Below are 107500 nucleotides of genomic sequence, written 5' to 3' on the forward strand. Positions count from 1 at the left end.
CACCGGTGAGTGAGATTACAGAGACAGGGAACGTCTTCATGTTAACCCTTTTAGAACAACTCAAACCAAACATGACAAAAGCATGAAAGTGAGCCATGGGCTTTACTTCCTGACAGGTCAATCCAATCCATTTGATTTATATAGCACATTTTAAGAACAGAGGGTTGGCCAAAGTGCTTCACAATGAACATAACATTATAATCAAATATAATATTACACGAATAGATAAAAGGCACACATAAGAATAAATACAAGGCACATAAAGGCTATGGACAGACAATAAAAGCATACAAGTAGGTATGACATAGCTCAGACTGACTCGTGAATACAGAATATCTCTAACACCCTAACCCAAGATCAGACCACACGGAGGAGATGTGAACAGACTCTGAGAGCTGCTGTAGACCCTTACTGAAGGTCTACACTTGATCTTATGACTCGGTATTCTAATATAAGAGCAGTCACTGTATGTCTGGTTGCAGCCCCCCCCCCCCCCCATGCATCTCTGTTGGCTGGAGGGCTGTTGCAGGACATCATTTAAAGTTAGACTTTTATAAACATACTTCTCAGATTCATTTTGCAGCGATGATTACTTTCAGAGCTCTGGAGACGTGTTTAACAGTTCTGCCTCAAAACCTAAACTCGCCTTCACGCCATGAATGAACCTAATACTGTCAGTGTGAGAAACATTTCCTCGCTGTAGGTAATGCAGCGTGTTATTTGACTGAGCCAAAGGAACTGTGCTGAGATTCAGACCTTTCCATCTCTCACTCTATCTTCTTCTACATCTCACTCTTTTCTCCGCAAATCTAGTTGCTCCAACCACAAGTCAATATGTAGAATCTGCCGGTTAACATGTGTACCATTGTAGCATGCAGCTTAGATGACAGACAGAGGTGAAAATATAGGTGAAGGTGGTGTAAGGAATACAATGGAAAAGGTGTGGAAGATAGTGGTTCAAGTGTTAAAGATAACATTATTACACACACGAAAATAGAACATATATACATATGCATATAAAAAAGTATTTATGCAATAATATAAATTGAGGGCCTTTTCAATATATCCGTCTTTTACAGTCTCAAGGTCCCCACCTGACCAAAACCCACACTGAGATCACTAAATAAGGGCCATGTGCCAGCTTTGTAACAGAAGCAGCTGAGGTGAAAGGCCCACAGACGGGACCTGCATCCCCTGACCACCATGGGGAAGGGAACGTTGCAGATGCACACTATAACCATTACAGTAATACAGATGGATTTAATAAAAAATAATATGAGATATGGTTATTATCAGCCTGAGCCTTCGTGTACCGGTTATCTTAAAATGTCTGTCCTGCTGTGAGCTCAGTGGCTAACAAGCAGAGAGGCTCAGTAAAGGCCCGGACACACCAAGCCCATTTCGGCCGTCGATAGATGTCTGGCCGTCGATGAGCGTCCTGCCGCCCTACTCAGATTGGTGTCCCGCACCGGTGTGTCTTTTTGGCCGTGCCGATACCCTCCGCTCCCGATTGAACAAGTTGAATCGGGAGCGGAGGCTGTCGGCAAAATAAATCACTCTGATTGGCTGCTCATCTTAGTGAATCAGTGCATGAGAAGCGAAACGGAAGTGAGGTACGCAAACAAACGATTAGGCTATTCTTTTTCATTTTCATCTCGCTATGTGAAACAGTCTGTAAAACAGTCTGTGAAACAGTCTGTAAAACAGTTTGTGAAACAGTTTGTGAAACAGTTTGTGAAACAGTTTGTGAAACAGTTTGTGAAACAGTTTGTAAAACAGTCTGTAAAACAGTCTGTAAAACAGTTTGTGAAACAGTTTGTGAAACATTCTGTAAAACAGTTTGTGAAACAGTTTGTGAAACATTCTGTAAAACAGTTTGTGAAACAGTTTGTGAAACAGTTTGTGAAACAGTTTGTAAAACAGTTTGTGAAACAGTTTGTGAAACAGTTTGTGAAACAGTTTGTGAAACAGTTTGTAAAACAGTTTGTGAAACAGTTTGTAAAACAGTTTGTGAAACAGTTTGTGAAACAGTTTGTGAAACAGTTTGTGATGGACGAGAGTGAAAATGGAACGCACACACTATTTGTTGTTTGTATATATCACGCAGTCTGTCTTCCGGTTGCCTCTTTTGAATGAGGAATACACACTACCGCCGCCTGCTGGTAAAGAGAGTTATTGCCACTCACACATGCGCAGTGCGTACGTGCTACTTGGCCGTCGGCTGAAGTCTTTGCGGTGTGTTCCAGTGCGACACATGGCAGAGACGCAGGAGACGTGAGGCGACACAACAGTCGTGTTCTTTGGTGTCAGCTTGGTGTGTCAGGGCCTTAACAGAGAGCTGTTTATAGTTCTCTTTCATTGCAGGATGGAGAGCTAAGGTTGATGCAGGGGACCAAGACAAGCACCATAAAACATATCGGAATGGGACCAGCACAAGATGTGTTAAAAAGTTTGGTTTTGCAAAGCTATGATAAAGAAATGTAAAAAAAAACACATAACTAGACGAATAGCTGTTTTGAAAATTGTGGCTTTCCTTATTTAGTGGAACACACACACACACACACACACACACACACACATGATTGATTGATTGAAAAGTTTATTAACAGCTTGTATATTGGGTACAGTACAGTACAGCTCAAAACATACAATTTTTAAGGGGATGCAGACCAGAGAAAGACTTTTGTCTTGTTTACATCAGGGTCCCCCATTTCCAATTCATCATATCATTTAAGACATTTAAGACATATTTGACATACAGATGGCTTATTTACAATTTACATACAGGTGGTTTTTTACATACAGATTGCTTATTTACAATTTTCATTTTAGATTTCGTTCTAATACATCCTAACCGGACATTTAAGACATACCAAGTCTACAGATATACAGTTAGTAACAGAGTCTAAAATGCGAGTATATACATAGATGGGGGGGGGGGGGAAGCTGTCCATTGAACGACAGGTTGAGATTTGTACCATTACCGGGGCCAGTTTTGCAATGCTCTCCCCCGAAGGTGCTCTTTAAGAGAGGTTTTGAAGGTAAGTATAGTTTTACTTTCCTTTACAGTTGTAGGAAGAGCGTTCCACCTTGATGTGGCATAATTGCGAAACGTGTATTCCCCCTTTTTTGTGCCAAATCTGGGTTTCACATGATTTGTGGAGCTCCCTCTGGTGTTATGATCATGGTATTCCTTGACCTTTGGGAAGAATTTTGACATGTACATGGGTACCATAGAGGTGTAGTGGATCTTGTAGACCAGGCCCATTGCAAGTAGCTGTACTCTGTCGTCTACTCTAAGCCATCCTAGGTTGTCAAAGTGGGCAGAGGTGAGGTGGGTTCTAGATGAAAGGTCAAGCAGTAGTCTGACCAGTTTATTTTGACACACACACACACACACACACACACACACACACACACACACACACACACACACACACACACACACACACACACACACACACACACACACACACACACACACACACACACACACACACACACACACACACACACACACACACACACACACACACACACACACACACACACAGTATTTTAACTCCCCCATCTTCTGCCGTGGAGCTGTGAGGTGAATGTAGAGGACGGGGAGCCCATAGAGGCCTTCAGAGCAAAGGTTTAAAGAAAAGAACAACAAGGAAAGGTGAGGGATCCCCAAGAGTGCTTTGCACTTTGGAGAGCTGCTTGTCTTTGTTCATGCGTTTAATATGTATGTGTGTTTCCAGGGGAACGTGTGTACTGCTTCATCTTGCAGATGGGATCCAGTCTGATGTGGGTTTTCAGACGTGGACCTGAATATCCATCTGACATCCTGTTTAGCATCAGGTGAATGTGACTTTCCTTTTAAACATCTCGGTCAACAAGGCTTCATGGCAACTTTAGAGTTCGAGTTTGCCTGCATTCACCACAGAACAGAAAGCTTAATGACACACCACTATTACAGCATGAATGTGTTGCCCTGCCCGGCGAGCAAAAACAAATAGATAACATCTCTGTCTTCTGAAACATGAAGTAAGTTCTGGAAGATTAATTTAATTTAATTGATTTATTTAAACCAAGGGACAGTAATTAATCAACATATTAAAAACATGTAAAAGTACTCAAATTAGCCAAAAGGCTAGTTTTCACCGATAGTCCCTTTGCCAGATGGTGATAGGCATCCTACAAGCAAGAATACAAATGCCACGACATTGTTATACCAAAACATTTTTAGATATTTAGAATAGATGACATCACTGAACACAGATAAGAGCAAGTCATGAAAATAAATCAAACATTCACAATACGCACTCATACACACACACCTACACCCACACACCAGTGCTGACACTTTGTAATACTGTGCTTGAATGTGCAGTAGGATGAGGACTCTCTTATTGGTTGTGGTATTGAATTCCATTGATGGGATGCGTGCAATGAAAAGACAGCCTGGCTAAATGCACTTTTCCTAAATGGGAGGTGTCATGGTTTTGGATTTATGTTGTTTTAATGTTCCACCTTTTATTTTGAAATGTTTTCCTCCTTGTGTCTAGTCTGGTCCTGCTTCCTGTGTTTTCCTCCCTGTCTCAGTTTCCCTGGTGTGTCTGATTGTGTTCACCTGTTGCCCTTGTGTTTCTGCCTCCCCTGCCAGCTGTGTCTTGTCCTGTGATTACCCTTCTGTGTATTTGGTCTCGTCTTCCCCTGTGCTCCATGTCTGGTCGTCGTTGTTTCATGTCCATGCTACCTGTCGTCGTTGTTTCATGTCCATGCTACCTGTCGTCGTTGTTTCACGTCCATGTTCCCTGCCTCGTCTATGCTCGTCTGTCCATGTCTCCTGGCTGTTCCCGTCTGTAAGTTAGTTCCTGTCTGTCGTGCTCTCCGGTTTTGTTTTTGTTAATTAGTTTCTTCAGCTTTTTTAAAAATAAAATAAAGCTCGCTTTTTGTTACCTGAAACAAGTGGCAGCATCAGTTAAATCTCCTCCAATCAGAAATGACCCAACCAGCAATTACAAATATTTTATCCCAAAAGATTAATTTTGAGTGTTTGATTTATTTTTATTTTAATAACACATGAATCTGCTCCTGGGTTATTTTCAAAAGCTGCCATCATCTGCAGTGGAGCTGAATGTGTTAATGTGGCCCTGGAAATGACAGGATCACAAATGATGGTATCTTTTTCCTAGTTCAGTCAGACAACTCATGTGTTCCTTTAACATGTTTATTAGAAGCAGCATATAGTTGAGTTTGGCGACTAGGCTCGGGCATCATCACTCTATAGATATACATAGCACGATGAGTGATGATTAAATAACTAACCCCCAAAACTGCGTGGAGATTAGATACTATCCCCCAAAACTGCGTAGCCCGAGCCTGACGCTGGTGATGTAAGACTGATAAGTAGAGGGCCTGGCGAGCTGCCATGTGGCCATTCCCCCTAAGCACAGCGGCTTTAAGGGGAATATACTACTTAGTGAGACTGCTATGTGTAGGCCTGAGGAATAGCCCAGAGCCGATTCTTCCCTGAGCACAGCGGCTTTGAGAGGAATATACTACCTATATGCTACCTAATGAAACTGCTATGTGAAGGCCCGGGAACAGCCCGAAAAGCCATCCCCCTTAAGCACCACGGCTTTGAGGGGAATATACTACCTAGAGAGACTGCTATGTGTAGGCCTGGAAGTGACCAGTGCCGACCTCCCCCCCAGCACCGCGTCTTTGAGGGGAATATACTACCTAGAAAGACTGCCATGTGTAGGCCTGGAAGTGACCAGTGCCGACCTCCCCCCCAGCACCGCGTCTTTGAGGGGAATATACTACCTATCAAGACTGCTGTGTCTTTGAGGCAGCGACAATGAGCTTTCCCCCCCAAGCATGCAGCTATGAGGGGAATATACTATAATGAAATAAATATAATCTAACCCAGCAACCACCTGGTATGCAATAATAGAATTCTACAGATATACATCTTTGAACGTTACTCATCATCGAGTAGTGCAAGAGCTCATGGTTGTTTGTGCTGCAAGGATCTCATTCATGTGAGGCATGATATAGCGCTGGTGGGCAGAAGATGACCAACGGCCCAGGATACTCAGGGTTGAGGTAGGCGGATATAGAGCTGCGGTTGTGGCTGTGCAGATTCTTAAACAGTGGGAATAGCGATCTGGGGGCAGATCGCAGCTTAGGCAGAGATCACGCAGCTTGGAGGAGAACCCTCGTCGTTGGGTTTGCAGCCATCGAATAAACATGGGTGCCGACCCATGTGTCAGAGGGCAATGATGCGAGAAGTTCAGCATGGAAGATAAAGGACAAACAAAACTGTTAGTTTTAGCAATGATTATTCGGGGTTCCTTGACTCCGCAAACAGAAATGTCAGACATTGAATGTTTCAAAACTGTGTATATTTGATCTCCAAAGTTAATTCAGTAAGGGAGAGATTATGCTGAGGATTAAAAGGTGAGAGGTCTGTGTATATTCACCACCTGAGAAACCAATAGAAAGCTGTAACAACTGCATCTGACGTTTATCAATGTATAGTGAAACCCCTTTGCCTGAACTTATACATTAACCTTTGCACGGGTGCAAAGTTAAGAGGCAGTCTTTATCATTGCGTGGAGGACGTGCGTTCTTAAGGCCCTTGAGGAGCAAATTAATGAACTCTAGCGTGGCTTAATACTTAGCACTTGAAGATTGCAGGATTCGAATGAAAATACAATTAATGCATGAACAACTATTATATCTATTGCATAAGTACACAGAGGAGGTTGGGCCAGAAGAAGATAAAGTACCAAGCTGAATTGTATGCTTTGAATCATGCTCTTGGTTGGAGGCAGAATATGGGAAATCCTTGAGGGGCTTGACGTGTAGATCCAGAGTCATTTGGTTGAACGAAGGGCATGGCAAGCTGGTGGGGCAAACCACTCATTGTGAAATCCCCCGAACCAGCAGAAGGCGCAGCATCTGTAAGTAACTAGAGAGGATCTGAGGACACCGCAAGGTCATTATAAAAGAATGAACATAACCTTCCACTCGTCGCAGAGGGGCTAAGGACCAAAGATCTGAGCAATAGCCATCTCTAAGATTGCATTCATGCCGAATAGTCCGCGTCTTTACACCAGACGCAAGTGTATTACATTGTTTCATTTGCAGAAGGTTGGGTTTGCGTTCACCCAGGCAACCTCAAACAGACTATGAACTGTAAACTAAAGTCATTGTACGGAGATGCTTTTTCAACAATTGGCGGGACATTAAGCGGATAAAATGCAGATCCCAGCAATTTCTACAGTAGCCTGCATCATGGAGCATTGTCGGGTTATTTTCATACTGCTGTTAATCTGGAGAGTACATCAACAGACTCTGCGACCGGCGCATAGGATTATAAATCGGACAACGTGCATTAAAAACATTATAACACAGACGTTATGCAGTGAGGAGGTTTCACCGATGACAGGTGGCTCTGATGAGATTGTACCACTGCCTTTTCTCTGTACACAGGGGACCAGTGAGGTAAGCAGTCACCAGAATGAATGCATGACCCTATAGGTTACTGGATGTTGCACACAGCATAGATAGCAAAACAAGCGATGACGCACAAATAGTTGTTTCCCATGTTTTGATGCGGACTACGTCACACCAGCAATGAACCTCTCCAGAGTTTACTAGCGAGCGACCCGAGGCCACCTCTTTTAGGCGGAGCAGAGGTATTGGACTGCTTCCACACCAATCCAACGAACCACATCAAGGGGTTAACGCTACAGGGACCGATTCAATAGTACTAACCAAGCAGGTGTGAACGTGACCTAAGACTATGGTGCCTTAAGGTTTGAAAAGAAAGGCCAGCGCTTGTTCCTTATAAATATAAAACATCTCTTTTAGAGAGACTACCAGTGGGAGACCATAATTGAAGGCAGTAATCAGTATTGAATGTATTACAAGTCTAATATGTAGTATAACATAGAGCACTTTGAACATTTGGAAAGGCGCTAAATAAATAACATTAATTGTAATGATGGCTGTTCTGATGCGGGACAGCTTGTCTGGTGGCAGTGAAGCTTGCCACCAGACAAGCTGGTGGCAAGCTATCGAGAATGATACCCATAATTCTAGACGTGTGGAAGGGCTTCCAGTTCCTGTTCTGAAAGAGGTAGGCCTAGCTGTTGAAAAGTTTTATCTGGGAAAGTTAACAACTAGGAAATGGTTAAAAGATGGACACCAAGGGGTGCTTACAGGTGTCAAAGAAACGTGGGCTACTATGAAAACCAAATGCACATTTGATTGTAAAACCTTAAAATATATATGCCACAGAAGGCATATGGGATGTCTGCTTTCCCTGCCATGTCATCTACAGAGCAAAGAAACGGGAAAAATCTTTAGTAGTAATAATACTCTTAACAGAATAATCGTGAGGAACTAACGGCTCAATAAAGAAACGTTGTTAGAATAATTCCTCCTAGCACTAGGCTAGGGGCCTGTCGTGTTTTTAAACGTTCAAATAGCAGCACGTGTGATACTCCTGGCTCCTTCAGTGCAAACTTCAGTCTTGAGTGCAGGTTTCAACAGACATGGGTCCCTGGGAGCCAGCATAACCTGCTAAGAAACCTTGATTTAAGCCTGTGATAAGGTCATTTGACGTACATCTGTGATTAGAAAGAGCTTGGAAACGATTTGCAGCATGAAGCCTCCTAAGGCACACCCAGAGAGAGGCAGATATTGCAGGTAGAGCTTAATTCCTGTGAGGAAAAACTCTTCTTTGGTAGGTGATTAAATGTATATGGCCGCTTGGCAGAGAATGATTCATGGTATTCATAGAAAAGACACTGAAGGAGATTGAAGTCTAAAATGATGGTCAAAAATGTATCGAGCTTCCCTTCATATTCACGTGATGGAAATTATTAATTTATTTCCGTTTTTAATTTCATTGATTTATAGTAGGCCTAGTATAAATACTTATACAACTTCTGTATAATTGCCTCAAATATGACTTACTACAGGCCAAATATTTCCATAATAAAACATTGCTTATGCAGAATAGTTATATACCTGCCAGGATGCGATTCCTAAGGAACTGCTGCTGCAAGGGCCGGAAACAAGAACTCGTGGCTGGATCTGGGACTCCATTTCCCAGAATCCTCGGGAGTGTGACGTCAGCGGCACAACGTGGTTGAACACGGAAGTAGAAACATTTGTTTACATTGCAGGTAGAGGAAATCGAGTTTGTTCACGGGAATATATCGTGCAATTAAAGGCTTCAAGCGCTGATTTTACTTCGAGAAGGTAGGACAGGATGGCAGGTACTTTGGGAATGCCGGAGTCAGCTTACTCCTGCCTTTTTTGGTGTTTAAATACCCACCGACCGAGAGACAGTGCGACTCTTAGCTGACACACAAGAGAGGGGTTGTTACCGGAGCTGGCGTAGAATTCGGGACTTCCTCTGGCCCAAAGGATATTAAAAGCTACTCCAGATGAGGACGGAAGGGACACCTGAATGTGTGTCGTGCGGGAGCTGTGGCTCGTTCCCGCGGCGTCTGAACCATGCTCTGAGCTAGCCTGTGTTTCGGGAATGAGGCATTTCTTACGGCTTCTTGCGTATGATGATTCGGTTCCAGAGTCGGAGATTGCAATAGACATTTGCAAGGACAGCACCGGCAGGTAAGCAGCAGCAACATGAAACACAGCAGCAGGAACATGAACGCAGCAATAGCAAATAAACGCAGCAGCGAGGTAGCTGCAGCAATAGCAGCAGCAAGCAATGCATGGAGAGAGATCTGGCAGGTTAAATAGAGCGGCATATTAAGGAGACTGTTTGGTTGGTTGTAGAGTGGCAAGGGGGCGTTATGTATGAATGCAGCATAAGTGCTCGAGTTGACTGCCTGAACTAGCTCGCAGGCTTCGCCCCATTTGTTTAAAGATTGTGCTGGCTTGACCCCAAAGCTGGGGCTACTAAACATTAGCGTAAGGTCGGGGGGAGGCGCTGGTTACAAAAGAGGATGTTTTGTAAGCTCAGGTAAGCTGTGATGCAATGCACACTGTACACACTTCATCAAAGTCAGACATACAAGCCTATCAAAAATGCAATTTAAAAGGTATGCATTTGTTGTGTTTCCATCCAATACAACTTAAATGATCATTTATGTTGCAGGAATGCACTGATGTAGAAATGGTACAAACAGCAGCTTTAAAGGCTGAGGAGTGAGAACATCAGCTGATGTAAATCATCAGTTATAAAAAGTAAAAGTACTTGTCTGACTTCTTGAACTTTACACTTTTCCTTTCATACTCCTCCTGTTCATCTCATTCAATTCCACTCCAAACCTTATAATCATTTCCTTTTAATAGAAGCCATGTGATTGTACATCCCCCTGACCCAGTTTCCTGACAATCTCTAAAGAAGCCTTGACAGCATGAGCTCTGTCTCCCATGAATTTGTTTCATACAGAGTATAGGCTAGCATGGTTGGTTACATTTTAAAACTAGCCCGCAGCCACTGAACCCTTCTGACAGAGATCCCTTTAAGAAGTGCTTTGGTCCAAATGTGGGGGCCAGCGCACCAGAGGAAACGGAAGAGACACGTGTATTGTTCAGTACTCAATGCTTTTCAGTGTGCTGGTAATTCTACATGTGGAGCTGACTGTAGAGTTCTGAATACAGCATATACACTTTGCCAGGGAACTTTGGCCTACTTGGACTTCTGCTGTTGTCCAAAACACTTCAATGGGTTTATGTAAATCTGAGTACTATGAAAATGCCTGACTAAAAAAGTGCTCAACAGCTTACACCAAAAATATTGGCAAAAGATGAGAGCTTTAAGGTGGGTTGTTGATGCCTGAGGAGCTATTAAATCACATTTAAATAAAAAGCTGAATCAAAAGTGTCAAAAAACAACTCTCATGAATACCATTTACTCTGAATAAAAGCACAACATGTGTAATAAAATCATTCAAAACCAAACAGAGCACAGATGAACATAACCTTTTGCTTCAGCCTTTTTTGGGATTTAACGGGTAGAATAATGACAATTATTTTTTTGTGTTTTGTGTTTGACGTGAACAAAACATTTTTAGAGGTTTGAATACATCAACAATTAGGTCACATCATATCTGCAACATGAGCGACTGGAAATGATCACAAGGACCTGTGAAGCAGCCATGTAGACTCACGGAGTATGGAGTATTATAAAGAGAATGACTATTTCATGTTTGTATATTGTTTACTCCCCTTTATTTGAGAGGTGCTGAAGAAGTGCAGTGCAAAGTGTATTTGTGCTGTGCCTCTGGCTTTACCGAGTGCTGTACCAGAGCAGACAGCTTACTGTCGATAAGCAACTATTCATTTCCTTCAGCATTTCATTTATCTGGCTCATGAATACACTACACCAGGATGTGGCGCTCTTTGAAGAAACTCAGCAAAAACACAGCAAATAAAAAATGTTACGTACAAGACATGAATCAGTTTACAAAATGCTTGAGGAATATAAACTGTGTGTAAAGTGCCTAACCTTCCCCGTCCCGAGTGGCAGATGTTGACATGTCTCAAGGTTATGAGCTGAAGTTAAACTCCTCCTAAAAAGCCAGTTATTCTTTTTAAACTTGTATAAAGAGAAATGAACATGGAAGAAGAGGAAGGCAGCACTCACCAGAGGAGACACTGCTATTTATCGGAGGAGGGGCTCTTACAGCTATCAGACGTTCATTTGTTAAACCAACTAGTACGTTTTCATCCAGTCCTTTCTGGCAAAGCATTCGTCTCACTTTTTGAATCATTTGTCAAAGTTTATGTTGGATGTGAATAGTGCTGCGTACCTGGACTCACATTCAGGTTCAGGTCCGGACTCAAGTCCAGAGGTTCAGGTTCAGGTCCGGACTTATAAGTCCGGACCTGAACCCATGGCTTGTGTCACGTTGTGTGAGTAACTAAAGTGAACTTATTGTGAGCTAATTATCAATTGAAAATAAACTCATAATCAACTCAAATTCAAACTCATCAGGTTTATTGTGCTCCCTTCCAACTTGTGTCTACAAAGTACAAATGTAAAAAAAAAACGTTTTGCCACTTAGTCTACACGACTTATGACAGCAACTACAGTGAACTACTACAAAGTTCAAACATTTATTTCATTGACCAAACTAAAGTAACCAAACAGTCCCTGAGCTGACTGAGCCTAAATCCCTAAAACGTTGCTGAAAGGTAGAGTGTAGAGTAGACTATACGCATTACACTGTTACACACCTACTATACAGTATACACTGTAGTGACTGTACAGTCAGAGTGTACTGTACTGTCTGTACACCATGTATTTTCTACAACTCTACATGTGTACATTATACAGTACATACTACATACATAGTGATGTACATGCATACTGTTAGAAATTAAAATCAATGTTGATATGGCGTAATTTGAATTAAATTAAATTTAAATCAGTTTTATTCTGAAAAAACCGGAAGTTCACACTATTATCTTAATACTTTTATTCTGAAAATTATTCACTTCCGGTTAGCATTAGCAAGTGGCGAAATGCTACGTTTTCAAACCGTGAATCGAAGGTGAAATGGCATGTGATGTTGTACACTGAGCACACTGGGATTAGCACTCATTTATTGACGCTGAATAACGTTTATCAGGGAATGTTTAAATAACCACAGACACCAGAATGATGTAATTTAGCAACAGAAAAAGGCAGGAATTGCATCGGACCCGCCCCCCGACGACGCCAGCCAATAGGAGAAAACCTCAGATGACAACAGGAAGAGCAAGGCAATAATTGATTTCTTCTACCTGCTGACCTCGGCTGACATGGGCTGACGGGAGATGAGGAGAGCGCCTCCTTTTGCAATTTCATTTGTACACCACCGCATCTTTTGTGTAATTAAATGCTGTTCACTTTTATAAGCTTCCCTTGACTCTTTTCAGTCTCTCCTGCCTTCAGGGAGGTTTTAGATGGTTTAGAACAAAAAGGAGAATACGTAAGTGCTAGTTTTTTTGCGAGTCCAAGTACCGGTTCCCGACGTTCCGGTTTTAACCGGACTTGAACCGAAACTTTTTACAAGTCCAGTACCGGTTCAGCGTACCGGTACGCAGCACTAGATGTGAACAGGCTCATTGTCCCTTGTGGCCCTCCGCAGTGTCAGTAAGGAGCCCATCTCAGCGTGGCCCTCTGCAGTGTCAGTAAGGAGCCCATCACAGCAGGGGCGGATCTAGACAAATATTCATGGGGTGGCAAGAGGGTGGCAGGAGATTTTGAGGGGTGGCATCCCCTGACAGAAGTATATGCTGATTTAAATCGCAATCATATCAATCAATTAGGGGTGTAACGGTACACGTACCCGTACTGAAATTATTCGGTACGGGCCCTTCGGTTCGGTACACGTGTGTACCGAACGAATATAGCGTTAAACGTAAAAAATTGAGAACATGAACAACTTTCTGGAAGTAATCTATAACATAGAGCGACCAAGTCATTTCATTGGACGAGAGGCATACTATGAGAGCTGGTCACAGGGATGCGTTCAAATGTAGTCAGTAATTTGAGGAACTGTCGAAATGGCGAACGCAGGTAAAGTTGAGCTCGAAAATCCTCCAGCATCATTGAAGTCTCCGGTTTGGGAACATTTTGGTTTCACAGTTACGTACAAGGATGACGGACAAAGACAGGTGGACCGAACCAAAGCTGTTTGTCGGCATTGTTCAACTAACATGGGTTACGCGGCTGGCAATACATCAAACTTGCACACTCATTTGAAAAGGCATCACCCAAACGTGAATATCACCGGTACCAAAAGAAAAAAGACTGAAGTGCAAACCCAACTCCCACTAGCATGTAAGCCTCCACCACTCGCAGAAAGTTCAGACCGAGCCAAAGCTATTACAAACGCCAAGTATCCTTATGTTGCCATGTTAGCAAAGCGCTACCTGGCTGTATCTGCTGCCACTGTCCCTAGAGAGGGTGTTCTCCACAGCAGGAGACATTGTTAGTGCCAGCAGATCTGCCCTTTCAGCAAGCAATGTGGACAAGTTCATCTCAATCAATCAATCAATCAATCAATGTTTATTTATATAGCCCAATATCACAAATGTTACATTTGTCTCAGTGGACTTTACAGTTTGTACAAAATATCAGTATGACAATACGACACCCTCTGTCCTTAGACCCTCACATCGTACAAGGAAAAACTTCCGAAGAAAACCCACAGTTTAAAGGGAAAAATGGGAGAAACCTCAGGGAGAGCAACAGAGGAGGGATCCCTCTCCCAGAACGGACAGACGTGCAATAGATGCCGTGTGTAAATTGAAAAGATAATACATTTGCAACATAGGTAGTCCAAATGTTTGGAAATGCATGTGTGTATAATAGGAAGATGAATCCACGAGGATATCCATCCAGGACCTATGATCCAGGACCACAGCCACGACTCAAGATCCAGGACAGAGGAGCGCAGGATCATCCATGACTCCGGATCCCGGCGTATACAGACACCAAAAAGAAAGACATTTGGGGAAGCTGGGTTAATCGGAACATGAGAGGACACAGGTATAGACAGAGAGAAGGAAGAAGTAAGATGTCCCCCGACAAACTAAGCCTATATCAGCAAAACTAGGGGCTGAATCTAATCAGCCCTAACTATAAGCTTTATCAAAAAGGAAGGTCTTAAGCGCACTCTTAAAAACGGATAGGGTGTCTGCTGCCCGAACACAAACTGGAAGATGATTCCACAAATGTGGAGCTTGATAAGAAAAGGCTCTGGCTCCCATTGTACTTTTAGAGACTTCATCTTTCTTTAAACAACATGAAAATACAATGACAAGCAAGTCCTAATGTCAAGTTGGCTGCTTAGGTACTAGTACCTACAGTTCAAATACAGATTATTTCAGTTCATCGAAATGCTGCACCTTAATGTTTATTTTACTATATTTTGTATTTATTTGAATACATTAGTCACAGTTTAATAATAATTAAAAAAAAAATATTTAATGTTTTGTGATAATTTTTTCTGCTGTACCGAAAACGTACCGAACCGAACCGTGACCTAAAAACTGAGGTACGTACCGAACCGAAATGTTTGTGAACCGTTACACCCCTACAATCAATGTTAACTTGGAAAGCCACAATATTAATATTTTAACTCAATCACATAGGTGATATTATTGTGGCACATCAGTAAAGCCTTACATATACATATACAAGGTGGCAGACGTAATTTAATGAATTTTAACTGAACAATAACTGAATGAGTTTGTTTCACTCTTAGACCAGCAGGGGAACCAAATCTATGCAGACTGCTGCAATAAGTACATTCATTAACTGTCTCATCGATGTTTGTCTGAATGAATATGATACTATTAACAATCATATTATTCCTATCAGCTGTCAATCACTGTTAATAAATAATAATAATAATAGATTTAATTTGTTAGTGTTTTTACAGGTGCTCAAAGACGCTTTACAGATATAGTGAAGAACTGTTATGATTCACATATTCATTTATTATTGAATAAACTATATTTTTTGGAGGAGTTAATGATGAATGTTCATCAAGATGCTTGCTCACCCTCCTTCAAATTTGAAAAACAAGTAATTATATCATTATTGATATACAGTTACAACCTTGACTTTACATCAGAAAGAACAAACATTAAAGAAGTGAAAACGTGTATTCAGCTAAAACATCGCTGCAGTTATGATCCAGTGGAAGGTCCTTACCTACTGGCCTAGTTAAATCAAAGTGGTTACTTTCTGTTGGCTGGGCAGTGTAGTTTTACACACCGTCTTATTTTACTTTCTCAGGACTTAAAACTGTTTTTTGGGGGCAGACCCCCTCAAAGAAAAAATTATACACACGCATACAAGGTCATCATCTTAACAGTTTGTTATTCTCATCGAGTCATCCGTGAGCAGAGCATCAAGTTGGCATGTCTATTACAGCTGAATGCGGCGATTACTATTTTGTTCAGCAAAACGCCTCACAAACGTATTAAGATCAACAGCTGTAGTGCGTTTTGATTCAATGCTGAGTACAGCCAAACTGACAGTCTCTTCTCTGTCAGTGTAGACCGCAAATACCTCATTCCTTCAGTGCTTGGGTCCGAAAGGCTTCTCGTTTTGCGCCGTCCCCCCGTTCAAGTGAATTCGCCACCAATCATATTTCCACTCTCGCGCCAGGACCGGGGGAGGGGTTACATGACGTGCATCTTGTGCTGCATTCACTTGCACTCGGACATTAGAGACTTTCTCTCATAAATGTCCGATGAGCCACAACTTTTCTTTCAAAACAAAGCTGCCAACTGGGGTGGCAGCTGGGGTGGCAAGGCTATTGTTTAGGGTGGCAGTTGCCACCCCATGCCACCCCGGTAGATCCGCCCCTGCATCACAGCGTGGCCCTCCACAGTGTCAGTAAGGAGCCCATCTCAGCGTGGCCCTCTGCAGTGTCAGTAAGGAGCCCATCACAGCGTGGCCCTCCGCAGTGTCAGTAAGGAGCCCATCTCAGCGTGGCCCTCTGCAGTGTCAGTAAGGAGCCCATCTCAGCGTGGCCCTCTGCAGTGTCAGTAAGGAGCCCATCTCAGCGTGGCCCTCTGCAGTGTCAGTAAGGAGCCCATCACAGCGTGGCCCTCCGCAGTGTCAGTAAGGAGCCCATCACAGTGTGGCCCTCCGCAGTGTCAGTAAGGAGCCCATCACAGTGTGGCCCTCCGCAGTGTCAGTAAGGAGCCCATCTCAGCGTGGCCCTCTGCAGTGTCAGTAAGGAGCCCATCTCAGCATGGCCCTCTGCAGTGTCAGTAAGGAGCCCATCTCAGCGTGGCCCTCTGCAGTGTCAGTAAGGAGCCCATCACAGCGTGGCCCTCCGCAGTGTCAGTAAGGAGCCCATCTCAGCGTGGCCCTCTGCAGTGTCAGTAAGGAGCCCATCTCAGCGTGGCCCTCTGCAGTGTCAGTAAGGAGCCCATCTCAGCGTGGCCCTCTGCAGTGTCAGTAAGGAGCCCATCACAGTGTGGCCCTCCGCAGTGTCAGTAAGGAGCCCATCACAGTGTGGCCCTCCGCAGTGTCAGTAAGGAGCCCATCACAGTGTGGCCCTCCGCAGTGTCAGTAAGGAGCCCATCTCAGCGTGGCCCTCTGCAGTGTCAGTAAGGAGCCCATCTCAGCATGGCCCTCTGCAGTGTCAGTAAGGAGCCCATCTCAGCGTGGCCCTCTGCAGTGTCAGTAAGGAGCCCATCACAGCGTGGCCCTCTGCAGTGTCAGTAAGGAGCCCATCACAGCGTGGCCCTCTGCAGTGTCAGTAAGGAGCCCATCTCAGCGTGGCCCTCTGCAGTGTCAGTAAGGAGCCCATCTCAGCGTGGCCCTCTGCAGTGTCAGTAAGGAGCCCATCACAGCGTGGCCCTCTGCAGTGTCAGTAAGGAGCCCATCTCAGCGTGGCCCTCTGCAGTGTCAGTAAGGAGCCCATCTCAGCGTGGCCCACCACAATAAAGAAGACAGAAGAAAGAGGTCTCTGTATCCTAAGTGTTTTCAAACTATATTTTCTGCTTTTACAAGAAAGATATTTCAAACCTCCGATAAATAGCATCACAGCTGCTTACTTAAGCTTTTCTTCAAAAACTTTGCTCAGTTCACATAAAGGAATCTTTGTTAAAGCTTCAGAAGAAAACCAATAATGATGGAGAGCCTTCACACAGCACGGAGCGGAGCAGTACAGTATCTTCTCTAAGGCACATCCACTCTTCAATTTCAAATAGTATTTTAAATTAAAACATGCTCATAGAGGCATTTTAGTTTGTTTTTCAGAAATGTTCTCTGTACATAATGACACACCTGAAAACACATATCATATGTTTTATTTTATAAACGCCATATCTCTTTCTCACACATAACTACTACCAGGGCCGGCCCTGACCAATTTGCTGCCCTAGGCAATATTTGTTTAGACCCCCCCCCCCCAAAATGCAGACACTCACTATGACTCGCGCATGCATGCACGTTGTGGCATGACCACCAAAAAAGAAAGATATGGACACAAGATGTGTGCAAATGTATTTAGTATCCTATCCATGTGAACATGATTTAAGTAGGGGGTGGACCTAACCTCCTCTTGGGGGGTCCGGGGGCAAGCTCCCCCGGGAAGATTTTTTTATTTTTATATTGAAGTTGAAAGCATCAATCTGGTGCACTTTGAGAGCAACATGAAGAGATCTATGGATACATCTCTCAACACCCAGATGAAACAGAACTGTAAACAGATTTTATTTTTCTTTATGGATATTTTACAAATCACTCCCCTTTCAAACTGTATTCTTGTTTATTAATAACAACTTTTTTTACTGTCATATAGTATTTTATACTACAAGAGAATAGATGAAAATCTCTCAGTATTTCAGGAGAGAGCTCTCTAAAGCTCTCCCCCCCCCCCCGGCGGCCGCTTACACAGTAAATTCCAATGTTAATAAAAGCTGTATACGTTTTTTGGGAGTTTGATTTATTTTAAATGAACACAAATACAAAATTAAAACCTATAATTGCACACTAAAATCATTATTTCAAAAAAAGAACTTTCACATAAACCTCTGGTTTTTACTGGGGCTGGGGCGGTTCAACTTGATTTTGGGGCGGGGGTGCGCCATAGTTTATGGACGCTGTACGCAATATAGGCGTAGTTATGTTAGTATAAGATAATAAGATGTACTTTGTTGATCTAAAATCGGGAAATTGTGTTGTTATGAATTAAAAAATATATATATTTAAAAAATAAATGTCTGCGCCCCCCATTGATTGATGCTTCCTTAGCATTCGCCTATACTGCCTATGCCAAGGGCCGGCCCTGCCTACTACAATTCATAAAGACTACCTCTTAACTCATGTAAGTGTCTTGAAAGGATCAAATGAATCTCAGTTGTTTACACCAGGCTCAGAGGCTTTTAGCGCTGGCCTTTCTGTCAAATAGTGAGTGCAAATGTACTTTTCAAAAGGATCACTTACAGGTGCAGTTAACAGTCTCGAGCATTTTCATTGTTGTTTCACCTTTTCCAAAAGTCTCTGTCTCTTCCCGTCTACACTAAATGTTTTAGTTTGTCATCTAGATCAGGGCCAGCAGTGATGTGTCTGTTCTAGGTGTTCTTGAATGTCAAAATAATGTAGATGATATGCACACACATAGCACAAGCTATGTGTTTTTAAACATGAATCTATTCCTGTGGTGAATATGTTACTGCAAAATTGAAAGACTTTATGCTTTTAGTCCGTGGTAGGTGACCAAATAATGAGAACACTAACAATACATCTGCCTTCACACAATATGCCATCTGCGATCTGCTCTGCTTCAAAAGATCAGCAGCAATCGAGATCAAAGTTGAAATCATTTGAGCTTGGTGGTAATTTGGAGCGGAGCGTGGTGCTCTGACCCTGTTTGGGACACTACAAAATACACATTGAGTCTGGGAGTTGCCATGTTGATCAATTCAGATACAAATGTAGCACAGTGGATGGGAAAGTAGAGAGAGAGGCTGAGGATCATGTTAAGGTCCTGTACGTTGAGATGGGATACCCTCCTAGGCTGAGCACCCCTCACAATGAAATATCAGGGATCTGATAATCCACAGAGGATCTGTGTCTTGTCACAGAGGATGATGTCAGACACAAATGTCAGGAATATAAAAAGAGCAAAAAAACATGATTTGATGGTTCTGTCTTTGTTGGTATTTGCTAGTACTGTACTTCTCTTTATTAACTGCACTAATTCATATCATTTCTTCAATAAAAAAACGTTGCACTTTAATTGATATTGTTTATATTGACTGACTGAGTCACTCAGGCAGGTGTGAACGTCCCTGCCTTCATCTCCTTTAAATAACTGAGGCCATGCAAAGGGACACTCTATGCTACTTGCTCCCAGAAGAACTTGGCCAATACATAAACCTATTTCCAGAGGGCTGCAGTGCTTTTTAATTCCATCTTTTTTTACTTTTATGTCAGAGCGTCCTGCGCTTCTTGCTGTTCACTTAAAGCCATCTTTCAGCAGGGATTTGACAGCGATGCCTCTGGGCAGGCCCAGTAAACCCTGGCTAAACTGTGATTCATGTTGAGCTTGTAATACGTCAAAGCAACAACTTTCAGCTCTGTGACGTGCTGCACATGCTCCGTGTATCCCCTCTGACACATGGCAATACAACCAAATGTGTTGTAAGGATGCTAGTGACCATAAGCAGGTAGCATCTTCTGAACAGCTCCATTGAGTGGCATTGTGGTGTATTAAAGGTTTTATTCAGTCAAATTAATAAGGGAAGGACAATTATAGCATTATCATTAGTTGAATGCAGTATTGTTAAATATAGAAACGTGAACACAGTTATACAGACATAGATATTAGGAACTATCACTTATTTTACTTGTTAACAAAAACCTGTATGCAAAGGCTAATAAAGGAGTGTATGTTGAAGTACATTTTGTTTTATTATTTTATGGTGTTGTCAAAATGTAAATGAGAATGATGGAATTTCACTTGTCATGGTATTGACTACATTCCTGGTATCATGACGTCCCTAGTTGTAAAATGAATTCATTGAATGTTTACACAGCAAACAAGATAACGTAGCATAGGGAATTTGAATGAAAGGGGATGATATCTTTAGAACTTGGACTACAAAAACATGCCTTATCCTTTCAAATGTTGTCCAGTGCTCACATGATTGTGTCTGTACTATTAGATGACTCAGCCCCAGTTTAGTTTCAGTCCAATGCCAAACATCCGTAACAATAGAGCGTAGTGTCCCCTTCATGTGGCACAGCACAGAGTAAAGCATGTGGAGGTCAGGGTGCTGAATAGCTAGTATGTCCTTCATGCAGGACAACATTTTTCAAAAGGAATGACAGCCAGGTCTTTTTCAGAATGTGCCCCAAATCGACATCTGTTTAACATACAACAAGAACACTGAATAGAAAGTGAGTCCTGCTGGTCTAAACGGAAACTGATCATCGCCCACATAGAGTTCAGAGAGGTGCTGTGTTTGTAGTAAACTTCTATTGGATGAGCACTCTTCTTTTTGTTTACAAATATAGAAGGATCTGAAAGGCTGTACCACAGCCGGGGAATATTTCCATTATAACAAATGGTGAGAGGCAAGTGTACTAAAGTGATACCCGGCTTCACAGGGGGCACAGGAATGTGTCACCATCTGCTCAGATGGATCCAGGCAGTGGATTAAAGCATCTTTTCTTTCTTACCTGTGTTAAACTTACACCATAACTCTATTCTAACACACTGTTTCACATGCAGATGGAAATGTTGTGGATTTTGAAACCACTCTATGGAATTGGTAAAACATCAAGAGTAATATCCAGAGAGGAGCTGCTGCAGAGAGCAGCTGAGGCTACAATATCACAACCGTCAGTGTGTCTGCGGGGACCTTCTGTTGTTGACGTCACCATTGAGTCTTTTCACACTGCAGACATAACCCTAGTAGATAGAGGATATTTTGTTCCCCTCATTTGCTCCTTACTCTACCAGCTTTAAAACATACATTGGTCGATCTGTAATAAATATGGGCTTTAAACACCAAAGGTGGGAGAAGTACTCAGATCTTGTAATTGAGTAAAAATAGAAGTACCTGAGTATAATACTCTATTACAAGTAAAAGTCCCGCATACAAAATGTTACTCAAGTAAAAGTAGAAAAGTATTATCATCTAAATATAGTGAAAGTAGCGACAGTAAAAGTAGTCGTTGTGCAGATTGGTCCATTTCAGAATAATATATATGATATGTTTTATAATGATTGATCATGAAAGTGTTCTCAAAGCTGGTAAAGGTGCAGCTAGTTTGAATGACTTTGTATACTGCAGGGTAGCTGGTGGATTTACTCCAGGTGGAACTAAAGTCTGATTTAACACTTGATTATATTTCACATCATTCATCCACATCTGAGAAGTAACTAAAGGGATTAAATACATGTAGTGGAGAAAAAGTACACCATGTACCTCTGAACTGTAGAGGAGAAGAAGAACAACATTTACCTCTGAACTATAGTGCAGTAGTACCTCAACATTGTACTTAAGTACAGTACTGAGTTAATCTACTTAGTTACTTTACACCACTGTAAAACACATGTGAAACTCACTGTGTGTTGTACATGCTTTCTTACAAAAGATAATATAAAAAATGAGGGGGGGTTGAAAATGAATTCAAGAAATGGTTGTCAACATATTGTTACATAAGGAGTCTGATCACAGCTTGATATGCACTGGAAAGGCTTCAGATATTCTCTATTGCTTTTTTCCTCCTCTGGATTTCACATTGTTCGTCGCAAACATTAGGTTTATTTATGATGCAGTGCAAGAAAAGGTCAAAAGAAAGTCAAGCTAAAGTATGTTTACTACAACTAGGGTGTGGAAGTTTTTTTGTTGTTAAATAAAATGATTTGCTGGATGCAAATACAATGTCTAGTACTGACAGTGTGTGTGTGTGTGTGTGTGTGTGTGTGTGTGTATGTGTGTGTGTGTGTGTGTGTGTGTGTGTGTGTGTGTGTGTGTGTGTGTGTGTGTGTGTGTGTGTGTGTGTGTGTGTGTGTGTGTGTGTGTGTGTGTGTGTGTGTGTGTGTGTGTGTGTGAAGGAGCAGGGATCTTTATCAGACTTGTATTTGTGTGAGTACCTGAGATATAGCAATACATAACTTAGTAATTAAAAAACATGTATGACTCGAAGGACTACTTGTAATAATTCCCCACATAGCATAGAGGAAAAGGACAAAGAGCAGGTCTGAGCCCTTCAGACTGAACATACTGTTACTCTAATAGAAATCAAAGAACATGAGACAATGCAGAGCTGTTGTATGTGTGTTTCCTTAGGACAATAAGACAAATATCACAAATAGAAAATTGCATTTTGCAACTATTGACAAGGAAACAATAAAACACACAGTATAAAACCCAGAGTGCTTTGGACCGCTTAAGCTTTCTTAAAATCAATAGAGTGAGATAAACTCCACTATGCCTGCAAATTGTTAGTGAGGTGGAAATATGTTTCAACATCCAACTAATGCTAAACAAAAACTCAAACAGAGGAAAGACATACTTTAGCCAAAGAAAAGCTGTTTTTATGCTATGACACAAAATGTGGACCTTTCTCATCTGGAGCGAGAGACAAGGAGCGGACGAATCCAAAACAAAGGGCATTTATCCTCCCCTCGAGACACGGTTTTATCATTTTTACAAGTGTCACGATTGAAAGCAGCTTATTCAGAAGGATGTACTCAGTGCATATTACTGCTACTACTAATACTAATGATACTAGGGCGGGTACAAGTCCAAAAGAGGAAGGAGTTGTGAATAGGCTTAAGGAGAAACTGGGAAACAGCTAAACAAGTTTGCATGTTACCCATTTAGAAGCTTTTGCGGCAAAACCAGAACATTACAATCTTGGAGAAAGTCCTCTCTTATGGAAGAAGAAGGGCTTCAGCTATATCCAATCCATACTGCTCTTCAGTGTAAGCACAATCATGGCCACTGGGAAATGAAGGATTGCATCAGAGCTCTCGCAAAGTGAGGCTATACGCTCCAGATGGAGGTTATCGGGACACAAGGGAAGTTAAGATGTATTTGCAGCTAGTCATTTGGCAGCATAGGTTCAGAGCACTCTGAATGTGTGAAGCCATGATATGTCATCTGAAACATTCCAACATATTCCACATCTCTCACTGTAGCAGAAATTACAGAGGACTGACATTTTATGTATTGTAGAATTCACAGCAGTTCTTCTTTACATTTACAGCTGTACATCGGGCACTGTGAAGCCTGAGAACATGTATTTTCCCTAAATGGCGGGATTTCCATCAATCACTCCCCTCGGGACAATAATTGGAGCAGGTGGGTTGATATTTGAGGCTCCCAGGCCAGCAAGGCAAACAATAAGAGGCAGCAAAGAAAAGAAAGCATCATAAACGGCAGCTTATACAATTTAGCTGAAACCTAATATTCAACTTGAAGATGGAGCATGTGAGCCATTGGGAACATTCTGACAGCTGTGTGGTAAGAGATTTCGTCCTGACAATCTCAGACTAAAATAAATAAAAACCTGAGACCTTTGAGACAGGGAAGGGTTTTATGAAATAATAAAAAACTGATTGAAGGTTGGAGGCTGCTAAGTCCCGTAATGGGATCCTGCAAAGGTTCCTGTAGTGGATCAGCACAGGGCTGGCATCAAAGTGTCCATGTTAAAGTAACATGCTGCTTGCTGTTGACTTGCTCACCAATTACATTACATTACACAATGAGACAATAATAGGATCATATGACTATAGCTTCATAACCACTTTTTAGCAGAATTTGAAGAAATTATTTTCCAGAGGGGAGGGTTGTTTGATTGTCATAAATGAAGACTCTGCAAACATTTACTGTCAATATATATATATATATATATATATATATATATATATAAATATATATTTATATCAATCGCTGCTCCATTTACCATCAATTCCTATTATCTCATCAATGGCTCCATCACAAGATACAATGTGTTTAAGTAACACTAATATGCAGTGGCGCTGCAAGACACTCTGGGGCCCCAGGCAGAAGAGACATGCCCCCAACACATCCAGCACAAATCTTTACTATTGTATTATTGAAGTCTGTTTGAAAGTGGCAAAACACCCTGTAGATGTAACATCAAATCTGAACAACCAGCCTATATATCATGTGATGACAATAGTAATGCTACGTACTGCAGATGTAAAATTATTGTGGATGTTGTTGTCAGCTGATGAGTCATGATAAGGACAATAATGTCATTTTGTGACGCCATTAACCATCGTGTGTTAGCTGGTGTGGGTGTGAGGCAAGCCCCCAGGAAGTGCGCAGGACTCTGAGGAAAATATTCGTTGTGGCCAAACGGCGGTACTACACTTCCATTAGGTTGCTGGGCCCCGAAACACCTTTTCCCTTTGACTTACATTGGAAAAGAGTGGTCTGTAACTCGTTGGATACTTTTTTAAAAAGTAAATAAACAACCCAGTATGAACGTTTGTATAGGCCTTATTAAAAACATTCGGTCCTCAAGTTGTAAAAATGTGCTAATAACGTTATTCTGAGAGTTATTTCCCTCGGCATTATGAACGCGCATCTAACCCACGGGACCGCACCGCCCGGCACGTTCATGTTACGTGTTCAGCAGGGCTGGACTGGGACAGCAAATCAGCCCTGGCATTTGGACCCAGACCGGCCCAAATCCATAAAACAAACGAATAGTAGCGGTTCCTGACAAGAAGAATAACTCAGTATAATTTAAAAAAAACGCTATTATTATCCTTTTTACGTACCAGGGTCAAACAAAACTAATACATACCACAAGTATGTGTAACTATCAATCATTAGAGATTAGACCTTCAAACCCTCTCACAAAGAGAACAGTGACCGAGCACTAATAGGGGGGTCTGGGGGGGTATGCCCCCCCCCCCCCCCCCCCCGAGAAGAAAAGTTTTAAAAATAACCCCTTAAATGATGACTTCTAGTGAATTTAGGGGGCGGGGGGACCCTATAGTGCCCTGCCTCCCCTTTCTATGACAACACAATAGAGATAGGACCAGATGAGTCTACAGGATGAGTCGACGGCATCTTTTCTTGGGCTTGTTTCTCCCACAGATTGACCCTCTGATATGACTCCCTGATAAACACTGCTATGTCATTGATTAGGTTGAAAAGTGTTCCACATTCGATGACAGTTTGGGTAGTTTCAGCCAGGACAAGATTAAGAACATGAGCATAGCACCACACATGGACATGAGTGGGTGACTGGGAGGTCATCAGTGCAGAAAATTATTTGTACCGGCCTTGCATATTGGATGCTCCATCTGTTGCATTACCTATACACATGCCCTTGTCGAGTTTCAGATGCTCTAAGACCTCTGAGAGCAAGTTCACAAAGTATTGTCCGGTGGATGCATGGCACTTCACTAAAGCCACAAGCCTCTCTTGCACAGTCTCATTGACATATCTTAAGATGACTGAACACTGATCCTGAGAAGTTATGTCTTGTGTTGTGTCCAGCTGAACAGAAAACATTTCGGCCATCTGGACATCACTGGAGATACTTTCTTTGATTAGACTACCAACAGTTTCTATTATGGAGTTAACAGTAGTTTTGGAGAGTAGGGTGATGAGAGACCCTCTACCTTTTGTTCCACTTGATTGGTGCAATTTCTTGCTCTTCTCTACGCAATCATCCAGATGCTCTTTTAAGCAGACATCATACTTTCCTAATAAAAGGATGAGCTCCAAAAAGTTACCGTGGTCCACGGTGTTGTCAGCTAGCATATATGTTCCCTCATTCTCCACCTGCCTGCACTTTCACCACATCCACCACACGCTCCAAAACCTGACGTCTCTTTCGGACTTGTTCCCTATGAGCAGACATCTGACTGCCAACAAACATGCTTTCGATGTCTGCTTTAGAGCACTGTTAGAAAAAAGCTTCAGCACAGGTTGAATGTATAATGCTCTTTTCGTGCTCCTCTGTACGCTGGTGTGCGTGCCTCCAATCTGACATTCCAGTTATAAATGTGCCAGTTTCAGTCCTCTTCCCAAATGCCAGACATACAAAACAAAACAACATATGACGTCCCTTGCAATATATAAGCCACTTTCTGCTGGTGCCATCTTTACAGGTGAATACCTTCTGCACAACTGGATTTCTGGTATGTTGTTGTGGGTGCTGTTCTAAAAACATCTGTAACATAGATGGCTCGGGGCGGGCAAAGTAATCTATGTCCTCCTGCTCTTTGCTCTCCTCACTCTCGCTGACACTCTCCTCCTCTGGCTCAACACAATGATACAGAATGAATGGATTCCCTGATAGAGGTCCATACAAATAGGCATTGACATAACAATACCACACAGTTAATGGTCAAAACTACATGTGTGCCTCCATTTTTTATTTATTTCTATATTATTAATTCTATATATTGTCAATCAAAACTGACTATAAACAACAACAAAAGCTGACTATAAACATTTTGTTCAGGTCCCAAAAGACCACTGTTGCCCTTATAACCAAATAAGTAAATAAACTAAACAAAACAAGCTGCCAGCTGACAGTAATTGTTCATGAATGGTGGTTAACAAAATAATGACATTCTTTCAATGAGACAACGTATCAGAGTCCCATTAAGCTATATTTTAACTTGCCAGGGAAAACCCAAAAAAGCCAGTTTACTAGCTTGTAGGCTAACGAATGTTTCTCTTATAATATGTGTCTTATTAGTGCTTCATCAAGGGGATATTAATGGGTTCCAGAACTACAGAGTATCATAACCTTAATAATAATATTTTCCTAATTGTCTTAGCTTCTGCTTACCGCGAGTTCTCCTCCCTCTCCCCACTCGCGCTGATCTCTCTCCCTCTCATCATCTTCCTCACCACCAATATCGGCCACGGGTGCTGAACAGTAGCGTGGCGTGGGAAAAAAATGAGGGGAAGCCAATAATACGTCCTTTCTTTTGGGTCGGGGGTGTGGTGGTCAATATAATAACGTAACCAGATGAGTGATTACAGCACCCGGTATCATTTTACACACATTTGTATCATACAGATGCAGGACTTACTCACGCCTGTTATCTAACCGACAGGTCCGCACGCACTCTCCAGCCCAAACTCTAATAAGCATTCATTCACAAACTAAATCAGGAGACCTTTAACGTTTTACGTCCGATTCGCTCCTTTTTTCCTCGCTGTACACAGCTCCAGTTTGGGCATTGGCCTGTCATCAGATTTTTAGTTGCTGCTGTAGCGGAAGTTTAGTACAATTATGTTTGATTAAATACTCCAAATCTCCACCCTCCATAATTGCACTTGCTTCAGTTGCTTGCTACTTTCTAACGGCGATGAGAGTGATGCAGTGACGCTATCTATCTTCTATCGATTCGATTTATGATTCGAAAATTATAAAAGTAGGGTAGACATGTGGATATTATCCGGCTGAACAAAACGTGCATTTATCTAACAGGTTCGTTTTCCACTGACCTTATTTCGAGCTATTTTTCTAAATCCTATGGAGAAATCCCATTGCTTTTTTGTCGAGGGTTATATATATATTATATATATATATTAGGGCTGTCAAACGATTACAATTTTAAAAATTAATTAATCATGATTAATCACCATTCGAACTAAGTCCAAAATATGCCATTTCTTTATGTATATTGTTGTGGGAATGGAAAGATATGAAAGAAGGCGGATATATCCATTTAACACAGTATATATGTTTATTATAACATTTTTCTGTGTGTCAAAATGAAAGACAGCCCACACACCTATCAATCATCAAACCGTGGGGTCTTAATTCATTACGTGTTGGTTTCTATCAACAGGGGGGGGGGGCTAGTGGAGTACTTTGTGACCACAGATTGTGAACGTTGTGATCAGCTGTTTTAGCGCAGTTCTCCAGTGAAGGGGGGGAGTCTCCCTCCGCAGCCGGTTGGCGTAGTTTTGGCACAATTCCGTTGTACAGACCGACGTTAACAGCAGCCCTGTCTGTGCACACGGAGACCGACTCTGTTGTCCGGTGATCTAACCGCCTTCTGGAAAAGCTTCACAAGTAGCCTACGTCGGTACGCAAATGCGTTTTGTGACACAAGTGACGGTACGCATTTCAGATTACGCACATAACCTGCGTACCAGTTATGTGCACCCCTGTACTACAGCAAAAGTATTCTCCGTCGGGACTTCCTGCAACAACACCACGCCGTTATCTTGATTCTGATTGGCTAGAAGACATTATCAAAGATGTTCTATTGAGAAGACGATCACTACGTGACAAAAGTTTTCAAAACCGTTTCTGGTCTTCGGTAGCTTATTTCCAGACAAGGGTCTACTGAAATAAATCTTACTAACTGCTGTCTGTGCAATTTACTCCGCGCGAGTTGGCGGACTTTATTTTGCTACTTTAACATAATTTTTCATGGTGGGGCTAAGCCATTTCTTGGTATGGGTGTAGCCTACCCCAGCCATACCCTGGCTCCTGCCACTGGTGGGATGTATGGGGCGGGCCATTCTGCTCATGCGTTAAATGCGTTAAATATTTTAACGCAATTAATTCAAAAAATTAATTACCGCCGTTAACGAGATAATTTTGACAGCATTAATATATATATATACATGCATATACATATATATATACATACATATACATATATATATATATATATATATATATACATAATACATAATATATTACCAAGTGGTTTCATGTACAACCCACACAAGTATCATGCTAAATTAAGCTCTGTTGCTTGGATGTCACTAGATCCTGTTACAGCGTAATATAAAAGTACATAACGATTGATGTGGAAATTAGCATAATTACTAGCTAGCCGCTAGCTGCTAACTGCCGTGGCCGCCTCGTTAATATCAAAATCCATCATAACAATCCAGTACCATGCTGTCATGTAGCCTTTATTTAACCAGGTGAAGCCCCTTGAGATCAAAAGATCTCTTTTTCAAGGGTGACCTGCAGGACATTAGTTACACATGTAACATAAAAACAACAGAACAACAATAAGGATGACAAACAACATAATGTACAGGGTATAGTTTACAAACTCTATTTACAGAGACAGGTACCATGAGTATCAAACAGCGTGTCACCCAGCTGAGTTTTAAAATGATGCAGGGGAACCAAAGTGCTCAGTTTTAAACATGTTTGCAGACTGTTCGAATTTAGTGGAGCTGCACAACTAAAAGCTTTCTTCCCTAAGACAGTCCTAGCACTTGGCACATTTAATAAAACAACATCATGAGATCTCAGGCAATATGTACTTTCAATTCGTCGAGAGATCAGAGAGCAGATATAAAAAGGTAGTTTACCCAACATGGCTTTGTAAATGAACATGTACCAATGACTGAGCCTCCGTACAGTTAGTGAAGGCAGACCTGCCTTGGCATACAGGGTACAGTGATGAGTAAGTGCTTTACAGTTAGTAACAAATCTCAGGGCACTGTGATAGGCGGCATCTAACTTTTCCAGGCAATGGGCAGGTTCATTCATGTAGATCAAATCACCATAGTTCAGCACAGGTAAAAAGGTCACAGTGACTAGCCTTTTCCTGGCTTCAAAAGAGAAACAGGACTTGTCATGAACGCGCGGTTACGTGTACAAATTGACGTGCTTAATGTGAACGAGCATTTTGGGGGCGTGGTTAAAGTTGTGCATGCGTTATGAGCGCACATATGGGTACTTCTCAGGCATGACGGGTAATATGTGACGTTTCGCTCCCTCAAAAGTTGGGCCATTTTATCTTCATGCGCCAATGAGCAGCTCTCATAGGAATGAATGAGGCCCGCCTCCCACGCTGTATCCAGTTCTTATTATACATCCATGGTGTGAGGCCTGTGCTGGTAACCTTTATGTTTTATAAAGTGCTCCGACAGCGCAGTGCCATTCCACAGCAAGATCGATTGTTCCACTTCACAATTGTGTACAGTCCAAACTTCGGTGGAAATGTTTGCTTATCAGAAGGTGATCTGCTTGGTAATGAGGCTGACTTTATTTTATATGTACTATTAATGTTCTAACTGGTTTTCTATTACAGTATAAGGTAGTACCATTTTGTGCCAGGATTTTTGTTCAACGTCTGACATATGTCACTCTCTCAAGTCATAATGTGCAGCACACATATATAAGGTCTTTTGAGTCCGAGCTAAATATTTGCAGGCACACTAAATTAGTTTTCCAACAAACTGAGCGACTTGGACAGTGATAACATGGCACTGAAAACACCAATATACTGTGTATGTGCATGTGGGGAGTGTTGCAGTAGAACGTTCCACTGTAGCGCCCGGTACCTTAATGGGAAACCTTAAATGTTTGAGCACCCTCTATGAAACGTCAAGCGACCCCGCAGCACCCCCTAGAGAAATCTCTGGCGCCGCCCATGACAGTCGGTCGCTGTTTGGGGTGTTACATTACAAAATACTACACAGCCAGCGCTAGCTGGGAGATCGGTCACTTTTATTTGCTAAACTATGCGGTAATATTAAATCCACGTAAGTTATTCTCACACATAACAGCAATGAGGCTGCATAAATTAAACCAGGATACATCCTTTAACGTCAAACGGGATCTAAACACAGCTGCCTGTGTGCGTCACGTTGAATAAATACTTTCTGATTGTATGTTTATTATAGGCTACTTATTAGCTACATGGCCCTTACGTGTAAAGCAATACAATCAGTGCATTCATCACATCGAGACTCTTTGCAGGCCAGAGTATCTGGAGTGATTCAACATTAAAAAAGACATATCTGAGAAGTGATCAGGACGAACAGAAAGAAGAAAAGGAAAAGAGAGTACACTGAAGAGACCAGGTGGGTCAGAGCAGGAAAGAGGCCAGGAGATGAAGACATGAGTAAAAAAGAAAAAATGAATGCGAGGAATATATATGACAGACTCAGTATAGTATTGACAAATATTTCTTGAAATGTGTTGCTGCACAGGTCACCTTTAGCTCTCTTAACCCTTCTCTTGCGTTTCGGGTCAAAAGTGGCCGAGTGACTTTGTTTTTGATCATAAATATTGTGTTTTTCATCCAATTACCTCAAGACCTTATGTTATCCTCCACACTAGGCCTCACACTTGATGGTCACCACTTGCATTGATTTTTTTGTGATTTATTCAACAGTGAAACACCCATGATGTTTTCGGTCAGAATTGACCACCATAGGAAATGAATGGGTTTGAGTGTATTATGTTCATCCTGCAGATGGAAAACATCTCCACACACACACACACACACACACACACACACACACACACACACACACACACACACACACACACACACACACACACACACACACACACACACACACACACACACACACTTCTTGTGCTTATGTCCCCCCACACCTTCCAGACAAAATAATGTACTCTAAGTTACGGGAACCTCTCACTTTCTCGTGCTGTATGATACAATGTATCATACCTCCTCACAGGTGCGAGCTCTGTGCCCCTCGAGAAAGAAAAACCTCTCACTTTCTCGCAGTAAATGCCCCTCCATTACTGTCTCTCATGCAGTTATATTTGTGCCTTGCTCACATTTGACTCATTGACACAATGAGTAGGCGACCGATTAGAGGCTCTGGACAAATGTTTTGAACCAGATGAAGAGGAGGTTGAACCAGAAATAGAGGATGATGTCTCAGAAATGGAAGACAACAGCGATCCAGACTATGAGCCTGACCAACTGTCAACAGACCAGGAAGAGGCTCCTGAGGGAGAGGCCCCTGAGGGAGAAGACCCCTGAATATTTATTTTTCTCTAAATGTTCATTGAGGAAAACAGTAACAGTGTCTTATTATATATTCATCACAGTGAATGCAGTGAATCCTGAACTTTATGGGCCCACCGGTGGGTCCGGACCATATACTGTAGTTGAAAGTACACAATGAAACACTGACTTGCTTGTATCAAATAAATACATCCCATACATCATCGGAACGGGAATAATCTCAGCTACAACACCAACTAAAGCATTTCCATCTCCAGTAAACACAGCCTACATGGCAAGCATTTTTATAATATACAGCCATGTACAGTAAGCACTATCTTTGAACTTACTGCACAATTATAACATGCAATTCACCCCTGGTGTCATTCTGTCTGTCACTCCTTGATTCTACTTGCTTTGACTGTTCAAATGAGATATCAACCATCAACATTGGATAAGGGGTTCCAGAGGTATCACTGTGCAAAACCAATTTTGACCGAACATAGTATGGGAAGGGGGGTATGACCTAACGCAAGAGAAGGAAGAGATGGGTGATATCATTTGTGGACTTAATTATAACTAAGTACTTTTTTTTACTGTACTTACTGTACTCCACTGAGCTTAGTATCAGAAATGTGGGTGTCATTGTCCTTCCTTCTTTCCCTCCTCCATCAACAGGTCTTTGCAATGTTGAGTAAATAATTCAAAAGTACTCTGGGAATAGCTACTGTAAGCTCTTTGTTGAGTTATAAACTATTTTATTGACCAGTTAGCAAAATGCTCTCTGCTAGGCACTGATGGATTTTAAGGCAAGGCAAGGCAAGGCAAGGCAAGGCAAGGCAAGGCAAGGCAGGGCAAGGCAAGGCAAGGCAAGGCAAGGCAAGGCAAGGCAAGGCAAGGCAAGGCAAGGCAAGGCAAGGCAAGGCAAGGCAAGGCAAGGCAAGGCAAGGCAAGGCAAGGCAAGGCAAGTTTATGTATATAGCACTTTTCAACACAAGGCAATTCAAAGTGCTTTACAAAAAATGAAAGACATTAAGAAAAAGGCATTTCAAATCAGTCATTAAAAAGAAGTGTTTAGAGCTCAGATTGTGAAGGGACATCCTGGCCTGGTGGCAGACAGAATTCCAAAGTGATCGAGGCTTCTATAGACATTACAAATTCAGTCATCTAAGATTTCCCCTCCCAGACAAAGGACAGGCATCCATAGTTCCCCCCCCCCGCCTCTTATTTTAACATGCCTTTAAAGTCATTCGGAGGGGGGGGGGGTCGTCTCTCCCCTCCACTATGCTGCTTTCACACCAGCGCTTTTCCCTTTCTAGCTCCGAGCGGGAGCTTTTCTGGTTCAGCTCCGGTTTCCCTTTTCTGCTCCCGCTCTGTTCACACCGCCCAGAGCTGCCGCTGCTGTGTCATGACGTCACTGTTTACGTGCCTGCTTCATAAAATCCAAACCGCGCGGAAATCCCTCACATCGACAACAACAACAATGGCCGATTGTATTGAAGCGCTGTTCGCTTTGGTTATCCTCTTACGAAACGAAATGGAAGGCATCAGACGACTTTACAAGGGACGACTTTACTTGGAACTTTACAAACATCACATGCGAAATGCAAGACTTCTTTGTGGTCTTCAGCATCTACTTCAACCCGCCTCGACGTAAGAGAGACGTAAGCGACGCCGCCTCTTAGCTCCGAAGCTCTTGCCTCTAGACCAAGCGGCAAACTGTGGGGTAGAGCCGGGAAGCCAATACGGAAGTGCCACACACTGCAGTTCATATATTGGCCGATAGGCGATGGCTGCAGAAAGGAGCAATTTCCATAGACCCCCATGTTAAAATGCCCAATTTTACAGCAGAAAAAAACATGTTTCTACCCCTGGCTCCATACATTTTATTATCGATATAGTTAGATTCCACCTTCATGATTATGGATCTGTGAGTGAATTGTTTTCTAACGCGACCCTTTTATTTATATTAGGTCTTAAAGTTTGTGCATAAATTAGGGCGTGGTCACATTGAGTGACGGCTCTGTCAAGTGCCTGTCGCTGTTAGCTTCTTGTCTCTCTGCTACCTGCTCCGTGAAGCTAGCTACAGGGACTCTGCCTGCTCAGCTCATCCAGGAAACACAACTTGTAGCCGGCCGTGGTTGTTTGTTCTTCATGCTTATATATCGGACTATTGTGACTCGCTCTGCGGTTAAAACAGACGGTGCATGAATGCGGTAAGTGAAATTCGAGTGCTTTATTTATGTGTTAATGATTTTAATCAGCTACGTAATTAATGGTAAGGCTTGGGTTAGCATGTAAGCTAGTAGTAGCTACATCGGTGCTAACGATGCTAATCGTTGCCTCCAAGTTCAAATCATAGACTGTATATATAAAGGTTAAAACTAAATAGACAAGTGTTAAGCGTTAAGTGGGATAATACTGTTGAACAAACGGCTTCTGTGGGATAATACTGTTGAACAAACGGCTTCTGTTTGAGGTTGATAAAATAAGGTTACATTCTTAGAGATATTTTATTATGTAGGTAGAACTGTATGCATCTAAGGTTAATTTAAATTGGCTATGCTCAAGTATGTAGACAAGCTAATGTCGAAGTAGTGTATGTGAAATCAACCTCACAATAAGATGTGTGTATATTACAATTATTATGTCATATTTCAAGATGATTACTTAGATATTACAATATGGTTGGTTGAGCTGGAGTTCATTATTGAGCTTACACGTTAACGTCACAGTCATCTGAAGAACGAACCCAAACCTTGTTGTTTTTATTAATTGCATTACCAAATGGGTATCAAATAAACAGTAAGCATTGGTAACACAACTTCCAAAGTTACAGTAAAATAAAAAGGACCCTGACTCGGACAATACACAATCCAACATGTTCAACAGAAGAGAATAAGTTATATTGTTTGTACACATGGTACTTTACATATATATCTGTTTGTTTAAGGTGTCCAGGTGATGCAGACAGGCTGGACCAGAGAGTGAGAGACAGAACTGGACTCCTCACAGCAGTGAACTTCAGCTCAGGTACAAAGACTCTTTTTTTCATACTGTACAAATAATCAAGAAAGATATTGGTTTAAATGAATGAAGTATTGACTTGAATACACTGATATACATTCCATTAAACAATACTAAATACTAGATCACCTACACATCAGTGAAGTTGAGGGTTTTTTCCATGCAAAAGGTTACATTTAGATATTTAGCAATATGACTTTGTCAGCTTTCTAATTTAATGTATTGAAGGCAAAGATATTTAACACATAGTGAGAACTGCTACTATTTATCTCTCAATATTGTCTGTAAAAAACGTGGTAAAAGTTATTCTTTCAGTGAGACAACAGAGCAAGCTTCTACAGTTGCACTACGTTTTGTAACAGTTCAATATTATTTTGATAATAACATATATTTCAATGTTGATGAACTTCATACTGTTCATTCATAATCTGATTGTCTTTGTAGCTCACTGTTAAAAAAAACAAAACAACATTACAATTACAAAATAATTATATCTACAGCCCCTAAACACACAAACACACCGCTTTCATAAATAACACACTTGTTCTGCAATAATATGTTTTATGTTTCCTGTCATTTTTGTTAGGAAAGGACATGCCTGAAAGACAGGACATTTTCTCCTTCTCTGAGGGTCAAGAAGAACATCCAAGAGGAACATTAAAAGCTGATGTTATGAGATTTTAAGACCAGTACAGGACATTCACTAAGAAACTACTTTTATTGTGAAAACACAGTCAGCTGATCGAATGCAGCTATTTCCACATCTACACTCCATCAGCTGATTATTTCTATTTGCCTCACTTTATGAACTTCACATCACTTGTGCCTTGTACCGCAGAGTTTGCAACGTCACAAATAAATGGGGCCAATCTTCAGTCAGATGTGAATGTGTAATCTAACATTTTCAGTAAGAATAATGGACGAAAGGAGTGCAAATACAAATACAATTTATTGAAATGTGAACCAAAAGTTAATCAAATGTTTTAAATAAAAAGCACATATTGACAGAAGGTGTAAACCTATTAAATGTATAAGTAAACACATTTAGTCAAATAAAGTGACAGACTAGGCCTGTGCAGTTGGTATCAGCTTTGCCCAGCATGGGCTCCTCCATCAGGCCTGGTCCTCCTCGCAGAGGAAAGACCCTCAGTCCTCTCCAAACCAACAGACTGGACGTCCATCACTTTCTGGACACCACGCTGTCTCAATCCGTCCACACTGAATATGAGAGGGGGAAAATGAAAATAATAAATGCTTTAGACAATAAGAAACATAAAGTTGACTGTTGAGTTGCTCAGTTTTTTTAGATTGTCAATACTATTACTGTATAACTAATATCTCAGGTTAAGAGGCACCTTCAAATAAAGATTGGTCTTTAAATACATGTTGTCTTTTGAATTGTTTGTCTAAAGTCAATGATCTAGAACTGGTACTTAGTTTTAATGATACAGTCTGGTTATTATGCTGTTTGGAGGAGGCCTCACAGGTAAGAGCGCTAACTAGCTACCATCACATGTACCTTAGCTTGACTTAAATGTATTAAACGTATAGTTAAGTGATATCAACATATAAATAACTAATGTCATGCAAACATATTAATATTTGCTTGATTCCAGTGTTGAATTTAGCACAATTCCATACAAACGTTAAGGGGTTTTAAGATTCTGAAGTATTATGCTAAAAACTCAATAACTTAGATTATTATTTATAGTTTTGCTGAATAGTTTCATGTCCGCTTACCTTAGAAACGTAAAATCTCACGGCAGTGTGCAGATGGGGAGCATGTTAGCTTAGCTTGGTAGCTTCAGCTAGCTCTGGAACTTCCAACTCGGTGGCAGGAGGTCCCGCCTCGGCTCCGCCTCTTTGCCCTTATTTGGAGCAGGCTGGAGAAGGCGGGAGTTGAACTCTGACGTCACTGTTGAGCCGTTAGTGGCCGACTCCGCCTACTAAGGGCTTCACGGCAACTCTGCAGAATCCTATGGGTGACGTCACGGACCCTACGTCCATTTATATATACAGTCTATGCTCTAGACCGACAATTTTTTGAAGCTGGAAGTGAACCGGATTCCGGAGCTAAGAGGCGGCGCCTCTGCGGTGTGAACAGGAAAAACCGGTACTTTTCAGGCTCCAGCTCTGAGCCGGAGCTGAAAACGTTGGTGTGAAAGGGGCAAGATGCCCCTTTCACACCAACGCGTCTGTGTGAGTAGCTGCTGCTGCTCCGTACAGCCGGTGTCTGCAGGATCGGTTGATGAAATCCAACATTCAATGTTCTTGGGAGGCTGTTGTTTATATTTGTGACTTTGTTATACTGCTGCTCAACTTCTCTCTCTCTCTCTCGCTCAACACATGCATGCGCCAAACACGTATCCCCCCCTCTCTCTCTTAAAGAGGCTGCCCTAGTTTGCATTATGCTGCTATTACAGTGCTGTATTTACAGTAAAACATCGGCATCAATTAAATCGGTGCATCCCTAATTATTGTCCTTTACAGAAATATATATAAAAATATATATTCCATGGGAACACATGTGGGCGCATGTGGAAATGTAAGAACATACAGTAGGTTTCACATGTAACATCATGGGTTTCACATGTATGGGTTTCACATGTATGGGTTTCACATGTAATATCATGTTCAAAGCAGATGTATTCCACACATTTCACATGTGATGTAAAATGTTTTCACATGTGATCCCATGTATTTTAAGACATGTAAAATGCATGTGCTTTTTCTGTAAGGGGTGGAAGCCCAGTGTTTCAGCAGTGGCTTCCCAGACCGAAATCTACATACAGTTCATTCATCATGTCATCCTTTACACAATCAGCCTATAGAATATTTCTGAGCTTAATAGACACGTATACACTCTTCCAGTAAAGACTTTGGCTCAGGAGTTATGTGATCGAACATCAATTGGAAGGTTGTGGGTTCGATCCCTGTCATCAACATGTTGATGTATTCTAGGGCAAGACACTAAACCCCAAATGGCTCCTGATGGCAGTCTACAGTGACTGAGCAGGTAACCTTTGTTTGGTAGCTCTAACATAAACATTTACTGTACTACTCCAAGTAAGATGGCCTTCAGCATTTATTTTAAAACAACATTTTTTTTTTCCATTATGCCATATGGACTTATACTAATATTTGACGACAGGGCTTCCTCTGTGTGTGTGTGTATTTGTGTGTCAGTGTGTATGCAGGCATGTATGTTTATCATTATTAGTCTTCAAATGTTGTGTGTAAGCATGTGTTTAACAGTCAGTAGGCAACAGTGGTTGTTTGTCCTGTTTGGGTTTTCAAGTCATTTCAAAGCTTGTTATTTAAATCCTCACGGGTAAGAAGATGGGTTGAGAAGGTTAACAAGTCAGTCTTCATCTTTAACCAGAACCAAAAAGAAAATCATATCAGCATGCCCTAGCCTTTTCATGCATATGTTTTACCTTTACAGAATTGTCATCAAGACTGAACAAAAGCTTTTCTTAATGCTACACAGGCAAATAAAGTAAGTCAAACTCGATCAAATATTCTCCAGAGCCCACTTCAGGGTCAGGACTGCGGTTAGAGAACAACTACTGCATTGACAAACTGGCATAAAAGAGCCCCGCGCCGCGCCTGATAACTGCTTCGTAGATGGGATTTTGTAATCTAATCACACTGTTATTTTGCGAGTCAACCTCTACATTTAAGCAGGGGATAACAATCCTTGTGGAAGTGTTATTGACCAGAGCAGAGCTGTGCCATATAAGGTCATGTAACAAGACAGCCAACAAGTCATTTGTAATATATGGCTGCAATTTAATCCATTTCCAGGTGACGCTATGCATTGACCTCATTTACTCAGAGGGTCCTCAGCATGGAAACCTACCGTTCCACATCACATAGGGAATGAACCATGTCCAGCATAATAATAATAAGGCCAGAGGAACATTGACAAAAGGGTTAAGGTCCCTGCCATCAGCTGGTAAATGATTAACGATTACATTATAATTGCCTTGTACCTGAGAAAAGTTTCAAAAGGGCATAGCATAAACGTACTTTGGCAAAGATCCTTGAAATATATATTAAACGTCTCTGCATTAACCATGTACAGACCGAGATCAAGTTCATCAGCTCGGAATCTCACCAGTGTGAATTTCCCTGTGGCAACACAGGAAGGATTTATTAAATATCATAATCCTTGGCATTGCCCAAGCAACATACTTACCTTGACCTACAAGAATACTGTGATATGCTATAGCCTGTGGTACTGATTTTCATCCAACCCTAAAATTAATGCACGTTGCAACTAGGGCCGCCCTCAACTAAAGATTTTTCTAGTCGACCAATAGTCCTCAATTCAGGCGATTAGTCGAGTAATTGTTGCACATTTATGATATATTTATACTTTTATTATGATTTTATTATGGTTTATTAATTAAGCTCCGTGTTTTGTTATGAAGCCGGGATTCAGGAAGCTGCGCTCCGATGGTGTGGGTGTGCATTCTTTCTTAAATCTGCGGCCCGTTTCTCCGAATAGAAATATTTGGGTCCGTTGTAGCTCGTTTCCCCGGGTCAGCCACCGCACAGAACTGTTGTATATACCAAAAGGCATATATGTACTCAGATATTAATTATCCTTACTATAATGAATGTTAGCATCAGGTATTATGTTCTCTTAAAGCAGGGGTGGGGAACCTCTGGCGAGTGCCTGTTTTTCCTGGCTAAGGTCAGGGTCCTTGAACACAACACGAGCCTAACGTGTCATCACGTGGTATATGTCTCGTCTGACAGTGAGGTAAAGGCACATCTTTATATGATTATTATAGTTGTAAAAAAATAAGAGAATAAAGTAAACAGGTATAAAAAAAAAGTAGTTTAATTTAATTAATAAACAAGAATACAGTTTGAAAGGGGAATGATTTGTAAAATATCCATAAAGAAAAATAAAATCTGTTTACAGTTGTGTTTCATCTGGGTGTTGAGAGATGGATCCATAGATCTCTTCATGTTGCTCTCGAAGTGCACCAGATTGATGCTTTTAACTTCAATATTTAAAAACAATCTTCCCAGCGGGGGAGCATGCCCCCGGACCCCCCTAGATGGGGTTACGTCCACCCCCCCTTCCCCCACTTAAATCATGTCCACATAGGAAACTAAATACATTTGCACGCATCTTATGTCCATATCTTTCTGTTTTGGTGGTCACGCCACACCGTGCACGTGCATGCGCGAGTCATGGTAAAATGTCTGGATTAAGAGGTTGCTTTTTCTTTGCACAGCATGAAAGAAAGGCCAAATGAATGGGCTGTGATTTTAGTATCTTTAAGCAGAGGTCAATAATTTGTACGGCCCTCGGAGGATGTTGAAAAAATGTAAATGGCCCTTGAGAGGAAAAAGGTTCCCCACCCCTGTCTTAAAGCTTCTGGCATTTTTGCATAATCAGCAGGATTGCAAAGGTACAATTTGTTCTTTGAAACGGTTTTCCGTGGTATTCCTGTAGGTTATTCATTCTAGCAGGTCAATTCTAGATATAATCATTAGATCATTTGGTTGGACAAGCAAAGTAACCTGCACACCAAGTCCTTGCCTTTCACACCATTAATGGCAATTCAATCATGATAACGTTAAGAGAGAATTATCGATATGCTACAATATGTTTCCCATAGCTGTGGGAGAAAGCTTTAATGACGCAGAGAAAGCCTTGAACCCATATGTACTGGATTATAATGAAGAAAGCAGAGATCTGTCCTCCATTTAATGCATGGTGGAGAAATAATCCTGAGTCTCCTTGTAGTGTTTTCAATAGCTTCTCATCACAAAGGATTGTGTGTGTTGTGTGAATGCCAGCATGAACACGAGTCCTTATACGTTAAAAGGTCAAGCTCATTTTACAAACATTGTCCTGATAGATCCACTGCTTCAACTATTTCTTTGCCTCTGTCTTCCTACAAAGCTACACAGAAAGGAAAATGAGAGGGCTTGATATTTTCATTGCATTCTTGGTAAATGTGCTTTTCTGTCCTTGCCTTTCAAAGCTGCCTCACAGCCACAAGCAAACAAAGCAGCCTGTGTTTCCAGATGACTTTAATATGTTTACAGAATTGGTACTCCGGGGTTTATTTAGACTCGCTGAAATCCACTGCTGATTTCATACAGCAGACACCAAGGGCAATAGGTTTGTTTTACACATAGTGTGATTCAGACTGTGCATGTAGTTCACTGAAACCTAAAGACCAATAGTGGAGGAACCAAGTAAGTCATTCCACAGACCATCAGTGTTATCTTTTTCAATGTAATCCCACATAACTGATTATGTGTGTTCACTTGTATATTGGTTATACTGTAAGGTGTTTGTAGTATCCTAGAAGTCCCTGTTCATCCCAAAACACTAACTGTGCTGGGGAGCTTTGAAATAAACCAGGATGTGCAGGTTTCATATCGCTGCAGATAATTCAGCAGCTGCCATCTAAAACCTCATGAAGGTTATAAGTCAGTAAGAAAAACATGTATTTTGAAAGTGATGCTCGAGAAGCAATGATGAGGACACATTAGTTTATCTTGTTTACTGGCAGAGTGGTAAATGCATTAATGTTCAGGCTGCCAGAAACCAAAGGCGTTTATGCTCCGGTTAAAGTGACTTCATGAGAAATGACAGAGGCTGAAAGAAATGTATTTTCTAACGCAGATGTACAGAAATCTGAATATTCTTAGAAGGGAGTATGAATCTCCATTCAATTATGTGAATCAGGGTCAAAAGTCACAATGGAAAAATGATGTGTTTAACCACTGGTTTGAGCTATAACATGGCAGCATATTATACTGACCACACATTTTGCATGTAAAACATTTAGGTTGTTAAGTGAACAATTACTATAGCTGTAAAATAAATGCAGAGGAAGAAACAATACAATGGCCTCCCTTACACCCAGGCGTTTACATTCCAAGATACACAGCATGAATGTAAGCAGTGACACAAAGGAACCATTCATTATTTCATATCAGAAGGTAATGCCACGATTTGCAATAAAACAGTGAGGGTGTAATCCACTTAGACACCCCAACCCAGACATCCATTCGGGGTTGTGATCACACACCACAGGAACCACCTCTGTCAATCAGTGACCGTATGTACCACATGCAGATTAAGCCGATTTAGTCTTCACATTGTTCTTTTTCTTCTTATATCTGTAGCTGATATAATGCCTTCAGAAACAAACTCATCCCCTACAGTTCAGAAAAATATCAGCTACACATTTCCAAGTTTTAGAAAAACAGGAGAGTATAAAAAAAACAGAGATTCAAGTGAAACTTCAACTTTCACTTTGTGTTTTCCTAATCGCATGCAAATGAATTCAGGCAGCATGGATCTTTTTATCCAGACTGTGTTTACTCCTACAATAAGCGTGCCACTGCACATGCTCCATTGTTTTCTTGGTGCATCCCTTTGCTACTAAAGCTCATTGATTGAGACTGAGGTCTTGGAAATTCTTCGAGAGGGGACAAAGCACTCTAGAGATGAAGTGGAGGAAGTGTGAATAACGAGCAGGTGGCTTACAGAGCAGCTTGCTCAATGGCAGTCAAATAATTGGTGATGCTTGAGGGGAAGAGCGGACAGAGTGAAACAGAAAGAGAGTGTAATAGGAACAATGGTGGTACAGTGGTTATTTGCAATCCCCCGAAGGAGTTCCATTCCATACAGAAGAAAACATCCTGAGGGGAAGTCACATTGTTTGTTATGCCCCACTAAACCCCATTAGCTCTCACACATTGCTTATTAACATGCATTTCAAACAGAATGGCAGAGGAGAAATTAGGAGTCTTTCATGTGTTGGAAGCTAAGCTAGGCCCTGTACAAAGCTATGAGCTACACTAACTATGCCACTGTCCAACTGATGCTTATGTTTGTGGAAACACTGTAGAGTTTTAATTCTGTTTGCTTTGAGCCCAGTTATTGATTCAATGTATGTTTCATATGAAGCGAAGCTGAGGCACAAAGAATTGTTCCAGTGATCTCTGTTCAACACGTACAGATCCAAACCAGCCTCAGCTGTTGAAGCAGCAAAGCTACAATATCAGTGTTTCCGCCAGACCAGGGCAGAGAGGGCGTCCACCCTATATATATATATATATAATTGTTATTGATTGGGATAAACCCATTGAGATGCACCATCTCGTTTTCAAGGGGGTCCCGACAATAGCAACAACTGACAGACATACATAAACAAAAAGACAAAAAGCAAAACATGACACACAAGACAAACCACATACAGTCTGTTCAGTGAAATTCAAGCAATGCATACAATCATTACAATTTGAGACAGTCGAGCAAATCAGTTTCATCAATATCAGTTTCATTAATAACAAGTACAGACCAGTTGAAAGTGAGATGATAATGCATGTTTAAATAAACCCAATGATGCAAGAGATCTAATAGCAGCAGGTAAAGTATTCCAGTCTGTTGGGGCTTTGAACATGAACGCTCTTCTGCCAATCCATTTTTTGCAGAGGGGACAGAAATACATCTGGACTGAATGTCTAACTTGATGATTTGGTGAGTAGGGTACAAAATACTGCTTTAAATAAGGGGGATAGTTAAGATAAATGCATTTAAATATCAGCTGAAGCCAATGCGTGTGTCTTCTTACATTTAAAGAAGGCCATTTAAGTTGGTTATACATTGTGCAGTGATGTGTACGAAAAGGACAACCAAGAACAAATCTGCATAGTCTATTGTAGGCTATGTTGAGTGGAGCAAGATCTGATTTATGTGCGTCCATTAATCGCGTCCAAATCGTGCACGTTCCGTGTTGTCCTGTGGCAGGCTACAGCAATACTCTGAAAATAGACCAGACTCCTTTGCCCCTCCAACAGAGGGATGTCCTTGTCCTTTTTCCTTTTCGTTATTTCAAGCGATAAAAACTCTCGATCTTCTCTCAAATTATAAAAAATGTTGGACGCCCTCGGCTCGAGTTCAGGGCGTCCCGAGCTGAATAAGGGCATCAAATGACGGCAAGACGCCCCCCTGGCGGAAACGTGCCTTAAGATTATTGAAACAATCTTGACCTAAAATAATATAATTAATTATATTAAGATACTGATTTTCTACAATGTTTAAAACATAAAAGGCAAATCAGTTGTGTAAAACTACATATACATACCATTGTACACTACAGAGGCTTAACTTAACTTCAGTGCCTCATGGGGGGTTAAGTTGAACCACTGGCTCACTTTGCCCTGCAGCTGCTTTGTTCAAATAAAACTGTAAAAAACAAATGTACCACTTTACTATGTGCTTCTCTCCATCACAGCCAAATGGAAATGATGGGTGCTTCCTGAATCTATGGTCACATGACAACACATGTGCACAGTTGCCTAGATACAGGGGGTGGGTCAACTTAACCACTGGCTCATCTTACCCCACTCTCCCCTATGCAGAACAACGTCAGTATATTAAACATCACATATTCTTTTTCTTTTTGATTCTTTCAACTGAAGCAGTTCAGAACGTCTTCTCTTATCCACAGTGGGTTACACTAAATGACATCTTGTTCAGTGTTTGCTTCCATTATAACAATCGTTTTCCAAAGCAGGAGCAGCACTATGGGAAATTAATTGGAAACTCATTTCATAGACTCGTGCTGGCTGATTATTTATCTGTCTTCCAAGGAGCTTCATTTCATACAGAACTGAAGGAGAGAACGCTCCATAGGAACGTCTGGTCATGTGACTGCAGCTCATTGGATCAGCTCATGTGTTCATGTGTGCTGCGCTGTAGATAGACATGTCCCTCTTCTTTAGCTTTGTGAAGCAGTAGGAATGATGTATTTGAGTTTCAACAGTGATGTATTATCATGAGCAAGATGGCCGTCCAGTTTAAAACATGCATTTGAGAAATGCCAGTGAACGTAAATCATCCATGTGTTTGTTTGTTTACCTGTGTTTATTTATCACCGTCCTCCTCTCTGAGTTGCTTCCAGATGTTCAGGCTGTTTATGACAATGAACTAACTGGCTACTGAAAGAGAAATAATAATGTGTGTGGATCTCCAATAAGAGGGTATTAAATGCAATGTAATCAATTACCCATGCTCTGTATTCTATTCTATGTCACCATCTCTGTGCAGTGTTTCATATTTAGCTGTTATGTACACCAACTGCACATCTGTTGCTTGTTGAAAATCTGGGCTTATTTACATATTAATGAATAATTATGTTAATTTGATTGTCATTGGCACCTGCAATGCTAAATATTACAGATCTACCCAAGCCAGAAAAAACAGTTTCACCAAAATTATTTTTTTTATTTAAGGAAGATCATTTGGAGGTCATGTGACCTGACCACATGAACAGGCATCAGTAGAATATAACTTAATAGAGAATATACTCAGTTAAAGCTAGGGTGGGTAATGTATTTTTAGGAAATATTGTGTTATATGTGTTGACATACTCTTTACATCCTAACAGCAATTAACATTAAAAAAAAAAAAAAAATATATGGAATCAGCTTGGCTCCTTTTTGGCTAGTTTTAAGTTCTGCCGCAGGCTGCAGGGTGCGCACATCAGTTAGTCTTTCATTTTAACTTCATTCACTGTGGTATGGGGTTTAGTTTGGGTAGTACTCTCCCATACTTTGATTTGGAAAAGGCATGGGATGTTGTAGTAGAACCTAGTCTTTTTCTTTTGATTCACCAGAAAACATTGGATGCATCAAACAGAAATACAGAAAAAGTACAGCTACTGTAACGTGGCAGTATTTAGCTTACAGAGAAAGTAACTGAACAATTCTGATAAAATAAGTTCTACCATGACCCAATGAGGGAAAGCTGCCAGAATCAGGAAGACTCCGCAGTCACTCCAGAACGCGCTGTGTTGGTGAAGACAGGGCCGGCCCTGACCAATTTGCTGCCCTAGGCAAGATTTTAGCTGGCGCCCTCCCCCCCCTCCCCAAATGCAGACACTTACACTTACTATTACTCGCGCGTGCACGGTTGTGGCATGACCACCAAAACAGAAAGATATGGACACAAGATGTGTGCAACTGTATTTAGTTTCCTATCCATTTGAACATGATTTAAGTGGGGGACGACCTCACCTCCTCTAGGGGGGTCCGGGGGCATGCTCCCCCGGGAAGACTTTTTTTTTTTTAATATTGACGTTAAAAGCATCAATCTGGTGCACTTTGAGAGCAACATTAGGTGATCTATGGATACATCTCTCAACACCCATATGAAACAGAACTGTAAGCAGATTTTCTATTTCTTTATGGATATTTTACAAATCACTCCCCTTTCAAACTGTATTCTTGTTTATTAATAACAACTTTTTTGTACTGTCATATCGTTTTTTATACCTGTTTTTCACCTATTCTCTTATTTTTTCATAACTATAATGATCATATAAAGGTGTGCCTTTACCTCACTGAGCTGAGGTTATCAGAGCCGCTCAGTCTTTCAGGAGAGAGCTGTCAGATTAGACTTCACTCGCGTTTAGGTCCATAACGAGAGAAAGATAAATAATCTGAATTCAGTGTGCAGTTTACTTTGACGCGGGGGTGAGCAGCAGAGGTGGGGAGAGGCGGGGCTATTGCCTCATCATTATCAGAAAATGATCGTATAGGGCGTACACACAGAGCCGTTTGACCCCCCAGAGCGTTGCGTATGCCGTTCTATCCACCTTGGGACCCGTTATCGTTTCCTTAGTCGTTTAGTGCCGTATGCTGTCGTCCTCGTGTGGCCGAACGGTCTATATGACACTAAACAGTAACGCAAACGACCGTTTTCGTCCTCGTGTGGCCGGGGCCTAAAGCTGTCCCCCCCCCGCGGCCGCTTACACAGTAAATTCCAATGTTAATAAAAGCTGTATACGTTTTTTGTGAGTTTGATTTATTTTAAATTAACACAAATACCAAATTAAAACCTATAATTGCACACTAAAACCATTATTTAAAAAAAAAGAACAATTTCACATAAACCTCTGGTTTTTACTGGGGCTGGGGCAGTTCAACTTGATTTTGGGGGGGGTGTGTGCCATAGTTTATGGGCGCTGTACGCAATATAGGCGTAGTTCTGTTAATATAAGATAATAAGATGTACTTTGTTGATCCAAAATCGGGAAATTGTTTTGTTATGAAATACAATTTTTTTTTTTTTTATTTCTAACTTTTTTTCCCCTTTTTTTTCGCCGCCCCCTATGGGTTGATGCGCCCTTAGCATTCGCCTATACTGCCTATGCCGAGGGCCGGCCCTGGGTGAAGAGTACGTCTCTCGCTGGACTCTTTTTCCATTTAGTCAATTTCACGTTCATGAGAAACACAACTGTTTTTAGTATATTTCTCACTCTCCACCAGATGGTTTGTTGCTGCTTTTTCGACCTGCTGGACTCCAGTTAAATAGATGTCTCATGGTGGCTGTTACGGAGCGTCCACACTACAGCTTCAAAAAAAGCTTGGAGCTGGGCGTGTCTGAAGCTTGGGGATTTTATTCGAGCAACGCGACCAACAACCAATCACATGAATCTCCCGCCCCCGACATACAAAGCAAAAAAAACCGGGGATTTTATGGGAGCAATATATATATATATATAAACTCCCCAAACAGGCAAAAACCTACCAGTTTCACCCACTGTCTCTGCCACCTCCCTCCATGCCTGGTTCCTCCGGTTTGTATCCCGGTAGGTGAAGAGGGTCTGCTCATACAAAACCGGGTGATTTGCTACGCCGATAATTAGTTTCTCCTCCATCTTTTTTTGAAATATAGAAATCAACGGCGGGATATCTCTCCCAGCTTAGACGCGGTTTGATTGGCTACGGCTTGATCTGTCAGATTTTCAGAAACGGGATTTGATTGGCTGGCGCTGGCTACTCCGGCGTCTACGGCGTCAGAAGTTGAACATTCAACTTCTGACGCCGGAGACGGACCGCTATGCTACCCACAATTCAGTTCGGCGAAAAGCGAGGCAACGTGACGCAGACGCGTTGGAAACCGTTTTTGAAGCTGTCGAAGCTGTAGTGTGGACGGCCCATTAGCGTACGCTGATGTGCTGTAGTTTTAACCCTTTACCTGATCCAAATAACTTCATCCACGAAAGTACACACAACAAACTTGAAATAGCTTGGACTGAGGGTTGGCAAGTATATAAAAACTCTGAAACATCTACACACACACACACACACACACACACACACACACACACACACACACACACACACACACACACACACACACACACACACACACACACACACACACACCACACACACACACACACACCACACACACACACACACACACACACACACACATACATACACACACACAAACAGACGTCTGCATTAATACGCTGGTACCTAAGCTGACCTGTAAACTAACCTAATGTAAGATTTTTAACATTTAAGCTTTTTTGTCATATAGCTTGTTACTCCCACACTGTTTGTTTTTGTTGTGTCCTCCGTGATGCAATATGTTTTGCCACAGGCCGATCTGAAATAAAACACTGCAAAGATGGGGAACAGATTCATAAGTCAGACGTTAACCTGCAGAAAATCCTGCAGAGACATCAAACACTGACTTGGCCAACATGAACACATGTGAATGCCCATGGGAGGCTCTGACATTCTTTCCTGATAAACACCCAGCCGGGAGCACAGATGGGAATATAAACAGCTGTGGGTCTTAATTGATCACATGCTACTGCAAGCGTACAGCTCATCTTAAAACAGCAATCTTGGAATGAATACCTGGCCTGTGTTTCTCTGGTTCTGCCAACTGCTGTTTACCTCAACTGATAAGATTATCTGTGCCACAAGGGAAGCTCTGCACAGGATTAATCATTTTCATGAGTAAAACATCAGTCTCCAATCACATATCACATGTTGACTCCCTCGATTGGATTTGCATTACATTTGTTGAATCATCATCAAATGTTATTACAGTAAAGTTATAAGCAATTATGTTACACCACACTAGTTATTAATCTGAGTTTATGTTATACTGGAATAAATAGATGGCATACCACCAGGTTTGCAATTTCACAGAACCATATTTGTTAAGAGCAGGTAGATAAATACACTGAACAAAAATATAAATGCAACACTTCTGTTTTTGCTCCCATTTTTCATGAGATGAACTCAAAGATCTAAAATATTTTCTATATACACAAAATAACCATTTCTCTCAAATATTGTTCACAAATCTGAAAAAATCTGTGATAGTGAGCACTTCTCCTTTGCCGAGATAATCCATCCCACCTCACAGGTGTGGCATATCAAGATGCTGATTAGACAGCATGATTATTGCACAGGTGTGCCTTAGGCTGGCCACAATAAAAGGCCACTCTGAAATGTTCAGTTTTATCACACAGCACAATGCCACAGATGTCGCAAGTTTTGAGGGAGCGTGCAATTGGCATGCTGACAGCAGGAATATCCACCAACAAAACTAGGGCCACAAGGGTGGGCGGAGGGGGTCTGGAGGACGGGTTTAGGCTGACAGCCCAGGGGCACAGCGGAGGACCCGGAAGGGATCTCGGGCGGACGGCCTGGGGGCAAGGCAGAGTTCGTGGTGGGGCGAAGGCCACAGCGGGCGAACTCAGGGGGCCGGGCATGAGGACGAAGGCTGCGGCTGGAAGAGTCAGGGGGCCGGGCCCGAGGGCGAGGACCGCGGCCGGGAAAGTCAGGGGGCCGGGCTCGAGAGCGAAGACCGCGGCTGGGGAACTCAGGGGGCCGGGCACAAGGACGGGCAGGAGCTGGTGGAACCCCTGGCGGGTCAGGCGTAGACGAGACCCTGGACGGAACATGGGCTGGTGTCAGTGGGACCCACGACGGAGCAAGGGCTGGTGTCGACAGGACAGGATATGGTGTTGGCTGGACCCCCGGCAGAGGAGAAGTCGGCGGGACCCCCAACGGGACAGGACACGGAGCTGGCAGGACACAGAGCTGGCAGGACACAGAGCTGGCAGGACACCCAGCGGAACCTCCAACGGCACAGGACATAGGGCTGGCAGGACCCCCGGCAGAAGAGTAGTCAGCGGGGCCTCCAACGGCACAGGACATAGGGTTGGCAGGACCCCCGGCAGAAGAGTCATCGGCAGGACCCCCAACGGGACAGGACATGGAGTTGGCAGGACCCCCGGCAGAAGAGTAGTCGGCGGGGCGTCCAACGGCACAGGACACATGGCATTGTAATACACGGTTCGGCTGCATTAAATATTACATATCTGCCGTAGTTCTCTATTTATAGAGCCCTGCTGAGAAGACTTCTAGACAAACATGAGGAAATGCCGCCGAAACTAAATATGTGACGTGGATCATAAATATATCAGCAATTAAACAAAATCTTCAATTTCTCTTTACAATATAAGTCTCCTTGCAGTATCAACACTAATTCGGCTGACTTTTATATTTGATCCAATCGGTATATTGGTATATGTACACCATAACGGTGCACAGCTGATAGAAAGGGACACCTGGTGGTTAAAGCACGTTATTGAAATGTATTATTTTTATTATTAGATATTAATAGGAGACACAGACAGACAAACTAATAAGGCTGTATTTAAACATTAAAGAATACTTTAGGTTAAGGTCTTATTTTGAATAAGAAAAAAGCTTTGGGAGTATAAATATTAAGCCTGACAAAGTACTAATATATTGCTTTCCTGCAATGTTAACTACTGTATCACTTATTTTAACTGATATTATACATATGTATTATACTCTTATAAGATGTATGTAGATAGTATAAGAAATGTGCAAAATATGACAGTTTAATGGTGGAGGTACACACATATTGATAGATGTCTTGTAATGCACTGTTGAGGAACCTGCGACCCAAGTTTTTCATCTCCGGCTTTGTCAGGTATTGAACATTCAATAAATAAAGAACACGGGGGTGGACCCGTTCAAATCCAGTTTTGGACAGTCTGCCGTGGTTCCATCCCATTTCAAAGTGCTGTTCGACGCTCGGCGTAACCCTCGGCGCACACTCAAACATCCAATCACAGAGCTTGAGGACTATCACTGGGTTTGTCAAGCGAAGCGGAGAGAATACTTACTTCCGGGTATAACATTCTCTAAAGCAACTACTGTGAGATGCTCCGACCCTCAGTCCTGACAGACTCCAACTTGTGTTTATTAATCTAACAAATAAATAAACACAAGGATAATTGTGTGTTATTGTTGAGTAATTAACAGTGTGTGGTTTAGATAATAATACAAAATTAGAAGGAAAAAACGATGAAACAATACAGATTTCAGTATTCTGAGCCCCTACTCTCCCCATAACTGACTGCAACAAAAGTCCTACATTATTCAATTAAAATAAAGAAGTAAAAACAATAAGTGTGGCTTGACATTGAGTAAGAAAAAGGTTGATAAACGCTGTGAGAATGGATCTGCGGAGAGCATTTCGCCGCGATCACAACTCGTCTATTACCAACGTTCAGGGAGCTCTATGCAAGTCAATGGGACGCCCTGCCCGTTGAAAACTGACTCTCAAGGGGTACCCTGTGCGTAATATGGTGACGGGGAGGGGCCCTGACCGACCATGTGACGGGTTGGGAGTGAGAACGTGTTGCAGATACTGCACCTGCTGGTGAGGTATGGGATTGCTCTTCTTCCAATTGACCGCAGAACCCAACTTGGTAAGGTGTAAGATAAATTGGGCTGTGTGAAACATTGCCCATTCCCTGGACCTGGCCATGACTATGAATTTGAGACAGTCGAGCAAATCAGTTTCATCAATATCAGTTTCATTAATAACAAGTACAGACCAGTTGAAAGTGAGATGATAATGCATGTTTAAACATACCCAATGATGCAAAAGATCTAATAAAATAATTATTTTCTTTTCACTATATCTGTAAAGCGTCTTTGAGTACCTGTAAAAGCGCTAACAAAATACATCTATTATTATTATTATTATAATTATTAATTTATTATTAGTAATAGCAGCAGGTAAAGTATTCCAGTCTGTTGGGGCTTTGAAAATGAACGCCCTTCTGCCAATACATTTTTTTGCAGAGGGGACAGAGAAATATATCTGAACAGAATGTCTGATGATTTGGCGAGTAGGGTATCCATAAGCCCCCCCCCCCCCTCCCAACCAACTTCCTCCTGACTGCTTTTCTACGGAGCCCTGGAGGGTTCATAGAGAGAAAAATAAATAAAACGTGGCCACGAGATACCTTCTCGTTCGCACGAGATACCTTCTTGTGCGAACGCTTTAGTAACTTGTGCGCACGAGTTACTAAAGCGTGCGCACGAGTTACTAAAGCGTGCGCACGAGTTAATAAAGCGTGCGCACGAGTTAATAAAGCGTGGCCTCGTTTTGTGTGTGTGTGTGGGCATTTGTTTATGATAGTATCGCTCGTTCCGGTGCACTCCGGCAGGACTATAGCACAACGAGATTAAGATTAAACGCATTTCTTTCACTTGGGAATACACATATAACTATGGAGAACCAGATTTGTGTACATTACTGTTCATGGTAATTTGAAAACAAATGCCGGTGGTGTCGGACACACACAAATACATCGAACACGCACACACCAGCGACGTGCAGTCAGGGGAGGCAGAGCCTCACCTGTCATACTCCAATGTAACGGAAAAACAACTAAAGTAAAACTAAATAGTAATAATAATAACATGTCTCCACTGATCTGTGTTGTAAGTGTGATTTCTGTATGATTCCAATCGCTTTTTATAGTCAAAATCAGCTAATTTGCCAAGCTCCGCTACAACTACATGGGAGCGATGAGGAGTGAGGCAGGGACGAGCTCTGCCTCACGTAAACCCACAGTAACTGGCTGGAGCGCGGGCACTAATTTAGCGCGGGCACTTATTTTGTGAGCACGCTCAAGCCAGTTACTGTGGGGTGAGGTGAGGCACAGATGAGCTCTGCCTCACCTCAGAATGCGTCACCCCACAGAAACTGGCTGGAAAGCGGGCCCTAAGCGCATGCCTGCACCATCTCACTGTATGTCACCAATGTAATGTTTGTAGATCCCTTTATTACATTTATCCTCGCCATCCATAGTCTCTAAATAACTTATTTCACGTATATATGATATTTAGGCTCGCTGGTCTCATCATACAACGGCAATGAAAAAAGCACCAGGGGAGGCAGCCATAACCTCTGCCGCACTGAAGGGGGCGCAAGTGAGCCCACAGGTTCTTGTTGCTACTGTTATTCTACGCAGGGACGGTAGACGCAAACAACAAACTAGACTTTTGAAACTAGAGGAAGATAAGGAGGACTTTTACAAAAATGTAATAGAGATTGTTGTCCAGAAGGATATCATGGACTGCATCTTCAAGTCAAGGTAAGACCACCATTGTAATGAAAATGGGATCTTACTAAGAAAGAACAATCCAATATTTAGATTGTGGGTATCCTTTTGTTGAACGGTCTGTTTAAAATGAATCGAAGCATCAGACTAAAAAAGCTTTTGAAAATAACCGAATATTTCGATTAAGGTCAAAATATAATATTTGTAAATCTGACTCTGAAAGAGTCAGTGCCTCACCAGCCATGAACCTCACCGCACGTCACTGGCACACACAGAGCGGAGCACACACACACACACACACACACACACACACACACACACACACACACACACACACACACACACACACACACACACACACACACACACACACACACACACACACACACACACACACACACACACGCGCCCTGGGGGCTATACTACGAAGCAGGATTTTCGCTTAGCCGGCTAAATTCAGGGAAAACTCCGGCTTTCCGGTCCTACGAAGCTGGTTCTCTTTTTAGCAGGCTAGATCTCCATGGTAACTTATGCTTAGCGGCTAACCAGGGGGGTATACTACGAATCTAGTTCAACCTATCCTGGATATATAAGCCGCTCTCGCTAAACTGTCCTACAACGCTGGCTATCAACTCGTTCGCTCAAGCCAGCCGTGTCCTATCTAGTTAGGTGCGCGTTCACATAAAAGGGGTGGTATCTGGAGCATTCGACCAATCACAAACATGGAGAAGCATACTGACAGCGCAGCGTCATACTTCCTGAATGAAAAGTCAACTATAATATTAGACATATGAAGAAGTTAAACATTAAACATTCATGACTTAAACACTTGATCCAGGATAAAAGCCACATAGCTGCACCTGCAAGGTGAATACAGCTGGTAACAGAACAAGTGTTTGAATGCGTACATTAACAGGTTTATGATATCACTGCCCCGTCTATGACACGATCTGACTTTAATTACATTTGACTCGAGTGTTTCGTCAACTTAATGTGTTGCTTAAAATAATACTTCTGCATACAGTATGTGACACTGTGAGTGTTGCACGGCCAGATACGGTTCAGCTGACTCAGATAAGAAAATATATGATACATTATGATGTGATATGATGTGATATGAATGATAATGGGACACATCGACGTCTGCACTCACAGTGCCGCTGACTGTAGGCTTCGTAGTATACCCCCCAGGTCGGGATCAGGGGGGTATACTACGAAGCAGGATTTTCGTCGTCAAATAGGAGTGTGGAACATACATTAGCCAAATGCTGATTAAATATTTGGGCAATGGATAATGGGTCATGAATTATTGTATCAGCAGTTCTTATTTTATTAATAGAATGTTTACCTGATTTGTTTAAAATAGATTTAATTTTAGTCCAAAATTGCTTGGGATTCTTAAAGTCCGATGTGAGAGATTCTTTATAGTAGTTGGATTTAGCATTTCGGGTTTTGGTTTTACTCAGATTTCGGAGATGCCTGTATACTTCCCAATCGGCTATAGTTCTTGAATGACGATATATCGACCATGCTTTATCCCTTTCCCTAAAGAGACTGATGAGTTCAGAATTGATCCAAGGGAGATGTTGACCTTTGACCTTAACCGTTCTCACAGGTGCATGTTTGTTCATGACATCAGTGAGCTCTTTATGCAGAAAATCCCAAGCATCTTGTACAAAAGGTATTAGTTGAAATCTGTCCCAATTAAGGGCAACAACATCATTAATAAATAAATCAACATTCAATTTTTTTGACTAGTTTTGGAGGTAGTTTAATTAATTTGATTTTCCATACGCAATAAACAATTGAATGATCGCTGAAGCAATCCGACATGACACCAGCTTTTGAGATTCTCTCTGATTAATTAGCTGTTTAACATTTAGACTACTGAAAAGTTTTTTCTCTCTATCAGATGATTTATCCAACCAATTTTGGTTGAAATCACCAAGAAAGATTATTTCATTTCCGCAGGAAATGGAGTTGATAGTGTCAATGATGTGGTTAAAAGACTCTGCAGGTGAATAAGGTGGCCTATAGATGCTACCAATAGTTAAGCATTTATTTTCATGAAAAATAATTTTAAGAAAAATGCATTCAAAATGTAGAGGCAGTAGCAATTAGCTCAGTTACAAGATCAGAGGAGACATAAATAGCCACACCTCCACCCCTGCTGCATCTATCGGATCTGTAAAGCAAATCATTTGTGATTTGTAGTTCACTATCGGAAATGTTACCACTAAGCCAAGTTTCAGAGAGTGTGATGATTTTAGGTTTATGTAGAACAACCCATATCCGAAGTAAATCAATTTTGGGCAATAGACTCCTGATATTCAAATGAATGATTTTTATACCCCTTAATTCATCCAGTCTGGAATGAATAGCAAATAATGTTCCTGTCACTTGTTACGCATACATGCGATTCATGATTGTAAAGATTGCTAGATTCAACCATTAATGTAAAACAGACATACAAAACATTCAAACACAAAAATGAAAAGACAGAAAAACACAAAACAACCTTTAAGAAGGCCCAGCCGCCCTGGACCCCAAATCCCAGAGCATGACCATGAATAAACTTAAACATAATAAATAATTACACAGAGCTCAGTCTGCATTACGAAGAGGCTAAAGAAGTCGTAGCTCAAAGAAATTCATCCGAACGAACACAAACATTATTTAACAATAACAGCCACTCGGGGCAGTATTGCAATAGTAGTGGGCTCTAACGTGCCAAAGAAGAAGTGACGTCAACGTCACTGTAAAATGTAAACAAACAACACAACTGAAAGAGCCAGGCGGGTGCCCACCTGTTATATTAAGTTATAATAAACACAAAAGAGAGTGTCAACAACATCTCAGCAGTCATGACACGTCACGTAAACAGGTCTCTGTTCGATTTAGAGTCGAGGCTTTGGGTAAATTCAATAGGCTCAGTTTATTTCCAGCCCAGACTGATACCATGAATTTCACTGCATTTGTCAACAGCATACACAGGAGAGAAAGGCTTCCGACGTTTTGTAATTCACTTTATGATGCTCAGAGACCTCGGGGTCACTGCACAAAAACGAGCAGAGAAATCAAGCTGAAGGGGACCCGAAGTACCGCAGAGCCGCTGAGGTGGAACATCATCTTTCACAACAGAAGACTTCCTGTGCTATTCATTTCCCCCCGTTTCCTTACCTCGGCCAATGACGCTGTTCTTTTCAAACTGCAGAGTCAGAGAGAAAGAAAACATGGACTTCCAGCCTGTGTTACCTCATCTCTCCTCCAGGCTCTCCATCACTCATCCCATACTCCTGGGTGTTTAATCGGAATAGCGAGTGCCTGCACACGGTCGCAAGACATTGCATGTGCATCAGCTGGTGCCCGATCTAATTTGGCATGATGTACAGCAGCCTAATCTCCTTCTTAACGCTCCTGCAGTGTGACTGCAACATCTCCCAACAGCCAACTACTTTAAACCCAGATAAGTGTATCAGCAGCGCCTGGAGGGAGAGTCCCAGCCTGCCAAGAACACAAGCTCGCCTTTTCATCAATCAATTTGACAAGGCCAGCTACAGAGCAGAAACATCTGACAACCTGCCCCCCCCCACCATTAACCCCCCACAGCCCCATCCTCTGTCCTCTGATCCATCCGTGAGAATATTGCACCAGCATTCTGAAGCAGAACAAGTGTGGTCGGGAAGTTTCTACAGCTTTCATGATCTTCGTGCCACAGGGAAGGGAGAAACTTCAAGACTGGAGGAGCCATATAAAAGGCCATGTACCAAACCTGTTGACTGTGTTGCATGCTGGGACGGAGGATTGCTGTAGAGCGGGCCACTGCAGGAAGCTGCTTCCTGGATGTGGTGACAGGCAGACAACCAGAACTGAGAGTGATAGCGACACATGCTGCATCTGATCCTCTGATTCTCCCCTTGGTGGAGGAGCAAGCATTTTTTTCTGGATGGGCGCTGATAGAATCTCAGCAGTGATATTTGCTGAAGTAGAGACATCATAGATATGTTCAGCTTTATATAGATGTGAATCCAGGATGAAGCTGTTATCAGATTGCAACAGATTTGTAACGGTATTTATTTTGACTGCTGCAGGAGAAAAGCCGGTTGACTCCGGGCTGTATGAGACAAGAGCACACTGCCCTGGAAGCAGAAACTATTCACAGAGAAGACTCACACAAAGTTATAGTTGCACGCAAAGGGCCGGTTGTAAATGTAAGACTATATAAATATACATATATAATATAAATAAAATAAGGTATTATATTACATTATTGCCTCTGCATTGGATTATTATCGGATAGGGTAATAACTTCATAATTAACTACGTCTGAAAGCAGAAGTCTAGGGCAAATAATTGCAAGTCTCTTCATTGCGCATGTCACAAAATGAGATGCATTGTGGGACATATAGTTTATGGGCAAAGCGCTTCTGTAAAGCGGCATGTAACCTTATAATAAACATATTATGTTCTTTGCAAGCTTTTGCGGGCCACATGAAATGAAGTTGCGGGCTGGATTTGGCCCGCGAGCCTTAAGTTTGATACCCCTGCTCTAGAGCAATAAAGTGAAGGAGTAACCAAACAGTCAGCGACAGAATGAGCATTGTCTTAAAGCTAAAGAGACCAGCAAGTAATGTGTGGAATCTACATAAGAGTTGGTTAGAATCTCCACACACACAGTGAGCAAACTCAGACGGATCACATTCATTGAAAATGGAATTCATACTTAGAACAGCATGAAAAATATAAAAATACCAGAGCATATCTAAACCTCTGCAAAGTGCAGCACTCCCTGCCTGGCAGGCCACTAATATCATAATCCCTACACAGGCAAATGGGCACTAATTTACCAATCACAGCTGCAGTCTGGTTGACAGCACAATGCACAGCTAATAATCCTCCACCAAAGTGTTTGTGTATTAATAATGCACATTCATTCCTGGGGGGCGGAAAATTATCTTTATTCCAACGACTGTCTCATCTCAGAAGTTGGCCCATGTGAGACAGCAGAATTGGAGAGACGCACAGGTGGACAGGGATGGGTTCTAAACATGCAATATTGCTTGATGAAGATCAGTGCTTACTTTCATAATTTGGATGTTTAAGTTTACTTGAAGTCATTTAAAAGAGTGTGTGCTCTATGAGGATCTCCCACGGCTTCATTATGTTTCTGTGTTTTCACATTGTTAGCTCTACCTCTGTGGTTCTTCAAGCTGGTCCTAGGAGATCTTTCCTCCATTACATTCCCTTTCAAAACAAGGCCCATGTTGTTGTGAGTGCAATTAATATTCCAAGTAATACCAAGATACTGACCGTGACCATCTGTCATTTTCACACTGGGCCTCGACCTGAAACTGGACCATTCAGTGTTGTTTAATTCAATCTGCTTTAATTCTAGCCCCTACAGTCCACACGTTGCACTAAATCTGTGCTGGAATTCAGTGTTTATCCCACACCGGAACACACGGCACTGCAAACAAAGCATATTATGGGAAGCCATCAATTAAAGCCTTAGACACGGCTTTCTGTTTTTTTATCCACAAAGAAAACTGATTTCAATTAATTTGACAGTTTCTCATTAAAGTCTCGGTAATATGAAATTATAAGATTGGATTTGCTTCAAGAAACTCAATAATAAACATGTAAGGATCGGATGACGAGCATACATATGATCCTGAACTCTGTGAGGTTCTAACTAGAAATATTGACATTCTTTGAAACTGAGTACAGTGAATGTTATTAAAGGTCCCATGTCATGGCCATTTCTACTGATCATAGTTCCATTGTTGAGGTCTACTAGAATACATTTACATTGTTCAATGTTCCAAACTCACATTGGTTTCTCACACAGCATCTATGTATAGTATGTGTACTCACTCTCTGTCCTACACGGCTTGTTGGAGCTCCTGCCCCCCCCCCCCCTCCCTGTGAGCTCTGATTGGTCGAGAAGCTGCTCGCACACACACAGACACACACACTGCTGCGGGCTGCTGCAGGAGCAGACAGGCTTTGTGATACAGCTAGAACAAGCGAAACTCATCCTGAGCACACACACACTCACAGCCGAAGTAAAAACAATAAGTGTGGCTTGATATTGAGAAAGAAAAAGGTTTATAACGCTGTGAGCATGGGTCTGCGGAGAGCATTTCTCCGCCATCCCAACGTAGTACGTAACGTAACGTTTACCCATTGAAACAGTCGTGGTAGATACCTTGTTTGTTTTAAACATCATGAATACACAAACAACAATGAATACTTACAGGTTGTGTACCCGAATCTCCCGCTGGTCCAAACAAAGTAGGAACAGCATCGTTCTTCAGTGCCCTACGCTGTGCATATCCGGCATGCATCGCTGAAAGGTTTGGGAAGCTTTGTTTCGTGAAAGGCTGGCAGAGGGTGCGGCCATAGCTCTGGGCGTGGCTACTGGGTATCCCTACGTAGCGATACCCAGGAAGTAAATGAGAAATCTCCAACGAGGCGTTTTGGGGAGGTCTTCTCTGTGTTAGAGTTTTACTCACTACAGGGTGTACTTTGAGGGGTTTTGACTCTGCAGACCGTTCACATGCATACAAACCTTCATAAGGGGACAGGTAATAACCGGGAAAGCATGACATGGGACCTTTAAAGCGTACCACCTTGTCCTGTTTTAGTATAGCTCTATACTACAATGTCAAAGCATTGGCGTTACTGTGCAGAGCACATTTTGAATCCATCGAGGGAGTATGGATCATTTCTGGTGTTTTTAATAGACAGTGAATTCCAAGGTTCCTTTCTTGAAGGCAATATTTGAAAGTTCCAAAGGATGATAATGTTTTGTGATGACAAGGATGAGTTTAGAGTCATGACGTTAGACTTTATAAAACTAACTTCAAAAAATGTCTTTTCTACAAGTGTAGAAGCACCTTGTTGGCGCTGCTGACCGTAATCCCAGAGCACTTTGCATTCGGGCAGAATATTTACATAATTACTTTGAGAGACACTAAACTAGATTAAAAACTTGACATGAATTATTGATAATGTGAATTGTAATGTCATTGAGCTTCTGTTGAAGAAAGAAATATTACCAATTTTTTCCCAGATTCTTACATTCTAATTGCCAACAGTCTGTATGCCCTCACATGCCCAGAAGTTCCTTTCAAAGCACAAATCCCCCCTCGCTCCGGTGTGCATTTCTCAAAGTGTGCTGCACAGCAGTAGAGATAATGTAAGAGCAATATCACCAATACCTCGGGAGGGGTATGTCTTAAATCACAGCCGACAGTCAGACAACTTCCTCCAATGGCATGCAGGGAAAATGCAATGATCATCAATTCAGGCCTGAGAAAGGAAATAACCCACCATGTCCCACCATGCATCAGGCAGAGGCATTTGTGAAAAGCAGCAGGACATGTAATGTGTATGAGAGTCCCAGCTGGCCACATGGCTGTGTATTGTGTTAAACGGGTAGGCTGGGAACCCCAGTGCTGTGCCCTCAGGGAGCCCCCATAGCCAGAAATATATGACTATTCAGCACACACTCACTCTGCAGCACCCGACACACTGAGGACAGCCGGACCACGGGGCACACGCCTGCTTCTGCATGACAACATGTGTCATGTCAAATGCAAAGGAACAAGTGTCATGTTTACTGACTTTTACATGAAACATACAATTAAATACATTTGAAGGCAAGATGGACACACTATGTTGCTTTTTTAAATACATTTCTTCATACTTTTTTGCAAGCGGTATATGGGGTTAAGGGCCAACATGTTTCCAAAGATTGGAAACATTTGGGAAGGAAGCAAAGGCTACCAGAAGGTTGCAGTTTTGTAAAGCTACACCAAATGCAATTATTGCTGTTTCAAAATGATGAAATTAATGTAAAAACTCTTAGCAGTAAAATCACAATATTTTTTAAGCATCATGGAAATATATACTTTAAAAAAGGGGGAAGGAAACAGAGACTGGCAGGGGAGACGTGTCACATAAATATCCATTTATGGACAAATAGGAAAATACTCGGTGTGGCTGCACTTGAATAGGAAGAATGTCACTTGTAATGATGCATTCCATTTCATCCGATTAACAGAGAATATCAGATGCTTCCCAATATTTCTGTAAAAGGGAACAATAAATGCAGAACGGTGGATCTCTGAGCAGTTGGACCAGGCGAGGTCGGAGATGGTGCATTACACGGGCACTTAGAGCAATTTAAAGACGAGCGATTGCAAGTGAATGCAGACAGATGTAGCAATATGCATCTGGTTAGAACTAGTGACGGTAGAGGAGGGGACATAGGAACGCACAAGAGATGGAGACACTGGAGGTAACAGATCTGGCAGACGTGTGTTTGCCCTTTGGTAGTGATGCCACACACACACACACACACACACACACACACACACACACACACACCACATCAGAGCAAAGGAACGCAAGCTGTCTGTAAGTTAGAACAACATTGTGAAGTATCTAGTTAAGGTAAAATGTTTATATTTTGATATTAATTCTAAAGTTATGCAGTTGTGACACAGACCAGACATGACAATATCAATGAGTTGGCAGGACGAAGAACAGGCACCCAATCAAAAGCCTTTTTGACACAGAGCCATATTGTGGCTTTGCTGTGATTGGCTGAGGATCAAAGGCTGTAGCAGTGGTCAGAAGGAAAACAAGTTGAAGGACAAGGTCCCAAGGTCACATACTCTAAATCACTGAGGCATTTGAGCGGAAAAACAAAGAGTTAGGAACAATGTGTGGAAGAAGTTAGCAGCTAGTGTGGCAGGTGATGATATTGATTCATCTGCCAGAGACCAACTGTGTGGCCATTTGGCGAGTTCTGATTCCAGACCCTGGTGGGAGAGCAGGAAAGATATGGCTGCACAATACAAGTCTTAAACACACCATGAGGGAAAACCATGTTGCCCTCTCTCTGCCTTTGGTTACCTACACCCCCACCTCCCCCCACCTCCCCCCACCTCCCCCACCAACCGCTGCTGTTATTTCACCCAGCAGGGCTCTTAATACTTAATGTTGATTCACTGGTCCGACTCCAAGGAACACTGCACACCAAAGAGATGAGCACACACACACACACACACACACACACACACACACACACACACACACACACACACACACACACACACACACACACACACACAGGCACACACACAGGCTACATCTCGTGCTGAGTAAATAAAGGTATTCTGGAGCCTCTCTCTTAAATGAAAGGTGACATTGCTTTCCAGGGGGACCATTGGGGCGGTGGGGGGGTGCAGTCTGTGACTTTGTCCCTTTTGTCCCCAAGCCAAATGGATGGGAGGAAAGGGAGGAGGATGGAAAGCAGAGGGGGGGCAGTTATATAGGAGGGCTGCTCTTCCCAACAGGCTGATGTAGGAACATGAAGGACAGAATGACGTGGTTTGCATTTTAATCTTGCAATTTCATCTGTACCAAAGATTAAAAGTAGATGACCTTGAGAGTGTTCGCAATGCTCTTTTGCTTTGTTTTGGTAAAAGTGCTCTGACAGCAAGTTTCCAGATGTATGAGAGGCATTTAAGAGCCCCAGCAGCCCCCCTGCTGGGCCCCACACCTCCTGATAGCTGGTCTGCTGCTGGGGATGAAGCGGTGGATCTACTTGAGGAAGCATATTTCCATAGGAAGAAAACACAGTGACCAAAACGTTGCATACCATGTTATCATGATTATGAACTTCTTGTGTTTACAATAAAAAAGCTTTTCAGACATTGGTGTAGAATACAAATAAACCTACTAAATACCTGGTTAAAACCAAATAAATAAAAAGAGGACACACACTGACACAAACATGATTGACACTTTTCAATCAAAACATTCCAAACACATGCTGTTCAAAGCTACTCCGATCTGAGGATATGCTCCTCTGCTCTCTTCATACTGGCCACTGCTCATCTCACTAACACAACTAATCATTTATCAAATATTTATAGTATAAGATATATTCCATCAAATATATCAAAAAGTGTAATGAAAAGGCTAACCTCTGATCACAGAGCCCCCCCCCACAGCCCTGACCCCCCAGAAGCAGGGCAACAACATGGTGCTGCAGAGGGAGATCCTAGCAGAGTATCTTTCTCCCCTCTGCTTGATCAACCAGTCAGCTTACTTTGCTTACTTTGACCTTTGACCCCCTGTAGCGACTGACCAGCCACCCCAAACACCTGAGTGCCCTCTGACCGTGTTTTGATCTGATGATGCCCCAAACTCATTTCTGTTCACTAAATCTTATCCAACTCACGCAGCGCCCTATAATGTTCAACATTATAACAAATAGTGCAGGGGCTCTGGTTGTCTGGTTATTAATAAAGAGCAATGATTGTTAATTAATAATATAAATAACAAACTTACTAATATAACCTTTGGATTTTTGATGTGCACAATAATAGTGCCTGATTATAACATGTTTTCATTTGACTTGCAAGGCCTTGTGGTCTTCCTATCAGACAAATGATCTAACAGATATAATCTTATATTTCTCAAGGCTCAGAGTAGGTTAAGAGACACCAACACTTCATTTACGGCCATACTTGCCAACCTTGAGACCTCAGAAATCGGGAGCATTTCAAAACCACCGCGGGGGGGGGGGGCTGTATTAGATTAACATGAACATGCTCATTGTAGTGGTAAGTGCACTGCCTGTAGCACCATCCTGGAGCATATGTGTCCTGTATTTTCTCAGGAAAGGAGTGAGCGGAGGGTCGTGTTGTCGATTTTTGTTCAGTTTTCTGTGACAATCTTCCTCACCCTCTCAGACTTTGAGTTGCGCGCGCTGCTACCATGGAAACCAAACAATGGTGTAGCTGTATTAAAGTCCGAGTGGAAACAGTCCTGAGTAAATCTGATTTTGTCAGAAATCGGGAGAAATATGAAACCGGGAGAGGGCAATGACATCGGGAGTCTCCCGCGAAAATCGGGAGGGTTGGCAAGTATGACAGGTCAGCAGATAAGACAGCTGAGGGCTAGAGAGATAAAGTTCAGCTACATTGACCAAATGTGAACAGATGAAGAACAGCATGGCAGGCTGGGCTTAATAAAACAGAACGGCAATTAGTGTGCAGAGCCAAGTCTCCTGTTTCAACCAAAGCCGCTGTGTCTATGAAACTTGGCTAATAGCAGCATTTCATATCAGGACAATTCTGTCCTTCTGCCAGCTCACTGTCATGCTGTGCCAAGATGTACGTCATTAAAGCACCAATAATTAGGACAGCTTTCATTTTTCCAACCTAAGACATGTACTAAGGGGCTGGATGTCCTATCATGTTCTACATATACTTTAAGAGCCGCATTTAAGTTTATTTTGTTTTGATTTATTTGGAACCTTTATTAATGCATTTTCTGTTTCAGTGAGAGGTGTGCTTTGCTCAGGTGAAGGGGGCGGGGCTAAGGGCAGCAGGCAGCAGCAATACCGTCATTGACACGCGGACGCAACCTTATACTTAGTCAAATACAGATTATTAGGATCTGCTGCTTAAGTTTATGTTAAATATTGTTTTCGTATTTTGTTTATGTTTTGCTGGAAATAAACGTTGAAAAGCAACCGAAGCGTCCAGTGGATTGTGTACTGCGAGTCTGACACTGCTTCCGAGGCCCAAGCTCTACATGTGGCCAAGAACAATAACTTTTGAGGTGAAGGTTACAAGACAAACTTTTTGGGATTTTGGCCACTACATATACTGTTGGTGCACCTCTCTGAGCCTGCAGCCTATCAAAGTGTCAGACATTATATCGGCCAAATCAACTTAAATATGACTTCTGATTTTCTGTCTGGAGGCAATGTTTGTTCCCTTTTGGGTTTTCATACATCAAGCTTTTTGGGGCTGCTCTGCCAGAATGGAGATGTCCTAATCAGGTGCTAGGAGACCAAATAGTATTAAGTATGCTCATTCCATTATCCAACCATCCTCCATTGCCCCCCCAGAGGGTCTGCACTTCAGGTACAGTTCATTATTTGGATTTGGAAGGAACAGCCTTGAACATCTCTCTGTGGAAGAAGGATCTTTAAAGAGCTAAACGAATGTAGAGCGAATGGCTCAACAATTACCACTGAAATATGAAACAATGAAAACAGGAGGTGATGGCCATAACATAAGGCTTTCTGATTGAATGCCCAGACAAATATGGAAAATAATTGAAGCTAAGTAAATAGTGATTCTACAAAAACAAGAATGAACAATGCTTTTTATTTGTACCATTTATATAAATATTTTTCAAGATTATTCACAAACATGGTCATCATATACAGTATGTATCAACCAAAAGTTATAAAAGTTGGAGTGCATGAGAGTTGTATTTACTGTATACTTATATAAAGAAAACTGGTTCACCTTTGCTATTTGCAAACGGTGGTGTCCGGATGCAGGGCCAACATGGTACATTCTGCACATGTGTGTGTCTATATCTTGCATTGCACTGATGAAAAGGCAATGATGGTTTGTGAAAGGCAAAAGGAAAGGGTGTGGATAGTCTTTATAGTCTTTGAAGCAGATGCACAATCAGCGATTAAACAAGAGACACAGGGAAATGTAAAGCTCCTGCTTAGTGGCGAACTCTCAACTGTGTCTGTATTTCAGTCAGTGGAGAAGGAGGATGACAGTTTACTGAAATACTGCCTGAGAGTAGTCTCCATGGGGATTACATGAGGATGCAGATTACTTCTTATGAGCAAAGTATGCATTTAAGCTCTCCACACAAACACTTCCCTTTCCTATCCTTCAGTGATATCAGCAGGGAATGCTCTCTGTAATCACACCATGTTGGTTTGAGGGTGAATCTAACATTATATCCATAACATAATGCAACATCTCAGTGTACAAATCAGTTCACAACATTAACAAAAGAAACTCTTTTTCTTTTCATACATCCACACAAATAGTTTTTTTTTTTGCAACACAATATAATATATTATATTTCTCTATTATACTATATCCATCTATCAGATTTCTGCCTCCTCCCTACCACTTGATGACATATCTCGGGGTTCTCAAAAGCATGTACAGTAGTACTGAACTACAGTTTTCATAACAAAATGATATTTTAGAAAGTAGTTCATCTGAATACTGTTCAGAATTCACTGAGGTCTGAATCTTGAGTAACTGGGAAAAAATGTCTGGGAATAAATAGTCCTGTTGATTTTTTTATTAAACATTTTAGAATACTTTGAGCACCATATAATGGCTCCAATCTCAAAGAAACTACCTGTGTAGCTAACTGTTATTGTCTCATTGATGTGTTGCAAAAGCCTCTGAAAACAATTCACATCATTTATCCAGGCTTTGTCAAAGTTGGATCAATACTTTGAGAAGTATCCTGTGTGACTATAGGTACACTGCCAAACACCAGAAGCTTTTATTCCTCTGCTTTATGAGAACGGAGTAGGGGTGTGATGATGGATTGTTCAATTTGCGTGATATTCTTTGTTAAAGAAGACTGATGGTACTGCTGGAGAAGGTACGTGTTTCCTCTCCCACTTCCCCTACTGCAATAAATGTTGTGAATACCTGAAGGGCTGTTTCTCATAATGACACATTACCAGGTCCAACATTGGTACCATTTCACTGTCTCTGTGTGATCATGTGAAAGGGTGTTTTGGGGCAAATCATGATTTTTTTTCAAAATGTTTCAAATTTGGAGTGGAAGTGAGGACGTACAAATAGGCAGTTCAAGACCAGGGAGAAGTCCATATGGGAGAAACACTAAGGGTATAAATAAATATTTGATTTAGATTTTTAAACAATAAATCATACCTGAGCATTATTATTATGATGTGAAAGTAAGACCATGAAGATGTACACCATACCTGTACACAGCTCTGTTCACTTTGCACCATGGCGGTGTTAATTGGGAGGAAATCTTACCTTTAAAGCTAAAATTGCATTTCTATCGTCTGATATTAGATATTCAACAAAAGGATAAACCTTTGAAAGTTGAAAGACAAAAGATGGAATGGATGACATACAGTAAAGTGCACTGAAAAAGCTGAAACCTTGACTTGAATTAAATGTAGTGTCGACAGATTTCACATAACTGTATAAGGTTAGTTGAAAGCAATAATAGCAATTATATTTAAAAAAAATACATATATATTAGTAGGTTCAACTTAATATTATTGCTTTCAACTAACCTAATCGTTTTTTCAGTGTATGACCGACCTTGTATGCTTCACTCGTGGCACACCGTGACCCGGTGAGGTCGAAGGTACAAGTCCGATTTTAAACTATTTGGAACTGTGAAGCACAATGCTTATTAAAGACTTCATGTTATTGTAATCTAAAGTCTGAAAGCATGTGCTCTTGTAGAAAAGAAACTGCACATGTTTAGTTATTATACAGTTATTTTTGAATGATTTATTTCACTGTGGATATTTGGGACAATGTTAACAGATATGTAAGACCACTTACATTTCTTAACAATGTTCAGTGAATGGCTGGCATTATTAGTACTTTAATGTTTTTTAATGTTAATGTTTTTTTCAAGGACATGCTCGGGCTCAATCAATCCTGCTTCAACATGGTGGACTCATGAAAAGCATGTGGGTAGAGCATACAGGATTGTTAATGAGGCCCAGGGACAGTCTCCCTCAGAGGATAAAGAACTGCTTTAATGCTTTGTTCCACTTGTTTTTTTCAGAGAGGATGGGAGCAGCTCACAAGGTCTGAGGGAAGTCTGTGAAGTACGTACAGCAGATCACCTGATGCATCATGCCATCCTGTTTTAATTTGCATACCTCAATGGAACTGAACTGAGGTGTGGCAAAGTATTGACGAGCAGAGTGGGGTTTGTGATGCCATGACACTGGAAGCACTGCTTTGGTTGTACTGTCTATATCAGGGGTGCCCAACCAGTCGATCGCGATCGACCGGTCGATCGCGGGGAGATTCCCAGTCGATCGCGAGATGTGTCTAAAAATAGAACAACAATATTCTGTTTTATCGTTAATGTCCTGTAACATAATCTTCCCGTGCCAGAATAATGCACTTGAACGCATCAAAGCTTTGTGATTGGCCGGCGTGACCCCATGTGTCGGGGCGTGGCTGGTGAGCAGTGGGCAGTGTGCACTGCACTAGTTCGCTAACGTTGTCCGTGTCAACACAGGAGTGACAGTCCGCACACACACAAGACCGCAATTATGGCAGAAGCAAAACATATAATTCTCACTCCGAGTGGGAGGATGATTATTTTGTTATCTATTCCAATTCAAAGTCCATCTGTCTCATCTGCAATGCGAGCGTGGCTTTATCGAAGAAGGGTAATTTAGGAGCGGCATTTCAAAACAGTGCACACACGCTACGAGACGGAATTCCCTCCTAATTCTGCCCTACGCTCCAAAAGGGGAGGGGCCTGAAAGGACAGCTAAATGCACAGCAGTCCATTTTCACCAGGCCCAACAACAAGAGCAAGGCTGCTACCATAGCATCTTATCGTGTCAAGTCACGTTCTTGAGAAACACATGAAGTCTTTCAAAGACGGCGAAGTTGTGAAAGAAGCATTCCTGGAGGCTGCCGACGCGCTTTTGGGGACAGTAAAAATAACAGTAGCATTTCAACAGGTTTTTGATATAATAAAAACTCAAGTTAGATACCGTTATTAATCTGCTGTAAGTTTGAGTTTGTTTGAATTTATTCATTATAATTATTGTACAACATGGTATAAGAATGCAAACATTAAGGTCTGTTCTGTTTAAATTGATTATAGTCTATTATCAATTCAGGTTAAGAAGCTAGTGTTGCTAGCATCCTATTTTAAAGGCATTTCTTTTTATACTCTACTAAAATGCAACAAAAAAAGGTTTGATTCTATTAATGTTGTCTTTTTTATTGCACTTTGGCAGCAGATTCCTGTGTAGCTTCAGATCTGAGTTGTCTTATTAGTAAGCCTCATTTATACTTTTGTAGCAACACTATTTTTATATAATGGCAAATAAAGGGTTCAGCGTCTTTTCTTTTTTTCCTGTGTCATATGTGGCAGCACTGTTCAATGTTTCTTGAAAACATTACCCACTGTAGTATGTGACGTGTGAATAAACTCCAACTCTGTATCAACAGCACTGTTGTGTAACTTCAGTTAAATACTTGTATGTGTGTAGATTAGAAAGAGGTAAGATAAAGGATCTGCAGTATTTTATGAAGTATTCATCGTACAAAGGTCAGTTTTATACAAGAAGTGTGTATTTACCTGGTAGTAGGCTGTCAGTAATGGCTATGCCTCTCTATTTGGACTGGTAGATCTCGGCAGACTGGCAACTTTAAAAGTAGCTCTCGGTTCAAAAAAGGTTGGGCACCCCTGGTCTATAGAGATGTAATAGTGACATAAGGACACTTGAAATATAGAAACTATAGAAACTATAGAAAAAACGGAATCACTGAAAGAAAGATCTAGATTTTGGATACTGGGCCAAAGACTTATTTTCATATCGCACATCGACATGCACGACAGCATTTTTAGACAAACAGCTTTAGCCTAACAAGATCTGAATTCAAAACCTGACTGCAAACTGGCAAACTAACAAAGATACTTTCATTTTTCCTCTTGATACTAAAATAGCGCCTGCTCCGTCCTTTCATCTACTTGTCATCACTTATAGTCAAGGGACTCTAGTTTTGCAAGTTAATTCCCTTTCTGGTTATTAATTGATAAAAGTCATTGGATCATCTTCTCATTTAATTGTAGAACCTATTCTACCAAAACGAACACATTTCCATGGTTGTGTTGTGCATTGATTTTATAGTGAAGAAAACAACTTAATATTGTCATATGAAGATAATTGGTGAAACGCCTCCTCTGTCAAAGCTGTAGCTGGTGTCCATAAACAGTTACAGGGTTATGTTATATACAGTTTATACTGTATGTAAATAACTATACCAATAACCATTCAATATCTTATTTTTATTTGTAAAGCTTTCTACAAGATTCCTGATATATCCATGATGAGACAGCATCAGTTCAGTCTTACTCTAGAGGGGCTGCAGGGCAGACACACTGGATTTGAAACATGTTATCTTTGTTTAAACCCGGCCCTGACAGAGATGGTTTACTCCCAGGGGTTGGGGGCATACTTTCCAAGTGGCCATAGGGATTTTCAGCAGGCCAGGAGCATATGGGGTCTGGGCACAGACCCAGGGCCGCCCCTCCCTACAGGCCAATCACGCAAGCTGCATGGGGCCCCGCCTTGCGCAGGGGGCCCCGCCCAGAGGGCCTCAGCTGCTGTGCGCAGTTCCCCGCTCAGATCTCAGCTCAGTTCTCAGCTCAGTTCTCCGCTCAGTTCTCCGCGCACCCCCCGCGAGAGTGAGAGTGAGAGATGACAAGGGGAGCATGTCTGTAACCCGACACCGTTGTAATGTATCGACATCTGACCAATCACGGCTTTGATACGGCCACTAGTGCAGGTAAAGAGATGTCGGTGAAAAGACAGTTTCAGTCCGGCGCAAAAAACAAAACATGAAGAAACTAGAGCATCACTCGAAGGTGGGTTATTGTCAGTGGCGTTTTCTCCCGGAGGCCAAGGGAAGCCAGGCTTCCCCTGTTTTTTCGGATTGTAGTTATAACTTAAATAAATAAATAAAAACACTTTGTTTTGTTTCTGTAATTCTACTTTCCTGTGTGTTCCTGCCGGACCGTCTCTCCGTCTCTCCCCCATTCTCATTGAGTAGTTTACAAAGAGTGAAACAGCGCCCCTCTAGATGTCATGGTGAAACAGTAGATTGCATTCACTGTTGCGAGAGGAGGCCAGCAGAATCTAGCTTCCCTTGGTGAAAAAAAATTGAGGGATTAACCAATCAGATGAGGCCCACGTGATGCCCCTGCCAACCTGTGATTGGTCAGGGCCATGCCAGGGGAAGCCAGCCGCCTCTAGCTTCCCTTCAGGGGCGGCTGGCGGCTGGCGATTTGATTGGACACTGCCATCCAATCACATCAACATCAATTTGAATACTGTAACTGTCATCACCGCCGTTAGAAATGATCAAGCAAATGAAGCATTATGGAGGGAGGAGATTTGGCGTACTTAATTAAGCATAACTTCACTAAACTTCCGCTACAGCAGCAACTAAAAATTAAAGCAGATGGCAGGACAACGCCCACACTCGTGCTGTGTACACAGAGGAATAAGGGATCTAATCGGACGTTCAATCAGTGGCGTTTTCTCCCGGAGGCCAAGGGAAGCCAGGCTTCCCCTGTTTTTTCGGATTGTAGTTATAACTTAAATAAATAAATAAAAACACTTTGTTTTGTTTCTGTAATTCTACTTTCCTGTGTGTTCCTGCCGGACCGTCTCTCCGTCTCTCCCCCATTCTCATTGAGTATTTTACAAAGAGTGAAACAGCGCCCCTCTAGATGTCATGGTGAAACAGTAGATTGCATTCACTGTTGCGAGAGGAGGCCAGCAGAATCTAGCTTCCCTTGGTGAAAAAAATTTGAGGGATTAACCAATCAGATGAGGCCCACGTGATGCCCCTGCCAACCTGTGATTGGTCAGGGCCATGCCAGGGGAAGCCAGCCGCCTCTAGCTTCCCTTCAGGGGCGGCTGGCGGCTGGCGGCTGGCGGCTGGCGATTTGATTGGACACTGCCATCCAATCACATCAACATCAATTTGAATACTGTAACTGTCATCACCGCCGTTAGAAATGATCAAGCAAATGAAGCATTATGGAGGGAGGAGATTTGGCGTACTTAATTAAGCATAACTTCACTAAACTTCCGCTACAGCAGCAACTAAAAATTAAAGCAGATGACAGGACAACGCCCACACTCGAGCTGTGTACACAGAGGAATAAGGGATCTAATCGGACGTTCAATGAGGACAATTATGTCCGCACGGAGTGGCTAACTGGAAGCGCTAAACTTCAGCGTCTATTTTGCTGGCCATGTCTTCTTTTTGACAAGGGTTCGTGCTCCCTGAACAATCCTTGGGCAACTTCAGGATTCATCGACCTTGCCAACCTGTCACGGGCAATTGAGAGGGACGGTAAATCTAAAAATCATATAGATTGTGCTGTGAAATTAAAGCTTTTTGGACGCGTCAGGATTGACGAGGCTCTGGATGTAGCAAGAACCATTAGCACAAAGAAGCACAACGAACAAGTAAAAAAGAACCGGGATATTCTGAGGAAACTCATCATTGCTGCCCTGTACCTTGCACGTCAAGAGCAAGCATTCAGGGGACACAATGAGGCCGCTGGCAGCTCTAACAGGGGCAATTTTGTAGAGCTGGTACGTGCATTTGCAGAGTTTGACACTGCACTCGCGGAGCACTTGGGATCGTCAACAGTCTTCAGTGGTATGTCAAACACCATACAAAATGACATAATTGAGAGCATAGCTCGTTGTATCCAGGATGAGACTAATAAAGAAATACACATTTCTCCTTTCATTGCTGTACAAGTGGATGACACATCAGACATCTCCAATAAGTGCCAACTCACTATCATAATCAGATATGTGAATGAAAAAGGCAGTGTGTGTGAACGTTTCCTCGGCTTTTTTGATGTCAGCTTAGAAAGAGATGCAAAAGCTGTAACATCAGTTGTCATGAGAGCCATCGGGAACTACAGCCCAACAAACAAACTGATTTGTCAGACTTATGACGGAGCAAGCTGCATGAGTGGACAGCACGGTGGCGTTCAGGCTTTAGTGAAAGCACACTGCCCCAATGCGCTATTCATCCACTGCTATGCTCACAAATTAAATTTGGTTTTAGCACAAGGCACAAACAACATCCAAGCAGCCAAACTGTTTTTTGCCAATCTCGATGCCTTCCACAATTTTTTCTCACGTTCATGTAAGAGATCAGCACTACTGTCTGAAGTTGATCGAGCTGTGCGTGTACCAGGGGGTTCTGCTGTGAGGTGGAACTTTAAAAGCTGCGCAGTACACGCCATCCATGAAGGACGCGGGTCGCTCTGTATCGCTTTTGACAGGATAATGACAGAGCCGGGATGGGACAAAGAGACCATTGCACAGAGTGCTTCCTTGAAGCAAAAACTTGAGGATTTTGACTTCACCTTCCTGCTCGGGGTCTTTCAGTCCATTTTCGGCCTCACAGAACCACTCTTCCAGGTTCTGCAAAGCAAGACGGCGGACATCAAAAAAATGCCAGGATCGGATCATGAGCACTCTCAGCGCTCTCAAAGCCACAAGAACAGATGAGACATTCAGTCGCATTTACGATGACACGGTCAAAGCAGTCGGCGATCCTGTGCCCCGACGTAAACGACGTCGCCGCGGCTGGGACGACCTGGAGCAAGGGTTTTAACCAGCACCAAGAAGGAGACGAGGAAACGGTTGTGTCTTTCCGGCGTCTTTACTTCCAGATTGTTGACGGCATAGTGTTGCACATGACCCAAAGATTTGCAGATATGGAGCACCTGCACTTTTTTCGGATACTGGAACACACATCATTCACATCGTTCTGCAACCCTGATGCATTTCCCAGCAGTGAGCTGGCTCAGCTGATCAACACGTATCCATTCTTTGATGAGCAGAAGTTAAGGAATGAGCTGCACGAGCTGTACAACAACAGGTTGTTTCACAAGCCACCAGGAGAGCTGATACAGCTTCTTATTGAGGATGACCTACAGGGAACACTCTCCGAGGTCTACAAGCTGCTCCAGCTCATGCTCACGATACCAGCCACCAGCACATCAGCAGAGCGCTCCTTTTCCTGTCTAAAAAGGATCAAAACGTATCTGAGGAACACGTGTGGACAGGACAGACTTGTCAACCTAGCCACAATATCCATTGACTCTGTTGTTGTGGAGGACCTAAAGGCCGCTGGGAAGTTCTATGACATTGTTATTGACCACTTCGCTACCATGAAAGACAGGAGAATGGCCTTCCTCTTCAAATAGGGTGAGTGAAATGCACACCCCTTTCTCTCTGTGCATACCTGTTGCCTGAACTGCCCGTGTAGCTATGTGTGCAATTTCTGATGTGGTTCTGTTGGTTATTGTGCATTGCTTGCCTGGATTTAGCTGCAGGTGTTCAGTCTGAAGTAGTTGTTTTATTGCAGTTGTTTAATTAGCACAGGGTGCTGCTATCCGAAAATCAGCACCGCAGATAGCATGCCATATAGGGCCCGATCACCTGAATAGATGAGATTGTTTATATGTTTGTGTTACTTTTGGACTACGGACTGAACTAATTACAGAGACGAGGACTGTTGCTGCACTTGCAGTGTGTGTTAGTGTAACAGATGTAAATATGCAGTGGGGTTTATTTAATTTAATTTTGTATAATCACACACATTCTGTGTTTTATATTATTGTATTCTGTGTTCTTCATTTTATTGAATGTTAAATACCTGGCAAGGTCGGAGAGCTGTGCTCAGGAGTTTATTGTTGTGAGGACTTTCATTTCCTTTCTTTGTGATTTTACTTTTTGTATATATTGTGTCCCTCACGTTTCCTCTTCCCTTTTTGTAAACGTTCCAAGCAATGAGAGGAGTCACTGAGGGAAATGTATGTAAAACTGATCATTTTATCTGTTATCAGATTCAGACATTAAACAGAGATCGTCTCAACTTTACGCTGACTCGGCGGGTCTCGTCCATTATCAACACAACGCATACTGATACTTTGATGTGAACGTAAAACTTTAAAGGTCTCCTGATTTAGTTTGTGAATGAATGCTTCTTATTTATTAATTACCGAATCTGCACTGCGCATTGAGCGGCTGGTATTGCATTGGTGGGGGGAGGTTGGCATAAATTAATAAGAAAATGCTTAAATTAATAAGAAAATGCTTAAATTAATAAGACGAGAGAGTTTCAGCTGGAGAGTGCATGCGGACCTGTCGCTTAGATAACAGGCGTGTACAAGTCCTGCATCTGTATGATACAAATGTGTGTAAAATGTTACCGGGCGCTGTAATCACTCATCTGGTTACGTTATTGACCACCCCCCCCCCGACCCAAAAACATTGGCTTCCCCTACATTTTTCCCCACCCCACGCTACTGCGTTCAATGAGGACAATTATGTCCGCACGGAGTGGCTAACTGGAAGCGCTAAACTTCAGCGTCTATTTTGCTGGCCATGTCTTCTTTTTGACAAGGATTCGTGCTCCCTGAACAATCCTTGGGCAACTTCAGGATTCATCGACCTTGCCAACCTGTCACGGGCAATTGAGAGGCATGGTAAATCTAAAAATCATATAGATTGTGCTGTGAAATTAAAGCTTTTTGGACGCGTCAGGATTGACGAGGCTCTGGATGTAGCAAGAACCATTAGCACAAAGAAGCACAACGAACAAGTAAAAAAGAACCGGGATATTCTGAGGAAACTCATCATTGCTGCCCTGTACCTTGCACGTCAAGAGCAAGCATTCAGGGGACACAATGAGGCCGCTGGCAGCTCTAACAGGGGCAATTTTGTAGAGCTGGTACGTGCATTTGCAGAGTTTGACACTGCACTCGCGGAGCACTTGGGATCGTCAACAGTCTTCAGTGGTATGTCAAACACCATACAAAATGACATAATTGAGAGCATAGCTCGTTGTATCCAGGATGAGACTGATAAAGAAATACACATTTCTCCTTTCATTGCTGTACAAGTGGATGACACATCAGACATCTCCAATAAGTGCCAACTCACTATCATAATCAGATATGTGAATGAAAAAGGCAGTGTGTGTGAACGTTTCCTCGGCTTTTTTGATGTCAGCTTAGAAAGAGATGCAAAAGCTGTAACATCAGTTGTCATGAGAGCCATCGGGAACTACAGCCCAACAAACAAACTGATTTGTCAGACTTATGACGGAGCAAGCTGCATGAGTGGACAGCACGGTGGCGTTCAGGCTTTAGTGAAAGCACACTGCCCCAATGCGCTATTCATCCACTGTTATGCTCATAAGTTACATTTGGTTTTAGCACAAGGCACAAACAACATCCAAGCAGCCAAACTGTTTTTTGCCAATCTCGATGCCTTCCACAATTTTTTCTCACGTTCATGTAAGAGATCAGCACTACTGTCTGAAGTTGATCGAGCTGTGCGTGTACCAGGGGGTTCTGCTGTGAGGTGGAATTTTAAAAGCCGCGCAGTACACGCCATTCATGAAGGACGCGGGTCGCTCTGTATCGCTTTTGACAGGATAATGACAGAGCCGGGATGGGACAAAGAGACCATTGCACAGAGTGCTTCCTTGAAGCAAAAACTTGAGGATTTTGACTTCACCTTCCTGCTCGGGGTCTTTCAGTCCATTTTCGGCCTCACAGAACCACTCTTCCAGGTTCTGCAAAGCAAGACGGCGGACATAAAAAAATGCCAGGATCGGATCATGAGCACTCTCAGCGCTCTCAAAGCCACAAGAACAGATGAGACATTCAGTCGCATTTACGATGACACGGTCAAAGCAGTCGGCGATCCTGTGCCCCGACGTAAACGACGTCGCCGCGGCTGGGACGACCTGGAGCAAGGGTTTAACCAGCACCAAGAAGGAGACGAGGAAACGGTTGTGTCTTTCCGGCGTCTTTACTTCCAGATTGTTGACGGCATAGTGTTGCACATGACCCAAAGATTTGCAGATATGGAGCACCTGCACTTTTTTCGGATACTGGAACACACATCATTCACATCGTTCTGCAACCCTGATGCATTTCCCAGCAGTGAGCTGGCTCAGCTGATCAACACGTATCCATTCTTTGATGAGCAGAAGTTAAGGAATGAGCTGCACACGCTGTACAACAACAGGTTGTTTCACAAGCCACCAGGAGAGATGATACAGCTTCTTATTGAGGATGACCTACAGGGCACACTCTCCGAGGTCTACAAGCTGCTCCAGCTCATGCTCACGATACCAGCCACCAGCACATCAGCAGAGCGCTCCTTTTCCTGTCTAAAAAGGATCAAAACGTATCTGAGGAACACGTGTGGACAGGACAGACTTGTCAACCTAGCCACAATATCCATTGACTCTGTTGTTGTGGAGGACCTAAAGGCCGCTGGGAAGTTCTATGACATTGTTATTGACCACTTCGCTACCATGAAAGACAGGAGAATGGCCTTCCTCTTCAAATAGGGTGAGTGAAATGCACACCCCTTTCTCTCTGTGCATACCTGTTGCCTGAACTGCCCGTGTAGCTATGTGTGCAATTTCTGATGTGGTTCTGTTGGTTATTGTGCATTGCTTGCCTGGATTTAGCTGCAGGTGTTCAGTCTGAAGTAGTTGTTTTATTGCAGTTGTTTAATTAGCACAGGGTGCTGCTATCCGAAAATCAGCACCGCAGATAGCATGCCATATAGGGCCCGATCACCTGAATAGATGAGATTGTTTATATTTGTGTGTTACTTTTGGACTACGGACTGAACTAATTACAGAGACGAGGACTGTTGCTGCACTTGCAGTGTGTGTTAGTGTAACAGATGTAAATATGCAGTGGGGTTTATTTAATTTAATTTTGTATAATCACACACATTCTGTGTTTTATATTATTGTATTCTGTGTTCTTCATTTTATTGAATGTTAAATACCTGGCAAGGTCGGAGAGCTGTGCTCAGGAGTTTATTGTTGTGAGGACTTTAATTTCCTTTCTTTGTGATTTTACTTTTTGTATATATTGTGTCCCTCACGTTTCCTCTTCCCTTTTTGTAAACGTTCCAAGCAATGAGAGGAGTCACTGAGGGAAATGTATGTAAAACTGATCATTTTATCTGTTATCAGATTCAGACATTAAACAGAGATCGTCTCAACTTTACGCTGACTCGGCGGGTCTCGTCCATTATCAACACAACGCATACTGATACTTTGATGTGAACGTAAAACTTTAAAGGTCTCCTGATTTAGTTTGTGAATGAATGCTTCTTATTTATTAATTACCGAATCTGCACTGCGCATTGAGCGGCTGGTATTGCATTGGTGGGGGGAGGTTGGCATAAATTAATAAGAAAATGCTTAAATTAATAAGAAAATGCTTAAATTAATAAGACGAGAGAGTTTCAGCTGGAGAGTGCATGCGGAGCTGTCGCTTAGATAACAGGCGTGTACAAGTCCTGCATCTGTATGATACAAATGTGTGTAAAATGTTACCGGGCGCTGTAATCACTCATCTGGTTACGTTATTGACCACCCCCCCCCCCCCCCCGACCCAAAAACATTGGCTTCCCCTACATTTTTCCCCACCCCACGCTACTGGGAATAAGGGATCTAATCGGACGTTCAATGAGGACAATTATGTCCGCACGGAGTGGCTAACTGGAAGCGCTAAACTTCAGCGTCTATTTTGCTGGCCATGTCTTCTTTTTGACAAGGATTCGTGCTCCCTGAACAATCCTTGGGCAACTTCAGGATTCATCGACCTTGCCAACCTGTCACGGGCAATTGAGAGGCATGGTAAATCTAAAAATCATATAGATTGTGCTGTGAAATTAAAGCTTTTTGGACGCGTCAGGATTGACGAGGCTCTGGATGTAGCAAGAACCATTAGCACAAAGAAGCACAACGAACAAGTAAAAAAGAACCGGGATATTCTGAGGAAACTCATCATTGCTGCCCTGTACCTTGCACGTCAAGAGCAAGCATTCAGGGGACACAATGAGGCCGCTGGCAGCTCTAACAGGGGCAATTTTGTAGAGCTGGTACGTGCATTTGCAGAGTTTGACACTGCACTCGCGGAGCACTTGGGATCGTCAACAGTCTTCAGTGGTATGTCAAACACCATACAAAATGACATAATTGAGAGCATAGCTCGTTGTATCCAGGATGAGACTGATAAAGAAATACACATTTCTCCTTTCATTGCTGTACAAGTGGATGACACATCAGACATCTCCAATAAGTGCCAACTCACTATCATAATCAGATATGTGAATGAAAAAGGCAGTGTGTGTGAACGTTTCCTCGGCTTTTTTGATGTCAGCTTAGAAAGAGATGCAAAAGCTGTAACATCAGTTGTCATGAGAGCCATCGGGAACTACAGCCCAACAAACAAACTGATTTGTCAGACTTATGACGGAGCAAGCTGCATGAGTGGACAGCACGGTGGCATTCAGGCTTTAGTGAAAGCACACTGCCCCAATGCGCTATTCATCCACTGTTATGCTCATAAGTTACATTTGGTTTTAGCACAAGGCACAAACAACATCCAAGCAGCCAAACTGTTTTTTGCCAATCTCGATGCCTTCCACAATTTTTTCTCACGTTCATGTAAGAGATCAGCACTACTGTCTGAAGTTGATCGAGCTGTGCGTGTACCAGGGGGTTCTGCTGTGAGGTGGAATTTTAAAAGCCGCGCAGTACACGCCATTCATGAAGGACGCGGGTCGCTCTGTATCGCTTTTGACAGGATAATGACAGAGCCGGGATGGGACAAAGAGACCATTGCACAGAGTGCTTCCTTGAAGCAAAAACTTGAGGATTTTGACTTCACCTTCCTGCTCGGGGTCTTTCAGTCCATTTTCGGCCTCACAGAACCACTCTTCCAGGTTCTGCAAAGCAAGACGGCGGACATAAAAAAATGCCAGGATCGGATCATGAGCACTCTCAGCGCTCTCAAAGCCACAAGAACAGATGAGACATTCAGTCGCATTTACGATGACACGGTCAAAGCAGTCGGCGATCCTGTGCCCCGACGTAAACGACGTCGCCGCGGCTGGGACGACCTGGAGCAAGGGTTTAACCAGCACCAAGAAGGAGACGAGGAAACGGTTGTGTCTTTCCGGCGTCTTTACTTCCAGATTGTTGACGGCATAGTGTTGCACATGACCCAAAGATTTGCAGATATGGAGCACCTGCACTTTTTTCGGATACTGGAACACACATCATTCACATCGTTCTGCAACCCTGATGCATTTCCCAGCAGTGAGCTGGCTCAGCTGATCAACACGTATCCATTCTTTGATGAGCAGAAGTTAAGGAATGAGCTGCACACGCTGTACAACAACAGGTTGTTTCACAAGCCACCAGGAGAGATGATACAGCTTCTTATTGAGGATGACCTACAGGGCACACTCTCCGAGGTCTACAAGCTGCTCCAGCTCATGCTCACGATACCAGCCACCAGCACATCAGCAGAGCGCTCCTTTTCCTGTCTAAAAAGGATCAAAACGTATCTGAGGAACACGTGTGGACAGGACAGACTTGTCAACCTAGCCACAATATCCATTGACTCTGTTGTTGTGGAGGATCCTAAAGGCCGCTGGGAAGTTCTATGACATTGTTATTGACCACTTCGCTACCATGAAAGACAGGAGAATGGCCTTCCTCTTCAAATAGGGTGAGTGAAATGCACACCCCTTTCTCTCTGTGCATACCTGTTGCCTGAACTGCCCGTGTAGCTATGTGTGCAATTTCTGATGTGGTTCTGTTGGTTATTGTGCATTGCTTGCCTGGATTTAGCTGCAGGTGTTCAGTCTGAAGTAGTTGTTTTATTGCAGTTGTTTAATTAGCACAGGGTGCTGCTATCCGAAAATCAGCACCGCAGATAGCATGCCATATAGGGCCCGATCACCTGAATAGATGAGATTGTTTATATTTGTGTGTTACTTTTGGACTACGGACTGAACTAATTACAGAGACGAGGACTGTTGCTGCACTTGCAGTGTGTGTTAGTGTAACAGATGTAAATATGCAGTGGGGTTTATTTAATTTAATTTTGTATAATCACACACATTCTGTGTTTTATATTATTGTATTCTGTGTTCTTCATTTTATTGAATGTTAAATACCTGGCAAGGTCGGAGAGCTGTGCTCAGGAGTTTATTGTTGTGAGGACTTTAATTTCCTTTCTTTGTGATTTTACTTTTTGTATATATTGTGTCCCTCACGTTTCCTCTTCCCTTTTTGTAAACGTTCCAAGCAATGAGAGGAGTCACTGAGGGAAATGTATGTAAAACTGATCATTTTATCTGTTATCAGATTCAGACATTAAACAGAGATCGTCTCAACTTTACGCTGACTCGGCGGGTCTCGTCCATTATCAACACAACGCATACTGATACTTTGATGTGAACGTAAAACTTTAAAGGTCTCCTGATTTAGTTTGTGAATGAATGCTTCTTATTTATTAATTACCGAATCTGCACTGCGCATTGAGCGGCTGGTATTGCATTGGTGGGGGGAGATTGGCATAAATTAATAAGAAAATGCTTAAATTAATAAGAAAATGCTTAAATTAATAAGACGAGAGAGTTTCAGCTGGAGAGTGCATGCGGAGCTGTCGCTTAGATAACAGGCGTGTACAAGTCCTGCATCTGTATGATACAAATGTGTGTAAAATGTTACCGGGCGCTGTAATCACTCATCTGGTTACGTTATTGACCACCCCCCCCCCCCCCCCCGACCCAAAAACATTGGCTTCCCCTACATTTTTCCCCACCCCACGCTACTGGTTATTGTATGAGTCAAATGTACAACTTGCGAATGTTGTATAAGTCAAATTGCCAATTGCCATATTAAAACATCAGCTGCAATTCACGACATGAAGAAGGCAGTCTCTGCATAGCATATATTATAGGCTAATGGAGATGCAGTTATTTCCAGCATTCTTTATTTACCATTCATTCAAGTATGTTATGCCTTTTATCTGCTAATTTACAGGAGGAAGAGTGATACACTGTCTGTCTAATTGGCTTACATAACAGTTCAAGTTTACAGCCTAAAAAACATGGAGCATTGTTTCCCTTTGATTTATTTTTATGTCAATTTGCACATTTCATGGTGACGCTCAGCCTCTCCCCTTAACTCCTAACAGTCATCCTCATGTCAACCACAACACAGAGAAATACTGATAGAAATGTGTGTCTAGTTGTTGATGCATTGCTGACAGAGGGAACTACATTTGAATACAGATTTAAGAAATATCAGTTTTTGAGCATGTCATAAGCATGTTTTGTCTTGACTATATTATAATAAAACAATATAGTATTTTTATTATTGAATTGATTATGATTATGATTATTAGTAGAAGTAGTTTATTTGCATTAATTATATTTTAATCTTTTTGAGGCTAGTATTTGGCAGAAAATGCAGACGTATTCACCTGTAAACGCATACTGAACGACATACATGCACATTTACCATTTACCTCACTGTATAAAAAAGTAACTGTTGATAATAATAATAAACAGGAATTATATTTGCAAACATTTTTTCACTCCTGTCGGTTGGGGGGGGGGGGGCCTCATCTCACAATGTCGCTTGGGGCCCCAAGTTGGCAAGGGGCGGCCCTGCACAGACCGAAGCAGATTAGCCCAAAGGAGTTAGAGACCAGCAGGCCCACACAGCTGAGCCCTCCAGCACCAGGCTGCTGTGGGTGGTAGGTATGTCATATTGATATTCTGTACAAACTGTGAAGTCCACTGAGACAAATGTAACATTTGTGATATTGGGCTATACAAATAAACATTGATTGATTGATTGATTGATTGATTGATTGATTGATTGATTGATGGTGCACAAAGGTATTAACGTTAAAGGTTGTCATAACTAAATGGTGATGATGAGATTTGCAGATGTAGACATTGTACCAACAGGAACATAAAGTCATAGAGAGCTAACACACAATACCAATGGCCAGTATTATTAAAAAAATGCTTTAAGTAATGTGATTTGTTTATTCCAAAGTTGTATTAAAAAGAAAAAAAACAGTTACATGTATTTAGGCACTTGTCCAAATCATTTAAAATATCTGCTGTTCCATAAACTACCACATAACTCTGAACGTAATTGAACAGACCACATGAGGAGTCATGTGGTCTGTTGCAGCACACCTGCATGTCTGTGTCTTTATTAGAGCACAGACTCGCAGCCCTTCCACTCATCTATCCTCCGTGTCAGCCCTCCACTTTGAGATTCTGTGGGCAACACACTGGGAAATATAAGCAGCACAACGGTGTCTGTGTGATCAGCTCTGACTTCTGTTTGAGGATCAAACCTTGAGATTATATCCCTGGAGGGGGGGGGGGAGAAGGTAAGGCATAGTTTCTGTCTGCCCTGGTTTAAAGATCTATTCTGAAAAACATACTGAAACTTTGACTTAGTGTAACCATCGAGTTAAGGTAAAGCAGAGCATACATTTAAGTGTTTTTTGTGTGTGCTCAGGAGAGCTTTTTGATTATTGCCATTGTTTGTTTTATTGTTTTTTTGCCTACCCTCTCTGTACTAGTTCATCTTTCACATTTCGATTATGGTGCAATCAATGTGGACAGGGACAGGCACTGTGAACGTTGCAGAAACAGTGTGGCAGGACCCACACAGGCATATAGACTACACACACACACACACACACACACACACACACACACACACACACACACACACACACACACACACACACACACACACACACACACACACACAAAGCTGTCAGTTCATATTCAGCTATGTGACACTTAAGCCCAGCCCATTCCGGCGCAGCATTGATTGATAGGTAGCCTCCTGGCCCTCTGTTTGTTCTGTTGTTGTGTCTGCGACGACTGGCAGATTCGCATCTCCCCCCGATGCTGCTATCTCTAGCTCCCCTTGATCTCACATTTGTGTGATGCTAGCTTTGGCACAGGAGAAATGTCTCCTGTGCGGTGCTAACCGATGCCAGGCTAATCGGCAGACATGCTGCCAGCCTTCACAACTTCTCATCTCTGCTCTACTCCTCAACATTTGAACTGCAGCTGACTGATCTGCTAGCTAACTGGTGCAAAGCCAGAATGTGTGTCTGTGCGTGTGGTGCATCAGCTTTTTGACACTTTGTCAATCGTGATACCAAAAATAAAAACCTGAACTATGATGGAATAAAGAGCCTGGTATATACAGTACCCTTTCTATTGTCTTAACGTAGCTCTACCAGATACTACTGTGATACAGAGAGTGATTGTAATGCCTGTGTACTGGGTCTCAAGGTTTACCTACTCTGATTCATGATCACAATGTGTCATCTAATCCTGAAAAGACAACATTGATATTTCAAATCAACCAAACAAACAGCCTTATGGAATGGCATAGACCACCAGGTTGAGTATGTATGTGGAATCATGGAGCGTGGACTAGGTGTTGAAGTGTCATTCAGCTCAAGCTCTGATATCTGCCTCTCATCAACACAAGGCCTCTACCGGACATGTTCCAGTGTATAAACTGTGGAGTAGATACTGAGCAGCTGCCCAAAGCTCTTGAAAGAAGGCTTCTAATTCTGTTGACATGACTAGTATTGAAGGCAAAGGGGATCATATCAACCAACAGCTGCAGTAAGCACCTCTGCCCACCCAAATGCCATATTTCTTTCTCCACATCAGCCCCAACAACAGTCGGGAGTGTGTACAGCCCACTCACTGAATGACAGCTGCTTGTGGAGGCGGGCAGGCAGCTCAAGTTCTCTGACTTCATTACACCAATATCACTGTGGCCGGATGTTGAACTGCTGATAGAAGGCTCTAACCAGGTGATTACAATTTGAAAATGTACTATGAATTGTGAACAGCAGATCTAAATATGGGAGGGAGAGGGACACATAATCCACTGGTAGGCCCAATCCCAAATCACCCCCTCGACCCTACCCCTCCGTGACGGAGTGAACTCCGTCTGTAGCCACACTCGCAGCTCAACGAGGCTCCCTCCTGTCAGATGGAGGGAGTAAATACAGCAGCAAGCTTTGGGACGGCCTCCCCTCTCTCCGGCAGAAACAGGAAATGCCGTAACTGTATGTAACAACGGTTTCAAATCAGCATCTCTTAGACAAAAAGTTTAAATTAATAACTCAAATAAAACTCCAAACATCTTTAATTGTGTTACTTTTTTGTAAAGCTCTTTTAGTTTTAAACCTGATGTTTATAAGCTTCTTAGTTTTTGCAACGGTCTGTAAATATACACAACTTTATAATAAAATGCACACATTTACCTTTTTCTAGACTAAACACAGGTACGATCCTAAGTTAAAAAAATATGAGGTTATCATGAGGTTGTTAACATCGCAGTTTATCAGTGGATGTTTGCTGGAACTACTTGACGGACACACACAGCGTGTTTCCTGACGGACACACAGCGTGACTCCGGTCAGGTAGAGACCGGTCAGGTAGAGACCGGTCCTCAGTCAGCACCGCTGCAGACTCGCTGTTTGAGGGCTTGATAGCCCACTCCCCCTCCACACCGCTCCACACTCGTTGCTTTGGAACAGCCCTCAATATGGCGGACCCTCCGCGCGAACGCGCAAACGGAGGGGGAGTGTGTAGGGGGTGATTTGGGATTGGGCCGAAGAGCAGTGTTAAAGCAGGAAGGAGAGTTTGCTGCAGACTCAGATAAGTTGGAAGTGGAGGCATGCTGACTGTTCTCTGAAGAGCATTCACATGGCCATGGATATGAAGGAGTGCTCTGTGGGGTAGTACTGGATGGGACACTAGCAGGGGTCTTCATGCATGGTTTCATTCATGAAGCGGTCTGATGGTGGGCCTAAAATATCATACGATTATTAAAGGACTCTGGTTCTTCCTGTTTCCACCGCAGCGGAGCCGGCTCGCACCAAAAACCGGTTCTTAACTCGCCCCACTCGGCTACCCGGCAATAACCAATACTTCACGCTTACGTCGGAGGGGGGTGAGATTAACCAGAGCAATAACAGTTCATGGTGAGTACGGCAAATACAAGTTGTATTAAGCAGTAGCGTTGAGCAAAGTGACTAGAACGCGACCGCAGACTTATAAAAAAATACACACTTCACAAGTCAGGCAACACTAACCAGACTTAGTGGGATTCTGTTTATTTGTGCCTTACTTTGACCATCCATTCGCTGTTATTGATCATTGTGGAGAGAGGCAGACGTCTTGTTTTGTATTATAGCAGCTATCAGATGGAATCAATACATGGGCTGCACAGGTTGTCATGTCCGACTATCACAAGTAGAATCATAATAAAAATACGCCGGTAAAATGTGCCTGTAGAAAACGGCTTATGCCACAATAGGATAGCAACAAGTAGTCAAGATAGTCAGTTTAGCTTCGGTTGCTATGCTAACATCACACATTTTATACCAGAGAAACTTTCATAACAGCGTTGTGATGCCAAACAGCGTCAATTCAGACTGACACACATTCACTGATGGGGATGGGGGATATGTATCAGCTGCTTGTGTGACAGTCAGACAGTGAATACTTTACAGTGACTAAAAAAAGTAACGGTAGACTAAACTTTGCCGTGAGTTAACGGGAGACTAAACTTGGCCGTGAGTTAACGGGAGACTTTGCCGTGAGTTAACGGGAGACTAAACTCTGCCGTGAGTTAACGGGAGACTAAACTCTGCCGTGAGTTAACGGGAGACTAAACTCAGCCGTGAGTTAACGGTAGACTAAACTTTGCCGTGAGTTAATGGGAGACTAAACTCTGCCGTGAGTTAATGGGAGAATAAACTCTGCCGTGAGTTAACGGGAGACTAAACTCAGCCGTGAGTTAACGGTAGACTAAACTTTGCCGTGAGTTAATGAGAGACTAAACTCTGCCGTGAGTTAACGGGAGACTAAACTCAGCCGTCAGTTAACGGGAGACTAAACTCAGCCTTGAGTTAACGGGAGACTAAACTCTGCCGTGAGTTAACGGGAGACTAAACTCAGCCGTGAGTTAACGGTAGACTAAACTTTGCCGTGAGTTAATGGGAGACTAAACTCTGCCGTGAGTTAACGGGAGACTAAACTCTGCCGTGAGTTAACGGGAGACTAAACTCAGCCGTGAGTTAACGGTAGACTAAACTCAGCCGTGAGTTAACGGTAGACTAAACTCTGCCATGAGTTAACGGGAGAATAAACTCTGCCGTGAGTTAATGGGAGAATAAACTCTGCCGTGAGTTAATGGGAGAATAAACTCTGCCGTGAGTTAACGGGAGAATAAACTCCGGTGGACGAGCAGCAATGCAGCGGTCGGTAAATGCCGCTGTATCACATTAATAAAGAATGAACTACGGCACTCTGGAGCAGAGTATAAAGGGTGAAAAGTAGTTATTTCATTTCATCTGGCTTCGTATTAGGGCTGTGCAATTAATCGTATTTGAATCGTGATTACGATTATGGCTTGTACATTGTACACGCATTGTACAGAGCAACGGCCTACACCTACGCCTACGCTCGCAGAGACACAGAGATATTACAGGTGCCATTACATTTCACATCGCTAAAGATATGTGCCCAGTTAGCACTGTTAGCAACCAGGGCTTTAAGCAACTTGTCAACACGTTGGACAAGTGTTACGCGATGCTGTCTCGGTATTATTTCAGCAGGTCTGCGCTGCCTGCGCTATGTGACAAATGCCGTGGGGAAGTTGAGAGATGTGGCCTCAGCTGACTACTTTGCCACCACAACGGACCTATGGTCTAGCCGCACCATGGAGCCATACATGAGCCTCACAGTTCATTATATCGATGCCGATTTCAATTTGAAGACAAAGTGTCTCCAAACCGCATTTTTCTCTGAAGACCACACAGGGCAAAACATCGCCCATGGACTGAGGGACGCGATGGCTGCTTGGGGGTTAAAAGAGAATAAACTCGTCTGTATGACTACGGACAATGCCGCAAATATAAAGCTGGCGGCTGAGGTCAATGGATGGATGAGGCTCCAGTGCTTCGGGCATAGACTCCACTTGGCCATAGGTGAGCAGGATTCCTTCCTCCTGCTGTATGTAATATGTCATTTTAACAACAGCAACAACAATAATAGCAATAGTAAGTCATTAACATTGATGATCTCTCTCTTAATATGATAATATTAATTACATATTATTATTATTATTATGTTATGTGTGAGCTTTTTTCTCTCTCTCTCTCTCTCTCTCTCTCTCTCTCTCTCTCTCTCTCTCACACACAACACAACACACCAAATTATGCTTTGATGAAGATCATGATTATCATCATGATACTAAATAATATGTATTTGTTGTAATCTTAGAGAATGCAATGAAGGATCATTGGTAAAATATTATTTGTTTTAAAGTTCAATAAATGGTCAATGAATAATCGTCAAAATAATCGTGATATCAATTATTGACCCAAATAATCATGATTAAGATTTTTGCCATAATCACACAGCCCTACTTCGTATGATTAAAAGCAACACGGTCATTGACCCGACGCAGTCAGAGAAAATCAGCGACGTAAATGGTGACGTCATGACGGAACCGGTTTGGTAGAAAAGGGGCAATAGAGCACTATAATCAGGGCTGCACATAACGTTTTTGCCCTGGTTCTCAAAGGAGCACCTGGAGATGTTGCTTGGTGCTCATCCTTAAAATGAATAAACCGTAACTTTTGAGGGGTTCTTGACTTTATGAACGGGGGGAGGTGCGCTAGTGAGCACGCGTGGGGTTACACATAAAGCAGACCCTTCACGCGATAGCGAGGGGTAGAGCGAGTTATGTGCAGCCCTGACTATAATGCATAATTTAGCCTGGTCCAGTTGCATAGTGTATTGCACTTGTGACTGATGTTACTATCCACTCATTGGACTAATTATGTTCTCCAATATTCTAACATTATCCTTTCTGCTTTTATCTCAGTGAGTAAAGCCCAGGCTAAGAGGGTCAGGACATTGAAGATGTCATAAAAACAAGAATTAGAAATAGCTCTGTTATAATGTGGAGTTATGATGATTCAGCTGTCTGGCTCATGAATTGCACTGAAGCTATGCACATTTTTGCCAAAAAAACATGTACTGTGTCACATCCTTAGAAGGTTACTGGGAATGTTCTTGGTGAAAGATTTACAGCTCAGGGTCCATCAAACTGTGGCTTCACTGTCCGTCCAACTGGTGCCCCGTTGTCATGACAGCACAGTGCATGGGAAGATTCATGACTTTTGTTGCAGGAGTCAGGAAGCGTGGCTTGGTTTCAAGTTGTTTTAATGAAGTCTTGCTTTGTATTGCCAAATATTGAACTGGTGGCAGTGTATAAATCCAGAGTGTCCAGGGGAACCTCGTAGCTCAAACTCTCAGTGCAGATTACCGTGTCCACACCCCTGCATTACTTCTAATCACATTTAAGCTAGGTTTCTCTCTCCATTTCAGTGAGGATTTCCACTGAGGTTTGACATCCTGTTAGGAAATACTGGATAGGCTATGTCCACTGTGTCCAACGCAGATAGATCACTCAGAGTTCTGAAAGAAAAGTGTGTGGGACACCTTGCCTGATACCGGTGGTATAGCAATTCATCCATGATGCTTCAGTAATCTTAGTCAAGTTGAGTCTGAGCCGTCAGACCTGAAGTACATTTATCATGATTCAAAGCTAAGCTTGAAGTGAGGTGTCAAGTGATGACACACACTTCAATTTAAATTAATACTTTTTGTTGAGCCTGACAAACTTTGTGAATATGACATTGTAATTTATGCTACTGTAATTTGAGTAATATTGAGGTGTGTGAAGAGTTACTTTGTCAATAAAACACAATTGTTGAAAATAGCTTCTTATTCTTAAAATGATCCCTAATGATCCTTTCAAATGGACTGAATGTAGAGAATAGTGTAATGCCTGAGTTTTAAGATAGTTGTAAGGAAAAACTGTTCATTAAAGCCTAGGTTGTAATTTGGAACATTAGTTCTATTGGTCATAACATTGTAGTGAATCCGTATTGTTAGAATTCAATAGGGGTTCTTAAGCCATAAAGTCAAAGGCTTAGTGAGATTTATCAGTATGTTCGCCCAAACTACAACAAAAATATTCTGAATTTCCCTGTACGTTTCAAAATATTTTAGTATCTTCAACCAATCATACATTTATTTTATCTGATGTATTGTCATGTGCAGGCAGGCGGTTGAATCCAGATTCAGTACAAAAGAGAGGCAGGTAGAAATAACCTAAGGGCTTAAATACATTTATTTTTGGATGCCCTCGGCTTGTGTTCAGGGCATCCCGAGCTGAATAAGGGGCGTCAAATGACGGCAAGACGCCCCCCTGGCGGAAACGCTGATACACACATAACTAATTACATTACCTACGACAAAGATAGGGTGGATGCAGTATAGGAAAAAACTAAGTGCAGATGGGGATTAGACACAGGTGGAACAAATCTGGAGCAAACAATCACAAAAAGGCGGGAAAAGACAAAGACAGGAAGAGAAACTATACATGACACAAATAGAATGTTTTTCCAAAATAAAACAGGAAACAAAGACCAGGGCATCACTGAGAGGAGCGTGTGTGTTTCCTCTTTAGTAACATCTCTGTTACGGCTCCTCTCCTACGCCTGTGGCTTTCTAAGGTTAACCTGTTAAACCCGGGTTTTTTTTCACAAAACTGTGTCTCAGGGCTTCTTAACATTTAAAAATCTATTAATGTGTCATACCCACTTAACGGTAAGAAACTCAGCTAACTGACGATACGAACCATTTTTTCCGAAACAAAACACAAGTCTCATAAGAAGCATCTAAATGAGCCCTGAGCGAAAAAATGCTAACGCAATTAGCACAGAACTCACGGTAGAAATACTTATGCTTATTGGATCTGCACAAACAAGATATTAGCTAGACAGCTGAGATTCCACAGATTCTAGGGGTATAAGTATCATCACGATCAAAACTTGCGGCAGGGGAAGCAAACCACAACAACAACACACAATGTAGCTTTATGGAGCAAAATCGGGAAATATGTCTTACTTTTTACTGTTTCTGATCAAAAGTTGTGTTCAATGGCATTAAAACAATAAAAACGCTGCTGAAGGTTAATTCAATGTGTCTGTGTCACTTTGAAATGATTACTGATAATCCATCATCATATTTATGTCAATAACGGAGATTTCATATTAGCTGCTACGAGAGAGTATGACAGCTTCCGGTTTCGGGCATTCTGGCTACGCATCACTCATTCACCAATGGGTGTGACGGCCCCAGAGCCTGGGGCCTGTGAGTGGGTGTGAATGTTGCAGGTCCTGCGATGGGGTGGAGCTGAAGAGGTCAATCAGCGTGATCGGGGACACCTGGCCGGAGGTGCTACTTAAGCCCAGCTGCCCGGAGTCACCAGGCGGTCATGACTCTCTCCAAGCCTGCTGCGGAGGGACTCACCGTGATCCTTTCCCCTCGTCCATCCTCTGCTGTTTTTGGTGTTGCAGAATAAAGTGCGGAGATTATTGGAAACTTTGAGCGTCTCTCCTGGTTTTTCTGTTGTGGCCAACGGGCCGGTCATAACATGGGTAATTTAGATGGATTTTAGGAACTTTCCCTCGATTCTATTGGCTCTAACGGTTCAAAAGAGGTGCCACTCATCAAAATCGATGATGGGTTCCAGAGATATGGAAAACGCACCCAAATGACCCCAGAAGTGTTTTTTTTTTATAAATCTCTCTAAAGATTTCACTTGTTTTGCATTAATCTTGATACAGGGTACTTATTATATTATAGTTTGGATTCCTAAAGCTTTTAGTCTACTATCCCATCATTCAAGGGTGGTTTTCACTATAAGTAATGTTTTTTTTTTGGACGGACACTATAATTTACATTTTTTTACTATGTTCAATCTGAATTTACTTTAAAATAAAAAAAATCTATATTGATTCTGACTTGTTTACATCCAACTCAAAGGTTTATCATTGCTTTAAGAAAAAAGATTATTCATTTACCCCTTTTTTTGTTCTAGGAATGTCATTTTCGAGCCTGAGACCTGAAAAACAGGCTCAGGGCTTAACAGGTTAAATTTAAATCGTACCCTATTTTAACTGTATAATCCTATTAAAATGATGTGAGCGCTTAATAACTGCATATTTTTAGAGGCCTTCTTTAGAGGATATTCCACTGTGGCAGTGCTATTTGAGACAGTCCAATACGCTTCTTCAGTCTGTAATCTCCTCATTAAGCATAAAACGAACTACTCTCAGCCGTTTGGTTTAATTTTAAGAGAAAAAAGCTGGAATTTTAAACACGGACCCAAATGCTGGTTTTAAAACAGCTGGAAATCTGCTTTACTGATGTGATCTGGGGCCTCATTTATAAATGGTGCCTACGCTCAAAAGATGTCGTACGCCAGTTTCTATGCAATGTTTGTGATTTATAAAAAACAAACTTGACGGGAAAATGTGCGGTCCTCCAGGCAAACTCTGACCCATGCGTACGCACTAAGCACAAAAACGGGAGAGACGAGAAACTGTGACACCGTTGGCAGAAGGAAGAATGGAGAGAAATATGAGGAAATAATACCATAAATAAAATGTTACCTCTCATTTATCATATATGAAGAATTCATTTTCACAAAATGATTAAACAAACACCTGTTTGCGACTCCTCAGTGCACACAAAAACATAATAAAATAAATACGGAAATGTTATGATCACCCCTCGATTATGTTCTCTTGTTAAGAAAAGTATTCTCATAAATGATGCGGTAAACAGAAGGACATAATTACTTTAAACTGATGGCGTTTTGCATTTCTATAGGTTGTATAGATACGAGCATGGTTTTATATACTATCATGTTTAATCGTGTTTTATGCCGTTCGCCAATAGCCTACTTGATAAGTTGCTCGTAAAACACAGGAGGTATGGAAACTAAGAACATATAGTCAATTGTACAGCTAATATAACACAACACATTAGTTGTATTTCCTTTAACTGGTGGATTATGGATATATAGTTGCTGATCGACAGCTGGAACACAAACCACCAAATACAAAACAATAATTCAGATCCAGTCGTCATGACTCCACTCCGGAGGGATTCCCCGATCATTTCTTACAGTTTCTCATCAAGGGGGGGTCTCCTGTCCCCGGTACAAACACACTGCCTGAGGAAGGTTAGGCTATGTGTATTTTTTTTGTCATGAACCTTTTTCGGACCACTTATTTATTTATTTTGGTGACGATCCGACCTCCATGCTGCTACTCTGGTTCAAACTGCATCCACCAAACAATGTGATTTATCTCCACCTCCCCAAAATAACCAAAATCTGACACGGTGTGAGATGTCTTTTTTAGCTGTTGTCACGATCTGTCTGTGTTGTGTCTTGTCTTTTTCTGTCTTTGGTTTCATGTTTTATTTTGAAAAGTCTTCACCCCATGTCTTGCCTGTCGCTTTCAGTCTGTGTTCCCTCCTACCTGATTACCCGATTGTGTTCACCTGGTGCCCCTGTGTTTTCTCCTCCTTCCTTGTTTGTGTGATTAGTCTTGTGTGTATTTAAGTTCTGGTTTTTCTGTCTGTCATTGTTGGTTCATTGTTTGTCGTTGACTGTGTTCACGAGGTAGTGTTCTGTTTTGTTCCTTAAATCCTTGAAATAAAGGTATTTTTTCAGTTTATTCTGCATTTGGGTCCTGCCTGCTTCACTCACCCTAACATAATTAACCAACCAGAAATGGACCCAGCAGATGATCCATTTGAGGTGGAATTAAGTAATTTTACCTTTTATTTGGCTTGCTGCTTTGATTGGTGGAAGGGAGCGTCCAGTGTTCGGCAGAAGAGGGCCGCTCTGGTAGAGGCGCACCGGTTGGCAACAGAGAAACCATGTTTAGTAAAGTTTTTACCTGGCTGGATTATGGACTTCCTCCAGACATGTGATTCCCGGCCTGCTAGCCCCAGGCATGCTAGCTCCCTGCCTCCCAATTCCCAACCTGACACCATACGTCTCGGTGTGTTACGTCTGGAGTCAACCCCTGCTTCTTCCCCATTTCCTGCTCCTGTCCAGGAGCCGTTCTCGGGTACTCGTCTGGCTTTTGGAGGTCCACTGAGCCTCCAAAAGGCTCATAAGAGAAGGAGTCGCAAGTCCAGGCTAGCAGCCCGAGCCCAAGAAGCCATGCTTTGGGCTCCAGTGCCGGCCCACACAGCCATGGTTCCGGCTCCAGAACCGGCCAACACAGCCATGGTTCCAGCCCCAGTTCTGGCCCCAGCAGCCATGGTTACAGCCCCAGTTCTGGCCCCAGCAGCCATGGTTCCGGCCCCAGTTCCGGCCTCAGTAGCCATGGTTCCGGCTCTAGAACCGGCCCACAAAGCCATGGATCCATGCACCAGTACCGGCCCACACAGCCATGCTTCCGTGCTCCATTACCTGGCTTACACAGCCAGGGTCCAGGCCTCTGTTCCGTGCCCAACAGCCATGGTTCCGGCTCCAGAACCGGCCCCAGCAGCCATGGTTTTGGCTCCAGTACTGGCTCTCCGGCCGACGCCAGCTCCCCGTGTCCTGTCGGCGTACTGGCTGACGCCAGCTCCCCGTGTCCTGTCGGCATTCCGGCCGACTCCAGCCCCCCGTGTTCTGTCGGCGAACCGACCGTCTCAAGTCTCCTCTCAAGTTCCTTCTCAAGTTCCTTCTCGAGTCCCCTCTCGAGTCCCCTCTCCAGTCCCCTCTCGAGTCTCCTCTCCAGTCACCTCTCCAGTCACCTCTCGAGTCTCCTCTCCATTCCCCTCTCGAGTCTCCTCTCGAGTCCCCTCTCGAGTCTCCTCTTAATCCCTCTCTCGAGTCTCCTCTCGAGTTCCCTCTCGAGTTCCATCTCGAGTCCCCTCTCCAGTCCCTACTCAAGTCCCTACTCAAGTCCCTACTCAAGTGCCGTTGGAGGTTCCGCTGGGGGTCCTGCCAACTCCATGTCCTGTCCCGTTGGGGGTCCCGCCGACTACTCTTCTGCCGGGGGTCCTGCCAACCCTGTGTCCTGTCCCGTTGGGGGTCCCGCCAACTGCTCTTCTGCCGGGGGTCCTTCCAACCCTATGTCCTGTCCTGTTGGGGGTCCCGTGGACACCTGCTCCGCTGGGGTTCCTGCCAACACCCTGTCCTGTCTTGTTTCGGGTCCCATCGACACCAGCCCTTGCTCCGTCGTGGGTCCCACTGACACCAGCCCAGGTTCCGTCCAGGGTCTCGTCTACGTCTGACCCGCCAGGGGATCCACCAGCTCCTGCCCGTCCTTGTGCCCGGCCCCCTGAGTTCCCCAGCCGCGGTCTTCGCCCTCGAGCCCGGCCCCCTGAGTGCCGCGGTCTTCGCCCTCGAGCCCGGCCCCCTGACTTTCCCAGCCGCTGCCTTCGCCCTCATGCCCGGCCCCTTGAGTTCGCCCGCTGTGGCCTTCGCCCCTTTGTGAACTCTGCCTTGCCCCCTGATCGTCCGCCTGAGACCCCCACCGCGAACTCTGCCTTGCCCCCGGGCCGTCTGCCCGAGATCCCTTCCGGGTCCTCCGCATTGCTCCTGGGCTGTCAGTCCAAACCCGTCCTCCAGACCCCCTCCACCCAGCCTGGTGGCCCTAGTTTTGACTGGTCATTAGGGGCAGGTGGGGCACAGCCCCACCTAGTGTCAGCAGAAAGTATTAAAATAATGATTACAACAAAATGCAAAAAATAAATTAAAATATATATAAAATATATTTTAAGATCATGTTTAATCATCTGATTCGTCTGTACATTGCTGTTTTAGTATATGTTCTTCTAATTAGTGTCTACAGTGTGTGCCTATTGAGCTGTTTAGAGCCATGTGGGACAAAACCCAATCCTGCTCCTCCCTCTCACTGTCTAAGTGAACGGTGACTGTAAAAACTACACTGCGCATGCTCAGAGTATTTTCCTATTTAATGTGTGTGGCAAAAAATAATGACCATAGGGGCACTGAGCTGCCATCCCCACCATACGTCATCTCACATAATTCAGAGCTGATTGGCTGTAAGTACGTGTGCCGCAAAAAGTGTGGTGTGTGAAGAGGAGGAGAGAGACGCGTCATAAAACCAGGAAGTAAGCTGCGCATGGCTTCCCTCCACAAAAAAGCAATGAGATTTCTCCATAGAATTTTAGAAAATAGCTCAAAATAAGATCTGTGGGAAACGTAGCTGTTTGATAAATGTACGTTTTGTTCAGCCGGATAATATCCACATGTCTACCCTACTTTTATCATTTTGAATCATAAATCCATCATTTAGATTTATGATAGACTTTTGAAACTACAAGAAGATAAGGAGGACTTTTACAAAAAAGTAATAGAGATTTTTGTCCAGAAGGATAGGCAAATGGACTTCATCTTCAAGTCAAGGTAAGACCACCATTTTATTGAAAATGGGATCTTACTAAGAGAGAACAATTCAATATTTAAATGATACAATTACATTTTTTGGGTATCCTTCTGTTGAACTGTCTGTTTAAAATTAATTGAAGCATCAGACTAAAAACGTTTTTGAAAGTAATATTATATTTTGATTTAGGTCAAGATATAATATTTGTAAACCTGAAGAGTCAGTGCCAGTGCCTCACCAGCCATGAACCTCACTGCAGAAGCTTATATATAGACATCTGAGTTTTTTGTGCCCCACCACTTTTGTACATATAGAAACGCCACTGGTTAGAGGGAGGGGAAAAGTACAAAACAAACCGTAGGCTCACAGGGGTTTCATTCTGTTGCAAAGCACGCAGCAGACAGACATACTGGTGGCTTGAACCATGCTCACTTATCACTGAAAACGGCAAAAAAGACACTGAGGAAAATAATATGATGGTGTATTTGTGAGGGGTGGGGGGTGGGGTCAGTCACAGCACAGGGTTTTTTCAGCCAGAGGTCAATTAGGTATGCTAATAGTATGGGTAGCAGCTCTCCCTGCTGCTGATCTGTATTCTGCACCTCGCGCCGTTGATCTCAAGTCTGCCTGCATTCCCCAATGTGAGGATAACATGGAGTGAGTGGCGGGGTGAAAAGGAGGAGGTTATTTTATCCTCTGTGGCTTAATGGGGGAAAAGAGACAATATTCCCCTCCCATGTTAGCTCTTCTCAATGAAGCGCACATTTAGTTGGTGTTGAAGGTGCCCAAGAAATAAATTACTAGCAGCGGGAATGTGGGACAACACACGGTCAGTCTGTCAGGGAAAGCTTTAGCACCACGAAAACACATCTCGCAACAACTGCTACACTAATACAGAGACAGATACACGTTACTTTAAACATTAGTCATGATTTCCCATTGCTCTCCTAAGCATTTCAATAGGGCACCATCGTACACAGGAGAGGGAACTAATGTCAACAGAGCCTGTACAGGCTTTACTCTAGTTATGCACTCAGAGAACAAACAATGCACATGATGGATCCCCTGTGCTGAAAACAGGAAATGGAAATACAACAACAACAAAAGATACAGTTCAAATGTGTCTTAATGATGTGTAATCATACATCAAAATCAGTGCCTTCCTCAGGCCATGGTAACCGAGGAGTGAAAATGAGCTATTACCTTGTTTTCCATATTCTATTTTGTTCATAAACCAGTGGTGCAATATGCTCAGGTTTAGGAACACGTCTTCAATTTGGAGCAATTTGGCCAAGTGATGGGTGTAATTTGTTTCCCCTGTCATGTTGCCATTTGCATTTATATTCATCATTACCAACCATGTTGTGTTGAGATTTCCCCAGATCGTAGGTGTCAGGACTCTCCAGTGACTTGATGCTGGCGGCCCATTATGAGTACTGCAGAACTATTCTCATGGTAGGTGACATTAACATAACACGCCTGCAGGAGACGCAGACCTGCACTAGTCCTGTGTCTCCAGGCAGAGTCTGCTTCCGCCTCGGACGTTCCCTCGTCTAATGTGTACGCTACATGTGAAAAAAGAGAATTCTGAATTCATGAGGCTTGGTAATCATCAAGTGAGGAGGGGTTCCCTATGTCCAGAGCCATCCTTTCCATTTGAACACCTGCAGGACAACGTTTATTGGAAGCACGTCCCTCAATCAGGACATTATGTTCGAATCAACAAGTCCTCCAACTCATACGACCAAATAGGTCGATTGTTCAAGCCCTTATTAAGACCAAATAGGTCGATTGTTCAAGCGCTTATTACGACCTATAATCACATTTTAAAGTTTTCGACCTCTCATGCTCCCGTTGAATGCAAACGCTCCGGAGGGTCGTATGTTCACAAATAACCCTCTCTGTAAAATCCTAAATTGTAGGATAGTTTGGCCATTAAAATGCTTTTTGATTAGATTTCTAGCGAGAAGTGTATATTGTACTTTCAGAATCCACGTCCAGTGGATGTGTAGGATCTATAGTTTGATAGATATTACGAAGATGATTTGAGGTCTCACCAGGAGAACGTGTAACGTCAGCGTCCATGTTATGAAGGTAGATATGGTGCAAAATGCGAGAGCGTGTAAAACCTGATGTGAGCACTTGCAAATCTGAGCTTGTGTGCATACATTTACACTTGTATAACATATCCACGTAACTGTGAACCAAATGTACACTTGTATAAAATATCCACGTAACTGTGAACCAAATTTACACTTGTATAAAATATCCACGTAACTGTGAACCAAACTTACACTTGTATAAAATATCTACGTAACTGTGAACCAAATTTGAAGTCACAGAAGAAAAAAAAAAGTGTTGTAGCTTGTAGAAAAACAATGAACTTAGTGATGAAATGTTCACTTGCAGAAAAATACATATTTTTTAAATATATTTTCCATTACAACTGCAACTTGGTTATTACAACATCTCAAATCAGTCATTACAACTTGACGAATCTGCTCTGTGGCAGTATAAATCGACTTATCTGCGGTCTTGACTTTTGCTACACTTCTTGCGATAAATGTATCGAAAAAGTAATTTTCCCCTGTAGATGTGGGGGAGGGAGGGGGGTTGGAGCGAAGGGGCGGAGCTATCAGAACGACGAGGCTCGGGTCAGTCACACAGTCACAGCCATAGTCAGGTCGAATCGGATGACTGCGGGGCTAACGGTTCGTGTTGCGACCAGTCCGCTGACATGGTGCGTCAATCAACGGTAAATGTTGCCCATTACTTGTCCAGTATTACTTTTAATATTATTATTGTGATTGAGGATTAAATCCGCTTTGAAGACCACCGTTTTATATCGTGCAGATTAGCGGCAAAACAACGTCAGTTAGCCAGCTAACGCTAGCTTTGTTGAGTTTATGCTAGCTAAACAAGTAGTGGTTGTAGTCTACAGCAGTAATTCATATATTATAGCCTACTGCTTTGGCACTAACGGTTGATAACCGTTTATGAAAATAAATATATAAAATAATTGTCTTGGGCTCCTGCTGTGTTTTTAAAGCCTTGATATTTGATATACTTTTATTAATCCCCGTGGGGAAATTGTTTCTCTGCATTTGACCCATCCTAGTGTTAGGAGCAGTGGGCTGCCATTTTGAATAGTGCCCGCCTTTGTAAATTATCCATGCTATTTTCCATTTAGAACAAAGACTTCAGAATCTTAAAATCCCTTAACGTTTGTATGCAATTGTGCTAAATTCAACACTGGAATCAAGTAAATATGAATGTTTGCATGACATTAGTTATTTATATTTTGATATCACTTAATTATACGTTTAATACATTTAAGTCAAGCTAAGGTACATGTGATGGTAGCTAGTTAGTGCTCTTACCTGTGAGGCCTCCTCCAAACAGCATAATAACCAGACTGTATCATTAAAACTAAGTACCAGTTATAGATCCTTGACTTTAGATGAACAATTCAAAAGACAAAATGTATTTAAAGACCAATCTTTATTTGAATGTGCCTCTTAACCTGGGATATTAGTTATACAGTAATAGTATTGACAATCTAAAAAAACTGAGCAACTCAACAGTCAACTTTATACAATGATAGAAATATAGAATAGAAGATATCAAGAAGATACTGTAGTGATCTCTACAATACAACAGCTAGTGGACGACGTCCAACGATATTAACAGGAGGATGTGCAAAACAGACCAACTAATAAGGCTTTATTTAAACATTAAAGAATACTTTAAGTTAAGGTCTTCTTTTGAATAAGAACAAAACTTTGGGGTTATCCACAGATAAATATGAAGTCTGACAAAGTACTTAACGTCCAATATATTGCATAGTGTATTTTGGCACTTGACAATCACCTTCCCTGAATTTTACTCAGGTGTAACTAAAGTCTGATTTAAGGGTTGTTTATATTTCACTTCATTAATCAGAATCTGCCAAGTAACTAAAATAAATGTAGTGGAGTAAAAATACCAGGTTAACCTCTGAATTGTAGTGGAGTAGAACAAAGTAGTACATGCTGCTGTAACAAAAACATTTCCTAACTTGGGATCAATAAAGTATATCTTATCTTATCTTAAGATGATCGATGGCTACTGCCATATTTGCAAAATGTGCCTCTGAACCTTGACAAGTGCATGTTTCAGGCTTATCAATGAACAACAGGAGGGGTCACAGACATAAGACCAGCTGTTAAATAAAGCTCTTCTGACCTTAGCTGGCATGTGGGTATATTAATGCTGCCCATTATGGGCACAAGCTATTTTCACCCATTTATTAATGATATGGTTTTAAATTTTATAACACCACTGTGTTTCGTATCCCCTTAACCTCTAACAGTACACAGTTTAATACTGGCAACTTCTAATTTTGGGAAATACGAAAACGTCTTTTAGAACTACAATTCCCAGTAGAGACGTGCCATTGAACATGTTGCGAAACACAATAGCCAGCATGTGTAGTTCGGGGCACATTCAATTCCAGTTTTGGAAAGTCTGCCGTGGTTCCATTCCATTTCAAAGAGCTGTTGACGCTCAGCGTAACCTTGTCGCACTGCCACTCCAACATCCAATCACAGGGCTTGATGACTAATCACAGGGTTTGTAAAGAAAAGCGGATGTTGTAGTCCCAAACGATAGCTGAGGATTCTGGGTAGTGTAGTGTCTTCGGAAAATCTGTAGTGTCTAAACTCAGAAAAAACTATTTGTTTCTCTGAATCAAAGGTTAAAAACACAAAAGCGTTGTACACAATTTAAACCAATCAATATTGTGTAATTAACAAGGATAAACTGATGTTTTTTAGTGGATGAGTAATGCAGATATCACTGTGTAATCATTTGACAGTGAGGGGAATACTTCCGGTTTTATTATGAAAACTTCTAGACCGGAAATACTGTTTTCACCCCGTGAGGGTTGACGCCAACTTTACATGGATGCTGCGTAAAGACGCAGTACACGTTCTCCTGGCGGGACCTCAAATAATCTTTGTAATATCTATCAAACTATAGATCCTACACATCCACTGGACGTAGATTTTAAAAGTACAATAAACACTTCTCACTAGAAATCTAATCAAAAAGCATTTTAATGGCCGAACTATCCTACAATTTAGGATTTTCCAGAGAGGGTTATTTGTGAATAAACGACCCTCCGGAGCGTTTGCAATCAACGGGAGCATGTTGTTTCTTACACGACCACTAGAGGTGCTACACTTTAAAACGTGACTATGGGTCGTTAAAAGCTGCTGAACAATCGACCTATTTGGTCGTTTTTTGTAGGAGGACAGGCTGGTTCGAATGATGCAAGCACAGTGGATGAGAGTGAACTGTGAATTAATAAATTCAGGATTTCATAAGAAAAGGGACCTACATTCACTTGTGTTGGGAGTTGCATGAGTCAATGAAGCGTGGGAACTAGAATAGTGTACACACCAGGACTCTTAGAGATGTAAGCCCCACAAGAAGGTTATAAGACCACAGTGTTATTTTCTTCATTTCTCATGGTGTTAGTGCTTTGGTTGAGTGTAGACAGGCAGGCAGGCAGGCAGGCAGGCAGGCAGGCAGGCAGGCAGGCAGGCAGGCAGGCAGGCAGGCAGGCAGGCAGGCAGGCAGGCAGGCAGGCAGGCAGTAAAACAAACCGTATACATCAACACTAAAATAAAGAGATATATAGTTAAATAATCCCATATCACAATGGTGGTTTGGAATGGGAACTACACAATGCACCCTTAATGCTCATCCTAGACATCAACTTGGTTTGTTGGGTTGAAACATCCTGTGTAAATGCAAATCCATCTTCCTCATAAAGTCATTAAAGTGACATGTACTCAGGTTTAAAAAAACCACATGCAAATCTCTGAGGCCTGCTGTTGCTAAAGTCCTTGCCACTCATTGCTCATGATCTTAGCTCAGTGATATGCATTTATCTCTATTTATTGTAGAGATTTTAATCATTGCCACGGCACAGATCTGTGGGAGGGGAGAAGAACAAGCATGCAGTTGAGAATGTGGCCGTCAAATCCTGGCTGTTTAGACCAGAGACAAATACCATATCTTTGGAATCTGTTGCAAAGTTTGCCATGCTGTAGTTTTGATGTTTTACATTGTGTAACTTTTGCTGCAAGAGCACCAAGCCTGTATATGTAAATTCCCTTAGTGTAGAACACCTTTACAGAGATCAACATCTGTGTTTATTAAGAAACTCCTCAAGATTCATTTTTGCATCTCAAATAAATAAGAGGACTTTTTTAAGTCCATTGCTTATTGTTTATCTGAACTGCCAGCAGACTTTAGTGTTTTAGTTTAAGAGTTGGAGTTTAGTGGTGAGCTCACTAGGTTCATTTGTAAAATTGGATTGTGGATCGATAGTGGTGAATAAATATGGATGTGTCTTTGTTGCATTCGTAATAAAACATGAATAGATGTCATAGGGTATTGCCAAATATGCTACAAAAAACAGAATCAATGAAGACCAGAAAGTGTGATCCATACTTTTAGATGAAAGCTCACTGACACTTTCATCCTTTACTGGCATCATATTGACTTGCTGACTTAATCAATGACATGTCATTATCTAACTTCCACCATACAGCCACTAGTATTAAGTTCTTTATTTGAGATGTTACATCTAAACGAGCACTCATTTATAAACCCCATGTATTGCTTATACCTGTATTCCTCATAGCTTTCATTTCTGAATGTAATTATATTGCAACATTTGAAGATAATGAAGTTTCAGTTTATTAAAATCTAATTAGTTTGCCCTCTTTGCAAGCACCTATATTTCCAATCAGTTTCTCCAAAGTTTATGATCCAACAAATGTGTGTTAGGCCAACTCCACTTCACATCATACACTAATATTAAGACAAAGCACAGCACTGACAAATCCTCAAAATATGGCCCTCAATCACCCGACAGTCGGAGCACTGTGATGCATTCAGTTGCAGATTGGGATACGGACATGGAGGAACGTTTTGCAGATCCTAAGCAAACTGCTTTGATGATATGATCTTTCTATGAACACATAAGGCTTCTGACACACTCCATCTATCTTGTTTGTCAACTCATATGTTGTACTTTTTCTTGCATTTCTTTTTCACCTCTCCCTTGACAAGTTGCTAGAAACTCATCAAAACTCCAGACTGCTGTCAGGCCACATCCATCACAAATCCCTGTGGGCCTGGCTAAAGCTGCAAGGTAAGACTGTTGGATGTGGAGGAGGCGAGGTGGGTCAAAGGGTCACCAGATTTAACAAGAAGTATCTGAGAGCTGAGAGGTGGAGGAGGCAGGGGTGATGTTTTTCTTGTATTGGAGCCTGTGTGGTCGCTCAGTGGCAGGAGTCATGCAGCGTCTCTTATCACTGCACTCAGGACTGTGTTAAAAGCAGGTCAGATGGTGCATTACCACAGTAAGTCTATAACTGACGGTTTAGGATTTTCCAAACTGTGTGTGCTTGTGTCTTATTGTTTGTCTTTGGGATTATGCATTAAAATATGACATGACGAAAACACATTGTTTAGAAATCCAGCTTTCCTTATTCAGAGTTATCAAAGCAGTGAGTAAAATCCAAATTACAAACCCCATCAGCTAACAACATCTCTAAGTCTTAAATGTGATTCAATATTGACACATTAAATATCACCAACACTTTTAATTTGCCTCCACATGCGATCTTGAACAATGTGTAATAATGCATACTCACAATGTGGGCGCTGCTGGGAATACTAATGCATGGTAACAGCTGCTCAAAGCTCTTCTCATAGTGCATTCCATCACATGGGTCAGTCTACCCAATAAGTCAACAACTGATGTTATTAACAGTGCATTGAGTGCAACTATAGGCAGTTTAAATGTGTGTGTGTGTGTGTGTGTGTCTGTCTGTTACACACGATGCAGTAACGGCAGGAATAATACTTTGTGGTTACACTAAAGCCCTATTCTGTGCAGTGCATTGATCTACACGTCACATTGATTCTGAATCACTGGGCCCGTGTGGCAGGGTAGGAAGCACATTATTTGTATATACAATTTCCTCTAATCACTAGTTTTTGAGAGCAAAGCGACAGATCTGCCACTCACGCTGTAACCCCCCTCCCAAGATCCCCCGTCTCTTCTCCTGGGACTTGGCAATCCAATGTACGATCCCTTGGGTGTTGCAAACGAACCCTGCTGTTCCCACAAATGCATAAAAAAAGCCTGCAGATAGAAGCAAACAGCTCTTTGAATCCAGCATCTCATCTGTGTTTCTCGGCGCTGTGTTTTGCCCTCCTCTATTTTTGGGTCCTAATTAGGCTAAAGAGGTACCATGAGGTAGGAACAGGAGTTTTTATATACAGGCATACTTTTATTTCATTGCAGTTGTTCCAAATGTTAACCGGAAGGGAGAGGAGTGGAAGAAAAATCATGCATCAAAATTCTATTAGAAACTATTTTGACGTTTCAGAATTCCCCAGAACTCAAGTAAGAGGTTTCAAAAAACTTTCAACATAAAACGCAAAATGAATCACTTTCAAGTCATCCGTCACAAACTTTAGTTCAAAAAATGTGATATAGTTCAAATTGACAGCCCAATTCAAAGCGACATTAGTCAGAAATCCCAAGCATCAAGATGCATCCTGGGATTTATGCATGTATAGCGATGAGGCCATGTCAACTAATAACATACTTAATGTGTAATCACATACATATTTAATAAGGATTGCAGAACATTACATAGCTATACATTGACAGTGAGAGGGAACACGTTGGTGCTGCAGTTAGTTACTGAAACATGTCAAACCTCCCTCTGTCTCCTTTAGAGTTTGTGATGTGACACCCTTTCATCTCACATGCTACTTATGTCATTTACATTGCTTACGGTTTGCTTTCTAGATGCTGCTCAATGATTCTTTCCTAAAACGGAAATGAAATGTGAAAATATGGCCAATAGAGCCAGTTCAACGTGCCAGACTGCAGTGCTGTACTCCATGTCTCACAAGCAGAGCTCCTTGGATGAGTAATGTATGTGAGGAGAATGAAACCCAGAGAGAATGTATCTGGAACATTCAACACCACAGCTGTTGCATTACTCTCACAATCTTTAGGAGAACCTCCAGTTCTATGCATTTATTTTAAAAATAAATCTAAAATCCAAAACGATCATTTTGTTTAAAAACCACTGAAAGTTTTCTGATATACTAACGTGTTCTTTTCAATCTACATTTGAAAATGTCCCTTTAACCTTTTGTTTCAACCTTGTGCATGGCCTTGTTTACAACAAACATGTAGAGTTTGTGCATTAATTATATGTAATCATATCATTCAGTCTCAACACAAATAAAACATGTCCGTCTTTAGCAGGACGCCACACATGAAGATATAAGAGACACAAGTCACTTCTGCATGCAGCAGACTCTTTGATGCCTTTTCTTGATGTAAATGATACTGTATGTTGCATTGTTTCAGGATCCAAAACGGCTGTGGCTACTTTGCATTTGATAAATAAAGCCTTTAAACAAACCTGTCACTTTGAGACCAGACTAAGCCACACTAATACGCAGTCCACACATTATGATGAACAAACATATGTCCATAGATGATTGTTAAATGAATACTTTTTTCGAAAGTGAGAGGTAAGGTCGTAATGTCCAATGTGGACACAGCACATCATTAACACACCAAGTGGTTTTGAAAATGACTTCCTTGTCTGTAAATTGATTCAATTACAAAGTGCTGATTTATGTAATAAGAGAAAACAGAGCTCTTTCTCCACTTACTTTAAAACTTAATTTGTTGATTTACTCATTAACTGCAGCTTGCTGAATTATAATTATGAAGATGCAATGCACCTTTTTCTCAAAGCATATGTTTCAGGTCACATGAGTGTTATATGTGACAGCAGAGTAAAGCAGAGTCTGACAGTGAAGAATACCTGACACTTCCTCTGACAGCTTCACACAACACGATGGAACTGAGGCACTAATTACTAGTATTTACTTTTGGAACACATTTAAAATGTATGTGCATCTGCAGCAGTGACCTGTGCCGACATGAGAGTGACCTCAGCAGAGTCAGGGACACGAGACAAGGTTAAAAAGAACAACACATGCAGTGGTGGAGTGTTAGAGTAGGGTGGTTGATTAATGGGTTAACTTGAAAAAACGTGTTAGTTTAAATGAGGATATGAAAAGGGATATGTGTAGAATAATTTATCTAGAGATCAGAGTGCTGAAATACAAAATGCTTCCACAGGGGAAACATGTAATACTGACTTATGAAGGCAAAAGAGGTCAGTTGGTAATCATCACTCTAATAGGGTTAAATGTTATAACATTAACAAACCCTAACTTTACCCTTTCTAAAGTTTAAAGGATAACAGTTACCTATTTTACAAAGTGTCCTCCAACCACCAACTAAGTGCTAAATGCTTTAAAAAACACTGAGCTAGAAGTCTGGATTAACCTTGGTGCTAGATATCTGCATGCTTCTGTCAGGCTCAACAAAGTTTGCTCATAATTGCTCATTATATCAAATTCAAGTTATGCTATGGAAGTTACATTAAAGTTTTAGTGTAGAGTAAATAAGTTTCCTCTCGTGCAGAAAGTTTCATTCTTGACTTTTAATTCCTTATTATTGCAACTGCAGAACACTTACTGTAAAAGCGTTTTTTCTCTTTGACCTAAACTGCATTTTTAGAAAGGTTTCACAGTATTCTTCAGACATGTATCCATGACATGAGACATGAGTCCAGCATGCACAATGTTCCAATTTCCTCATATTGTCTAAAAATAAAGTAAGAAAACAATGACTGTGTTCGTTAAATTGAAAATCATCATTAACTGACAGCAGAACAGCGAAGACAAGCGGCAGCAGCCGGCTTTCAACTCTGCTGAAGTTTAATATTATGTGTGAAATCTGTCCACTTATGTCACTGCATGAAAGCAACATGCTGTAGAAAGATGAAGATAATTCCGTGTTTTGAGTGAGAGAGTAAATGAGTAAAGCCTTCACCATAACAACTCTTCATCTTCAGGTGATGACCCTTTAGGTTCAAGTCGCTTTTGACACTGCCATCCCCACAAACACTAGCTGTTCAATTGTTTTTGGAGGGAACAATTACCTATGTTGAGGTTATATTAAAGAAAATA

General features: G+C 42.2%; 1 long non-coding RNA gene across 1 annotated transcript; it reads left to right on the plus strand.

Moving 5' to 3' along the window:
- Nucleotides 1–9165: 9165 nt before the first annotated feature.
- On the plus strand, nucleotides 9166–68443 carry LOC117557212. The gene is made up of 3 exons (XR_004570673.1): nucleotides 9166–9645; nucleotides 68000–68054; nucleotides 68153–68443. It is a non-coding gene; the product is annotated as an uncharacterized LOC117557212 (long non-coding RNA).
- The last annotated feature ends 39057 nt before the right edge of the window (nucleotides 68444–107500 follow it).

Source organism: Gymnodraco acuticeps, unplaced genomic scaffold (genome assembly GCF_902827175.1).
Source record: "Gymnodraco acuticeps unplaced genomic scaffold, fGymAcu1.1, whole genome shotgun sequence".
Classification (NCBI taxonomy): domain Eukaryota; kingdom Metazoa; phylum Chordata; class Actinopteri; order Perciformes; family Bathydraconidae; genus Gymnodraco; species Gymnodraco acuticeps.